Raw genomic sequence first — 141,241 nt, 5'->3', positions numbered from 1 at the left:
CTTTTATCCATTTAAACTCATTATATTTTGTGGTTTTCAAGTTAAGCAATTTTTACCTTTTTCTTTCTATACACAATATCATACATACACTAATACACTAATACAACAAATACTATTACTATCCAACTACAACTACAAACTTAAATTGTTGACAATTTAAACCAAATTAAATTAAACATTGACCTTCTATGGACACACCTAACACCATTCACACTATGGTACATACTTATTAATACAACAATTCAGTACATGAGTGAACTCAGTTGACAGAGATTGGAAATAGTTAAAAAAAAGTAACATTTATTTGCTTTACTATCTGATAATTCATTGTTATCATGACGATGATAATGATGAGGATGATGATGATTATTGTTGTTGTTGTTGATTAATACAAAGAGAATCAAACTGCAAACAATTAATTATAATCATCCTTTGTCATCTTTTGTCATCATAATCAAATAAAAAATCATCTTCTTCCTCATCACTAGACTGATTACATAAACTGAGTCTAGAAAATGATTCCAATCTCTTCCTGACCAAAATTCACAACAACAACAAAAAGTTATCAAGATCATGAACCGAATCAAGAATCTTCAACTATAAAGTTAATCAATCTCTATTCTCATAACTAATCATCAATCCTACTAGTTAAATTATCCCTAAATTACTTCAAATTTACCACCAAAGACAATCAAAAATCGTAGTTCAATTACCATAACAATTTACCTTTTCAGAAATCCACCAATAAGATTCTCAATCTTATCCACATCAAAGTAAACGCTTCCATGGGCTAAACCCTGAAACAGAATCAATTTTCAATTGAAGACCACATAAGTATCAATATAATAGGAATACAGAAAAATACATCAACCTATTTGTAGATTTTGATATCATTTTTGATTGTATATGTTTGCACATCTTCATTGTTTGATTTAATGGATAAATATAATGATAATGTTACTATTTGTTGCTTATTGTTGTTACTTATTATGTTGATTTTTTTCCATATTCAATTGAAATAGCAACAGAAAAAAAGATAAACCTAAAGATTATCATCATCATCAATTTAGTCTCGTGTCTTAAATGTCTCAATTAAAGGTGATGCCCTTTTACCTTACCTTTGTCTATGATAATGATAATATTTCAATGATGATAATGATGATAATGATAAAGTCAAGTGTTGTTTGCAATTGAAAAAGTGACTCCACCAATTTAGTAATTGTTACTATTGCAAATACACCGACGCATTTAAATTGTAACCATTCAGATATTCACTGGAAGCATCAGTTTAGCAACTTTTCAGTGCGACTTTTTTTTTCAATATTTGCCCTTTTTTCATCTTCATTTCATCATGATAATTATCATCATTTTGCATTTGAAATAATTATTATCATTATTATTATTATTATTTACTTTTGAGCTAAACTTTGTCCACCTTTACCTTTGATAGGCCACTCCTGAGGATGATGATGATGATGTAGAGCCAAATATATATCAATGTATATGAAAGCATCTTCATCTTCATCTTCATCTTTATTTATCATTATTATTATTCATTAACTAAATTGTTCAATTTTAAAAAGTCCAATCTCTCTTACTTGTCATTCATATTATATAATCAACTCTCTTATTGCTGGTGACACCCTTGCTTTCAGTCAATTGTATTCATTATTATTTAATCAAAAGATACCAATTTTGGTTTGTCTATGTAAAGATAATACTAATCATTACAATTTAGAAGGTTTTTTAAGACTTAAATCACAATTTAATAGTCAATTAGTTGGTTACAATAGAAATGAGAATAAGTTTTTTTTTCTTCCAACAAAATTGGATCAACAATTATCTTAGCTTGATCTGATTGAGGGAGATTCATATATGTATAGAAATGGTTATCCCATTGAAACAATTTACGACAATTAAAAGTATCATTTGATCAATTGTTTATTTTATAATTATCATTAATCAATTAGTAAGTTATAATTGAATTTACACAATATGAATACTTTTAAATTGAAGTTTTTAGCTTTGATTTTATGTTCAAATTGTGATTAAGATAATAATTGTATTCTGTAAATGATTATTGCTATTGAGACATCTAATTATGGTTATTGAGATTGACTTTAGGTTATCATCATCATCATTTGCACATCAATGGATAACCACAAGATGATAATCTTTGGCTTTTTTTGTGAAAAACTTGTGTCAAGATGATGATAATGATGACCACAATGGTAACAACAACTTTCTTGACCATTCAAACACCAACACATTGATAGATTTAGATAGTCAGTTAGACAGGTAAGACTTGGAGGTCTTCATCTTCATATCCCAATCCGGATCTTGGATAAGTTATCATTGTGATTATTTAACAGTGATTTCAACAATTACCCATAATTATAAATATCCAAATGGTCAAGCTTTTTATTATTTCACTGGTCATCTAATGGGAATACATTTTGAAAAAATATCTCAAGTGTATATGGTTAAATAAACAACAAAATTTACCAAAGTAAAAAGGAAAGTCTTAGACATAATCAGCTGATTGTTATTTGAAATTGAATTCTCAATGAAATTGTAATGATAATGTTGTTAATTGCTTATTGAAACTATTGCATGATGATAATTAACTAAATTGTAACATGAATCATTTGTGAAGCTCATGATAATTATAACTTTTTTTCTCTTGTTCTTCATGATAATGATTATGATTATGGATGAATTTTTGAAATCTTAACCCTTAATTGTGTGGACAATTTTCATCCTTGTTTGAAAGTTGATCTTAATCATCATCATATAATCATTATTATCGTTACATTGACTAATATATGGTCATTCACATGATAATTAAGTCTATGGGATTTTCATAATTATGGCAGAAAGAAAAAAAAACAAACTAACTTATCATTATTATCATCATAATATTGTGACAATCATTAATAACATTGAACAATTATGATGATGATAAAGATTATCATGTTGACTAGAAGATGAAGATGATTTATAAAACGTAAAATGATCATTAATTTGATGTAATAATAATATTACAATTAAGATGATGATGATGATGATGATTTACCTGATTTTGATTAAATCTTAATATCTGTTGTGTTATAAAATAATAGGCTTTTGATATTAACTTGAAATTGATACTGATAACAATGATAATGACCAAGATGATGATGATGATGATGATGATGATAATTATGATGATTATAATCATTGTAACAAGGATGAAGATGATGATAAGAAGTGAGTATTGAGAAACATGAATGAAAATATTTCCATGGGAATTTCGAGTAAAATAATAAAATTGTAAATAAAAGTTACCAAATTTACTCGAAGCGTAGCAATATTTCAATCGTAATCATAATTAGTCCTAATCATTGGATATTTACTCAATTTTAATTAGGATTACAATTCGATTATAATGAAAATGATCAATGAGATATAATATTTTTAGGAAAAAAGTTTCGCTCAATGATTGAGATAATTTCTTGTGGACTTTTATTCAATAATGGTCATGGTGATGAGGAAGAAGATGATTTTTTATTTGATTATGATGACAAAAGATGACAAAGGATGATTATAATTAATTGTTTGCAGTTTGATTCTCTTTGTATTAATCAACAACAACAACAACAACAACAGCAACAATAATCATCATCATCCTCATCATCCTCATCATCCTCATCATTATCATCGTCATGATAACAATGAATTATCAGATAGTAAAGCAAATAAATGTTACTTTTTTTTAACTATTTCCAATCTCTGTCAACTCAGTTCACTCATGTACTGGATTGTTGTATTAATAAGTATGTACCATAGTGTGAATGGTGTTAGGTGTGTCCATAGAAGGTCAATGTTTAATTTAATTTGGTTTAAATTGTCAACAATTTAAGTTTGTAGTTGTAGTTGGATAGTAATAGTAATAGTATTTGTTGTATTAGTGTATTAGTATATGTATGATATTGTGTATAGAAAGAAAAAGGTAAAAATTGTTTAACTTGAAAACCACAAAATATAATGAGTTTAAATGGATAAAAGTCAAAACTCTGATTAGAGGTTTTCACGCAATGATGATTATCATTATCATCATGACGATGATGAGGATGAGGATCAAGATGAAGATGATAATATGGATGATAATAATGTCTATATATATTTTTTATAACAATTCTTAAAACTCCTAAGGCCATAAAAATGATACAGTTGATGAAGATGAAAACGAAAGGTAAGATTTTGATGATGATGACACACTCGAATCATCTTATAAGGTTAACTTGAGATTATAATTGAATATAATGAATGAATGAAAAAACTAGCACCTTGTAATTGTGGTTAGACTCGTGTCAAAGGGCATTGCAATATATTATTTAAATATTTACTATTTTAACATATTAATAATGTCATAATCACCTATTATTATTTAGCTTTTGCACTTTGACCTGGTATGGTTCAATAATCGAGGTTAAATACACAGGTAACTACGAACGGAAATTGTTTCGTCCAAATCTAATCGGACATGGTTCGGCTAAAGGGTAAGGGTAATGGGTCAGTGAGATTGGAGGATTGTAATTGTGTGACAATTTCAGCCATTTGATTGTCTTTTCGTCGTCTTTATCAAGGATTAGCAAGATAAAGTTTGATTATCACTTGAAAAAAGCATTAAATTGACACGGAAATGTTGAATGTCCGTCGGAAATCAATGATAATCTCAAGGATGATCAAGATTAGATTGCATCTTAATTTGTACTTTAATTAACTAACTAACCAGTTAACTACCTTTACCTTAGGTAAAAGTTTTATCAAACCCACTCAACTTGCAAAAGAAGGCAACTTTTCATCATCATCTTCATTATCTTCATCACCATTGATATTATCATCTTAATTATGGAAGTGAAAAAAAAGATTGGTCATTTTTTTCCCTTTCCAATTTAAAGCTCATTGATTGATCTCAATGATAATTTAGTTATAATGACAAGTAAGTTATCAAAAATCAATTAAATTGTCATCATTTTTTACTCAATTTTTTTTACCTGTTCATTAATATCATATAACCAAGTGAATATGTACATCATCAGGTACATGATGATGAGACCTCATGATGTGAAAAACCAATAAAAGTCAATACAAGTTATGTTTTTTTTCAATCTCATTTGTCCACCATTAGCTGACCATCAATTACCTTGATATGTAATAGTCATTATTAGATGATTATTGACATTAGAAAAGTGTGAGAGATGACCATTAATCTATCACCTTGGACCTTGGAAAGTGAGGATAAATAAGTTTTCATTTGTATCCTCATCCAAAAGTTATGAAAATGGCCAAGAAAAATTTCAACTGGATGTCAACTGTGTTCGGAAAACTTTCTTAGCATTTTGTTGAAAAATGACACAAAATGATCGACAGGTAAACGATTGAATCATTCATTACCTGAGGATGAAGCTATTAGGAAGATGTAGATGAAGATGAGAATCTCTCTCTCTCTCTCTCTCAAGGCCTTAAGTTAATCATCAACACAGGTAAATGCGTGAAACATATAATACCTTTAATCATCTTCCTAATAATCAGATGGTTTTTTTTTCTAACTCATATTATCATCTTGCCTCATCATTCAGCCTCCTCTTTACTCATTATCTTCATCATCCTCATTATCATCATCATGTAAAATTTTTGTTTTCTGGTACATTATTGGATAACTGTTACATTAGATAAACTCCCTTAGGGTATAAAACATGCATACAAAGTTTAATTGTAAAGGTAAATGTTTTTTTCTCAACATTATCTATGGATTATAATTGCTAAGGTTAACCATTAACATTAAGAGACACCAGAATGTTATTGTATTGATCATAATCATCATTACTCATTATTAATTCATCGTCTTGAACCATTTTAATCAACCAATTAATTAATCTGCTAATAGATCAAGTTTGTTTCTCTCCTCTCTGTCTCTGTATGTTAATATTACCTCAGTATTCAAGGTTAATGGTGCTGTTAAAATTACCTTGATTAATTAGGCTTTTTAATTTCTTTTAATCTTGTTGATTAACAAGATTTGGTCACAGATAATTGTCAATGTTTTTCAACTGGACATGATTCTTAGTCTAATACATTAAATCACCTTTTTAATCAAGTTAATTGTTAACAGAAAGCAAATAAAAAACCAGAAAATTTATCTCATCATCAAATCAGAATTAAAAGTTTTCAAGAAAAACTAAACTTAATCAGCTAATGTTTTAACAATAATCATCAACTAATTAATCAAACTAATCAAATCTCATTAAAATTAACCTGATTTAAGTTTGTTTAGTTTAACTTTCTTGTCACATTTGATTGAATTAATTATCAAATTACAAAAAAAGTTTTCGAAACTTTTTCGACTCCTATTGACATCTAGCGGATTTTTTGGTAAACATTCTCGATCGTGCTTAAAGTTAATCAATTAATTAATTGTGTTGAATTTATAATTAGATGAATTTTCTTTGAATTAAAATGTTAAGAGTTTTTTTCTCCACTTTGATTATTCATGTTTACCTTTACTCACTTGAAAGTGTGACTCTTGGTAATTTTTTTTTCTATCACAATCAATTGATAATAATGATAATCTATTGATAATAGTTGATAAGAAATTAATATTAATCATAATAATAATTAAAGTAAAACAGGTTGATCACACCCATTGATTAACCTTCACTTGTTAAACGTCCGGTGTTGTGTATATATTGATTATAGTTAACAAGTTAAAGAGTAAAAATTGTCACCGGAAATATATAAATACAGGTAAGCATTTGTATTCACCTTTAACAGGTAAAATCATCGAGTTGATTATTAGTGTTTACCATTGAATGTTAATGGGGGAAAACAAGTCAACAAAGTTTAAGATGATAAAAGTAGGAGGAAGATGAGGTGATGGATCGTGATGATGATGATGAAGCGGAAGATACAGGTAATCACATTTTCATAATTAATCTTTACCGTGATTTGTTTATAATTAAATGATACTTTTTACTTGTGTCATTATTAATCATCATAATGGTGACTTATTAAATCGTCGGACATTTCAGTTTCCGTTTTCATTTTCATTTCCTCTTCTTCCCAAAAAGTATCAACATCATCACCATTTTCATCCTTAAGCTGTTTGGTACTTGGAACGGTTTCTCTTCAATGAAGATCCTTTTGATAACATTGAAAAGACTATGATAATAATAATGATGAAGATGATGATGATGAGGATGAAAAGTCAAGTGTCACAGGAATGATGATGAGGAGGCTTATCCTTGAAGCTAATTTAATGATATTAATGTTTCCTTTCAGACTTTTGGTTGATCAGATTTGTGATTTTCACTCTTTGTTTTCTATCTACATTCATAGTGGTCAGGATAATTTTTCGCTTGACCAGAGAGGCGAAACGAAGTATTTTTTTTCTTTCTTCTTTATTTTGTTTTTTTTTCGTTCATTTCACCAAGAGATACTCAATGAATATGGTGCTCATTTGGGGGAGAAAAAGAGGAAAAAAGGAAAAGCGTGTACATCTATGAGCATATACATGTACGGGTATTAAAACGTAAGAAAAGAGACAACGACAATAACGAGGTCACCATTTAATCGTACTTTTCCTCTTTAATTACCTTCGCCTCCACACCTTAACCACCTTAATCTTTACTCTATTGTTAAGCTACTGTAACACACTTTACACCAATCGACTCTGTGATTTCCCGCCGTTTGTTTATTTAGCTGGTTCCGGGAGAGAGAGAGAGAGAGAGAGAGTTGTGATTACTTGTATCATAATAGAAACCGGATGTTGATTGACAATAGACATTTTCTTACAAGAAATTTCTATCTTCACTACTTACCTGTGTTTCCTTTTCTATCAATAGTGTATCTTCAATTGAATGGATATTCAGTCTACCTTTATCCGAATTGAATAATAATAATGAACAAGAACCTACAAAGTTTTCTTGATCATTTTCAAATGAAATGTTATCAAAATTTAATTTCCATCAATTACAAACTTATATATACATGTAAGTGTATCATTACTACATTTTTGGGACAATTGGTTGATTTTGGAAACAATTAGTTACCATAATTAACCACCAATTTAACTTTATATTGCAAGATAAGGTGAGGAAATTGATAGACCAGCAATTAAGATTCTGGTTGAGTTTCCGTTTATTGTTTCCTAAGATGGAGATGATTAACAATTAGTGTTGATTGTTAGTTAACATATCTCGTAATTTCAACCATAAAAATAATGGACATCATCAGGAATAACGGTAATTCAAGTGCAATGGAACCAAATAATTTCAATTTAGGCTTAATTGTGAATATCGATGATCGGATTAACTCTAATCTTGGATAAATTGTATTCAATTGATTAGGATAAGCCAACATGGCCTGACAAAGGGCTGATGAACATTTGGTTGATGATTTAATCATTGATGAGATTGTACTGAACAGGGAGACAATTGATATAATTGAGGTGATCAGGGTGATTAAAGTATAACCTGAGGTTGATTTAAAGGTTAATATTGATTGAGTTGAATCAAGGATTAATGTGGTCAATGAGATTAAGTAAATTGTAAACAATAAGGAGAAAGCAAATTTTTTCAATGGAGAGGTAAAAGTGACCATTGAAAGGCAACGATTATAATTACTTGAAATGTAATCAATTAATTGATTGAGATCAGCTGATTTAACTGTGGTTAACATTTTATCTGAATAAAGTGAACATTGTAAAGTAAATAGGTTAATCCAATCAAATGAACTTTTAATTGTTAACAATTCACGAATATAATTTGAGATAATTGTTGAGGCCATTATACCAACGGTCAGTTGACTGATATTTGATGACCAGGCAAACATTTCCATTGCTGGTGAGAATGATTTAAATCCTAAATTCCAATTAACTAAAGTAATTGAGATTATTAATGATAATCTAATTATCCATTGATAGAGTAGGTTAATTGTTGATGATGAAAGTTTTTCTAATTGTTGATTGTAAAGTGTATTGGTCACTTGATAGATCTCAATGAATGCCTCTGGACATTGTAAATCTTTATCCTTGTTTTCATCATCATTTGTTATGGTCACTGAGCTTGATGATGATAATGATGAATCGTCAAGATTAATTGTTGTTGTTGATTTAATTTCATCAATTTTTACCGTTATAATTGATACATCTGATGTTGGTGATTTAGGTTGTGTTGTTATTGTTGTTAATTCAGTTGATTCTGGTGTTGATTGTTGGCTATTTGGATTATCAGTAGATTTTTTTGATTCTTCTTGTTGTTTGATTATAATTGTTTCACTTTTAATCCAATTAGTTAATGATACACCCAATAAACCACAAAATATATACACAATATATTGAATTAAATCAATTACATCCTTTAATCGAGATGAACTTTTTTTCAATTTAACCACGAAAATAACAATTTTTGATGGAAGGGCAAAGAAAAGGAAAATTAAAATTAAGAAGACAATTAAGCAACTATTAACTGAACTTTCTGTGTTGTTTTCAAATTGTTGGGACAATTAGTTGATTGTTTCCCATTGGAATACAAGGTTTTTGGTATTGAGAGGACGAAAAAAGCGAGGGAGAGAAAAGAAATTAGTTAATTATCATTTAGATTAATTCATTAGCTGATTAGCTAAATCACTTACTTGCCATTTGATGATTTGATTAACCTCAATGTTTACCTATGGTGGACACAAAACAAAAGGTCAATATGATTACATTGTCAATTGATTAGTTGATTGTAAACATTTTCACTTATTAATTGGTAACAATATTTACTTTTAATTGTAATAATTCAATTGCTTACAGATTAGTGTTAATCTATCAAAAGTTTTTTCTTTAATGGAAACAATTAGTTTGATTTTTTTTTCTGCCAATTTTACCATTCAAACTTGATTGTGATTAATCAGTGACAAGAAAGAGACCAATTTGTATCACAATTAACGGTACAATTAACCTTGGAGTAAATTGTTTGTTTGTCTCTCAAAAAATATTGTATTTTTATCCTTATCATTGTTAACTGAATCAAGTTAATTGTTAACCATTAACGATTCCAGTGCAAGGTTGGCAGGAAATTGTATTTAGATAAACAAATTCATTTTCTTGGCTAATTGTTGTCACTTAAACTGGTTAATTAAATTGTTTTCCACCTATTTTAACTTAATTATCTTGATTGTCTTTAGTAACTTAATTGACAGTGATCAGTTAATTTAATTTGTAACCTTTAAAATTCAAAGTGGAAAACCAAACTTTGTGATTGATCAATGATTATGTTTGCTAACAATTAACCAAACAATATGATCAACTAAATCAATTTCTTATCCCACAATTAATTAGGTGATTGATCAATTATTTTATTACGATTAAAGTTACAATTAAAAGTAAATTGTTACTATTGATTGGTCTCTCTTGTTTTAATCAAACAATTAAATAAATAGCGGAAACAGTAATGTAATTAAAAAGTTTCACCATTTTTAATAAATCATTTTGATTAAATTATCGAGATGTTAAAACTGATCAATGATTGATAATAATTATAAGTTAATCCAGGAACTGATTGTTGATCATCATCACCATCATGATTATAATTTAATTGTATCATTGACATTCAATGATTAGTAATTATAACCTTTAATTTAATCAGATGAAGGAACTGATTAATGATTAGTTTTTTGATCAGATATTTTTAAGGATTTAATTTAAATGGTTGAAACTATTTAATTGTTGATTAAACTTAATCAGTTTTTAGCAAATGAAAATTATACAAAAAAAAAAGTTGATTAACTTAGAGTGTAATTTGAGGGATAATAATTTACTAATTGTGGACATTTACAAAGATCAATTTTTGAGAGAAAAATTAATTGATTAATTTTCTATTGGAACATAATCATAAAGTGCTGATTCATCTTTGATAGGAAGAGAACGTGGCCTTAGTTGTCGACCTTTTATTAGATCGGCCGCTCTTTCGGCAACTGTAATGGTCGGTGCATTTGTATTACCGGTGGGAACCTCTGGCATAATTGCGCTATTAACTACCCTGCATCTATCTACACCAATGAGACGAAGATTGGAATCAACGACTGCCATTGGATCATCTCGTGACCCCATTTTAGCGGTACCAGTGGGATGATAAAGGGTAAAGGACATCGTTTGAATGGAGCACCTCAAGTATTCATCAGAATTGAGTTGATATTTGCTACAATCTTTCAATTGGGAACTAAAACTTTTCGTATCAATCGCTTGCATCGCTGGAGTTTGAGTTATGTTCAAAACGAGTTTACAGCCTGCGACCAGAGCGTCAAGATCTCGACTATCGGCGAACATGTTATAGTCAACAATTGGATCATCTCGATAATCCCCAGAGGCCAAAGTAACTGAGCCAATACTTCGAGGTCGAACCAAGGTAACGGCAAACATGGTTCCATCTGAACCAGAATATGGAAGCAAATACTTGTATAAAACTTCATTGTCGAAGTTGAAAATGGGACCTTTGAATCAAAGAAGATTTCAAATTATACTAAATTGTTTGATCAATTCTAAATTCAAAAAAAAAATCTATTTACCTAAAATAAGATCTGGAAAAGCCCCTCCGGCGATATAAGCTAATTGATGAATTTGAATATCGGGTCTAGTATCGGGTGAATATGGGCTTTTCCAGAAGCCGATAATGTCCAGTCCAGGTGATGCAAGTGACCCTGTTTGAGACAGTGAATACTGGGCGAAACTAAGGGCAGTGGTCGCTCGGGGCAACACTAGACTTGTTCCAAACCGGGTGGTAAAAAATTGGAAACTGAAAGGATGATCTTGCAAATTAGCTCCGACTCCTGGAGATTCATGAACAATTGGAATACCAAATTTATCTAATTGATCTCGAGGTCCAATTCCTGAAAGCATGAGAAGCTTTGGAGTGTTAATAGCACCCGTTGCTAGAATGACCTCCCGTCCTGCAAGAACTTGATATTCTTTACCATCACGAGTTATCAGCTCTACACCAGTGGCCACCTTATTCTCGAAAGTGATCTTAGTTACCGTTGCGTGGAGTAAAATTTGTAAATTTGATCGATGTGAAGCTGGACCTAAATACCCACGGCCAGCTGAACATCTTCGACCATCACGAATAGTGAACCTTGTATACTGCCATCTCTCTTGCTCGGCACCATTATAATCGCCTAGAGTTAAATTTAACTGAGAAACACCCTCGATAAAAGCCTTATCGACGGGAAACGGTTTTTGGAGAGGTGTCACAGTTATCGGTCCAGTAGTTCCGTGATAACCTGGGTCACCTTCGGAATCTCTTGACCCTTCCATTTTTAGAAAGTAAGGTGAGAGAGAAGAATAATTCCAACCCTTGGCACCCAATTCCTCCCAGCGATCGTAATCTAGTCTATTACCTCGAACGAAGAGTAAATAATTTATACTTGACCCTCCGCCGACAACTTTACCTTGTGGAGCAGGGATTCGATTACCTTTCAGCCCAAATGCCGCATATTTTTGAGGAGTTGATTGAAAGGCCCAATCTTTTTGTGTTTTCTGCTGGAGAAATGCAAACACCGGTGTTGTACTGAAAAGATCTTCATTTCCACCAGCTTCGATTAACAAAACTCGAACTGATAAATCTTCGGTTAATCGAGCAGCTAAAACCGATCCAGCCGAACCGCCACCAACTATAATATAATCGTAAGTCAGATTGACATTGAGTTTGTCGGTATAATCGATGGAATAAGGAAGTGACACTGGTCCCATCGAAGTCGCAACAATGGTACCAAATGAATTTCGATTTGTTTGATCTTCATCGGGGTTTTCATCTTCGTCTAGATAATTTGTATTCAGCTGAGATAGAAAATGTTTAGCAAGACCAATCCTCGCATCTCTGAACGATGTAATCGTCGAACTGATTATTTGACCATTCGATGTCCAAATCAACGATAACCAAATGATTAAAATTAATTGTTTCCACTTCAATTCTTTAATAATCATAACGAGAATCTAAGAAAACAATTTAATCATTGTTAATAATCGTTAATAAGTCAACAATTAGATTTAAGGATCGATCGATTTTTTCATAATCCCTTATGTTTAAAGGTAAATTTAATTGTCTCATCATTAATTGTGACGATTGATTTGCTTTCATTGCTTGTTAATCAATTTCCTCAATGTCATTGTTTAAATATTAAACAGCTGATGGTAAACAATTAACTTTGGTTTTGCACTCTAAGTTAAACCTTGAAATGATTGCAGGGTCACAATTTGTTAATTTTGATACAGAGACAATTAAATTGATCATGACAATTAAAGCTTCTCTCTGGTTGATCACTTTAATCACTCTGATTGTTTTAAATACAAATAAACACGATTAATTGTACAACAATTTATATCATTGATCAATTGTTTCATCACAAATTAACCTAAATTATTTATAGTTAATCAAACGGACTAATTTTAACAATTAATATCTAATCAACTGTTAAGCCATGATGATCAAGTAATTAATCAAAATTTATTGAAATCTGTATCCTGATAATTTATTAATTGGTTAGCTTTTTTTTTAATCACAAAAGTTAATTGCAAGCAAAGTTAATTAAAAAATTTCGATGTAAATTGTACATTACCTTTAATTATAACTGTTTAATTAACTCCTTAATTGTTCACTTTTTTGTATTAAAATTGACAAGAAAATTTTTCTCCCAATGGTTAACTAAATTAACTTAATTGTGTTAACAATAATAATTTTCAAATAATTTAGATTTAAAAACTTTACTTGTTCAGTTAATTAGAACAAACTAATTGTTGAAATAATTAGAATTACCTTTTTATAATGTCAAAATCAATCTCTATGTTAATTAACTGTGATTAATTAGTTGATTGAGAGAGAAGAAAAAAAAATCCTAACAATAATATCAACAATTAGAATTACCTTTCCAATTTATAATTAAACTGAATCTATTTAAATTCCCCTTTAGAAATGTCAATTAATTCAACATGTGAGCAAATGAATATTCAGCTTAACAATTAGACGAAAAGAATTCATCTCGAATTAATTAATTAACTTTCTCGAACCTCTAACAATAAAGAGTAAAAGAAAGGGGAAAAAAATTAAGTGCGAGCCATTAATTAATCGTTAATTTCTATCAATGATCATAACCAGATTGTTTACTCTCTTTATAATTAAACGAAAACAATCAATTAAACATCGTAAACAAAGTTAATTATAAACGCAAGAGAAAACGAAAAAGTTTCTAATTCCTAATGATTAATTTTCTTCTCTATGTAACAATAGATGGCGTTGGAAGCAGAGAAAAGAAAAACTCTTTGGATTAAAATCCAAATGGGATCCGAATAATTGGAATCGAATCCAATGTGAGAAAATTTTTTTCTTCTTTCCATTTGAATTCGGCGCTTGTACCAAATGAGAGAAGAATTTTTTTTCTCTTTCTTTTTTCTTTCTTTTCTCTTTCCCTTTTGTTTGAATGAGAATTATGAATTTGATGTTTTCTCAATTGGTTTTCATTTCCTAAAAAATGATCAGAGTTTTAAATCATTGGAATTTTAAATTACTGTTTCTTAGTGTTCTTCCAACATTGTCTCTTATTATTGTTCCTGTTTACTGGTTAACTGATTTCTCTTCATAAACGTTGATTGAATGGTAAAAATTTGCTAATAATTGGAAGAAGAAGAAGAGAAAATAAATTATCCATCAATCACAACAACAATGCCCCAGGATTTGGTTACCCAGGAGCTTCAAGCTGAACTATTTGAATGTAAACAAGAGTTGGAGATTTATAAACGAAATGAGAAACAAATGGAATATTTAACCCGTGAGAATAAACAATTACAAAATGAGAAGCTTTGTTTACGTGAGACATTACAACGAACGGTTGATCGTATCAGTTTTCTGGAGGAAGAGAGAGATACCCTAAGGAGTCATTACTATGGAACACAATTGGTTGAAAAAGCTGCCGAAGAAGATATTAGAAAATTACATGGTAACATTGATGATCTACGTAAAGAGATTTTAGGATTAAAGAATACCATTGAAGAATTGAACATCTCAAAGAAGACAATTGAACAGAATCTTGTTGAATTACGACAATCGGCTAGTTTAAATGAAGAATCAGCTCAAAGCAAGAGGAAAGCATTGGAAGAGCAAATTACAGCTTTAAAAAAGGTTAACAATAAACTGGAACAAGCTCTTCTCCGTAACAATGACCAAAATATAATCTCCAATTTAAATCCAACATCAACCGGTGAAAATGGTTCCGATTCAACAATCAACAGTCCACAACCTCCACCAGCAACAACAACTCATCCCTAAATTTATATACATTTACACACATTATTATATTTATCATCTAATAACTTATTATATCAACAACTACAAACGAGCAAAAAAAAGCCAAAAAAATGACAATGGAAAATATGAAGAAAAAAACAACACAACTTTCAATTGAAGAACCAAAGTTTAACTGATTCACACTGATTTGGGGATTAATGGATTAGAGAGTTTTCAATCAAGATGGAACATTTCATTTCCTATAAATTGTTTTCAGAATCAAAAACTTTACATAAAATTTGATTGTAACTCATTTACAATTGGTAATAACTAATGGAACTAGAAAAGGAAAAATGGAAAACCAATCAACAATTTATATACACATTATCAAGTTCATACAATTGACTCTCAAAAGTAGCATGTTTAGTATATTAACACAACTATAACATGCTTATTGAGATGGAAAAATTAATCAAATTAAATAAATAACAATAATAAGAAAAACAATCAACCATCAATTAACCTAATCAATAGTGTAAAATTGTAAACTGAGAGAGAGAGAGAGAGAGAGAGAGAGAGAGAGAGATTTCAATCGAGATTTTCTCAATTTCGTTTTCCTTAATTATTTCAATATTAACTTTTCGATAATCAATTTCGATCACCAAGAAAAAAAGAGAAATTGATTAATGAGTTAATCCAAAATTCGATGGCGCCAAATATCAGTTGAATCTTTTGTTTTCTTCTTATCGGTTAACCGGTGTAATCCTTTTCCATTTGTCTTTGTCTCTCCTTCTAACAACATTGTGTTCGTGATTTAAAATGTGATCTATTAATTATCTATTTCTCTCCCCTGTGATTTAAAGGATAATTCATTGTTCCTATTAATCAATTTGTCATGTAACAATTGGATTAATTTAATTTGATTCCATAGGAAGAGAGCAGAGAGAGAGAAAGAGAAAAGCAAACAAAAAAAAAAGATCCAAACATAAGCCGATCTGTTTGTCTTTCCAATGTTTAAATACGTAGGTAACCTCATCTTTTATTTTCTAATTGTTCTTTACCTTGATTTCTTTGTTAATTGTTGATTAATTATTGATTATAATTCATCTTCACCTTTCCTCTTACTCTGTTTCTTTTCTATTCTCTATCATGTCGCTGTTAAATTGTCTCTCTTTCTCTCTCTTTCCATCAAAAACTCTTTGGTACTTTTACTTTACTCCCTTTTCTTACCATTGGTGGCAAACCAACAATACGGCTACTTGAATCATCTCGGTAAATTGTTTCACTTATTTACTGACCTCTGCAAGGGGAATTTCTCATTTTCACCATTTAATCTGGTTGATAATTGATTCTCTCTCATCATATTGTCTAATTAGGATCAGACAATCATCATCATCATCATCGATTTAATCACCGTCAATATATATAGAAAGTGTCTCTAACTTTGTGGTTTACTTTTTTCTCTGTGCTGGTTTGTAACCTTTTACCTCTTTGACTCTTTGTCTTTTCCGCAATAAGCTGGACAATATCAAGGTCAAAATGGATTTTAGAACAACTTCTCGATTGACCCTTCTACTGGTCATTTTTTATTCTTCCATGGTAATTGATTCATCTAATGGTCAATTGCTCTCTGGAGCGTTTACTTCAATCAGAGATTTTAGGAAAAATATTCTCGGTGGTATCTTAGGTGTTACTCCAATTTCCGGTGATATGATGTCCTATTCAGCGCTTACCGGAGCCGCTCAGACCCTTGGTAATTCTCAATCCCTTGAAATTGCCCGACAATTTATGACCGTTATCGCTTCGTCCATGGGTCCAATTGCTGTTCCCTATTCCCTTGATTTTACCCTTTCATCCAACATCAATTCAACTTATGATTACATCATTGTCGGTGCTGGTTCGGCTGGAGCTACTTTGGCCGCTCGATTATCCGAAAATCCATCAATTAGAATTCTTCTAATCGAAGCTGGTGGTGAAGAGAATCTTTTATCAACCATTCCCGTTGCTGCCTTTTTATTACAAAAATCCAAGATCGATTGGTCTTATGAATCAGTTCCCCAAACTCGAGCGGCTTTCGGTCTAAATGGTAACAAAATTCCTGCTCCTCGAGGTAAATTGGTCGGCGGTGGATCAAGTATCAACTACATGTTATATGTTCGAGGTAATAAAAGAGATTACGATCGATGGGGTGAACTCGGTGCTACTGGTTGGAATTACTCTTCAATCTCACCCTATCTTGTCAAAATGGAGGGATCTCGAGATCCTCAAGCTGATCGTGGTTATCATGGTACAACTGGACCATTAACAGTTACCCCGCTCCAAGAACCTTTTCCCGTTGATAAAGCATTTTTGGACGGTGTTCGTCAAGTAGGTCTCAAAGTTGGTGATCTAAATGGTGAAGATCAAGAAAAATTCATGTACTCCCGATTCACTGTTCGTGATGGTCGTCGTTGTTCAACTGCTCGTGCCTATTTAGGACCTGCTTCTGGTCGTCGTAATCTTCATGTTGTCATTCTTGCTCGAGGTAACAAAGTTGTTTTTGATAATAATAAACGAGCCATTGGGGTAGAATTTAACAAAGACGGTCGAACCTTCCAAGTTTTCGCTCGACAGGAAGTTATCCTTTCCGCTGGTGCCATTAACACTCCACAACTTCTCATGCTCTCCGGTATCGGACCTCGAGACCAATTACAACAGTTTAACATTCCCATGGTTCAAGAATCTCCTGGTGTCGGTAACAATTTACAAGAACACGCGTTCACTTTACTCATGTACTCGACAAGATTTGGTTCGAGTTTTGTTTACACTCGAGTAAAAACTGCAATCGATGTCGCTAAATTCGCAATCGCAGGTTCTGGTTCATTCACCTCACCAGGTCTAAATGTTATCGGTTTTTGGAAAAGTAAATACGCTGTCGATGATCGTCCCGATATTCAAATCCACGAATTAGATTACATTCCCGGTGGAGCTTTTCCCAACATGGTTCTAGGTAATTAGAGTGATTAAACCGAAATGATCTTAGTTCGAATTTAACAAAAAAATTTCTCTCTTAGGTTATATTCTTAATTTTAACAGAGAAGTTCTTTTTAAATATGTGATGCCATATACTCTTTCCGATGGAACCATGTACGCTGTTACCCTTGTACGACCTCGAAGTACTGGTACCATTAGATTAGCTTCGAGTGATCCTCGAACTGCTCCACTTATTGATTACAATTTGTTTGAAGATTCTCGCGATCTTGATGCTCTTGTTGAAGGTTGTAAATTGATTCAAAACATCACCAAGACTCCAGCCATGCGAGCAATTAACACCAAACAATTTAACACTCAACTTGGTTCCTGTGGACAATACGGTTCAATCGAGTCTGAAGCTTATCTCCGTTGTCTCACTCAAACAATAACCTACACTATTTATCATCCAACCAGTACCGCTAAAATGGGCTCCGATGACGATCCAATGGCCGTTGTTGACCCTCAACTTCGAGTTCGTGGTGTAACAGGTCTCCGAGTTGTCGACGCTTCAGTAATGCCTGAAGTTCCCACCGGTAATACAAATGTACCCACCATTGTACTCGCCGAGAGAGCCGCTGATATTATGAAAGGCCGTCAATTGAGACCACAAAGTCTTCCGTATACCGATCAAGGCTCATTATTGAGATACGCTTAGGATACACAAACTAAATTAAATTGTAATTGAAACTACATCAACATCAAACTAATTATCAATCAAAAAATAACGAAAAAAAAAGACAAAACGAAACGGAAAAAAATGAACTGTTAATTGTTAATTAACTACAAAGGAAACTCAAAATAGTCTCAATATGATCTCATCTAATTTTCTTTGTTAATTGTTAATTGTAACCTGATTGACATTCATCTCTTTTCGGGCCAAAAAAAAGTTCACCCGTTGATTTACTTGTAATCAAAAAAGAGAAATTTTAATTTTGTTGACTCGAGAATCAAATTTAATTGATTCTGTTTAATTATTATTTAATTAAAAATGACGCTAATTGCAAACAATCAAAATTGTCCGTCTAATTTACACCCGAAACAATTTTCATCATTAAATCATAATTTGAGGAAACAATTTGATCAACCAAACAATATTTTCAATCAATTAACATGAGGTAAATAATTAAATCACCAATGTCAAGGTTAATTTAGTTAACAATGTGAGTTAATTAACTTTCCCTTTCTCCTAATTAACCTTCAAGTTCAAGTTTGGTTCTGATAATGTAATTGGTTTACATTTCGGCAAAGTAATTAAACAGCTTTTTCCAATTGATTAGTTGATTAACTATCGTAGTTAATTGAGTTAAACAACTGATTCTAATGGTGATAATTGATTAAGTGAATGATAAATTGATTCAAATTGTCAGAATCATTTGGATGATGAATGTTGGATAAATCAAATTGTATTTTCAACGTCAGTAAACCAGAAAAATTAATTGTAGATCAATAATTACAATCACAATCACAATCAACCTTGATCATTTAAAACAATTAATTATTAATCTAAATTTTCCCTCTATCCATTAAATATCATACGAAAAGAGCAACAATTTAATCTAATTGTTGTTGGAGGAACACTGGATGATGAAAATTAATCAACGGTGAAAGGATTGATCGTTTAAATTGATTTACTATCTAATTGTCACAATTATTTTGATTGTTACAGTTAAATTGATCATAGAGTCATAAAGAAAAACTGTTAGTTGATTAATTGTCAACATTGGAAACAATTGGATTCATTAATTATTATGATGGAAAATGTCTCAATAAAAATATTATTTATTAATAGAATTCAATTGATTGATAATTACACCTTGAAATGATTTGATAATCAATGGGAAAAAATCATCAACAATCAAGATGATTATCAAATAATCATCAAATTTATGATTAGCGTGATGAATGAATATCAATTTTTAAAGACTAACCATTAATTGTAAACAATCAATGATCACAATTTAGAATTGTAACTTAATCAATTTCTCAATTTCTCTCGATACTGAGGATCGAAACACTCAGATAATAATTGGATTGAAGCGATAATCAATCAATTAATTTCGAGTTCTAAAATGGAATCTGAATTGTCTGAACATGAAGAACATGGAAAAGGTGAAAAATGTTCAGTATTCAGTGAGAAAATTTGTGATTCATGTAAACATGAGATGGAAAATACGATTATTGAAAATATCGAAACATTGGAAAAGTTTTTACTTTTCTTATTCGCAGTTCGATCGGGTTATTCTCAGGTGAATCATGGACGTTCGAATAAATTGAAATACTTCGAACTTCACAATAAAATTATTCGTATTTTCTTGATTCTCCAAGCGATTCGATTTATTCTCCTTCTAATATTTGACAGCGATTTTTTATCCATTATTCTGGCCGATCCATTTATCCATTTATCCCGACGCAAAGTGATCTTCATCTTAGTCATCTATGCAATAGTCGCTTTAGGACTTTTTCGTGAATATGTTCTGTACCTTGAGGGGCGAAATTGTTTCTCTTTCCTTTCAACATTTTCTCAAGTTCGAAAGTTAGGCTTTGATAAGCGATCCTTTAAGATGACCAATGCTAAACTCCAACGATTTCGAGTGATTTTCCTAATGATTTCCAACTTCTTCATCGGCCTCATGTATTTGTGCTACTTTTTTGTACCAATTCTACTGATCTTGGTTCGTTTTAACAATAAAATTTATTCCGAGATTCTCTCCATCAACATTGCGAGTCTCCTTTGGGTACCCTTGGAAACTCATTCCATTTACTTTGCCGTTTGTGGTGTTTTCATAATCGCTACTCACATAATACTCATACTTCCGTATTATTATTTTCAGATGATGAGTTTAGTTGAATTATTGGAACAGTTTATCCTGAAGAAAGAATCGGTTTCTTTGGACATTTTTCGAGGGTTAAGTTCAAACACAATACGATTTCTAAATGGTTTCGATGATCTTAATCGAGAACTAAAATATTTAATATCTTATGTGTTCGTAATATTTTCCTTCATGGGTGACACTTTCCTCTTTTCGGGTGTCATATTGACCCAAGCATCCACCATGTTGGCGATCATTTTTGCGGCCTTCGGAATGGTTGTTCTAAGTGTCATTGGAATTGAAACTTTCATTGTCGGAGGTTTTGTCTCTCAGCTTCTTGTTATCAATCAACTTTATCTTAAGCTAATGAGACGATCAAAGTTTATTACTACCAAAAACCTAAAGGTAATCAATCAATTGATCATTTGATATAACGGTTAATCAATTAATCACTTTCAATCGTTTATAATATTTAGCTTTTTGAAGTATTGTCCAGAATCACCAGTCCTTTCAATGGACTTAAAATCGGAGATATAATAACCGTTAATCGTATGGTATTTGTTCAGGTAAGTTGATCAAGATGAAGATATGATGATTATCTAATCAATTAATTACTTTTAATTACAGTATTTGGTTGAAAATGCTTCAGTTATTATGCTTCTATCGGTAAATACTAGAAGTTTACTCGAATAGTATTTGGAATTGTAAAAGTTACGATTAGACATCAATCTGATCTGTACTGTAATTATTGTGTATTAATATTATCGAGATTCATATTTAAATAAATACAATAATGATAATTATGGTGACTCATTGATTGTTTGGCTCATTTTGTTGATTAAATTGTTACTAAACTTAGATTAGATTAGATTGGGTGATTATCACAATGGCAAAGTGATTAAGGAATCAGTGAATAACAAGCAACTACCTGTTGATTTGATCAATCAAATTGTTACTATTTCTTGTTGTTATTGTTGTTCAACCCTTTAAAATCTGATTTCCATATTTAATTACCTTCTAATTAGAGTTGGTTTACCAATTTGTTTGAAAGAAAAAAATTACTGACTGATTATCTAGTTCAACAATTATACTATTACATTGTAATGTGAATACAGTTATTTCGGGATAAATAGTGATTATGTTAATTTCTGGCAACTGTTGATTGTTTCCTTTGTTTTTCCAAATGGATTCAACCTTCACTAATCTCCTAATCCCTACGAATACAAAGTGATTAAGAAAAGAGATTCATTAAAATTACCCTGAGGATTGTTACACTTTCTGTCTCTCTCCCTTTGCTGATTATCTTCCCTTTGAAGAGGGAATGATGATCATGGTGATGGTGGAAATGAAGAGAAAATGTTTGCCCTCAACATGAAGATGAAAATGAAAAACGCTGAGATTGATGAAGTAAATGATGTCTACGAATCTTTTTTGTTCCATGATGATTATTTATTCTGGAAGACAATCATTATCATGAAGAAATGTTTCTGTTGGCCCACAGAGAACGAGAGAGATGGAATCCTTTTTATCATTTCTCTCTCTCTCTCTCTCTCTTCGTTCTCTCTCAAGAACGTTAACTCAGTCGATCTAAATGACACAGATTAAAATAAGAAAATCAACATGGATGAAGATGATCAAGGAAGAAAAGAAAAGAAAAGAGCTTGGCATCATTCCGAACATTAATTCTCGTCATCATCTTTATCATCTTCTTGAAATAATTGTTTTAACTGTTACACTCAGTTGATTCTATTATTCAGTTTTCGTCCATTCTAATTAACTAATCGAAGTTACTTCTTGGTGCTTATAGATTGACATTTGAAGTGCTTTTATATAAGATCAACATTCACCATGGTAAGTTTTTCACTATGGTTATTGTTCAATGTGATTGTTAACATGTATTTTGTGATTATTGTGTTTGTGCTGTCAATTGATTACTTAGGATGACAAGGAGGCAAGAAAAGCCGAAGTTCGAGCTCGTCTCGAACAGGCCGCGGCCGCGTCCAAGAAGAAACGTGGATTCATGACCCCGGCTCGAAAGAAGAAACTTCGAAATCTTTTGAGGAAAAAAGCGGCTGAAGAATTGAAGAGAGAACAAGAGAGAAAAGCCGAAGAACGAAAGAAAATTATTCGAGCGAGAACCGGTGAACCAAAGAACCTTGACGATTCGAACGAAGGTAAAATTGTACATCATTTTCGTAGATTCGATTTTCACTTGAGTAGAAATTGACTTTTGATTCGATTGATTGTCTTTACCATTTAACTAAATCAACAATTTGTCATCAACTTTTTCTCGTTCTTTTCCATTGCCTTGCCAATTTAACTTTAACATTGACAGACAATTGATAAATTGTTGATAATCAACTACACTCGACAAACGACAATCAGTCAATTCTATTAATATTTCTCGTTAGGATTATTATTAGAAAATAATCCAACTAAAAATAGAATCGTTCAAGATTTTGACTAATTTTCTATTCAATTCGAAGCTCAACTTCATGCGATAGTTAAGGAGTATTATGAGAGAATCTGTGGTCTCGAAAGTGAAAAATATGACCTGGAATATGACGTATCTAAGAAAGACTTCGAAGTCCGTGAACTAATGGCCAAAGTTAACGATGTTCGAGGAAGATTGTGAGTATGAATAGAGATTCATTTGGAAATTGATTATTAATCGAGCCTCTCTCCATCGCCAGTATTAAACCTCCGCTCAAAAAGGTCTCAAAAACTGCTCAACAGTAAGTCGATCGGTCGATCAATGATCGTTAATCTGATTTACTTAATTTCTAATTCGATCAATTGTTTTTAATCAAGAATGGAAAAGATTCGTATGTTCACTGCCAAAGTATCGCAAATGGATTATCGTTCTGGTCTTAAACAGATCAAAAAATATGATCTCGGTAAAGACCAAGAAGAGAAGGTGAATTGTTACAATTAAATATCGTAAGGTAATTGACTAATTCATCAATGACTTAACTCTCTAGGAAAAACCTGAATGGGCCGCTGGTCAAAAGGAGAAATCAGTGGCCTCCGATAAAACTGAAGGTTGACCAACATTCATCTTAATTCTGGAAACGATTCACTTTCATCATCTTTTCATTAAAATGTTCAAGTTTCTCAAAATTTACTCTGATTCTCAATCTCTCTCATTTATCCTGAAGATTTAGCTCTAAATTCATCCCTGATAATTGATTGTGAATCATAAATAATCATCATGATAAAAGTGATATTATGGAAATTAATTAAACGATTGGAGCCACAATCAATCTTTATTATTAATGTTTCAATTTTTTACTGTTCTTTAGAATCATTAATATCAATTCCAAGTGTGAATTGAGATTTACCATTTCAGGAAATTTGAAAACCTCGATTCCCTAATTCTACTGCCCAATGGTCATTATATACGAAGATTTTACGGATATTCCAATCTCCATGTTTGCTCCTTCGTCATAATTCAATTGGAATCAAAGTGAGAAACAATTTATTTGTTTATCTTTAACTAATGTTAATTTACCACAAATTCTATTTACTTGTAGCAATCGAAATCATGACTCTGGATAAATGACCTCGATCTCTAATCCGTAAAGAAGAAGTTGGAAATGTAAATGGTGAGTTAATCAAATGGATTAGACTAAAGATGTTGACGTTTTTCAATCAAATTCAATCTAAGCCAAAAATTGTGTATAAATCAAGAGAAAAACTTAATCCTTGAAAAGAAGACACATTTGATTCAATCTTTTACTATAAATCAACAAGTCCCAAGACTCAGAATTCTGAGTTTTCAATTAAAGTTAATTAATAAGAAGCGCGAAGTTGAAATATGATCGGTACTTTGGATTCGATTCCCTTGGCCTAAAGTGGATCATCGGTTTAATCTTCATAAGAATTGTGAGTGAACATTGGAATTGGCAAAAGTTGTGAAGTGTTTTTTTTAAACTATGCAAATTTAATTAGAATTTTGATATTTGAATGGATACATTTGGATGGAATCAATTTCTTTGGATTAGGATGGACAATTAAGTTAATCATCTGATTCTGGTGTTTTGGGTTCTTCCGGTTTATTCTCTTTCTTAACTGGTTCAGGTAATCCTTTCGATGCATCAACAATTCGTGAACGAAGAGCATTGATTCCTTGTCGTAACATTTCAACGGTCACTTTATTGGTCTCTCCACCTTCAGATAGTCTCTCCTCAATGTAGGTGATCATTGATTGAAGAACACCTTCCGAAGCACTGTAAACCCAATCGGGAAGTTTTCCATTGGTTCGAGTGGTCAATTTCTTGAAAAAGTCTCCCAAAGAAGATTTAACATTAGTCCACATTCCACCGGCCTTGGATCGAAGAGTATTCAATCTATCAGATCCACTTCCATACATTAAATTCTCATCGTTATCATAAATCTCGTCAATCTCATCGACTTGGGTCAATAGATCGTCAAGATCACCGACAAGATCAGAAAGATCCTCGTCGAATACTAAATTTTCATTGGCATTCGATGAAGTGGAAACATTAACTTCTTCTTGGTTGGAAGACATGGTGAACATAGACAGTTAAAAAGAGAAGAAATCAAATTAACCGAAGAATTAATTAACTTGATTAAACAATTAAACAAAACAATTAACAAATTAATCTAGAAACAATTGACGAATGATAAGTTATGCTAATCATTGAAACCCTTTTATACTCTTTGAATTGATGAATGAATTCAGGTGACTCGAGATTGACCTGGAAATGGATAATCAATTTTCAAGAATACCGGATAATTAGCAATAATAATACTAATCCCAATTCTAGATTAAAATGAGTTCAATTGTTTCCTTTTACAAAATTGATAATTCAATTGAAAGAGGAAAGGAAATTAAAGAACAACAATTTACATGGAAAATCAAAAACAAAATCGCAATGAATTTCGAACCATCTAAATCTCATCATTTCCATAACTATCATCATAATAAAGTTCTGAACAAGGTCAATCTCGTCAATTGATCCTTGACCTTTGTAAATGCAAATTAAAAACATCAACAACAAGGAAAACAACAACAACCAGTTGATTGTGAAGAGAAAAAAAGTTAAATTTAATTATTGTGATTCCAAAACAAAAACCATGATCATGATTAACTGCATGTGAATCTAACATATGATGAAGATGATTTTTTATTAACTAGAAGAGATAATGAGTAGATGATAATGGTTGATATTATTGGCCCACAAAGTGAGAAGATGAAGACGAAGACGAAGACGAAGATGAGGATGAGGATGAGGATGAAAAGAAGATGAAGAAAAAAGAGATAATCCTCAGAATAGATTCTTAACTCACTCAATCTTAATTACAAGATTAAAATATTCTCTGAAACATAAAGAAGGCGAAGAAAGAGTTTGGCATCATTCCGACAATCATTTTCCACCACAATTCTGGATCTTCAATTCGCATCATTTTCTCCATTTTCTTAATTTTCTTCTTCATCAACATCATCCAACATCTTTTTCTGCTGATACTTTCATTTTCTTTTCCTTCGTCATCATCTCTTAATCTCTTTTAATCTAATCCAAGTTTTTAATCTGCAAAGAAAATCCATTTTTATTGGTTCATTTTTCCAATTAAAACTCTAATCAAAATGGTAAGTTTTCTCGTTCATTGTGATTAACTAATTCTTTCCAACGGATTATACAATTGTATTAATAAGCTCATCACTCTCTCTCTCTCTCTCTCTCTCTCTCTCTTTATGATCAAACTATTCTTTAATCACTAATCTAATTAATTAATCAATAATTTGTTTCTCTGGATCTTTTAATTGTTGTTCCATTGACCTTGTTGGATTGTTTGATTGTTTGTTTCATCGAATGTGATATTGTGAAGGATGATAAAGAAAGAGAAAAGCCGAAGTTCGAGCTCGTCTCGAACAGGCCGCCCGCGTCCAAGAAGAAACGTGGATTCATGACCCGGCTCGAAAGAAGAAACTTGAAATCTTTTGAGGAAAAAGGCTGAAGAATTGAAGAGAGAACAAGAGAGAAAAGCCGAAGAACGAAAGAAAATAATTCGAAAGAGAACTGGTGAACCAAAGAGACTCGATGATTCGAATGAAGGTAAAATGAAATAATTTTCTCGTTTTCTCAGATCGAATTCCCTTATGATAGTCGATTGTTAATCAATTGATTGTCTTGATCATTCAACCAACTCAACAATTTGTCATCAAATTTTCTCTCTCTCTCTCTCTCTCTCTCTCTCTCTCTCTCTCTCTGTCAATTTGAATTTTCAATTGTGATTTTGTGACAGAAAATTGATAAATTGATAACAATCAATGACAATCGACAATCAGTGGATTCTATTAATATTTCTCGTAATGATTATTATTAGAAAATCATCCAACTAAAAATAGATTTGATTCTAATATTTTCATTTTCTATTTAATTTTCCATTAAATCAAAGCTCAACTTCAAAGAGTAGTTAAGGAGTATTATGAGAGAATCTGTGGTCTCGAAAGTGAAAAATATGATATCGAATATGATGTATCGAGAAAAGACTTCGAAGTCCGTGAACTAATGGCCAAAGTTAACGATGTTCGAGGAAGATTGTGAGTATGATTGTGTGAGATTCATTTGGAAATTGATTATTAATCGAGTTTCTTTCCATCACCAGTATTAAACCTCCGCTCAAAAAAGTCTCAAAAACTGCTCAACAGTAAGTCGATCGGTCGATCAGTCGATCAATGATCATTAATCTGATTTACTTAATTTCTAATTCGATCAATTGTTTTCAATTAAGAATGGAAAAGATTCGTATGTTCACTGCCAAAGTATCGCAAATGGATTATCGTTCTGGCCTTAAACAGATCAAGAAATACGATCTTAAAGACCAAGAAGAAAAGGTGAGAATCATCGATGATTATTATTAATCATTCTTAGAATCGTATCATTAATTGACTTTCATTATCAATTTTCTAGGAAAAACCTGAATGGGCCGCTGGTCAAAAGGAGAAATCAGTGGCCTCCGATAAAACTGAAGGTTGACCAAAATTCATCTCAATTCTGGAAACGATTCACTTTCATCATCTTTTCATTACTTTTCTCCTGATTCTCAATAATTATCTCCTACAAATTTAGTTCTAAATCCATCAATCTATTCATCCCTGAAAATTGATTGTCAATCACAAATAATCATAATGGAAACTAATTAAACCGATTGGAATCACAGTCCATCCTCATTATTATTGTTTACATTTTTTGTTTATTCTTCGCAATGATTAATATCAGTGTCAAGTAGCAATTCAAAGGCAAAAGATTAAGTGCCCATTGGGATTCGCGAGTTGATTAATTGGTCAATTCTCAATTTATCAGAGAAGGAGCTTAAACTAATTAAAGAATATCAGAAAAGTTATAATATGAGTTGATAATTATGGATGTTTATTAAACCAGTTAATTGAGATTTAGATGCAAATACAGATACAGAATATCATGTGAATCGAACTAATAAGAAATTTAGTATTTGATTTTCTTGAATGTCTTCGGCTTCTTGTACAAAACAATTGGAGCTGGAGTGTATTCGTTTACCGGTTCGTGTTCCTTTGACGTTCCTTTCGAGTTTAGAAAATTCCAGCTTCCGAATAATATAGTCCATCTTTTGTCCGGCCTGAACTTTACTTTCGGCGATTGTGGCATCCAACAGCTTTTTCAGTTCTTTTTTCTTTTGCTTCAATTCCTTTTTCAATTGATCGATCTTCGATTGTCGAATGGGCTTCTTTTTCTTATAATAGGCACCAGCAGTTACCGGTTTAGATTTTTTCACCTCTTTCACTTTGTATTGATCAGCTTTCTTGACCACTGCCACTTTCTTTTGGTTATCATAAGAAGGAGCTTTAGTTTGAGGGTAAGTATAAGATTCCACCGGTGGTTGACTCACAATTTTAACGGGTTTTTTGGTAATTGGTTCAGCGTAACTACGAGAATTAGAGAGTTGATCGGCCATAAAATCATCTTCATCCATATCTTGATTTTCACTTAATTCATCGTAATCAACGGCGAGTCTTCTTGATCTATGAGAACCAGACACAACTAAGGTACAAAGACAAAGATAAAAGGTGAAAACTGATGAACAGAATAAAAGATTCATTGTGATCGAGTTAATTGTTAGAAGGGAGAATTGATATAAACAAGTAAATTGTACTGAACTGGACAATTTAAATTCAACTAATGAATTTGGAACACAATTATGGTCAGTTTTTATATCTAAAAATCCACTGGGTAGTTTATGCTCCCTCTCCTTTACTTTCAACTAAATAGTTTAAATTTAAGGTGATTAACTGAATTATTCTTGATGAAAATGCCGAAGGGAATCATAATCATTATTTGGATTCACATTCGGATTGATATTCACACATTCACATATATTCATAATATCTAATCACTTGACCATTTTAAGACTTCATCAGTCAAATGTAGTACTGTAAATACATTACTACTAGTAATGTACTAATTTCGAACGAAATTTGGACCCGAATTTGAAATTGATCCAAATAAAGTGACCGTTGAAATCTTACGACAAGGAATCAATGCTCTTTTAGAATTAGGATTAGTATTATTGCTAATTATCCGGTATTCTTGAAAATTGATCATCAATTTCCAGGTCAATCTCGAGTCACCTGAATCCTGAGTCAACTTAATTGTCCATCCTAATCCAAATAAATTGATTCCATCCAAATGTATCCATTCAAATATCAAAATTCTAATTAAATTTGCATAGTTTCAAAATAATCAATCGCTTCTGGGTAATATAAGAATTAATATTTCTAATTTCTATTTTAATTAATATTAAAATGATTCCCTTCGGCATTTTCATCAAGAATAATTCAGTTAATCACCTTAAATTTAAACTATTTAGTTGAAAGTAAAGGAGAGGGAGCATAAACTACCCAGTGGATTTTTAGATATAAAAACTGACCTTAATTGTGTTCCAAATTCATTAGTTGAATTTCAATTGTCCAGTTCAGTACAATTTACTTGTTTATATCAATTCTCCCATCTAACAATTAACTCGATCACAATGAATCTTTTATTCTGTTCATCAGTTTTCACCTTTTATCTTTGTCTTTGTACCTTAGTTGTGTCTGGTTCTCATAGATCAAGAAGACTCGCCGTTGATTACGATGAATTAAGTGAAAATCAAGATATGGATGAAGATGATTTTATGGCCGATCAACTCTCTAATTCTCGTAGTTACGCTGAACCAATTACCAAAAAACCCGTTAAAATTGTGAGTCAACCACCGGTGGAATCTTATACTTACCCTCAAACTAAAGCTCCTTCTTATGATAACCAAAAGAAAGTGGCGGTGGTCAAGAAAGCTGACCAATACAAAGTGAAAGAGGTGAAAAAATCTAAACCGGTAACTGCTGGTGCCTATTATAAGAAAAAGAAGCCCATTCGACAATCGAAGATCGATCAATTGAAAAAGGAATTGAAGCAAAAGAAAAAAGAACTGAAAAAGCTGTTGGATGCCACAATCGCCGAAAGTAAAGTTCAGGCCGGACAAAAGATGGACTATATTATTCGGAAGCTGGAATTTTCTAAACTCGAAAAGGAACGTCAAAAGGAACACGAACCGGTAAACGAATACACTCCAGCTCCAATTGTTTTGTACAAGAAGCCGAAGACATTCAAGAAAATCAAATACTAAATAATTCTTATTATTAGTTCCCGATTCACATGATATTCTGTATCTGTATTTGCATCTAAATCTCAATTAACTGGTTTAATAAACATCCATAATTATCAACTCATATTATAACTTTTCTGATATTCTTTAATTAGTTTAAGCTCCTTCTCTGATAAATTGAGAATTGACCAATTAATCAACTCGCGAATCCCAATGGGCACTTAATCTTTTGCCTTTGAATTGCTACTTGACACTGATATTAATCATTGCGAAGAATAAACAAAAAATGTAAACAATAATAATGAGGATGGACTGTGATTCCAATCGGTTTAATTAGTTTCCATTATGATTATTTGTGATTGACAATCAATTTTCAGGGATGAATAGATTGATGGATTTAGAACTAAATTTGTAGGAGATAATTATTGAGAATCAGGAGAAAAGTAATGAAAAGATGATGAAAGTGAATCGTTTCCAGAATTGAGATGAATTTTGGTCAACCTTCAGTTTTATCGGAGGCCACTGATTTCTCCTTTTGACCAGCGGCCCATTCAGGTTTTTCCTAGAAAATTGATAATGAAAGTCAATTAATGATACGATTCTAAGAATGATTAATAATAATCATCGATGATTCTCACCTTTTCTTCTTGGTCTTTAAGATCGTATTTCTTGATCTGTTTAAGGCCAGAACGATAATCCATTTGCGATACTTTGGCAGTGAACATACGAATCTTTTCCATTCTTGATTAAAAACAATTGATCGAATTAGAAATTAAGTAAATCAGATTAATGATCATTGATCGACTGATCGGTCGGATCGACTTACTGTTGAGCAGTTTTTGAGACTTTTTTGAGCGGAGGTTTAATACTAGTGATGGAAAGAAACTCGATTAATAATCAATTTCCAAATGAATCTCACACAATCATACTCACAATCTTCCTCGAACATCGTTAACTTTGGCCATTAGTTCACGGACTTCGAAGTCTTTTCTCGATACATCATATTCGATATCATATTTTTCACTTTCGAGACCACAGATTCTCTCATAATACTCCTTAACTACTCTTTGAAGTTGAGCTTTGATTTAATGGAAAATTAAATAGAAAATGAAAAGGAAAATATTAGAATCAAATCTATTTTTAGTTGGATGATTTTCTAATAATAATCATTACGAGAAATATTAATAGAATCCACTGATTGTCGATTGTCATTGATTGTTATCAATTTATCAATTTTCTGTCACAAAATCACAATTGAAAATTCAAATTGACACAGAGAGAGAGAGAGAGAGAGAGAGAGAGAAAATTTGATGACAAATTGTTGAGTTGGTTGAATGATCAAGACAATCAATTGATTAACAATCGACTATCATAAGGGAATTCGATCTGAGAAAACGAGAAAATTATTTCATTTTACCTTCATTCGAATCATCGAGTCTCTTTGGTTCACCAGTTCTCTTTCGAATTATTTTCTTTCGTTCTTCGGCTTTTCTCTCTTGTTCTCTCTTCAATTCTTCAGCCGCTTTTTTCCTCAAAAGATTTCGAAGTTTCTTCTTTCGAGCCGGGGTCATGAATCCACGTTTCTTCTTGGACGCGGCCGCGGCCTGTTCGAGACGAGCTCGAACTTCGGCTTTTCTCTTTTCTTTATCATCCTTCACAATATCACATTCGATGGAAACAAACAATCAAACAATCCAACAAGGTCAATGGAACAACAATTAAAAAGATCCAGAGAAACAAATTATTGATTAATTAATTAGATTAGTGATTAAAGAATAGTTTGATCATAAGAAAGAGAGAGAGAGAGAGAGAGAGAGAGAGAGAGATGAGTGAGCTTCTTATTAATACAATTGTATAATCCGTTGGAAAGAATTAGTTAATCACAATGAACGAGAAAAACTTACCATTTTTGATTAGAGTTTTAATTGGAAAAATGAACCAATAAAAATGGATTTTCTTTGCAGATTAAAAACTTGGATTAGATTAAAAGAGATTAAGAGATGATGACGAAGGAAAAGAAAATGAAAGTATCAGCAGAAAAAGATGTTGGATGATGTTGATGAAGAAGAAAATTAAGAAAATGGAGAAAATGATGCGAATTGAAGATCCAGAATTGTGGTGGAAAATGATTGTCGGAATGATGCCAAACTCTTTCTTCGCCTTCTTTATGTTTCAGAGAATATTTTAATCTTGTAATTAAGATTGAGTGAGTTAAGAATCTATTCTGAGGATTATCTCTTTTTTCTTCATCTTCTTTTCATCCTCATCCTCATCTTCGTCTTCGTCTTCGTCTTCATCTTCTCACTTTGTGGGCCAATAATATCAACCATTATCATCTACTCATTATCTCTTCTAGTTAATAAAAAATCATCTTCATCATATGTTAGATTCACATGCAGTTAATCATGATCATGGTTTTTGTTTTGGAATCACAATAATTAAATTTAACTTTTTTTCTCTTCACAATCAACTGGTTGTTGTTGTTTTCCTTGTTGTTGATGTTTTTAATTTGCATTTACAAAGGTCAAGGATCAATTGACGAGATTGACCTTGTTCAGAACTTTATTATGATGATAGTTATGGAAATGATGAGATTTAGATGGTTCGAAATTCATTTCGATTTGGTTTTTGATTTTCCATGTAAATTGTTGTTCTTTAATTTCCTTCCCTTTTTCAATTGAATTATCAATTTTATAAAATTAATAATGAGGAAACAATTGAGCTAATTTTTATCTAGAATTGGGATTAGTATTATTGCTAATTATCCGGTATTCTTGAAAATTGATCACCCATTTCCAGGTCAATCTCGAGTCGCACTAATTCATTCATCAATTCAAAGAGTATAAAAGGGCTTCGATGATTAGCATAACTTATCATTCGTCAATTGTTTCTAGATTAATTTGTTAATTGTTTTGTTTAATTGTTTAATCGAGTTAATTAATTCTTCGGTTAATTTCAACTGTTCATGTCCACCATGTCCTCCAACCAAGAAGAAGTTAATGTTTCCACTTCATCGAATGCCAATGAAAATTTAGTATTCGACGAGGATCTTTCTGATCTTGTCGGTGATCTTGACGATCTATTGACCCAAGTCGATGAGATTGACGAGATTTATGATAACGACGAGAATTTAATGTATGGAAGTGGATCTGATAGATTGAATACTCTTCGATCCAAGGCCGGTGGAATGTGGACTAATGTTAAATCCTCTTTGGGAGACTTTTTCAAGAAATTGACCACTCGAACCAATGGAAAACTTCCCGATTGGGTTTACAGTGCTTCGGAAGGTGTTCTTCAATCAATGATCACCTACATTGAGGAGAGACTATCTGAAGGTGGAGAGACCAATAAAGTGACCGTTGAAATGTTACGACAAGGAATCAATGCTCTTCGTTCACGAATTATTGATGCATCGAAAGGATTACCTGAACCAGTTAAGAAGGCGAATAAACCGGAAGAATCTAAAAAACCAGAATCAGATGATTAACTTAATTGTCCATCCTAATCCAAAGAAATTGATTCCATCCAAATGTATCCATTCAAATATCAAAATTCTAATTAAATTTGCATAGTTTCAAAATAATCAATCGCTTCTGGGTAATATAAGAATTAATATTTCCATTTCTAAATTGTCCAAATGATTCCCTTCGGCATTTTCATCAAGAATAATTCAGTTAATCACCTTAAATTTAAACTATTTAGTTGAAAGTAAAGGAGAGGGAGCATAAACTACCCAGTGGATTTTTAGATATAAAAACTGACCATAATTGTGTTCCAAATTCATTAGTCGAATTTCAATTGTCCAGTTCAGTACAATTTACTTGTTTATATCAATTTCCCTTCTAACAATTAACTCGATCACAATGAATCTTTTATTCTGTTCATCAGTTTTCACCTTTTATCTTTGTATTTGTACCATAGTCATTGCATGTTCTCCAGCACCAAGGAGACTTGCTGTCAACTTCGATGCTCTAGATGAAAGCCAGGACAGCGATGAAGATGATTTCATGATGCCAGATCCATTTTCGCATCCTCGTAGTTACGTTAAACCCATTGCCAAACATCCCGTCAAAACTGTTATTCATCCACCCAAGAAATCATATACGTACATCCAAAGTAAACCCTCTTATGGTAATCAAAAGAAACCATCAGTCAAGAAAATCGAGCTCCACAAAGAAAAAGAGGATAAACAGTGTCCCAAACTGGTGATGGACGAGAAAAATGAACGAATGGTTAAACTGCCCATCTCATCGAACAATACAGATTCGTGGAAATTGTATTTACTCTTCAATTCCTGTGAACCATTCGAGGATATCGCTGTGTCCCTTCATTTGTTAACCTTCCATTGTAATCAAATGGCAAACAATACGTTGATAACTTATTTCCAAGTTCATCTTATCCCATTAGAACTTGATTCGGATACGGTTAGTGCCAATTGGATAGCCGATAACCTGTTGGAAGTCAAGGCCAAAAAGTCCGAGTTATCTCAAGACACCAAGTTCATCGCCATCGGAGGAAAATCGAGCTATAATAACAAAAAGAATAAATTTTATAGTAAAGATGTGATGTTATCAAAATCTTCCAAGAAAACTGTCAAAATTGATTGAAATTCGATTTAAAATAATTTTGAAACTAATTAAATTCTACTTAATTAATTATCATTTAAGATTTTGTTTATACTTTCATTGACTTAGATTTTAAATCGGATTACAAAATGTCAACATCTTTAATCCAATCAAATTGATTAACTCACCTTTTTCTTTACGGATTGAAGATTGAAATTAATTATCCCAAGTGATGATTTCGGTCAATGGCTTTCAGATTTTCAACCAATCCAAATGTAATCGAATTGATTAATTTTTGTCTCTTTTACATTTTCAGTTGATAGAGTGAGAGACAAATAAAGTGACCATCAAAAAGCTACGACAAGAAAGAAAGCAATGACCATTCGAATTACAAGGTCAAAACACAAGATTAATTTCCAATTGTCTTCAACGCTAACAACGAATTTGTCACCAACTCAGTTCCAAACAATTCATCTTATCCTTCAAGATCTAAACAATTCTGATTAGCCAAAAAAATTCTGTTCAAGATGAAAATGTCAACAAGAGAGTCCGAATGGTAACAAAGGTCATCTTGGTCAAGTTGATTCTCCATCTTTTCCCATTGTTGGATCGAAAATGAAGCTCTGAGAGTCCACAGATTTGCTGAGTATTCACAAAGTTAATGACTAATTGAGATGAGATGACGACGAAGATGAGAATGGTAACAATCCAGTTAGAAAAGAAAACGCCTTATTTCCCATTAAAAGAATAAAAAAGAAACAAAAGAAGAAGTAAAATTAGAAGAAGAGAAAAAATAAATCATCTTTTAGAAAGAGAAATAAACCCAATGTAGATTAGGTAAAGAAAGAGAATAGAATAAACAAAACACAGTTAATATTCTTTTTAGAATATTGAAAAATAGAAAAGAAAAACTGACTTACCTTTTGTGTCTCCATTTTCTTTTCCACCCTAATAAAAAGAGTTCCACCCTCTCTTGGAATATTATTGTAACATTTAAAGAGAAATAAACAAGTCGTAGGTCAACAGGAAATGGAATTTAGTGGTTACCTGCAATCAACGAAACAAAAGGAAAACCTAAAAATTACCTGATCTTTTTTTCGTAGAAAATATAATCTCTCTCTCTCTCTCTTCCGGTCTTTTCAATAACAAATCCATTCCAATCTCCTCCTTTTACCTCTCTCCCTCTTCTCTCTCTCTCTCGCTCCTTCTCTATCGTTTTGATACAGAGACAAGATTCTAATCTATCATATCAACTATGTCTTCACCTTTCGGACAAGGTAAATGGTCAACCAAAAAGGATGTGAATCAATTGTGAACATAAAGACGAGTGAGAAAAAAAAAAGAAAATTGAAACTTACCTTTTCTCTTGAAATGTGATTCATCTTTAATCCATGTCACTTTGTGTATTCTTATTCTCTCTCTCTCATTATCCCTTTTGTTTCTTGTTAATCCTGATGATTACATTTATGGTCAATTAATCAAGAGAGACAATTACACTTTCTAATAGAATTTTATATTTATAAACTGTCAACTCGGATCATCTTTATTGTTTAATTAGTTTGTTAAGGTTAAGTTAATTTGAATAAGTGTCTCCTTGTGTCAATCCTTGTTACACTTTTTGTCATTTTCTTTTCTCTTTTCAAGTCAATCATCAACATTGAATTAATTGAGAAAAACATTCATCAACAAAATGAATTTGTATCAACATTTTCTCTCTTTCAAAATGTTGACAATAAGTGACATTGTTTTTCTATTCTAATTAAGTTGTTCTCCAATTTGAACATTTATCTCGATAAGTTAATTCTAAAATTCATCATGATGATGATAGTGTTTAAATCATTCCATCAATTTTTATGAGAATTTATATAAAAAAAGTGTTGTGTTGACAAAGAAAATTGAATTTTCTCCATTACTTTTCTTCCCATGGATCTTTCCACCCAACGGGTTGTTGACAGTTTTCCTGTTCCATATAATTTATCATGTTCACCTTATTCTAGTTTAACCTTTGACCGTGAAATCCGTGACTATTGTGATCAAAATGTTAACCTGACAACCTCTGACCCTTTCTCAAAATGTTCAAAGGTAATTCTGGTTGGTGACATGGCAGTTGGAAAAACTTGTCTTCTTAATCGTTTCACCTATGACACCTTTGGACTTGACCACAAAGCGACCATTGGAGTAGATTTTGCCATAATTAAATTTAAAATTCTCCAATTTCCATTTCAACTTCAGGTAACCAAATTTCATTTTAATTCTATTACAAATTTGATTAGGAACAAAGAGAAAAATCAATCAATCGACCAAAAGTAATTCGCTTCCAAATATCACCTAAGGTTCAATTTCTCTCTCTATCTCCATGAGTCACTGTTGTCAAGACAATCGTCACCTTATTGATTGCATATCATTAGCAACAGTAGAACTCAAATTATCCAACAATCATAATAAGCTAAAAGAGAATAGAACAAAAAAATGTTCTCTTCAAGATTTAGTTACATTCGTCATGACAAAGAGACAGACAGACTATCCAATATCTGTTGAGATCTTGGCAACAAAATGGATCATAGTTTATCCATTAGGCAAGAAGGAAACACGAACAGTAATTAATTTGATTCTTAATCATTTCCTTTAATCATATTTCAATTTTTTGTTTATTCGATTTCTCTTTTTTTCTCTCTCATTTTTTGACTTGATCCTTTAATCCATTTAATTGATTAACAAATTGTAAGAAAAAAGTTAGCCCAAAATTCATGATGAAATTATTATGACATGAGAATGATTTTCAATGTTATTGATTGAATCATTTTTTTAGTTGTCAGGTAAATGATTGTTACATTTAATCACAATCAATGAGTTTCGGTTGATATATTTTGACAAACAAACAAATGGTAGATTAATAGATTAGCTTAAATTCAGGTCCACCCTGAATTAACCTTTTTTCCTGTAACAATGACAACAATTGTCTCTCTTTTAATCACAATTAAGCCTTGAAATTTCTCAGATATAAATAGTAACTTGTTTCGAATATTTTGTTTTTTCTTCTCTCAAAGGTTTGGGATACTGCTGGTCAAGAAAGATTCCAATCGATTGCTGAAAATTATTATCGAAATGCTCATGCAGCCATAATCTGTTTCGATCTTTCCAATATATCAACTTTATCGAATGTAACTACTTGGGCAACTCGTATTATCGCAGGTAACAAAGGTAATAAAATTCCGTTGATTTTTCTTGTTGGAACCAAAATGGATTGTTTAACTGATTCGGTGGTACAATTTGTCGAAACGGAAGCAATTAAAGTGGCCACCTCCCTATCAGCTGAATATTGGAGTGTCTCAAGTCAATCGGGTTATAATGTGGAAAATTTTTTTAAACGAGTCGCTGCTCTTTCATTCAGTGAAATTATTTTGAATACAATTGAAAGAATCAAAGAGGAAAAGGAAACCCAAGCCGTTCAATATTCAGCTAATTTTGTTAAGCTTAGCAAGAAGAAAAATTTTGCTCTAATCAAAGCTTGTATGGTAACTAAATGTGTTTACAAAAAGTAATTTATGATTAACAAAAAGAAAACACCAAGCAATCAAAGGTTAATCAACAGATTATAAATACATAAATGAGAGACAATTTAATCTCCCATTGGAATTGATCACTTTTCAATTCAATTATTTACTTGAAGGTTTGTAACTCATTTCAATTCTTGGATTCAAGTTAAAATCAAGCTGATTGTGTATTTCTTAATTATCGTAGACAATTAATCAACCAACCATTGAAAGACTTGCCTTGTATTAATTATTGTGTGATAATTTTCACATTTTTAAAGTAGAACATTTATAAAATCAACAGGAAACTAATTGTCGTTGAAAAAAAAGTTAATCAATTAAAGTTGATTTGTGAACTCAACAAGAAAAAAGCATAACAACAATGGATGGACTTTGGTTTGACACAATTTTGCTTTTCTTGATTGTTAAATTAACATTTAACATTGAATAAGACAGTAAATGTCCATCACATTGACTCCCGTTGGTCCACCAGTGTCTATCATACATTGTGGAAGATACGTTGACCAGAAAGTATACGAATCATGGTTAACAAGATATTCTTTTGCAGAATTGTAAATATCCGATGAAATGGATTCATTGTATTGATAAATTACACCAGAAATGGGGGTTGGTCCATCTTGTCCATCGGTTCCTCCAGCAAGAAAGGCGAAATTGGTTAATTGGTCATTAAATGTATCAACTAAAAACCTTAAGGCCATTTCTTGACAACGTCCACCTTTACCTTTATAAAAAATAAGGTGAAAAGATTAAAGTAAAAATAATTGCTAATCAAAACAAATCTAATTGCTTGCGAAAACATTAGTAATGTAATTAACGTAATTAAGTGTTGGTGGTGTGTGTGTCTATTAATTGCTAAAAGGCATTTTTCCATTGTGCTAATGTTATGTAAAGAAAAAAAAACTCATCGATAATAAAAAAGTTATATTATCAAGTGTAATAATTAAGAGGATTCCCCAGCAACAATTAAATTGTTAAATGGTAAATAAAAGGTAAGTATTAACTTACCAGGATTGGAAGGTAAAGTTACAACAGTTTCTCCACCTCCGATCCAGCAAATTTTCCCTTCATTATTATCCGAAGTGCGAGCAATTTGAGCAAATCGGGATCCTAATGTTGATGCATCACCGGAAATTTGATTACCTAAATCAATCACTTTATAGCCCAATGAGTTCATTAGGTTTTTAGCAGCTGAAAGGGCAACTTGATTACTAACAATGATGTAATTGTGTAATCGATCGGTAATGGAAACATTATTTGATTGTTTAACATTTTGTTGACATAGATCACGAATACTTGAATCAACTGGTAATTTGTAAATATCAATTAACTCCAATGGGTTAGCTGAATCATTTGGCCGTAAAACGGTTGGACCAGAGCCAATTATGTCTATTGGATCACCAATTACATCACTGGCGATAAAATTAATCATCTCAACATTGGTTGATGAGGAGAGTACACGAAGGGCAAGTTGACCAGCTTTAACTTTAGACCAACAACTACGAACACAATTAAGTTCATTGATTGTACAACCAGCGGCCATTAGTTGACGGGTCAACTCTCGTTTCATGGTTAAAGTTAAAGGTTCTTTGGGTGCTACCAAAAGTGCTGATGCTCCACCAGTTATCAGAGTGATGAAAACAATTGGTCTATTAACAGATTGACCCATTTTACCACTGGTTACATTGTCTATTAAATCGAGGATTGCATTAGTTGCTATTACAGAATCTTCATCTAAAATTTAAGGAATAGAAAAAGGAATATAAATGAATCAGACAAACAATCGAATGAGATTAAAAAAAATATAAATCATTTACCTGGTAGATTATTTTTCCCACCAAAATATGGAGTAATATTATGTTTCTTCAAGAGATTAAGATGATCATCAAATTTAATTCCAATGGGCATACTGATTATCCCTTTGATAATTTTAACAGAGTCAGAATTTTGCTTTTCTAAAGCTCCAAGAAAACCAAGACATAATCCAAGAACTCCTTTACCTGGTAAATGAATGAGAAAGAAAAATATTTCACTAAAAATAAATTCATAAGAAATCATTTCGATTGAATTTGAATGAGAACAATTAAAATCTAGACTTTAGGTGATAATTTAGTTGAATGATTTTATTTACCTGATCCAATTAGGTAAACATCTTTGCCCAATAAGTCAAACTGTTTAACTTCATTGTTTAATTGATTGATTTTGACCAATCCTCGATCAAAGGAGATGTTATTCCCAATTATAGTATCACCATTAACTGATTTAATTGCGGTTGAATGGATTTGGCGAAGATGATCACAAAGAGAAGATGACATGTTGAAGTGATTAACATTAATTACAAAACGAAATAGTCAATGTATTTTCTTTCGGGTGTGTTAATATCTATTAAAAAGAAAGAAAAAGAGATGAGAGACAAATATAGAGGAAAATTAGGAAGATTAAAAGAAAAGAATATTTTTTTGTTCTATTCTCCAAATTGAAAGACAAGAGAAGATACAATAAAAAACAAATAAGATCAACTGATTAACTTACGTCAAAGTCAATTAAGCTAAAAAATGAGATGATAACCAGTGAGTGACAAATTTAATAAACATGATGACAAATCCAATTTGTCTTCCTTTTTTCTCTCTCAATTTTGTTTCCTTCTTTATCACATTAAAATTAATAACATAGTTGACTAATTATCACCCAAGGAAAACTCATCCATTAGTCAATAGAAATGAAAGGTTGGTGAATACATTTTTCCAATCTTACGATCACAATCAACAAATCTAATGTACTGGAAGATCACAAGTTATTTGCAAAAGAGGAATAAACAATTTAAACAACACAAAATCACTTCATTTTGATTAATTAATAAACGACAATGATGATTGAAATTCAAAATCATTGAACAATCAAAATAACAGAAACAACAATAAATTGAATGATCAAAGATTCTTATCATAACCAACCGGTAGATGGAACTGATTTCAGTTTTGGTTTTGTTCTATTCCACCAGATGGAGCCACAAGTTGCCTTCTAATTTTGATTCGTTTTAATTTTAATTCAGTTTATCAAATTTTCAATCAAATTAACAATAAATTGTCAATTTAAAAGCTCATTCAAAAGCTGATAATGTTTTCAAGGAGAGGTAAAGTTTTTTTCTTACCAACCTACAGGATTAAAGATTCAAATTAACTCGATGATTGATTGACAATTGTGTTCAAATTAAAGCTTAATTTGAACAAAATAATCAGTTGATTACTTTGTTTTTTTTTCTTCAAAATATATTAATTGCTCTTTCTCAACATTTTAATTAATCAGAGATTAACCTTCAATGAAAAGAAAGAAAGAAAGAAAGAAAGAAACTATCTCTTGTTAATTAGAAAATTATTCTAGAACATTTTAAAATTAAGAAGAAGAAAAAAAAATTCTAAACACAAATCAACAAAATCGATAATAATTAATCAATATTCATGGAAAAAACTAATTACAAGTTGAAGAAAAAGTTAATTTCCTTAAATTTGTTGACAGTTAAACATCATTTGTCTTAATGAATTATCAGATTAAAAAGAAAATCATAATTATAATGATAACGATAAAAAATATAATCGATTTCTAAATCATCATCATGATTGATTCAATTCTTTCACAATTGAATCAATACAAGTAACAAATGTAATCTAATCATTAAATCATCACATTTGATTTGCAAATATTACTATTGATTGTGAATCTATTTGATTCCGTCTTCTAATCATCATCATGTTGATGAGCACACTTCCATCAGATCAGGTAACATAATCAAGGAAAACTAATGACAATAATTAATAAACGAATCAATTAACAATTATAATTACAATTATAAAAGTGCAACAATAAACAACAACAACAACAACAACAATTAGTTAACTGTTTAAATCCAGTCTAGTAATTGAATCCATCGGGATAAGTATCATGTTGATGATGAAATTGAAACTAATGTTGATTTTGATTGTGATGAGATCAAGTTAAATTGTTCAATCTTAATTGTTATTACCTGTTGTCTACAAATGCCCTCAAGGTTAAATCTTAATTATTAATCAAGTGTCTTAACTTACAAATTATCATTTCAGATTATAAAATATCAACTTGACAAAATGATTTCGGTTCATCATTTATGCCCTTAAGCTGTGAATTTAATAATAATCATGATGATAAGACAAGGGATTAGGATTAGATTGGGGATTTAATTTAAATCTACTACCTGGTAATTAAATATTGTTACTTAAATTGATTAGTTTCAATCAAAATTATCAAAAAAAGTTACATCAAAATTTGAATCTATCATTTAAAATGTTGATTCAACTTTTTTCCTGTTGATTTTTTTTTCACTCAAAACGATCAATTTAATTGATGACTTTTTGATTTAATTGATTTAAGTTTATATTTGTTTTATTAATTGACGTTTCTATCATGTTGATGTTTCTAATGTGATCTAATTAAATCAAAAATTGATTTTCTTATCCTAATTTTACATTTTGTGTTAACATAATTACTGTTAATTAGTTGACATTAATTTGACTTATATTTATACAATTAAGTCAATCAAATTTGAACAATTTCATTCAGTTTGATCAAGTTTATCAACTTAATTATAAAACAAAAATAAGTAAATCAGTTAATTTAACTCGTAATTGTGATCAATTTTTTTCCCTGAAATAATGATTGACTAATGATTAAGTTGATCATTGTCTTGATTAACAATTAGATTGAAAGAAATTTCTGTTCAATCATCATTTCTGATTAACTAATTTAGTTTCAATCTAAATGTAAAGTTAATGTTTACAATTAAAGCTCTCGAATCAAATATAATTATTAATACAAAGTGAAATTTAATTACTTATAAACTGATTGAAATTTTGTAGTTGATTGTTGAGTTTAGAGGTTAATTGCTGCCACCAGGATGTTATTTGATTAAAAATCTGTAACAATTAAGCTAATAACTTTTTTTTTCCATGTTCAATTGATTGAAAATCACTAATCAAATGTAAATTGTTCAATCATATTGATGATCTGATTAACTAACATTGATCTAATCTAATTGATTTGGTTATCATAATAAAATGATTAACTGTATTTAGAGACACAATTAAGGTAACCAGCTAATGTTTGATTGTTAAAATTGATACCAATAACTAAATGAGTAGCAATTAGTGATGATACTAACAAATTAAATTGAATTAAGCTTTTAAATTATGATCAGTTGTTGATGATCAACATTATAATCAATTTAATCAACAAATTACTTCCGATATTTGATCAGGAATATTAAATGTTCACCCTCATCTTTTAAACTAAATCATAATTAAATTAAATTAAATTTCTGCGCCTTTGCAACTAAAATGATTAAAATCATCACTTAAAAAAAACTTCCAGCAATTAGTTGATTATCTTAATCACCAATTGATTGTTGGATTAATATACATGAAATGACCTGATAAAAAGGCTTGAATCAATAAAGTCAATAATTAATTTAATTTTCTCAATAAAAATTAAAATTAAAAGTTAATCAGTTGATTAGACACCAAATAAACATGAACATCAACAAGTAATGAAAAAAAAGGTTAATCATTTCCAATGAATTAAGATGATCATTAGGAAAATCAAAGATTCAATCAGATTAATTGTAATTAAATGTTAATGATGATGGTTAATATTATCATGAATCACAATCAACTAACAAACACATGTAATCGTAATCAAATTAACCACCATGCAAGTGACAGATTAAGAGTGCTGAGTTATTAAACTAAACTGAATTAAGTTTATTTCCAATGTACAATAATCAATTTAATTTAATTTAATACAGTTACAAATTGCTTGATAACTTGATTGCAATTAGAATCAAATCAAAATATTAATATTAAAGTTTGTGTGTGGCTCAGGTAAGAGATGAAAGTTTAATCATCGCCATTAAATCAAATCTAAATCCAGTTAAATTTTCCGTTTCTTCAGCTAAATTAAGCATCACAACAATTAAATTAGATTGTTTTCTGTCTGTGATTAGTAAATTGTTGCTGTAGTCTTATAATTAAGATATTGATTGACTTTTGTTCTGTTTACTTGATTGTATTATTTACAATCATGATTATGTTTCCATTCAAATTGATGTTGGTAAAGTTGATTACTAAATATATTTAATGAACAATTTAAATTAAAGTAAATTTTTTGGTAAAAAAAAGTTCAGTTAGTTACAATTAATTAGAATCACAATGAATTTAATAATCACGATTAGCTTGCAGCTAATTAATCGGCTTCTTCTTGATTGTAATCAAGTTTTCTGTGTTTTGTTTTTACCTCAACAACAATCAAACAGTTAAACAGTTAATTTTATTTAAATTGTTTTATTTACTTAATTGTTGGTAAAAAAAACTAATCAAATAAATGGTTTGTTTGGTATACATACTCAATATAAGAACCACAATTAACCAAGTGTTTGTATTGATTGTGATAATTTAACAATAACAAGGTGGTTAAGATTAGGTTGATTAAGCTTCTGATTACTGATCGTGATGATCATGTTGATTAACCTTCAAAATCCTCATCACTTAATTGTTAATCATTTCCAATCACCATTAAGCTGTTTGCTGTTTTCCTTATTGTAAAAGTATTAATAACCTATAAGATTTAAATTAATTAACTTAATCATCAGGATTCAAATATTTTTACAATCAACTTTGAAAGATTTTTGAATGGAAAAAAAGTTAATTGTTGTTGTTAAATTATAATCACAGTTGTAACATAATTAGAAAAATATTGTAATGGTAACTTGTTTATCTTAATTAATTGTTATCTAACTCTTTTCCTAATTTGAATACAATTTAAATCAACTTTTAATGATTAATGACAATCTAAGAGGGAATCAGGGTTGGTTAATTATCTTTTTCTTAATCATGATTAGTTAATTGTCTTCTCCTTTCAGTGATTAAATTGTGATTATAATTCATTAGGTCACTAGGTTTTTGTTTGTTAACCATTTCAATCTTAACCAGTGTTAATATTTTAATAATTATAACCTTGATTTTGGCAATTGATTATTACTTATATTTTGTAATCAGCTAATTAACAAATCACTTTTGTCTTTAATAATAATCATGATTAAGATTAGGAGGAGTCGAGTCTCCTTTTTTTCCCTAGTTTCTTGCCTCAGGCTATATTATAATATGATGATTCTGATGATCAGATAATTTTGATAAAAAGGCAAATGAGATGAGAGTTTTGTAGTAATTAATTATAATTAGTACTAATTTTTCATGAGAAAATGTCTCACAATCAAGTAAATTACACGTTAACCAAAGATGATTGGTGATTTTGTTTATTGATTAAATATTAATTGTGATCAGAAACAATGTAACAATCAATTGAAAAACCCTTCGAGCACAAATTTCCTAATGATTTGATCATTGGTATGGTTTATAAATTGATAAGATTAATGATAATATAAATGGTTAATCAATTAAATGGTAAAAGAAAAGCAAATTCACTTAATTTAGTAAAGAAATTAATTAATTCCTCTATTTTGATTAACCAAAAGATCAACAAACAGAAAATGTTTCATTTTTACACTGATTCTTACCAAGAGATGGCGATACTTTCGTAATCTAATTCTAATTGGATTAAATTGATTTTGTTACAAATTAAATCAAACTAAATCGTATAAATGATTAATAATTTAATTTGATTAACAATTTGTAGTCAATATAATAGTTGATAACCTCAAGTCCATGAATTAATTGTAAATATTTAAGGAAAATCTTTTAATTTAATTTAAAGTAAAAAATTTTCTTATTTCTTTTATAATTAATGAAGCAAAAAGAAAACAAAACTTTGATTAGTTAATTGCTAAAATCAGAGGGAGTTGCAGTTAATTGATTTTCTTCATCTTAATATATATAAACTGCAATGAGTGAAGTGATAATAATGACAACAATTAGTACGATTAAGATGATGACCAATCCTTTTTAATTTCAGTGATAAAAAATTGATTTAAATTGTTGTTGTTTAATTGTTAATTTCCTCGAGCAGAAACAAATCAACAATGATGGTTTGAAATAATTGCAATCACAATTATATAGTTACTTTTAATTGCTTTAAAATGGTGTTGTAACTAATCTGATACACTAATCAAATTTAATCCAACGGCAACAACAACAAACCAGACAGAAATCAATTAAATTAATTGTTACTAATAAGTTAACGGTGATAATTAATTTATGTTAATTATTTTAATTACAGCAATTGAACAAATATTAGGAAGAAGAAGAAAAATCATCCAGACAATTTAATTGATTATCAATGAAATTACAATGAAATGCAAGTGATTAAGAAGCAACAAATTGCTATTAAATTGTTCACCTTGATCGTTAATATTCATTTACTATTTTCAACAATTAATTGATTGTCTTTCTCTCTAATTGTGAAGGTAATTCGTGATAAAAGGTTTTAAATTTCCGATTATCATTACAATCAAATTGATATATCAAAAAAGCAAATCAGTTGATTAAATTGTAACCACAAGACTCACAACAATTTACTAACAATGACAAAGTTAAGCCGCTTGATTGTTATTCATTTGATTATGATTAAGATTAATTAGTAAGTAATGATAGTTGATTAACTGAGTTTTTCAATAAAAACTTCAAATCATCTAAATAATAGTTGATTCTTAATTACTGTATATGTAAAAACTATTAAAGTTGATTGTAATTAAGATGATTATGATTAGCAACCAAAAAAAAAATAACGGGATAAATTATGAATTGTTGGTTGAACAATTTACTGTTTCATCATTTGGGAAATTGTGATTGATAAGCAATTTAACACTGATTGTAAACTAATCACGCTTTTAACGATTATCATCAAGATTAATCTTATTTAGATTAGCATGATAATCACAATCAACTGATGATAATAATCGTTGTTTAATCAAAACGCCAAAAACAAAACACCAACTCGCAATCACGATTTACCAGAACTTCCAGATTAGTTGAAAAGATCTGATGATTATGATGAAGAAGAAAAAACTTTTTCTCTTCCTTAATTCTTAAAAGCTGAATGATTCCAATTCAATTCTCACCATGATTTAGATGAGATCACAATGAATTGTATCACACAAGATTACCAGTATTCTAGCACTTTGATCAATTTAAATTATTAAGTTAATCACAAGTGATTTACTCTGTTAATCTCAACATTAATAGAGATAGATAGAGAGAGAGAGAGAGAGAGAGAGAGAGAGAGAGAGAGAGAGAGAGAGAGAGAGAGTGAATGAGTTTAGAAAATTAATCGTAATCATCAACAGGGAGTAAGAACTTTTAAATCTCTAATTTCTCCCATTCGGATTAAAAGTTTTCTCTCAATGAAATAGTTGATTGAATGGCCACGAGTTAATAACGAGCCTTAATCGTCATGATAATCAAGTCTGACAAAGGAAAAAACAATCAACTGATGATGATTTACTTTTTGATTGCTACACAATTGAGCTCTTCGCGATTGTAATCACATCTATCTTACTTTTTAAAATACAACAAAGAAACCAAATCAACCTGATAATCAACATGATTATCATGATAATCATGATTATTCATTCATTTAATGTTCATTATCACCTTTTGTTGCTTTTCAGTACGTGTTCACTAAGTCCCTTTACCTTTTCATGATGATAACTGTCCAGGTAAAAGATGATGTTGATGATGATGAATGAAGATGAGCACATTATCTAAGATGAGGATGATGATGATGATGATAGTTTCTTTTCATGATGAAATCTCATATCGGAAACTATTAGAATCCAGATATTATGAATACACATTGAGAGGACAATGAAGGATTATAATTAATAGATGAATGTAAATGTAACCATTGTTAACTTATCCAACAATTGAATTGATTCAGTATAGTTGATGATGATTAACTTTGGCACGCTTTGTGATCTAAACAATTTATTTAAATTGTTCATAGATTTCAACCTTGATTGCAAAAGGTGTGTTTACCTTTGTGATATAATAATAATTTAATTGTGATCATCTTCCTCATTGTAACATCATCATCAACATTTTGGTTCATTTTAATTTCTCAAGATGAGGAAGCGAGTGAGAGCTTATTATTTTATCCCTAATGATCACAATCTTAAACCAAATTGTTAATTGTTATGGTTTACCCAATAGATAATTTCTTTAATGTATAATCAATAATCATCTTCAAATGGTTAATCATCATCATCAATCAAAGGTTAATTAATTATGACAGTCCTCAAGTATCTCAAGACAAATAATAATTGAAATTGGTTTGAAATTTTTACGTTTTTTTTTTTAATTAACTTCAACCTTTTCTCAATCAAATGTTAATTAACTTACTAAGTAATTAAAAGTTAATTTAGTTCACTATTATTATTGCTCACTGACACTGATTGACATTTTATTATCATCATCAATATAAGTTTAATTGATTATAAAGGTTAGTTAATAATGATCACAATTAAGCTGAATATCAATTTGAAAACAAATATAAAATCTGAACAAAGTTCATAGACTTAAATTCAAAGTCTAATAATAATAATTACCCTCAGGCTATTGATAAAATAGGTTTTCCCATTATATTTACAAACTATTTCATAGCCTTCACAGCAATTAAATTTAATCACAATCAATAATAACCATTACCATGATTAACTTTATATCACTTTTATTATCAAAATAATTTAGATTAAGTCTAAAAACTTTTGCCCAACAATTAGCATGAAGATAATTGATTCAATGTTATTTTTCATTTATAAATTGCAACAATTAACGCTGTTAATTGTTGGACCAAATAAATTGTTGATTCTTTTCCTATTCTATTGAATAATCATGATTAATTTTGATTGTTAATGTTGTCATATGATGTTGATAGTTAATTTAATTTGATTACGTTCCTATAATGTTGATTTGCTTTCCAGACTCTTAATTAAATTGATTGTAAATTGTGATTAAAAGTTTTACCTTTTTTTTTTAATTTAACTTAATCAACATTCATACTGAAATAATAATTTAAATTCAATCAATAGCACCCAAATATCATTTCTCATTGCCACAATTAACACACAATTTAAATAAATTATCAGTTTAAATCATAAATCAATAGACTCATGAGTTAACTTGTCAGTTAATTTTTCTGATCACAAATTAACTGGAATACAAAATCAAATCTGTAACCATGATGATTAAATCATGATAATCATGATCCGATTACCAGGATAATCAGCAGTTGATTGTAATAAAAACTAACAACAGTATAAAATACAATCAAATTAAAAATACGAACAATTTACCAAAATAACAATTTACTGATTATTGGCTCTAGATAATCACGATTAGATTAGATTTAGATATTATTGAAACTAAAGGTAAATCTCACGATTATTAAATGATCCAAAAGTTAATCTCTTTTTTTGTTATCCTTTAATTGTTGATTATAAAATTACAGTTAATTCAGTTTACTGATTTACCGGATTTACAATTGAATATCGGTTAATAGTTACAAATCATGAAAACGATTAGCATTTTGAAGCTTAAACGCAAATTGTTATTAAACTGATTATGATTAACAACCAAACTAATACATGACAATAATAATCTAGGAAATGGTTAAAATTAAGTGTAAAAAAATATCCTCAATGATTAACAATCAGTTAATCTAATAGGATTAACATACGAAGGTGAAAAGTTATCCCAAACTATGTAATCATATTGGTACGTATATTAAATTAACTGATTGTTGTTGGTCAATACTGATAAAAGTTTTAATTGTTGTTACAATTAAACAAGTTTTACATCAATCAAAACTAATTTAGATCATGATTAGAGTAGTTGATTAGGTCAAGCTAAAAGTTTTCTCGTATATAAAAGTTTTGTTGTTTTCGTTTTCTTTTGGTCAACTTTTCCTTAAAAACTGTTAACTGGATTAACTTTTATGATCTCGATTAAAACAACAACTCTCTCTCTCTCTCTCACTACATAGATAAACCTTTTTGATAAGCTTGTAAGGTTTTACTAATCGTGACTTGGATTAGTGAAAAAAAAGCAAAACAGGAAACAGGAAGAAGTATTAACTTAAATGATGGCGAGAAAAAGTTTCCATATAATATTTGAATGGGGAGAAAACAAATTAAGGTGTAGAATGAATTCTCATTCGTATTGAAAATTATTGATACAAATGAATTGATTTTTGTGTGAATCAAACAACAATTAGATTTAATTGTAATTCAATAATAGTAGATGATAGTTGTTATTAACTCTCAATATCAATTAATAGTCAACTTGATTGTTGAATTGAAAACTTTTCTCACTTGATATTTGTAACATGTTGAGTTTATGAAATTGATATATAAATGAATATAAGAAAAAGGTTATCATTTAAATGATTATTATTATCAACAATTTATCGGTAATAATTAAATTAAATTCTTGTACCAATTATCATGGTAATCAAGTTGTAGGCTGAGCTGCGGGCTGTGTGGTTCAGGTGTACGAAGCCTAGTTTGCGCAGCGAAAGTACCACCGTGGACGGATCATAAATTTGAGTATGATCTGTGCGGAAATTTTCCTGTAAGTTTACTATGGCCATGTTATGGATTTTTTCTCATATAAATTATTTCTATTTACTTCCATCAGCTTCGACAGAGTTTCTTGAAAAAACTTTATATGACTGGTTGGCTCACCTCTAAGCCTGAATCATACATTGATAATATACAGGGCTATTCAGCTATTTTTACCGTTTTTTGTGATTTTCTCAGTAACTAAGAGTCACAGAGACTCGCGCATTGAATAGTCTGAGACTGAATGATACTTGATTGTCATAGCAAAGATCAAGGTCATTCAGGTCATTGCTGATATTACCTTCAGATGACCTTGAAACGCATTCTTACAACAATTACACCGGTAAAAGTTGGAATACCATTGGAATATGAGCCCCAGGCAATCTATTTCTGGTTGATAAAGTGTTCGTTTCGTCAAATGGATGGAAATTTCTGGTAAGCCAATAAACCAAATGAGACGAAAGCGGCAAAAGAAAAATTCTAAGTGATTTAAATGAACCTACGGCCATGGGTCAGTTTGGTAAAAATATTCTGGTTGCAAGCAAAACTAGAAAAGAAGCAATCGAAGCGCGTAAATCTAAAGAGTTGTCTGGTTGCTCAAGTGAAGTGAATAAAAGTTCGGACCACACTATCGTCATAGACAAGATAGTGGTTGATAATGATGAAAGTGAACCAACTTTAACAAATGCAAGTCAACTCAAGAGTTGACGTCAGCCCTTCGAAACATACACTTTCTTTCAGCAATGACCTGAATAACCTTGATCTTTTGTATGACAATTGGTATCGTTCAAACTCATACTATACAAGTTTCGAGTCTCTAAGACTCGTAGTTTGTGAGACTATTGCAAAAAAAAACATCGGTAAAAATAGACCTGCATATCCCAAGTTGTATTTCAACAGTGCTATATACCTGGTATCAGTATTTAAATATTTCTTTGATTATGATTGATAATATTTATTTGTATTCATGTATTTAATTCGTTTCAATTTTTTTTCGTTGATTTTAGCTCCAAATTACAATACAAAATTCATTCAATTTCACCCTCAGGTCATTTTTATTATTTATGAAATCAGATGGATATTCTGATTTCCTTGTGTCCATTTATTCAAAGTTGGCCAATTCTTTGGCCATAACATGACAGCTAGTGACTGTGATTTATCGTTGCAACCCATTGATTGGTTTATAAACATTCACCTTATCGTTTTTAATTATATGTATCTTGAGACTGGGGATGATTAAAGTTGATTAGTATTAGAATATTGGAAAAAAAAGTTTGATTTATAATCACATCATAATTAACTCCCTGTAATTAACCACATGGAGAACCTCATGTTTTGTAACATTAGTAAGTCCTTGAAAACGAGACTTAATAATCAATTCTGACAATTAACTTGGAAACAATTAATAATTACATGGTTTGAAAGTTAATCAAGTAACTCAGGTTATCAGAATTTGATAAGAATTTGTAAAAAAAACTTTTTCTATCAACGAAAAGTTTGTCAAAGTCTCTCATCATTAGAACTTTTTTGTTTCTCATTCGATAATAATGATTATTTCTCCCCTCTCTCTCTCTCTCTCTCTCTCTCTCTCTCTTAAATTGATTTTGAATCACTAACAATCAATCTGATCTTAATTGTTAATCTATTAAACTTGATTCAATTGTTTTCTTTCATTTAGTTTTTTATTACTTCATTGAGAAGGACAAATGTAACCTTTCATGTTGCTGATTAATATTAATCAGTTTTTGGTTTTGATTATGTTTAAGTTGTAGTTGATTGTTGAAGTAATAGAAATGAATTACAATAAATTGAGATTATTTTTAACATCTTAATCAATTGAAATTCAGGTAACTGAAAAAATTGAATCAAGGATTTCATTTGAAATTTAATTCAATTCATTTCTCTCATTGATTGTTATCAAGAGTAAAGAGTTACAATCAAGTTAAAGAAGGAAAAATTAAATTAACAACAATTGATTACCCGGAATTCAAACAACTTTTTCATGGGCAATCATTTGATTAAGAAATATCAATTTGATTGATTAGACACTTTGATAATTACAATTAACTGATTAATTGTCAAATCCAATAGGTTTTTGAAACTTTGAAACTTTGATACTTTCCAACAAAACAATTTACATCTCAACATAATTAAATCACAAGGTAATTTAAATGGAATCAGTTTCACTAATTGTGTATATCTAAATCGTATTTAAATTGTTGATCTAAATTAACCTTGAGATATTAATCATCAAGGTTTCTGATTGTTAATTAAAACTACAATTTATATATAAGTCACTAAATTGTTGTTAATATTTGGCTAAAGGTATTAATATACAATCAAGTGAAAGAAAATGATTTAATTTAAATGATTAAATTGCGTGTCCAAATCATCATTATCTTAATCAATTAAACATTTAAATTAACCAACAACAATCAAGCTGAAAACAAATATTAACATAAATTGAGTTAAAGTTAATTGCTTATCATTACAATTAACAGAAAGCAAAAAAAAATGGACTTTCAATAGTTAATTGTATCAGAAAAATTGAAATCATCAGCTCAACAATCAAGTTAATTACAGAATTAAGAAAGAGAGAGAGAGAGAGTTATTAAAAAATAACAAAATTAAACATAACAATTAAATTTGATAGTGAAAGTTTAAAATATAAACTAAATGATTAAGATTTCCAACCCTGAAGGTTAATTGTTAATTGGATTAATAAAGTAATGATCAATCATGATTGAACAACAACAATTTCAATCACTTTTTCATGACTTTGTTAACCCTTCTCATTAATTGTTAATTGTGAACAATTAACTTTCATCGCAATTGGTAACGATTGACTCTCATTTTTTTTTAATCAGCGGGATTTTTTACTTACGTAAATCTAATCATATGTGTGTAGCTAATCATTTAAATCAACAACAACAATCAAACTTAATGATAGAAAACAAGAAATCAGCTGATGTAATGTGATTTATTTTCACCAAAATCTAAATCATGTTAATCATCATTATTATTATTGTGTTTATCGAGTGTGAATTGTTTAACCTTGCCCGTTAATTGTTACATGTGGATTTGTATATTATCATTGATTAACCTTGTTAGGAGAAAGTTTCAATTGATGATTAAATGAATGTGTATAAATATGATTAAAATCCTTGAATCTAAATCATGATGCTGATTCTGAAATTTTTCTGGAATCTGTTGATTGCTCAAAATCAGGGAAACTACTTGAGCTTATTACCTGAGATATTTACCTGGTTAACAATCAATTATTCTTGATTCAATTGTGTTAATCAGGTTTACAATCAATTCGTTGTCTTTGTCAATTTGTTTCCAATTCATATGGTTTTTGATTAATCATTAATCCATTTTCAATCAATTTCGCCTCAAGGAGTTTATGTTTATTTACATCATCCCAATTTCGGTTAATTGTAATAACTAAACCTTTCTTTCATTTTTATCCACTTTTACATGATGAAATTCATTAGATTCATTGGGAGAATGGTGGAAATGTCAAGGTTACCAATTAACTTTAATTCCTTTGAATCAAAAGCCCACAGATTAGATTAACTTTCAATGATTCTCAATTATAATCTTGTCATCAGTAATTTATGTCAATCATTGGAAGATTATTGGATTAACAAGTTAATTAGTCAATCTCATCTCTCTTGAACTGGATCAAATTGATTCATCATTCTTACTCAGAGTAACAGTGAATTATGAAAATGTATCTCTCAAAGTAGGACAATCTCAATCCATTGGAATCAGAGTTAATTGTCAATGTTAATTTAGTCGATTAATTGTTTATCAAATTTACTGATCATCATCATTGTCTCAAGGTTGTTAATTCTCGTTATCCTTATATTGCTTATTTATTATCTTCCTCTTCATATCAAATTGATTTTTTTTTTACTTCTCGTTATCTGATATCGATTGAAAGTGATTAATGGTTTACCCATTAAAGACTTAGCGATTTAATATCATTGAGGATACAATTAACTGTCGCTGTTATAAGTTAATTGTCATCTGCAATGATAATTTGTTACAGAAAAACAGCAAGAACGATCTTAATTGCTTATAAGCACAAATTTGCTAATTGTAAACGTGTTTATCTCATTCCCACGAAAACTTTTTCTCTTTACCTGGAAATTAAACTTATCGTTGTCGCGACAATTGCTATTGGGTAAACTTAACCCCTTCCTCTTATTACCCTAAGGGTAATTAGTACTTCCATCAAATGGTGAACAACTAATGACCAATCCCACTCCTACGTATCAGCCAAATTGAACGGTCAATAGTAAAATCAACTGACCAGCTAATGACCATCACTCTATCTCTGTGTATCTTTTTTTTAACCTTTTACTCCATTGTAACAATCAAATTGTACCTTGATTCTCACCATGATGATTAGCTGACGATTAAAAAACAAAAAGTTTATGATAATCGCAATTATCTGTAATTAAATTGATTGTGAAATCTTATCAACATATATGATAATTAAATTCTTGGATTAAACTGGTTCTGTATAAGGGCCAATTTATTTTGCTTTTCACATTTATCGTTAATTATCATGACAGATTCCTACAATCAATTGATTACTACCAATTAATTAGTAGCATAGGTGCAAATATCATTAGTGAAGAGTAATTTAACTTTTGATTAACGATAGACTTAAAAATGAATTAATTGTCATTCGATTGGGTCATCAATTATATTAGATGAAAAATTAATCATATTTCTGAAAAAATTATCAACACAATTGGACAAAATAATTAACCTCAGGCTATAATTATTAGTTGACCAATATAATGTAAATGATAATTACAGGATAATGTTTGAATTGGTCAAGAAAATCAATTTGATTACATTGAGATTGAAAATCAACAAATCAAACTCTGGTCAATAAATTAACTGGGTCAAGTTTTATTATCATTATTATCACTGTTATTATTGATTGCTAATAGATGACCGTTGACCATCAACAATCAAATTTGATGATGATTTTTATGATTACGAAAATTAAATGAACCAATATTGATAAGAATTGAATCACAATTAAAGGTTAGATGATATTAATTTTGAGCGGAAAAGTTTGATTACCCAATAAAGAAACGTTGAAATTAAAACTAATCTTATATCGATTAGGATTTTTATTTTAATCTATTATTTAAATGTTATATTGTTTGACCTCAATAATTGTTTGAATAAATAAAAACTAATCAAAAGTTTTAGATTGATATTGAATTTGAACGAAATTAAGAAAAGTTTATCAATGAAAATCTCATTGGGGAAAAAAGATCAAGGTTAAATTGTAATCAAAGTTAATCAAATATCAAGATGATTAAGATGAAAATGATGAGGATGAAGATGAAGATGAAGATGAAGATGATAATTATGATGATGATCGAGAATAAGAAAAAACTGGTTTTCCGTTTGGATTTTTAATTTGTAACCAATCGTAACGAATTGTTATTCTAACCATCGATTTCGTCGTAACGAACTCAATCAACTAGGATAAGCTAAGGTTCTTTAGGTTAAAGCTATGAACTCTTGGAACCCGATAATTAATATACCAAGATAAAAGTTTCCAAACAAAACTTTCCAGTTCCAATGGAAAAGTTTTATCTGTAAATTAAGATTAATTATCACGATGAGAGAGAGAGAGAAAAGTTCTGACAAGTTCTGAATAACTTTTGAAATAATCGCTACTTTGGTATAAATATCTAATCTCATGCAGATTAGTTGTACTAATTATTGAGATAATTATTACTTTTAGAATATTAGTTAAAGTAAAAATTTGGTTAATTGATCAAATTTACAATTGCGAATCGGATTGATGTATTGCAGAAAGAAAAAGAAAACTTAAATTATTCAACCTAATTGTTAGCCAATTGTTAACTAACAATTATTAACATGATCCATCATCGGCGTTAATCAGTCAATCATTTACCTTTTAAAAATCGTTAATCTTGTAAATCGTTACCAGTATCGTTACAACGTGAGCCTTAAAACCTTGTGGCTTGTAGGCTACTTACAGGTAAGAAGATATAACGGAAAAAGCTGAAGGTAAGAAAATGTTTACAACTTTTCTTCATCTTTACATTGATTAAAATTCGTATTGATTTCTAATTGTTGTTGTTGTTTTTGTATTTCGAATTCATAAAAAGAAAACCGATTAACCAATTTAAATAATTCACTTTCCTTTTAATCAGCATTTTGCTTGATTGTTGAAACAATATCATGTTAATTGTTGTATTATTATTATCTAAATGTATAATTGTATTAATAATCTATATACAAGTAATAACAGAAATTAGCAAAAACGATGATTGATTTGCTAATCACGATGAACAATTTTAAATTGTAATCCCATTGAAATTGGATATGATATTTGTACAGAAAAAAAAAGTTTGTTAATTGTTATCATTTGATGTAATCAGGGTGATGAAACTGATGATGATTAAGGATAAAAATGATTATAAATAACGTTGCAATGACTTATGGTGTGATTAACATTTAATTTTAATCAATCCATCTTATTAACACTCAATCCTGACATTTCAACAATTTAATCATCATCATCATTTGTGTTTCTGTCCTTTACCGTTAATCCAGTTATTACATGATAACTAATATATTACATTATCAACTAATGGATTGTGATTTTAATATATTAATTATGTTGATTGTTTGAATTTATATTCATAACTAAATAAGGTTTTACTGATTGTTGTAGTAATTTATATATATAACGAAAAAATCATTAACGGACTTTTCATCAAAGTTTTGATAGGAAATTGATTTCTATTGATTGTTCAACATTAATTCAATGAATGAATTTGTATTTATGTTAAATGTTCAAAGGTGTTAATCAATTGATCAACTGATTAATAATAATGAGAGGATACAATTCAATTTGAAATTGATTGATTTAATTTTCCTTTTTAACTGAAACTTTAATTTTCATTGATAATTGTTGATCATTGATCATAACACACTTATGATTAGTGTTAATCAATTGAATCAAATCCATCAAAATCAAAATGTAAAAAAAAAGTTTTCAAAAGTTTTTCATCAAACTGCCGATAATCAAATTTTATCACTTTGATTGTTGTTGTTGATTATCAATAATCAATGATCAAATTGTAGCAATAATAATGATTAAATTGTGTGAGTTTTAATTGCAGAGAGAGAGACGAGATTACCATTAATGGATTTTTAAATATTGAAATGATTAATCATTTATTAATAGTAATTTAAATATGATCCTAAATTATTTTATCAATCAAGGTTGGAATCATAAATTTTGTAACAAGGACGTTAATTACAATTAACTAAGAATTAAATTAATCAAGACACACACACACACACTCACAGAATCGGGTAATTAAACGTTATCAGAACGATGATTATTAGTAACGATGAAATTATTACCATTGGATGATTAGTGTAAACAATTAAAATCAACGGAGACAAGGTTAATTGTTTACTAGTTATTCATATTTCAAGATACAATCAACGACAATTTTGATTCTTTGTCCAGGGTAAAATGATTAGTTAATTGTTGCTGTTTGTAAAGTTGATCAGTTATCAATGAAAATCAATTGACTTGAATCGTTGAGATTTTGTTTGTATTAATAATATAATTTATATGAAAATGTTTCATTTATTTTTAATAAATTAAATTGTTAATTACCTTTAGGGTTTAATCTTGTTTCTAAGTCAATAAATCAAATCACAATCAAGTTTACCACTACTACTACTAATCAGTAGGTAGTTGAGTTAATTGTTAATCATAATTAAGATTAAACTTTGCGGTTTTCTAAATCAAGTTTACTGCTCTCATCTTATTGATCATTAATTCTGGCGCTTTGGAAGTTCAAATTTTAGGTTAAGATTGAAAAGTCTAAATAATGAGCGTTAATAAAAATCAGCAGAAATCGATGATTAATTAATTGTTACACACAAACAACAAGTAGTCGAGTTATTGTTGAGATTGAAATCGAGAGAAAAAAAAATTGATGGAACGAAATTCCTATCAAAAGTTTTCCCTTTTTCCCGATGAATGCTCAAAGGAATCAGAATCTGAATTAAGATAACATGATGATTATGATTATTTAAGCTTCTCTTCATCACTTATCATCATCATCATCATCATCATCAGTATTTGATGCTCATATTTTTCATCAGAAGCTGAAAACATGATAACTTTTCTTGGTGATTTCAAATTTCATGATAAACATTTTCTGAAACAACCGATGAAAATCAATTTTATTAACTATTAACTGATATTATTATTATTATAAATCTTGTAAGACAATTAATGTTAAGGTAAATTGTTGAAAATTTGGGTTATCAATCAAATGTTTAACTTTTGTTAAATGATGAAAACCATGATATTGATAATCAATAGATTACAAGAATTGGAATCACAATCAGTAAATTGTTTTTTTTTATTACTTTTCGCCATCAATTTTGAAAAAGATTTGTGATTTAAAACCTATCATCATCATCCGATTAATAATCAATTAGATTTTTCCAATCTTAATTATGATATCTAATCCTCGCCCTGTTATTGTTGATAATATTCAATTGCTACAGTTTACAATTGACTGATTAATTACTATTATATTATTAATATTATTCATTTGAGTATCAATTGAAACCAGAAATGAAATTATTTCATTTCTCTTGATTATATTGTATATTAACTGATTAATTTGATAACGATGATAACAATTTAGCATTGATACTTGATGCTGGTTTCACCAACATTTCAACAATTAACTTTAATCTGATCATTAAATGTGATTTAACTTTGATATCTAAACATATACACATATTACAATCAATAACAATCAATCAATTGATTTGCATTAACAATCAATTTTCAGCAATTCAATTAACGGGTTCATGATGATGATGATTGAGATAATAGTTACAATTGATTTTAATCGTTTACTGTTAACAGAACTATTGAAATTGATTAACTAATTACTAACTGATAATTTAAGATATTTTCTTGTTGTTCAAATGTCATAATTATGATTAAGAAATGTGATTGATAAGCTTTCATTTAATATGATTAATTAATTGTTTCAATTGATTGATAATCCTTAACAATTATCATTCGTAATCATTATCGGTATCATTTTAATTATTATCTTATGATTTAGTTCACAATTAAATCAAATTAAGAGAGAGAGAGAGAGAAGGTGAAAGTTACAAAGTTTGAAGTTAATTCTTGTTGTTTTCATGATTGAAATCAAGAGATTTAAATGTTGACTAATTAACTTGAATGAACAATCAAGCTAATTGTCTATGGATAATGATTGTTCATTGTTCATTCATTGGATTTGAACAATTTTTAAATCAATGGTTTACAATTAATGGAATTCATTTGATATTATCAAGAAGCTTAATCCATGATTATAATCAATTCTAATCCAATGAATGAAACTTTTTTTTCTCTAAAATTTAGATTAATAATGTTACCAATATTATGCAAATCAAATAACAATCAAATCAATTTAAATTGTTGCAAATCAAGTTTCGTCTATTTGAGTTCACGCTTATCAATATTAGCACCTTATAAACCTGATGGTCAAGCATTATATAGACATTACAATGGACCACACCTTGGATTATGATGACAACTGATATTTAAAGATGATGAGGTGTGGATATGATTTGGAATTGTTTAAATCTTTGAAATTTAATCAAATCCATTTCCGGAGATTAGTATAATCCTTAATTTCTCTAACAATTTAAAGCTTATATATGGATATTATTACTTATAATTAAGATAATTTCGATCCACTAATTAGTAAATTAATTGATAAACTCTTTGTATCTATGAATTTGCCAATAATTAGAGTAAAATTTTCTGTGATATTCAAGTTCTTGATTAGCTTAACTATCAATTGATTATGTTAATGGTGAATATGATGAGGATGATGAGGATGATGAGGATGATGAGGATGATGAAATACTTTTGTAGTAAAACTTGAAAAGTGAGAAAAAAGTAAGAGAAGATAAAAGAGGAGGAGAGAACAGGTAAACTTTTTTTTATCTTCTTTTTCATTAGAACTTTTTTTCTTCAAATTCGAGAGAAAGAAAGACTCACCCATAAGATGGCGTACAAATCGTTTTCTCTCTCTTTCTATCATCCTTCTCATCGTCTTAATCATCATCATCATTATTATCATAATCTATATTGAATTTTAAACTGTTCAGGTTTGGCCTTAAACAACAACGAAACGTTCAAATATCAACACAACGAAATTTAAGTTAACGAAAAAAAAAAATTTTCGTTCTTCCAATTGAACCAAATTATTTATTTTTTATTTTCGTTCAACTTTCAAGTTAATTAAACCTTTTTCTTTCACTGATTAACAACAATTAACTAATAACAATCATCTCAAATTCTGTGTGAATAAAACTGTCCAAGTTTTGATCAATCTCAAGGATTATTATCATTCTTAATCATGGTTAATCAAACTCAAATCGAGACAATTACAAGTATACAAGACGACGAGGTGAGTTGATAAAACTTTTAATTGTTAACCATCAATAGTTAGTTAATTGTCTACAATTAGAAGACACTGAATGAGAATAGCAAAAAAACTCGTTGTTTTAATGGTCAATTGATTTGTAATAACTTTTGATTCAATCAATTGGTTATTTAATGATAATCAATTTAAAATTGAAAAGTTAATCCGATTGTAACAATTTAACTCGATGTAATTTTTTTAATTGTTGAACATTGAATAGTCTAATCTTACCAATGAGTTGGATTATTTTTCAGATTGATTGAAATTCAATCAAAATGTTAATCTTATTATCATCTATCAAGGATAACTTTTTTTTAGAAAAAAAAATCCTTGATCAACTGATTTATCCAACTAATTGTTAATTTACTGATTGCAATTACTATTTAATCACTTGTTGTAGTAGTTTAATAACAAGTTTCTGATCAAAATATCAATTTAACAACATGATTTAGTTCAATATCAATTATTAGGCCTCAAGAATCAAATTTAATTTCACCAAATTTATACAGCATATACTTAGATTTAAATTGCTTATTAATAAATTGACATAAATTGTTGATATATTAATTGTCAGGATGATCAATAATTAGATATGATTACATTAGACATTAAGAAAAGTTGAAACAAAGTTTAATTTTCAAAATGATTTTGATCCAGTTTTGGTAATTTAAAAGTTGATCTAATTTAAATTTGTTACAATACATTTAAAAGCAAAACTAATTGAATTATTTATCATTAACAGATTTGGTCTGAAATTGATTTCTTTAATTGTAATAATGATTTAATGTTAAATGATGGACACAATTCACCGGCACCTAATTTGTCAACATTATCAAGATTATTACAACGACAATCAACAACAACAGCAACAACAATTAACTGTAATAGTGAATCAATGAAAGGTGATCAAATTAATGGGATAACAACAATTAGTAACAATTTACTATTTGACGATAAATCAAATATAAAGATTGAAAATGTTCAATCAGTGTTAACAATTAACTGTGATGGTCAACAACAAGAAAATGAGGTCAATAATCATAAGAATATAAATGAAACAATTAAAAACAATAATGATGATAATCTGCATAATAACAATGACGATTTAACTAATTGTGATAATAATAATTCACTGGATATAACAATATCAACATGGAATCAACATATTGTATCAAGTGCCAATCAACAGTCAACTAATCATCATCTAAATCATCATCAACACCATCACCATGATAATAATATTATCTGGTCAGATAATATTGATAATAATTCACGTTCACTATCATCAAAGGTCAATCAATCAACAGTTACAACAAACACGATGACCAATAGTAATACTTTATCATTATCATCACCTGATGAAACTTTAAGCTTTTTCTGTGATTCATCATTGAGTGATCATCATCATCAACAACAACAGTCAACCAATCATCATCATCATCATCATCATCAATATGATGATTTTACTTCCCCCTTGGTCAATGCTTTAGGATCAATCAATGTTGAATCATCATCATCTTCACCCTCGTCTTCAACATCAGCATCCTTAACAATGAGAGCAAGTTTATCATTGATAACTCCATCACCTTCATCAATATCATCCTCATCTTCATCTTCATCACCACCTCATGAATTACCTTCAATCAATGGATATTCATCTTCTTCCTCATCTTCCTCGTCATCATCTTCTTCCTCCTCATCACCATCATCTCCTTTTGATTGTAACAACAACAACAACAATCAAAGTAATAATACCAATGGAAATTTAATTTCTTCGTTAATATTTCCTTCAATTGGATCTCAAATGTCACCTCCATCCACACCTCCCAATGAAACTAAACCTTTTTTCAATCTCTATCATCATAATCAATATTCAACTAATCAACCAACAACTAATCATCATCTTAATTCATTTAACCATCAACTAACCTCATCATCATCGCAACTTCAATCTAACCATCAGCAACAAATGTTGACACAAAATGGATTACAATTATTACCTGTAAACGTTAATAACTCAAACTATTCCGTTAATCCGGTTGTTTATTTAAGCAACACCGATACTCAGCAATCCCAACAACAACATGGACATCATGCCAACACTGCCACTTACACATCAACTGAATTTACTTATCTAACACCGATACCAACAACTCCCGTTTATGTTTCATCTGGTTTAACTAAACCTCCATCACCATCATTTAATGATCAGGAAATGTTAATGATAACTTCAGGTCATCTTAATCAACAACAGCAACAGAGCTCAACCCATCATCATCCTCATCCTCATCATCCACATCATCATCATCAACAACAACAACAACAACATCACCAACAAGATCATTCATCTAATAATAATCTACATAATCTAAATCAACACATTGGCCAATCAAACAATAGTTCCTTTGAATCAACAATCACAATTAACCAAACACCAACCAGCAATGGACAACAACAACAACAATCTAATTCATCACCTTTAATTGTATCGATATTAACTAAATCAAGTCCACCAGCAAAAATTGAACAACAAACTTCAACATTGACCCGAAAACAAGTGACCACAACAATGATACCTTCAGTAGCATCAACAACAACAACAACAATCAGTCAATTGCCATCAACAATTAAAGGATCATCACCAATCACCATAATCAACAATAGTAACATGACAACATCAACAGCTAATAACAATAATAGAAGTAAATTAAAATCAGCCCAATCAACAGAGTTAATTGTAAACAAATCAACGAGCAATTTGAACCGTTCAAATGTGATACCTGGAAATCGTAATAAAAAGGTTAAAGTTCACTATTGTTCCTACAATGGATGTGAGAAAAGCTACTCGAAATCTTCCCATTTAAAAGCTCACCTTCGAACCCACACCGGTGAGAAACCGTATCACTGTAACTGGAAAGGGTGCGGGTGGAAATTTGCCCGATCCGATGAGCTTACCCGACATTTTCGTAAACACACCGGTGACAAACCTTTTCAATGTCGACTTTGTGAACGAGCATTTTCCCGTTCAGACCATTTATCCCTTCACATGCAGCGACACACTAACATTTAATCATCACACCAATTGTTATCTAATCATCACGATAATATTAAGAATGCTAATTATTATATAATGATAATATAAACTCTCCAAATATAAACACAATTAAATCCTAATGATATCAATATATATTAATATTAATACTATTACATATAAATATTTTTCTCTCGAAAACTTTTTTTTATAAGAAAAAACTTTTTTCGTTTATATGAAACTTTTTGTTTACTTTATTGTAAAACTCAATTGTTTGTATATGATAATAAATATCTATCAACATTTTAATAATTGTCAACAATTAATGATGAAAATCATTTTCTACCTCATCAATTGTAAGCTATTATTGTTAATTGTTGCATAATTATAACATTTACTTTACTAATTAATACTAATCATAACAATCAACTGTTTAAGGAAAAAAAAATATCAAATTTTATTACTTTTTTCTTACCTAAATGTTAATTATTATGATTATTGAATAGATTATCATTAGATGATAATACTGTTGATTCACAATTCTGATTGTAATTCAGATTAACTTTATCATCATTTAAATCATCATCATTATTATTATCATCATCTTGATTAGTTTATTTCAAGAATCAGTCCTGGAAAACTTTAATCAACTTTCATTGTTACTATTGATTTAGTTTTGTTTTTCCCAACAACAATTTAGTTTATTGTTTGTATATTAACATTGTTATCAACCAATTAAATCTGATTAATTTGTTATTAGCTCAATGTTAATTAGTTAATTATTATGCCCTTAGCCCTTTAATTTAGTTGCGGATCAATGAAAATCAATTGATTACAAAGATTAACAATCAAGTTTAACTTTTTGTTGTGATTTTTTTTTGTTTGCCATTGATTTGATTCAACGTTTTCTTCACACGCACTTTTTTAATTGTAATTAGTTGATTGTTTTACAGAATACTTGATCAAGGGTTTTATTAACATGGGTAACATTGGTAATTAACTTTATCGGATAATAAATAGCAACAATTTAAATCACGAGAGAGAGAGAGAGAAACATTTAGCTTGTTGATTTAGCTTTTAGCTTTAATTTTCTCGTTGATTGTTATCAATCACTTTTCGTGATTAATTTTTTTGTTTGTTCGTTGATAATTATCGTTAGTTGCTTAACTTTTTAAAACAATTTAATTTTACCTCAATTAACATCCAATGACAATCAATCAAATGAAGTATAACAATTAAAATATACTCAAAAATTGTCATTAATTTACTTTTTCTTCTTGTTGTTGTTGATTGTTGACAATTTAACTGATCATCATCATCATCAGAATGAAAGTTGTTAATCATTGAAACAGAAAATGAAATAAATTTGGTCAAAATTTCCTGTCAATAATTACAATTAACTATCTTACCATTTAATTGTATACAACAACAACAATCTATTACCATTATCATTGAACACAACATTTGACAATCTAAATCAATCTGATCAATTATTTAATTGTCTCACATACAAAAAGCTAAATCATGATTAATTGTTAAATCATTTGAAAGAGAAGAAGAAAAAAAAAACTTTTCCATCTCATATTTAATAACATAATCTAATATTCAAATGCTGACAGTTGATAATCATTGTTATTGACCTAATTGTTACTATTAGACCTTAAATTAGACATTAATCATTTGACCAAATGATCAGATTATTGATCATGAAAAATTATATAATCAGTGGTAACAATATAATAATAATAATGATATTGTTCAATCATCAACATATTGATTATCACAATTTACCAATGAATGGAAAAAATTTGAATTTTTTTTTCCTTTCAATTTGTTTCATTGAAGTTTGTTATTAAAACTTATATTGAAATCATGATAAGGATGATGTTGATGATGAACAATTTGATTTTTGATTATATTGTTTGCTGATTGTTGCAATTAACTATTGATTGACTAAATTAATGATCATATATTGGATAACAAAGCAAAGGTATTCATAGTAAACGATTTTTTATTAATGGGATCAAGTCCATTGAAGGTCAATTCTTGTAAATAGTTAAACTTTTTGTTTCTCATTAGGTCAACAATTAACAAAAGATTAGTTTCAATGATTAATAACAATTTAAATAATAATAATAAATAATCAGTATAAATGAGCAGGTAGATGATTATTATCATTAATTGTAAATAAAGAAAATGATATTTTAATTTAATTGGAAAAACTTTTTTTTTAATTATATCGTTAATCAAATGAGAGAGATGAAAAAATCCTTGAGAATCAGTTTGATCTTGATTATTATTAATTTCAATGTTTGAATTGATTAGAATAGTAGATTTCAGTTAATTGTTCAACTGAGTTAATTGTCATTTTGTTTACAGTTTGACTATTTTTAATTGTTAGCAAAGTTTTTTTTTTAAATTGGTCAATAACAAAAATCAATAGTTAATCATGATAATCGTTTCGTTTAATTTGAAAGTAACAAAATTTTTCAACTCATTTAAATTCAACCATCATAATCAATTAATTGTCGTTTTTGTCGTTCGTCTCACTTAACTGATTGTAATTTAATCTGACTGGTTAAATGAGCATCTAATTGGTTATTGGATTAGTTTCAATTACTTATTAATTTTGTATTAAATTTCCCGATTATGATCAGTTATTTGAGAAACAGAAATTTAATTTCTTTCCCGTTTTGTTGGGCAACAAGATTGTTAATTATTCTGCTGATGATAAGCGTTGGTCTTTTTTTACTTCATTTCGATTTTTGGATTTGAAAAACGCGCGTTTTTTGTTCTCGAATCGACTGAAAATCCAACTAGTTTAATTCTTGCCCACTAGATGTCATCCACTTCTCGTCGATGTTCAAACTTTGATCACAATTTAAATTACGAAAAGTTTAATCATCTATTTGTAGAATCCCTTTGAAAGTGATCAATCAATCATTTAAGAGTAACAATGAGACAATAATTTAATGGAGTTTAAAGCGATTAACTTTCCAAGGGAAATGATAAATAATCATATTGATCCGCTGGAAGTTGATAATCAGACACTTTTGGAAGATTTTAATTTCTAGAAAATTTACAATTAACTGATCAATGAACTTAAATTTTGTTCTTGGATGATAACAATAATAATAATTGGTACTTCTCTTTGATTGATAGTAAATTATTTAGACTTTTCTCATGTTGAACTTTGAGAAATTGGAACGATATGGAAAGTGTAACAACCTGAACAATTAGATTACCGCAATTTAGATAATCTTTATTAAAGAGAAATGAAAAAGTTTATTGGTCTTAATCAATTCCATTTACTCAGGTGAGATTCTAATTATCCTCATGTACTTAGTGATTTACTGTTTCTTCACCTTTGTTTCCTGACTAAATTCAGTGACCCTTAATTGTTTGTTTCCTCAGTCAATTAAGTAAATTAACTTCAAAGTAAAGTACAAAAAATTGTATTTGTAAAACTGACCAGTTAATCAACCTTGATAATGAACCTAAACAATATACAATCTGATGATTAGATTAAGATTAAAATTGGATTGTAAAAAATTGTCCATTGGTCAAGACTTTTGACCCAATCAAAAAGGTCATAAATCACATGTCGAGAATAAAAAATCGTCCTTATATTATGAACTTTCACCCAGCGATCAAAGTGAAATTGAATAAGACAATTTATAACACAGAATTGAGATTCTGATTCAAATTAAATCAACTTGAATTCTAAACCTTTAATTATCCAATTAGCCAACTATCAACGTCCAAACAATCAAATCAATATTGTAAGAGTTGTTAACCTTTGTTTGTTTCAATATCTGATCAAAATTAATTACAATTGTAAGATTATCTTGTTATTAAATCACAATAAAGGAAAAAGTAAAATAAAACAAATCCATTTAAACCTTGACATTAATTTCTCATGAGATTTTCTTATAATTAACTGATCGTTACAACGATGATTGAACGGATCTAACAATCAACAGAAAGTGAGAATTAAAATTTGTTCAAGTTCATTTTCCTTTAATTGTAAAGTTGATTGTCCTTTAAGAGACTTTTATATCTAGATGATTTAGAATCGGCGTAAAGTCGATGACAAATATCGAGAATTAAGCAAACAGCCAATGTGAGTATCGACATGAGCCAAAAACAAGGCTCGAAGATCATTTGAACATAAGAGCCGAACAGTAAATCGTCAAGAATGGCAAACCTAAATGGGAAACAATTAACAATAGAAAAGACAAATTAACTTAATAATAATCGAAATAGAAAATGAAACCGATAATTAGTTGAGACAATTTAACCATCTCCAGTTCCGTTACCTTGAAATTAACTTTTTAGTTTCGTCTTAATTATCACATTGATTAGTGAGAAACTTTCTTTCAACAAAATTGATTATTAATCAATTTCCGATAAACGAATATTAATTATCTCTAATTGTAACATTGATTAAGTAACAATTAAAACTTACCATGATGAAGTGCTGTAATAAAAACCATGAACCAGAATAATAGATAATATCACAGAAAGAGGTAAAGTTAATCCATAATTACGAGTCATTAATAGTAACTGTTATTAGAGAATTAAATTAGTTAACTAACAATTAATAAATCATTTGAAAATATTTTCATCAAAAACAAAAAAGCATGGGCACAATTAAGAAACAATTGAGACGCTAATTGTTGGTTTGGGACAACAATTAGATGATAGATTTTGACAATTTTTTGAGTTGACAAAGAGTCCTAATGGTTTACTTAATTAAGTGAAGGTTATTTGTTAATTGTTAATCAAGGGAAAGGGGATAAATTGAATCATTGAATTAATTTTAGCTCAAAAAATGAAATTAAATGAAATTGTGACAATTAAGAAACTAAGTAAATCAGGTCAAGAGCAAATTAAGATTGTAAGTCTTTCAGATTTTGTTTTTCTATTACAATTAGTTAATTGATTGACTATTTAAGAAGCAAATTAGATTAATGATTGAATTAAGGTTAGATTTGTTAAAAGTAATTTGAAACAAAACAATCAATTTAAATTGTCAAATCGATTATCAATAAATATAAATTGGCAAATTAAACTAATGGAACAGTGAAAATTAATATCAAATGATTGACGTAATTAGCAATCATCATCATCATCACATTGATTTAAATTGTACTTAATTGTTAAGATAATAATTAAGATTAACTAAAAGGCTAAAGGTTAGTAGTTAACATTGGGTGTTAACAATTAAGTTAATCGGTTTAAATTTAATTCACCTTAAGGTTTACAAAGGTAACCATTGTAATAGAAGCCATGTTACCGAAATAAATTAATCCACCAGTCTAATTAAAAGGTTAATTAGTGATCATTGAGAAGATTATTAAGAAAATGATTGTTAATTGTGACAATTTACCCGAGAATTGATTTCATCTTCATTTTGAAAGTAAATATATTTGAATGAAAGTAAACATATTGATCCATTAATTATACCAGAAAGGAACCAAATTAAATATCGTTTAAAGTTCATGTTGAAATTAAGATGATTAACCCTTTGGATTTAATTGTAAATTTGAGTTAATTGGAATTAGATTAACAAGTTGATTAGTTGATTTTCTTACCAGTAAAATCGAGGCTCTTTTTCCAACAAGGATTCTGGAATATTTTTCTCGGAAAGAGCATAAATCGCCACAGGGAATGCCGTTAATAGTAAATTATAAAACATCAATAAAACTCCGTGAAAAATTGACTATGAAATGATGACAATTAGTTAATTGTTGTGGGAAGAAAATTGAAATTTTTCAAGATAACTAACCTGAGCTGAATAGATACAATCAAATGAGTATAAAAATAATGGAGCCACCAAGGTTGAATTCTGTCAATGAAAAGATCATCGATTCGTTAATTGTGTTGGATTTAATTGTTGGAAAAGGTTAATTACTTTGTAGAAAAAGTATTGGATTAAATTGCTAATGCGAACGTAGTAATAATGTCCATGGATTAAGATGATCCTTTTAAGAAAACTAAATTGTGCAAATGCTAAATCGCTACTATTAGCCGCTTGTCTACCCTCTTTACCGATCAGTCCAAAGCCGATATCGGCTTCTTGTATCATACTGACATCATTTGCTCCGTCACCAATTGCTGCGGTCACTGGTCGGGTATCACTGTTTTTGATCATTCGAACAACCTGTTAATCAATAAAACATTTATCGAATTAGAATTAAATTCTAAAATAGTTGATTGGTTAATTACTTCAGCTTTTTGAATTGGTGACATTCGAGCACAAATGACGGCTGAACATTTGAGACAAAGAGATTGGAACGGTAATTTATGATTTTTCATCGCAATAAATAAGGTTTTACCATCGATGATAACGGCAAATTGCTTGGAATCAGGGGTAATCTCTTTACCATTGGTAATTTGTTCAATTTGATTAAGATAATTATCAATTGCTTTTGAACATGAAGTCGCCTCAACGTGATCAGTTAAACTAAATCGTATCAAAGATGAATCTAAAAGTGAAACTGAATTAGCAACATCAACAGCAGTCTCTGTTTTATCACCCGTTAGAATCCAAATCTGATACAAAAGAAACGTCAAATGTAAAAGTTAATTGTTATCAAATAAGAAAACCAAAGAAACAGTCAGAAAATGATTAGATAATCTCACCTTAATTCCAGCTAATCTTAAAGCCGAAATCGTGTCTTCAACTCCTTCTTGTAGCTTATCCTCAACACCGGTAGCTCCAAGTATACTGAAATTAGTCTCATGTTTATTCATAACATTTTCCATCTGTAAATCAAGATAAACTAATTGTAACAATTAAGATGCTTCCAATGGTTGATTTCTACCCCTTAATCAATTTGATTACCTTTTCTTTCCGTTGGACTAAACTTAATGAGGCCAATCGCAATTCGTCACTGAACTTTTTGTACTCCTCTTCAGATAGAGATTTCCAAGCAACAATTAACGTTCTCATACCTTTTCTAGCAAATTGTTCAATGTGTTGATAAGTGAGTGTTACTTTCCCTTTAGTGGTCAATGGCCTCATCACCGTTTCGGCTCCTTTGCAAATCCAAATGATTTTACCTGAAGAAAAACACAAAAGAAAACCAATTCTCCATTAATCCCAAGAAAAGTATCAATCGTTTAATCCAAAAAACTGGATTAAAAAACCAAAGAAAAGAGATAAACAAGCTAACAACAATTCTAAATGTAAACGTTGTGATCAAATTGATTGTTGACAAATCGATGAAAACACTAATTAGATTGAGTAACAATCGATTGTCTCAGCTGATTGAATAACGATTAGTTGACCAATACAACCAACTAACTATCGTCTTGTTATTTTAGCTAATTGATTTTCACTCTTCCATCACAGTTTAGTTAATTGTCTTCTTTGACTTTTAATTGTAAAACTTGTTAACGAACCTTCAGCCGATTTAACCATGACTGACATTCGCTTTCGATCCGAATCAAAATGGAAAATATTTAATTTTTTAAATTTTTTCTTCTTATTGTGAATAATAATATCGCAATAATTTTCATCAGAATTATCCAGAATTACATCATATCGTGATGCAGCCTCAACCAAAGCCGTTTCATCAGGTGAATCACCTTCCCATGATAAAGATGAATTACAAAACGTTGAGATTGATTCACTGGACAGTTTACCCGTTGGTCTACCTGTTGATGATGATTTATCTTTATTCCTATTACTTTGATTTGTTAATTGTTGAGGTCGTTTAACTTTAACTGAATTACATATACACAGGGCGATGAAAAAGTCTTTAACCTTTTCCTTTACAACGGAAGTTAACGTTAAAGGTAAATTGACCGATGTATCTGAATCTTCCGATGCCAATTGAAACAATTCCCCGTCAATTGAGGCACATCTAAATTTCATCACATTCTGAGTTAATGTTCCCGTTTTATCACTGAAAAGATATTCAATCTGACCAAGTTCCTCATTTAAATCTGATGTATTCATGATTGGACGGTCAAAGGTTATCGGATTAATGAGATTACGATCATGAATCAATGAATAGGTTCCAATCAGTTTAACCATTGAAAGTGAAACATATAAACTTATCGGAATAAGGAACGAGTAAAGGATAAAGAAGGAGAAATATTCACCAACCTCGTCCTTGGAGATCGTGAAATTTTCAGAGGTCAGATAATCACCTAAATACCAATAATCTTCATGTGAATTTAAGATGAACCGGTGAGACTTTGATAATATATACGAGAGAGTGGTCAATGCAAAGAGTACGATAAAATAGCCAACCAGGTAAACATTAACTTTCCTTTCAACTGAGGTAAACTTATTGGCCTTAATTTTACTGTTTAAGGCCATTTTTGTCTCGATACCAACGTAAACCGCTATACCGTAAACGTAATCAGGTGTAACAAGACGTGACCCTCTTAGAAGTAAATTATTTGGACCAAGTGAGATACACAATTGACCCATGGTCAGTACACCAACAAAATCATATAAATCTGAATGTGGCTCTTCAACTTGTATTGAACCTTTAATTGTTTCAGGTGGAAAATCAATTGTTGTCTCTTTTAATGGATCTTTATCACCGAGCAATTTAACAGGTAAAGCAATTGAATCTTTCATTTTAACATTGGTCTCACCATCTAAATTTGCCGTTATTATACCCGCTTTAATGGCCTCATTATTGAACGAGATGAAAACACAATCACAGGGAATCTCATGGTGAGACTTTAATTTAACAATATCACCGGTAATTATATTCTCAGATCGAATACGTTTAAATTGTTGACCCACTAGGACCGAAATCTTTTTCAGGTTAATTAATAGGTCACTTTTTTGCCGAAGTAAATCTTCATAGGCTTGTTTTATCGCCGTTGTACCGATAACAATCATTAATGGGATGATGGAGGTCATCGGATTAAAGGGACCACGAAATATTATTTGGAAAATTGATAATATGAGAAAATAAAAGTTGGCCAATCGGTGGAACTGTTCAAATAAATTTCGAGGTATAAAACTGAACCAAGTGTATTTTCGAGTGGATATTTTATTCCGATGATTGGCACCGGCGCTAATTTGATCTGAATGGCAAACAACGTTCCTCCAATTGATTGGTATCGTTCGGTTGGTTCGATGGTGACTTTTTTTACCTCGAAACATGATCAATAGATTTAATTATTTACAAGCAAATGAGAAGGTAAACAAAAAAAAATCTCCCTCGAATTGATTGTTAAATTAACTATCGATATCTTTGCTAATTAAGTTGACAAAAGTTTCGAATCCTCAAATGAAAAAAAAACCCAAACAATCAACAATTACCAAACAATAGGTTGTATTAATCCATGATGTGATTATCCGGATTAAAGTAACATTTCAAGTGAGTAAACAAATGAAGATTAAAATTGTTTTTATTAATTAATCTCATGGTAATTTGGAACCATCAACTTTTTGTTTATTACAATTTGGTTAATCATTACGATTTTAATTAGAAAAGAATTAGATTTTTTTTTGTTAAAATAATACGAAATTGATACTAAATAGAAAATGTTAATTAAGTAATTATATAATTACACGTAAGATTTTCAATTGTTTACAATTAGGAAAATACTAATCAATCAATAGTAATTAACTGTATCTTTTTTTTTAAACTAATTTTTTAGAAAACAATTGTACCAGAAAACAAAAATCAATCGGTGATTAATTGGAATTGACTTTCTTTTGCTGCTGTTAATTACTCGTTAATTGTTTCATTGTTTTAACGATACAGTGCACATTGTACACGATAATGGATCATAGTCTCAGTTAAATAGCCGCTGTAATCATCCCGTGATTTTTTGAGCCACTTTTTGGCCTCAACATTTTGTCCCATTGATCGGTGGATTAATCCAAGCTCGAATGCACATTGAGGTAATAGGTGGGTCTCCTCGTCGATCCGTTTCTTACTGAAAAGATTAACAAGACAACAACAAAGATTAGATGATTAATCCAACATTGAGATTATTGTTTTCTCTTTGGCAATTACTCACCAATTAAGAACTTCAGTGAAACAATCAATCGATTTAACCAACTGATTAAGGTGCCGATAGCAAACACCTTTCATAAACTTGAGGTAACAATAAGCATCAAGTGAACTATTATGGTCATCTAATAGTAAATGGACATTTGTAAGGTTAGTAGATGAAGGAAAAAGTTTTTTTTTATTTCTGGATTAAAGTGTTAATCCTAATCTTGATTACCTTTATCCTTTTTGTGAACAGTTAACTTGGCATCGATTTTATCTAAATAAACTTGGATTAGAGTGTGATTACTTGCCATCATGTTAAATATATTCCAAATATATAATAATTCCTAGAGTTGTTGTTGTGATTTTTGGGATAAAGATTAAGATGAGATTTGGATTAGATTAACTCGTGAATGAGAATTTTTTTTTTTCGGTCGTTCAATACTTACGAAAGGAGGTAAAAGCATTTGTTTAACTTTATCGTGATATTTTCGTGATCTTTCAATGACGATCTTCTCATGGAAAGCTCGTTTTCCACCGAATCGTCTTTTCAATTGAGGTATTCTTAAGAAAGCTTTGGAAATGTCTTGTTCCAAATCAGGTCGATCGTTTTCCTCCATCACCATGAAGGTAAACACCGCGTACAGGTAAGTAAACATGGCGGGAGACCATTTACAATCATCTTTCAATAATCGAGCATAATTAGCAGCCTTTTCCCAATCACATTTCATTCTGTTGAATAATAATAATCAATAATCAATAGAGAAAATTATTAGTTAGTTAAATCATCTCAGTTTCTACTAATCATCAAAATAGATTAACTTGGATTAATATCCGTTTATTGTTCAATTTCAATTTCAGTGATTCTCTGATCGATTGGATTAACTTTTACAAGGAAAAGTTTGATGATCATTTCGATCACTGTTTGTTTTTAACAATTAATTTTAATTCTTTGACCTTGACCTTTTAAATTATCTCACTTTTCACCCTGTAAGGTAAGTAGATGTATTTATATATCTATTACATGGTAATATCAACGATCTAATTAATTGTATGAATCAAATTATTAGATTATCAAGTTGAATCTTCCTTATTATCTTGTTGTTTTTGGGAAATTAAATTTTCCACTATTAACTTAATTAACTAATAAACGTTAGTTAGTTAACTGTAATTTCACAATTTGTTAGTGATTTTCATATGAGCATGATGATGACATTAATCTAATTAGTGTTTACAATTTAAGTCAATCTAACTAAGGAAACGGGAAATTAGCTTAATTGTTAAGATAGTCAAAGATAATCCTTAATCATAATTAGTAGCCTTCGGCTATATATTGATTATCAACTATTACATCCCTTAGGTGTAAAATTAGGTCACAATCAATTCTAATTGTAACAATTAAGAATATAAAATTATTATTATAATGGATTAACAGAAAAATCTTGACAATTAACTAACAAGTTGGCAAACAATTAACAACTCAATTGCTAATTGTGTGTTCCTGTCTTAATTACTTGAAACAAAGGAAATCAAAAGTTAATCATAATATTTTTAAAGTGAAACAATGAATTAACAACCAATCAATTGGATAATTAATCTGACAAAGTGATTAACACTTTCATACATAATCATATTCACCCAGTAAGTTGATTACAATTAAAGTTGATTGTTGTTTTTACCAATTGATTTGGTTATTTATTCAACTAATTAAGTATTACAATACTAATTGCGACAATCTTAACAATCACTTCACCAAAGTTAATCAGTTTTTGTGGTTAATTGATTATTGTTACCCAGAAAATTGTAATTACATTGTAATCATCTAATTGTGACATTGATTTAAAGGTGAATAGATCAATTAAATCAGATTTGAATCTAATTAACAACAACAACAATTTAAAGGTAAGTATTTAAAACAATGACACCTAATTTAATCACTAATTACTTGACCTTTTTTTTCACATTTAGAGTCTAAATCAACAATCAAAAAAGGATCAGAATTGATTGAAACGTATGATGTAAATGGGACACAATTTAATTTGATTGTTTAATTTGTTAATTATTGGTTAATTTTCACTTTCATAATAAACAATAATAACAAATCATTATCAATATTGTTATTACAAGGAGGAAGAATCAAGAGAAACTGGTAACAATTAGTTAATCATAATCAATATTTTTCTCGCTTCTTTTTGGTTATTATGATGAAGAAAAAAAAATGTTCTGATTGATTTGACATTGAAAAGATTCATGAAAATGATTCATCATGATTCTGGTAAATTGTTTGGTGTAACAATTTAACCAATCAAATAGCAAGATAATAATAATAATCACAACAATCAGTCTGGTGAGTGAATCAATCTGATGATTGATCAACCAGAAAACTGTTGGATATCATCATGAAAGTTATAATATATAAGTTGAGTTTTCCTCCATCACCAGAAAGCAAAATCAAAAACAATCAACTGAAAAAGTGAAAGTTGATTATTTAAGTTAATCAATGATTAGTGTTGATCATCAACTGATCACTTGGTATTGACCCAGATTATCAGATTATTAAGATTCAGTAGCTAATCTGAAAAACACCCAATCCCTTGATTGTTATGATATTAAAAATGATAATCGATGACAATTAAAGTGATAGATAAATACAGTTATATGATTAGTATGAATTAGTGACGAAAATTGTAAATTAAAACAAGGTCAGTAGATCAGAATCAAGGTCACAATTAAACTTGGAACTTGTAATTAAAAAGTTGTGATTCTATTATAATAGTGATTGTAAAGATTATTGATCATTTGATATTTTCTAAATTGAAATGATGATGTTCATGGAAATACCTGTAATCGTGATGATCAGAATTGATGATTTAGCTGGGAAAATGAAACAATCAGTGGCTATCATTTGGTAATCATGGTCGTTCAACTTGTTGTTGTTTTTTTTCTGGTAAAATATCAACAATTAATCAACAACAACAATCAACATCTTACCCATGTAATGATTAACAGATTCAAGGTTTTCAGGTAACAATTCACAATTTTCACCATTCAATCAACTTGATTATGGAAAAAACTTTTCCCCCAAATTAATCAAACTGATTAACTGGCTAATGATCAACACGATGAAATATAATCATCACAAGATTATCTCATTCATCTGAAACATTCACATGAAAAACATTGAACTACATGTAACATTTCAATTGAAATTAAAATGAACTTGAATTCTGATTCCCGAAAAAAAAAGGAGATTAATTAATTCCGATTTTTGGGATTAAACAATTAACCTTGGTGACTCTGTTGTTCCAACAATTAACTTATTGATCATCTTACATAATGTTAAATAACAACAGGTAATGAAAAGATTACCTGAGTTTTCAGGAAGCCAGAAATTCATGATAAACTAACCTAGGAAGTTGAAATTTTAGAGGTTAACTGATTATCCCTTGAGGCTATTTGGAAGTTTTTTACTTTCGTTTTCATCTCACTTTCACTTGCAATTAGTTAACTGGTTATAATTTGGTTGAAACATGATTTTAATCAAGGTTATTTTCAGATAATCAGTTAATTGTATTAATTATGCTCAAGTGAACTTGACCACAATATTAATTTGGTTCCTGTTTCCACTTTTAATTAGAAGGTTTTTCTTAAGGAAGATGATTCAATCTAATCATATATTTACGTTTCGATTTCAATGATTACAATTGCAACAATCAGCTAATCATAAATCTCAATAATGAATCTAATCAGTTTGTACACTTAGCAATTAGTGTTTGACAATTAGATTCATTGATTGTTAGTTTGTTTTTTTCATCGTCTCATATTTGCTAATCAATATCAAAGTGATTAAACTTTTTTTCTGATTTCTGTTTAATTTAAACAGTTTGGGTAATTTGATTGGGTCAAGGTTAACATTGAAATGGATCAAATTTAATTACACAACAATCAATAAATAAATTGTAAGCTTAATTGTGTGTCATTAAAACAGATCAATACAATTTACCAGCAATTAAGGTAAACCGATTTTTTTTTTCAATTCTTCTCTATTCCGATTAAATTAAACATAAATACCACATGAATTATGGTGATTAAGATAGCAAAAAAAAAATGAATAACAAAATGATTAACTTAATTGTTGAACCTGAAAATCAGAATCAATCATAATTAAAACAATGTTTAAATTGTGTAATAACCTTGACTTGATACAACAACAATTTAAAAGCTTATATATCTTTGATTACCTGATCATGTATACAAAGTTTGGTAACTACAAAATTAGTTGATTAATATGATTAGTAAATTACAAAATGATAATAACAAGAGGTAAACAATTTACAAGGTAATCAAGCAAAAGGATGAGAAAACTAATTTAAAATTATAATCAACAATTAATTTACCTGTTGATGATTAGTTAATTTTGTGTTTTTACCTTCAATTGTTATCAACAAATTATTGTATATTATGAATACACTGACGTAAATATAATTTACAATATAATATGAGATTCTCATCATTATCAACAATCAAGAAACACAATTAAAGTTGGTGAAAAAAAAGGTTTACAATTTAATTCAAGTTGCAATTTAAATTGTAACTTGGAGACTTGTATTATTATTTTCCCCTGAGGCAGTTAATTGTAAGTGATAATTAATAACAGCACAATATATTTAAGTTGAACAATCAAGTCAACCATTAAATCAATGTGTTCAGTATGTTCACAATTGTTAAATCATGCAATCAACTAACCCAACAATTAACCCAAAGACCAAGAATTGTAATTGTTGACAAGAAATTGAACCGATTTAATAACTAAAAATAATATTACTAATCAACTTAATTGTCAATATTAGGAAATGATTATAATTAGAAACGGGAAAATGTTTCATATTTGGTTAATCATCAGGAAGATGGGATAATAATGATAATGATAATCTGGTGATAGGATAATGGTGACAATTTAGTGATCAGTTAACTATTACTATTAAAAAAAGTGAAAGTTAATTGTGGTATAAGTTTAAATTGATTATATTATCACTACAATTTCCAGAAGCAATTAAATGTATCGTCAAACTTTTTGGAAACAATTATTATCCTTAACTTTTTTGTTTGATTGTTATTCTTGAAGTGAAAGTTTTGTATAATTGAAAGTGAAATCAATTGATTGTCACATCAGTAAACGTGAATTAATTTAGGTTGATTAAGAAAAACGGTAGTTGTTAATCAACGGTAACAATCATGCTATCGTCTTAATCATAATGATCATCATTAATCACTCGGCTAATCAATTGTGACATACAACAAAATTGTCACATTACAATCACATGGAAATTTGATAATTATCATTATTATTTGGGGAAAACTTTTCTTCCCAACAATCAAGAAAAATCAATTTAACCAACAAGTTAATCTGATTTTAGATTTTCTAATTAACTAAACAATACAATCAAGTGAACTCAGGTCTTGATTTGAATCTTAATTAGCGTTTCATGTTGAGAGAGAGAGAGAACTCAGTAACAACCTTCAATATCTAATATGATTACTAAATTGCTTCAATCATGATTTAAATCATGATCAATTTGCATTGAAAAAGTTAAACAATAACAACAACAATTAGTTAACTACAAATAAAAGGATTTAATTACTTACGCATAGCACCAAATGATTTCCCAGTAGCAAGCGAAATTAAGTTGCCGCCAAAACGATTGACCTTTGATACACTCGACATAATAATCAATGGCCTTATCGGGATTACCGATGATCTTTTCACGAACACCAAGTCCAAGTTTAACGATAGCCGATTCGGGTGTACGGACAAGCCAAATTTTTGATGATCGATTGAAAAATTCAACATCACCTTCACCAAGACCATAAAAGTATTCAAGGAAACCATAATAACCTGAGAGCAATATTGAGGTGACATCATAGAGAAGCCCGTCAACAAGATTAACGGACATGTTTAACTCATCAAGGGCCACATCACGATCAGAATTGAAGCCAACAAATTCAAGAAGTTTGGCCATTTTGGTTGGGAAGAAAGAGATGACCAGATCAAAAGCACCAATACCCAAACGGGTACCACTTTCAAAGTGCATTCGGGAAATCTCAGAATCCCAAGTGGTTCTATGTTTTAACATTGCCAAGCACTCTTTGTATGATTGATGAGAAGCACGAATCTTAAGAGCACCATTGATAAAACCATAAACCGATTGATCTTCAAGAACGGTGACTAGACCCCAAAGGAGATACGATTTGGCATAACAAAGTTCAGCGTGACACTCTTCATCCGTGTAGCCGTTGTAATTGGGCGAGAAGAGGAAAGATGTATAAGATTTACGCCGAAGTGAATCAGCGAAAGCCGATGAATACTTGAAAGCCTCAATGGTCAGTTGAAGGTAACTCTTATCGAGGGTCAAAATCGCCTCAAAGAAACGGACAGCGGCCACACCAAGAGCATGGATCATTGAGGAATTGGCCTTCTCTTGTAGGATCGGTAAAACTTCATCCATTTTATTGTTGATAAACATTTTCATCAACTCACGACCTTCTTCAAGAGCCTCATCCAAACTTAGATCACTGGACAAGCAAAAAAAAGAGGAATCGATGGACACAAATACAAAATATTAACCAAACTGGATCAAGTTAATTGTTACAATTTAAATGATAGTTTTACCATCAATCACTTACCCTGAATTTGTTGTACAAAAACTAACATCGGATTTGGTTGAACTTGAAAGACTTTGTTGAGACCCACTGGATGTTGATTCCACCATTGGCACTTCGAAAACCTGAAATTTGGACAATTTATTAATTGTTGTCATCATTATGATACCTTATTCCAGTGTAATCAAGTTGATAATCAACTGATTGCCTCGTTCAATGGCTATTAACAGATTACACTTTGATTGTTTGGTGAATTTATAAATTGCGTGGTTGAAACAATTGATAAAAAATATTAGGTAGCAACTTTGATTATCGTTGATTGGGAAAAAAAATTAACTACTTAACAAGAAAAAAAAATAGATTGTTCAACAATTAGGTAACAATTAATTTTGATTGTGTCACAAAGAAGGTCAAATACAATGAAAATTTTGTATGTAATTTAAATTGAAATTAAAAGTGCAATAATAACGATAATGATAATAATAAATTAATGTTTGAGTGTGTGATTAATTGAGTAGTTAAAGTGTAACTATTGTATTAATTAACCAATTTCTGCAACAATTAAGCAGAAATTGATCTATTTGATTGGTAATAAGAGTTTGAAACAGCAACAATTTGATTATTATGAAAAAAAAGTAACAATTTAAAATTCAAATTAATCACATATATTGATCATATTAATTATCTTTAATTGTTTCATCATTCATTTGATTAGAAACATTTGAAAGTTAATCTATTGTAATTGTAATTAATTAATATTGATTCAAGATCATGATCATGGATTAGTATTTAATGTTGATTAACTTAATTAGGTTATTTCAATGGTACCAATTAAAACTGTTCAATCAATTACTCAGTTAATCATAATGAAAATTAAACTTGTGTCTACCTTTTACTTTTTTAATTGTCTCTTTACTATGGATATTGTTAACTAATGATTAAGATTTAATTGTTATTGTTAAAGGACAATATTGATCTGGATGGTTGATTGATCAGCACGAATCAATTGATTAAAACAACGGGTTTTTCTTGATTCTTGTCTTAATTGTTGACAATTGAAAACTTTATCATTAGTGATTAGACAATTTCAATCAATTTAATTTCACTCTCATTTTATTATCTAATCAAATCAATATTTTGATTATAATCAATTTTTGAACCTGACCCTGATTCTGATATTGATGATTATCATTATTATTATTATTATTATTATTGAAACAATCAGCTGATCTTAATTGTAAACAATTAAACCATTGACTGTCTATTGGGTAACAATTAGAAAAGTTTGAAACAATTTTTTAATAAACTAATTTGTGGTAATATAATTAGCAATGGAAATGGAATGGTTAACAATTAAAAGATTAATTAACTTACCTCTACCTCTGGTATACTTGTAATTGTCTCAATTTGAGTTTGATTAACCATGATTGTTATGATTAATAATCCGTGAGATAAATCAAAGTTTGTTGGTTGATTGTTAATCACACAGAATTTGAAATAGTCGATTAGTTAATTGTTGATTAGTAAAATTGTTGAATTAACATGAATTCTAATGATTGGGAGACACAAAGAGAGAGAATAAAATTAAAGAAAATAAATAATTTACTTTCCAATTCACAGGAACGAAAATTTTTTTCTTCTCTTTTGAAAACTTGTTGATACTTTCCGATCGTTTCGACGATGTAATTTGGCCTCACCTGAGCAATTCAAGAATCAGAATAGACGATGATAAGAAAGTTGATGATGGAGAGAAAAAAAATCTCCATGATGACAAAAGTGGGAGAGAGAAAACGATTCGTACGCCACCTGAGAAAAAGAGAAGAACAAAAAATTAAGAAACTTTCACTTTTCTCTCTCTCTCTCTTTCTCTTTCTCTTTCTCTTTCTCTTTATCGAATCTGAAGAAATAAAAGTTCTGACGAAAATAAGAATTTTACCTGTTGGCTCCTCCCCTTTTTATCTTCTCTTACTTTTCTTTCCTTTCAAGTTTTCTCTTCCAATATCTTCCTCCTTACCATTAAAATTTCTCATCTATCACATAGATAAATCAATGGAAGATATTAAATAATAAAATTGATTCATCAATCGATTGAAACAATTAACAATCAGTTTGAATTGATTTTTTTTTCCAACGAAAAACAAATCAGTTAATAAGATGAGAATTAGTAATCATCGTAATGACCCTGACCTATCAAATTGATTGGTAAACATTGACAATTTATTCAATTTGATTAACTAATCATAAACAATTTGTTACCCAAATTTTTCACAATCAGCAACAATTTTCATTGTTAAAAACTTAAATTACCAAATTGAAATTGATTGTGTACCTTTAATTTTTTTTTACTTGGTCTTATAATTGCTGTTGTTGCCATTTTAATTGTTACTAATTGTTGTTGATATTTATTTTACCAAAACATTATTAAATTGTCACCTTCCCAATTTGTCTAATTTGATTGGTTACCCTTAATTTGGTTACACTTTTACCTGTCTACCTGAACAATTAAATATACTACCACTAATAACGATTACTTTGTTGTTTTTTTTCTCAATGTATTTAACAATCAATTAATTTAGTTTGTTGGTTCGTATTGAAATTGTTGATTTGTTACCAATAATCAACAACGATGAATGTTGGTAAACAATTAAGGATCTCAATTTGAACAAAAAAGACACACAATTAACTGTATTGTTTTTTTATTAACTATTTCATTTACAATTAAGTCTCTTTATTATGTTAATTATGTTAATCATTTATGATTAGTTTGTCCAATAATTAATCAATTGTTAACTGCTACTAATCAATGAAAACTTGATTTAATAATGAAACGGGAAAACTTTTCAGTGTTAAAGTTTACAATTAACATTGATTATTGTGAGTTAATTGTGAAAATGAATACACAATTTAAATTGTTGTCATGGAATCATAATCAATTGTGTGCTCTTAATTGTTATAAGTCAATTAGTTGGTAAAAAGTTTTAGGCAAATTGTAACAATTTGTTAATTTACTTTCTCAATTGAACTGATTCTTATTTTAATGAATCAATTATAATGATAATTTAGTTAATCACTGACATTGATTGGAGATATTATTTAATTGTAAAGGTAAAATAATCTCTGAATAATTTCACAACAATTAAGAGATAAACATTGTAATTTGTTTAATTAATTTTTCGTGAAATTTAAATTTCATGGTCAGAAAATTTATTAATTGTTGTTAATGATCAATTGATTATCTTTCAGATTGACTTGATAACAATTGTTAACAATTAGATTTCATCTTTGCCTAAAATAATCAACCGAGAGGGACAATTAATTATCAACAATCAACTGATTACGTTAACACTTGACAATCATGAAATTAAATTAATAATAATGTTAATCATTATGTTGTATCACTGTGACCATGATTAAGTTAAATTATTATATCTCAATGATTAACAACAAATCAATTGATTTGAATGTAAAAATTGTCAACTAATTAATTACACAACAATCAAGGTAACAAATGAATAACAAAACTTTTAAGATGATTTATCAACGGTAGTGATCATATGATTAAGGGAAAATGGATAATTAATTAATTGTAGTTATGGTTAATGGTACATATAAAATACAATTTCCAATTTTTGTTTGATACCAACAAGTACGACAATTAGTAAATTGTCATTTCCTCAATTTCCCTTAACCAAATTAAGAGTTTATTTCAACATAAACACTCATTTAAATTATATTACTACGATCAACAATTTACTCTCATTAAGATAATTATAACAATCTGATACCAATACTGATGAGATAATCGCAATCAAGAAAGAGATGATGATTAGTTGATTATATTGTGAGATGAGAAATCAATTGATCAACAAATACATTTACTGTTTAAAGGATAAAATCAATAAGCAATTAATAGTTTATAATTATCACAATCAAGGATAATTAATGTTATCATATAATCAATTTACAACATGATAAAGTTGACAAGATTAACTTTGATTACTTTTAATAGTTTGTTTTTTATTTGTTGAACAATTAACCGATTGACTGAATTTAACTCTTTTTTTTTAATTACTGATCAACTTTGAAGGGTGATGCAATAAATAGCAATTTAATTAACTTGTTAAACGTACAAAACAATTAACAGTTTAGTTTTGATTGTGAGTGTAAATGCTAATTTATCAATCAATCGGAAATAAGAAGAGTGAAAATTGTTTGGTTAATTCATTGATTGTGATTTAACTACGAATGGATTTATAATCATCAACAACAATACTTAATTTAATTGTGAAGCTACAGTTACAAATATGACAGCAATTAAATTATTTTGCTTCACAAATTGTAGACCTTACATTTTCCTGATCACTTTTAATGGTTTAAATTTAGGTATAAACAATTGTATCACAATTTAGTTTGATTGTTTTGAACTTTTCCTTTCAGGCAATTGACGATCTAAATGTGGCCTGAGAAGTGGCCGCGATTTTAACCTCATCCGAATCATCTTGTAATCTGTCAAGTCGCTTGGGTGCCAGAGAGACAACCAAGGCCACAATGGTACCAATGGCGATTCCCGCAAGAACATCAGACCAATGGTGAATATTATCATAGATTCGAGATAGAGCAACGAACAGTCCGACAAAAAGAACGACAATTTGAACCAAAGCGACAAAATATCGAGTTGAATTGTGACGGTAACGTTTCCATAAATAGATGATCAAGAAAACCATGGACACCATTGATTCAGATGAATGACCAGAAGGGAAAGAGGTTCGAACAAAATTTTCAACGGAATGACCAACACGACAAGTAAAATTGGTGACATACTGATCTTTCCAGGCCGCATCGTCACAATCAATCGTCGGGTTACAATAATCAAGGAAAACGGGTCGTAATCGACCGACTCGAACCTTAATGAACTTTGTGATTACTGAATTAATCCAAAAGGTACAAGCCCAAGTAGACAGGACAGTAATTAAATTGTACCAGAATTCTTGACTGGTCAAGAAGAGTTTATTTCGCTTGGACACTTGAAAGTAAATTATTTCCGATATAATTAGGAAAACGACCGGTGCTACCATGGCGATTTCGACCAGTTCTTTATACGGAACTGTCTCTGATTGTCGAGGATATTTAATTGTCTCATCTGAACACCAGAATCCTCGTTTAACTGGTTCCAAATAATCAAGTGCTTGGTCAAGAACAACTAAAATCCCCACTGATATAACATCAATTGACACTTGGGCCACTCCTCGTCTATCCATTACAATTAACTTTAAACTGATTCACAACTTTTTGGCAAAAAAAAAGGTAATTTTATCAATCAATTAATCATAATTACAATTTTTCATTGGTAAAAAAGTTTCATCGTGATAATGATGATGAGACTACACGAGATTGATTGTAACTTAATTGTTGATGGTTGTAATGAAAGTATCACAGGATTAAAGAGAGAGAGAGAGAGTAATTAATTGTATAAATTTCAACAGATAATCAGTATAACGATTAAATCTTGTTAATTGTGTTGCTGATGATCAATGTAAATGTTAATTCAGTTACTTTTCAATTTATTAGCTCATTAAGTAACTTTGTGTTTAGATTTTGATTAATGATTAACTTAATTGTTGTTCTTAATTTGACTTGAATATTATTACAATGAACTAAATTTAATGATTGTTAGGAAAACAACAAAGAAATTATTTTAATGATGATGATGATCAAGTGTAACTAAATTGTTCACAATTAACTAATAAACAACTCGAATGAAAGTAAATTGTTTAATATAATTTTGCTTTTTATTTCTTTTAATAGCAATTAAATTAATCATCTTCAACCATAATCAACTTATTATATCAACAACTCTTGAAAGTTATCAAACTGTGGTAATAAAATGATAGTTAATCACAATCATCAACCTGATTAATTGTTTACTGGTAATAATTTGATTACTTTGGTTATCAAAATGAAATAATTAAATTGTTTAAAATGACAGGGGATCAACTATGATGAAAATTAACACAACAATTAGATTGTAATTCAATGAAAACCAAAAATAAATCAAAATAAATCAACTACAATTAAGACAAAATTCAATTGATTAAATCATATACTATGTTTATCTTAATACCAATGATTAATAATCAATCATTATGATTATCTGAATGATTGAGATGATCAAAGTTTCATTGAGATTTGAATTTTTCTTAATTGTGAGATTAAATTAAGTGATGAAATTAAATTAAATTGTTGCTGTTGGTAAATTGCCAACTCAACGATTGTCTCATAAGGAAATACATTAAATTAATAATATAATTACAATGGAGGTTATTTTTTTTTTGGTTAGTTTATCACCAGAATCTTGTTTTTTGATCATTGTAATTAAAATTAATTTCGGTGTCGGTAATTGTAATGTAATTACAATGTCCTATTCTTGGGCATTCCATTAATTGTTTGACGTCATTTAATTGTAATTACTTTTGTTGTTTCCTTCTAATTGTTAGAATTATCTTATATTAGATAAGTGAAGATACTGATCATGATCATTTTTGTGATGAATAATTAACCATAAGTGTTTTGGATGATCAAAGTTTCTGAATCTCGAACAGTTTAACATTAGTATCGTACCAAATTGGCGGGTCAATGTTTCTCAGGTAAATTACCCCCCACATGTAAGTGCGAAACCAAAGGGTTGTCCCGGAATTGGTTTGATATTTTCGGATTAAAATCGGATGGGGAACGGGTAATAATCCGACCAAAGTTCCGTGTTGAAGAAACTTTAGAATCTCATTTTCATCGGTAATCCCTTTATCGATGCACATCTTTTCAACTTGTGGTACTAGAACTTGAAGCATTCGCATGACCGTTTGTAGGGGTAACTTTTGTTTCCATGATAAAACCCATTCTGAGGTTGGTAGCCAAGGTCCATGATTAGAAGATGAACTTGATTGTCGACTTAATGATTTCTCTCGTCTCATTGAACTTTCGGTGGCTTCATCTGGATCACCCGTTGGATTGGGATGAGTTGTTTCTGTCATATTGTGAATCTTTGGTGTAGCTGCAAGGGAAACTTTAATTGTCGACTCTTGATTAATCGCTGTTGATGTTACCATTGAAGATTCATCGGTAAGATCAACTAACGATTCTTGTGGTACCCTTACTGGTGAGCTACCGATGCCAGTGGTGGTTGATGATGGTGAAGCAACTTCTGAACTATTAGAAGGTGTAAATGGTGTTGATGATTGTTGTTGTTGTGGTTGTGGTTCTTGTGGTGGTGTAGTTGATTGTTTTAAACATTTATCAGATTTTACTTGAGATTGGTGTTGATTTTGTTGCTGTTGTGGTTGAGTTGAGGTTACAGTGGGTGAGGTGCAAGAGTTAAGAGATAGCGGGCTTGTGGGCGCTGATTTACAATTAGCTGATGGTGATTGACATGTAGTAGGAGGTATTGATGAGGTAGAAGCTGTTGATTGTGTAGATGACAAGGTTAACTTTCGTGGTCGCCGTGTAGTAGATGATGTTGATGAGCTTGAACGATTCAGTGATTTTTGTATTGTACCATAATCAGTGGCCAGATTAGATAGATTGGAGAAAATATTTCTTTTTCGGATTATCGTATAAACCAGATTAGAATTACCATCAAATTGATATTGGATTATATTGTTAAATACTTCCAATAGGAAGAAAACCAAATGATGATTAATTGGATTGGAATATAAAAACCATGGGGTTGAAAATGCTTCCAATAGATGAAGTAACTTATTGGCAGAAACCATTGAGAGTGTTTTAAGATACGGACTAACGTTTACAATTATCGTTAATAAACATTCAAATAGAGGTTGAAGCCTTTGGTGACCTGCGGTAATCAATTTGTGGAAAACAATAATCAACAGATCAGCATGAGTTCCGGTGAAAATTGGAAGATCCATTGGAATGGAAGCCGAATATGGTTTATTCAAACGAACACCAAAGTTCCTTTCACCACTGAGTAGAAGAAGAATGAAAACACCAATGTGAATAAGTCCAATTCTCGATTGATCTGACCTACTATCGTTTAGATGGTAAAGTATTGGCACTAGAATGTCAAGAACATGAGAAGATTTAAGAACATAGAACATGAATTTCTTATTATAATCACAAATTTTCCAAAAAAGAACCAACAATTCTTGGTGGAATTGAATTCTTTTAGTTGAATTTGGAATATAAGTTTGTTGAAGTGGATTATTCAACAATCGAGTAAATCCTTTCAATATGAATGCGAAATCTTCCTCTCTATGGATTCGAGAAAGATAATTAATGAATAAATTCTCATGGATTGTTGGATCGATTAAAGTTCGTTCGGCTCCATCTCCTCGTCCACCAGGCAAAGATTCAGTGATGAAATCGTGATCAAGGGTAACAATTAATATCTGCAGACAAACTTCAACCAAAGCCTCTCGAGAATCGCTAAATAGTAAATGATTAAATGGAAGGTAACCTAATGAAGAGAAAAGTAGATTAGATTGATTTACAAGAATCTATTTAGTTGATAAGTTGATTCTTACTTGCTGGATCATATGAGAAAACGGTGTTAATCAAGGAAGTGAATAAAGGTAAAGCGTGACGATTATCTGGAGAAGTGAAAAAGGTTATCCAACGATTGGGTGTTGATCGAGCTTCGTTTGGTGTTTTGTACATGGTGGTGGAGAAACAGGTAAGGATAAGGCGGAGAAGTTCAGTTCGATGTTTATCATAAGTAGTAGACGATGAAGTGGGCGAAGTGAAGCCAACCCCTGATTCCCAAATATATTCACAAGAATCAATTGATTGTAAATCCTCGGGTGGGCAATCAGGTGAACCGAAAGGTCCGGAAGATTTGTTTCGTGATGAGGGTAAAGGGGTAACCGTAAAATCGGGACAGAAAAGTAGATCACAAATTGCGAGAATCAATGATTGTGCTAAAGGTAAATTTTCATCTCTACCTCGATAATCATCACCATCGATATCATCATCGTCTTCTTCATCTAATTCAGTGTCTTCATCATTCTCACCATTTCCTCTTCCTAACCTTCGACCTTTTCTACCTTTTCCATGTCGACCACCATGATTTGATTCATTGGAATGTAATTCAAGGGAAGTTGGTGATTGGGGTGAACTTCGAGGTAAAGATGACCAGAAGAAGCCCTTCCATTCGGGATCTTCAAAAATGTAAGGTAAAATTCTGGTCAATAAACGATTACTATTAAGAACCAAAATTTGTTGATTGGTTGTATTACAAAGAGTATCGGTTGAGGCCACTAATTTCTCAACACCCTTGTAAACAAGAGTCGCCAAATTGGAAGGCGATTCCTCCCTTAGTGCACGAATTTCGGGTGAGGGTATTAGAGTGAAAACATCTTGAATATTATTGATCGATTCGCACCAAAATTGATCCCAAAATGAGTCCTCTTTAGCATCGATTGGGTGAGTTTTACTGCTCAATTGAACAACAGCCTTACGAAAATTTAACTTAGAATCACTATTACCCATTTGATTGGCACTCAATTAAAACTTATACTCGTCAATAAATGTAACCATATGCCAGGTAACAGTCAGGTAAGAAAATACTACACATTGAACAATAAAATGAGAGAAAAAGATGAGAGAGAGAGAGAGAAAGAGAGAAAGAGAGAGGGAGAAGTAAATAATGTTCACACCGATTCAATCAGAGAATCATCGATATGTCTGGTTAGACATTAAAGTGAGAAGATTCGAGTGAGAGAGTAGGGGGAGAGGAGAGATGGTACAGAATCACTGGAAGAGAAACAGGGAGGGAGAGAAAATTCGGGTTCCAAATATCAGCGACTTTCAAGTTTCTATGGGGATAACAGTGAATTAGAACTGAAATTAACATGAAGGAGAAAAGGAAGAGAGAGAGAGAGAGAGAGAGAGACATGGAAAGAGTGAGATATCAGAGGCTTCACTCTGTTTCCGTTGGAAACATTTTATCGATCGATAGAATTACATTTACACAGCTTGACAATTAATATCTCTCTCTTTCTCTTATATCATCATCATCATCATTCTAATTAAATCTTCCATCTGTTCAGTTTCCTTTTCAATTGTATGAGGGTTTACACATCAGCTCAGAGAAAATAGATAAAAGTTAATCATTGAATTTGTAGTCACCAAGTTGATTAGTTTTCTTTCAAATCATAATCATGTTTTTGATTTGAGCTTCAAGTATTTAGCTGACCAGTGGAAAGTGAAATTTACATGTAACTTATTCAATGGAATAACTTTTTAATCACTTATATGTATCACTTGAATTTGGAAATTATTTCTTCCGATAAACTTGAAATTTATCTTCTATCTGTTTGTATAAATCAATCATTCCTTGATCATCAGAATTTTCCACTTTAAGTAGTATGTTTATGATGTAAATTGTTTCCGAGAGAGTTGGTGATCGAACCCATATTCGTCCATTAAGACCAACTGTTATTTCATATTTGAATTTAGCTCCTAATGTTTCGATTAACTTACAATCGGCAGATAAAATTCTAAACAATTAGAGAAAAAGGAGAAAATTAGCAAAAAATTAAACAACATTTATGCTCAAAAGTTGCAACAGATAAGAAGTAAATTCTACCTTCGGCAAACTCTTAGTGGAACATTGATCATGAATCCGTCTTGAGGAAGAACACCAAGACCGTCTTTCTTCATTCGACTTGTGACACAAATAAGTTCCGTTCTAATGTCCTTACTGGCCGAAAGTATCCGTGCATAGACAAGATCACCAATCTAACAATTTTATTTGGACAGAAATTGGAAATTTTATCACTAAAGTGGAAACATTTTCCTATCATCAACAAACTTACCTGAATATTTGGACGATTTTTTTTGGTTGCGCTTTCAAAAGCTAATAAAGACAATGAAGCAGATTCACTGGTACCAATATCGACGTTCACGGACATACCACCTTTACTAGTAACAATTCCGATAACCCTTTCACCACGAACTGCAACATACTATTAATATGAAGAGAATTAAACAAGAAAAAATTGATTAGAATAGAACAAAAATTTGATGATCATTTATCACTTAAGACACGAATTTGATTCTATCATCGAATCAAGTTTGTTGTCATCAATTGTTTATTTATATAATTGATACTTACTCTTTTCTGATGAGAATCAATCCAGTAGATGATTAAATTGTTACTAATTCGACTTCGTAAAAGGCCACATTTAATTGCCCTTAAATCATCAATTTCTCGTTTGATTCCAGGACCAAGGACAATCTTTTATCTGTTGCCTCTTCATTTTCATCGATTAATGATTTAATTGAGAAGCCAGGGAAAACTATCTGATCAGTCATTATGATGGAGAAAATAAAACAACAATTAACTAAATAAGAGAAATTAATTCAAGAGAATTAGAAATTAACATTCACCAATTTGAAAAGCGAACTAAATGAAAACATCAACATGTGTTTTCCATCACGTGACCAACACAAATTTTTTCGGTCAACAGTTTATTTTGATTTTCTCGTTTTACTCTTAAGACTAATTAAGGATTAATTAATTGTTTCTTTCCTCTAAATAATTGTCATCGAATTGATTGTTAAGCTATTGTATTGGTGTCTCATCAGTTATATCGAAATTGATTGGATCAATTGATCTTTTTTCGGATTTTAACATTTTCTAAATCTTACATTGACAATTGTGTAAAAATCTTATTGTTGGTTAGTGATAATTTACTCTAATTGTTTGAATTTATTTTGGTGTTTTTATTTATTTGCTTCTGTTGATTTGATTATTCTAGAGGTTAATCTGTGTTTGTTCTTTTCTTTTAATTAGTTTGCCATGGAATTGGAAGCGATTAGTAATCCTATTGCTCCATCTCATTTGGATACGAGTTCTAGTCAAGCAGAAAGTAAAGATGCTCATCCTTTGACCAATGAAGATTTTAGGAAACTTTTAATGACCCCCAGAGTTGGATTGGGCTCAGTTCGAGGTGATGTTCATGGTTCGGTGAGAAGCGGACGTAAAATGACCCTGGTTCCTGATAATGAGAATCGAAAGAAGAAGAAAAAATTTTATGCCGCTTTAAAGAAACAAGAAGATGATGTTCTAGCTGAGCTGGCGAAAAAGTATCGAGATAGAGCAAGGGAAAGACGAGATGGTGCTAATCCCGATTATCAAAACGAAGATCCATTGGCCTCAATGCCCGCTTATCGAGCAGTAGCTCCTGATACAAAAGCAATCGATGCAGCCGAACGAAGGAAACAGCTGATTGAGGAATCTAAATTCTTGGGTGGTGACATGAAACATACTCATTTAGTGAAAGGTCTTGATTATGCTTTACTTCATAAAGTGAAAGCTGAATTAGAGGATGAAGATGAAGACGAGGAAGAAGAATTGGAAGACAAAGACTTTGACAATGACAATATTAAAGACAAAAGAATCTCAGAATCTGAATCTAGAGAAGACGATTGGACACCCAGATCAGCAATGGCCGCAAATATAATCACCTTACTTACCAAGGAAAAGTTACCCCTTCGAAATGATCTCTTTCTTCCCGGTCGAATGGCTTATACATTAGATCTTGAAGATCCATTTGTCGATGATATACCAACTACAATTATTCGTAGTAAAGCTGATTTTCCCAATACCGATAATCTTTCACAATTGAGCACCAATAATATTGTCATTAATAAGCTTATTCAAATCATCTCCTACTTGAGACAAGGCGGTGTACCAAAGAGGAAGAAGAAAGATAAAAGTTCAACGGACAATTTAGACTATGGAACAAAATCAAGAGCAGAGAAAAAGAAGCCAAATTTTGATGATTCTATTTACGGTGATATCGGCGATTATGTTCCCTCATTTGAAAAGAAAGATTCTCATCATCATGAATCATCGTCTTCATCTTCATCTAAACGAAAAGAAGATAAAGTTCATCGGGAAAATCGAGTAGATAATAGAAGTTCTTACTTTAACAAGCCTGATTCTCCTGAGATGACGAAAGAAATGGAATCAGCTGAAATTAAATCGAGTTTATCGGCTGCTATGGTTGCAGCAACATCGGTACTCGAATCAAGGGCAATCAGTAGATTCAATTCCAAGATTGAACAAGAGGCGGTTGAAAGTTATGCTGAATGTTATCCTGGTGCCCCTGAAAATGACGACGCCATTTTGGATAGTGATGATGAAGTCGATTTTACCAAGATGGATGTGGGCAGTAAAAAGGCGACCGTTGGCCGTTGGGATTTTGATACACAGGAAGAGTATGGGGAATACATGAGTAAAAAAGAGGCTCTACCCAAAGCCGCCTTTCAGTATGGAGTTAAAATGGCCGATGGTCGGAAAACCCGACGTATACCAACAAAGAAAGATGATAAAGCGAAAATTGATCGTGATTTACAAAAGATAAATGCCCTTCTCTTTAAACGAAAACCCGATCATGGTGAAGGAACAAGTAATAGTTATAATGCTCCCACACCTCGAATTGACAGAGACCATAAAAGGATTAAACATAATTAATTTCTAACTGATTAACTGATTGTTCCCTTTCAATTTAATCATGAATATTACTCACTTTTCTTGTGAATTCACTTGAAAATTGTGAACATGTCGAATTCAACTAATCATCAACTATCACAGTTCACTGTAAATATCAATTGAATGCTATTGATAAATTGCTACGATTTTCATCAATTCCAATTTCTCATCTTGAGATTAACATTCATCATCTAAATTAACCGATTTAATTATTAAAAATCATCGTTAATGTAAATTATTGTTTCCTGTTCAAGTAAGTATCAAGATGAGTTTCTTTCAACAATATTCATCCCAATAAAAGTAAATGATATTATTAATCTAGACAAATTATCTTGAAATTTATCTACAATTAATATTAATCAATTTTCTTTGTATTAATTGTGAATTTCATCCTCACGAAATATTAAACACTTGAAGGAAAAAATAGAACTTAATTAACTATCGATTGATCAACTTATCTAAATTGTCCACAAGTGATACAATTACAGGTACACAAAGTGACATCGAATACAAATCGAGCGATACAACAAATCAGTCCAAGGAATAATATTACACCGACTATAATTAAGACAATTTATTGATCCATATTGTTATTATGATACTGAATCGACGTTAATTGTATTTGATTAGTAAATTAATCATCTATTTAATCAATAGTTGTGGTGATAAAATTGCGAACCAGATAAAAATTAAGTGTCAAGTATTGAAGGACTTTAATAGTGTGTTCAGTATTAATTGTTAAAGGTATTGTAGATAAATTGGAAATAAAAAATAAACAATTTAATTGATTAATCACATAAGGATTTATTAGTAATACTAATTGTTACATTTTGAAGGGAAAATCAATAGATGAATTAGATTAGAACTGTTTAAGATTGCTACAAATTGATACATTTTATTGGGCGTTTTGAAGCTTATTCTCACTGGATTTAATTATTTTAGTGATTAACTTTTTATTTCGAAGTTTAATCCAGTTGAGAAGCACAATAGAAATTAAGATTAATTGTAAAATTATCAAATAATTAAGGTGTAAATATGATGATCGGATATTATTTTCACTGAAAGTGTTAACACAATCTTCGTCTTTTTTTAATCCATTGACGATCAACCGGATTAACGGATCAGCTTAATCTCCGCACTGGCCACAAGTTATACAGTTACACGTACAACAGGCCACATCATATAAACAGCGAACGATACACCAAACACAAGCACCGAAGATCACTAAAACACCGAGAATAATCAAGGTAATTATTAAACCACCCATTTTTATTTCTTGTTGATTACTTTGGTTATTAATTAGTGATTGGAGTTAATTAGTTAACTGTAGTGATTTAAAATGAAGACAACAAGGAACTTAAATAATAATTTAACTTAGTTAATCAACGAAACTCTGGCAACTGATTACTTCCCAGACCATAGCTCACTTTTTCCCACATCTCTCTCACTCTAACTCTCCCTCTACTTTAATTGTGATTCCCAATGATTAAGTCAATCAAATTCACGTAAAAATTGTGATTTGATTGAACAGTCTAATCTAATGATGATTAATTATTGTTACAGATGACAGAATTGAAAAAAACTTGACCAATGATCAGAAAATAATAATAGTTTATTGAATTTTTGTCACACATATTGGGTTTTTAATTGATTACTCATTACAATTAACTCGATGATTAGTATTTACTTTATTATTATTGTGTTGTTATAGTAAATCTTATCTAATCATCAATAGATCAAAGTTTAATTACACAGAGTTGATATTTCAATGATCAATGTAATAAGTTAATCACAATTTGTTTATGAGCATTAATTGTGATCGATTAAGTTTCTGTTAGTTTTGTTTTCTCAACAATCATAAATCATCAATTGGATTCAAACTCTATAATTGTTTTAACAATCACAACACATTTTTAATCACTTTCATAATTAACTGAACAATCAGTTAATCTCATGGGTATCAAAGGAAATCCTTAACAATAATTAAGACGATAACCAATCAATATTTTAATTATTACCATCAACTTTGTAATACAATATGAATCCTATTAATCAACAGTTAGTCAGAATATAATTATTAGTTAACATTAATTGTAGATAACTAAGATAGTAAATTAACTGATTATTAAAAAACAATTAATCAGATAGGTAATTAAATGACGAGAAATGGTCACATGATTAATTGTTCAGTTCATTTTCTTAATTGTTGTTGGTTAAATTATCGGATTGACTGTTCCAAATGTATTTAAATTGTTACACTAGATTAAGTTATCATTTAGGTGTAAAAGTAATCATATTGTGTAAATAATTTAAACAACAATTAGTTTAATCAATAATTTTTACAATGAGATGTTAATTTTGGCTAATTGTTACCTTTTGATTGATTTCATCTCAAGCACAGAAACATTTAAATCAACAGTAAATTTTACCAAAAAATTTAAGAAAATTAAAAGATTGAAATAATTGTGACAATTAAACAAAAGACCACAGTGATTAAATTGTTACATGATTTACTTAATTGTTGACAGAAAAACTGATCAAATTAACTACGTAAATAGAAATCAAGATTCTTGTTGATTAGAAACCGCAACTTCTTGAGTTAATTGCATCTTCTCACAAAGGAGGGCATCACTATGATCGTTAATTGTAATTAAAACTAATTAGTGTCAAGATGAAAATGTTTAAGTTTGTTAGCAATTGGTTTGAACATCAAGAGTTGATTATGATTGACAATTAGACTTTACATAAGCACTAGTATTTAATTGTCTTCTGAATGATTTGTTTTGTTAACAGTTGATTGTTGGATAAATTTACAAACAAAATTAGATCAATTAGAAAAGTTAATTTGGTACTTTTTTTACAATTAAGAGGCAGAATCATCATATACAATTTTTGTAAAGAAAAGGATAAATTTTTTTGATGATTTGGTTTCAACGATCAAGTTAATTGTCACCATGAATTTAGATTCATTTGACTCGAATCGTTTCAATTGTGGCCATAGTTTGCTGCGCTTTGGCCTCTTCATTTTCCCGTTGTTCGGTTGCATATTGTAGGTACTTTTGTCCGATAAAAGGTATGATTGTGGTCAGTATACTGGTCGAAACTACGAGACCGGCAATACAGTAAAGGAAAATGATTGGATAAGTTGAGATATATTTACTGACCACCCAGGGATAGATGAGATGACCAACACAAGTAGATATGAAAAAGGCGGCGGTCATTCGTGAAGTGACTGAGAAATAGCGGGTGAGCGAACCATAAGTGGCCGCGAAAATGGGACACATTCCAAGACCCAACAAGATGATTCCAGCATAGAGACTGGACTTATCGGTGTTAGCATGAGGTACAAGAACGACAATAGAGACCAATAAAAGGAGAACGTTGATAATTTTGGCCTTGTCCGCCGATGTGTACATTAAAAGGACTATGAAAATTGCTCGATATGCGGTGAAAAAGCCCCAGAAGATTGATACCAAAGTCGGGCCACTTTCGTTCGGCAATTTAAGCGGTGATTTGACCGCAAACGATGGACCCATTTCACCTGAGAAAATACAGAGAAAAAAATCAAAGTTTCATTAGAATACAATTAGACTAAATTACTGTGACAATTAACAACATTCGGTAATATTTATTATTATTAAGCATTAGAATCAAATTTGAACTTGACAATTAAATCAGGGGAAATATAAAGTTAGTTTAATTCCTGAGACACAACTAATTAGGATGATATTCAAGGCTATGGAAAGAGATTGATGTAACTTGAAGGTTTAATTATTAATTATAATTACAATTAACATTTAATTTTATAGAATAGCAAAGTTATTGTCAATTAAAAGTTAATCAACTAGATGATTAAATCATAAAAGTCCTAATCAATTATAACATAACGATAATATCGTTTTGTCATTTCTTTAAGAAACTGATCTGATTTCGACGAGATTTTTGATTAATTGTCGAAAATTTTTATCCATTACAATTTACAGCAATTAGATTAACTGTAAAGAAATTAATCTCCATAAAATTAATAGTTAAAAGAGTTAATTAAAGTTGAATGAAATAGTTAATGAGATTATTTTTACGGTAAGTTAATTGTCAATGAAATTTTCACTTGATTGTTAAAAATTAAACAACATCAATGAGTTTGTAATTCAAACAATTTAACTGTAAGTAATTTGTAATCTAAATGTAATCACTTAAACTTAATTATAATCAACTAATCATCTTGGAAGTAGCATCTTGAAATATAAATAGCAATCAAGAGTATTGAGAAAGTATTAATCAATTTGATTGTTAAATAGTTTTTTTTTATTATAATCAAATTGCAAGTTGATTGTTACCTTAATTATAACTGGAATTACCCTTCAACAATTAAACACTATCACTTGAAATAATCACAAGTATATAAGTCTAATAATTTATCAACAATTTAATAATCTAATTTGGTTAAATTACTATTAGGATAATTGTTGTTTCGATTATGACAATTAATAATAAATTAACTCGCTCTAGAAAAATTAGTAGTAACTATTAAGGGACAAGTCAAGTTCTAGTGTAATTTGATCAGGTTAATTTAGCAATTACAATTAGTCAATAATAATAATAGACTTTTATTATTATTAATGATTAAGATAATTTATCACAATGAAATTGTCACTAAAAGGATTAGGATGATGGGAAAATGTTACAGGTAATTAACTCTTTTTTTTCAATTAACGTAAATTTAATTGTTGGAAGATAAAATTTATAATAGTAAGGTAATCAAATGTAGTAGTAACTGATTAACCTTGAAAATTTCATAGTAAAAACAATGTTTAAAATGATTTACGATTAGAAATTGACAATCAATCAATCACGAAATCTATCAATTGACTGATCACACAAATATATTAGTTAACGAATTGAGAGGAAAATGAAAAACTCATTGATACTAATTTGCAATTGGAATTAGAAGGAGAACTATTTAGTTAATCAACTTACCAATTAAATCAGTAACACTTTGAGCTGAATGGGTAAAGAAACACATCATGATTATGATTAACCATTTGAGCCAACGTTTACCATCAAATTGTTCAACATGAGATGGAGCTTTTTTAACGGTTTTCTTGGGCAAGGGTTTAACATAAGGTTCAGTGTAATGAAGTATCAGGAATCCCAGTGCCGAGAGACTGAAAACAGCGCCGACCATCATGATAGGATATTGAATACGAACATCGGAAGGTTTGTAAAGGGACTGAGTTGAATTGGTTCCGCCGAGGAGTTCACTTTTACTTCGTAGTATAAACGGTTTCGTCCAAAATGGAGCTAAAAATGACCCAAGATCGTAGCACATGTAAAGAAATTGAATGTACAGGGGACTCTTATCGCCCCAAATTGAAAAGATAAACTGATTACAACCTGTATATTGAGAGAAGGAGGGAAAAAAAAGATTAATTAATACTGTGAATTAGAAAGTGACAAAGTGTAGACAATTTAAATTGATGAAATTGTTGATGTTTGATCAAGAAACGATAATCAATCATAATGAATATCATACAAACAGGTAAACATTCAATTGTTTGTTTTATGTTTGAACTGTAATTGTAGTTAAATTGCCGATTTTTGATCAATTTAATTGTAACTTACAAACTTTATTAGCTGCTAGAAAGACACCACTGAGAAAGAAATCAATCATTAATCCGGTTAGATGATGATTCCATGGAGCTGATATAAAGGTTATTCCAGCAAATATATTGGTTAGAAACATCAATACCTGAGGATTCATCCGTTCACCGATCAGACCAGCTAAATAAACAGAGAAAATGAACCAAATTAAATTGAATCTAATTGTGAATTGAATTGAGCAGATTAACAAAAGTTTCTCATTAACTTACCGAAAAAATATCCAACCACTAGACCTGCAGCTCGAATCGGGATAACTCGAGCCACGGCTTCGTATGGTTCTTGGACTTGTATCTCCAAGTCCAGAATTGATGAGCCCAAAACTGTCATCCCTGAGCCGATGCCAAGGAATGACAGGTAGACCAACGCTGTGCGAAAAAATTTAATCCGATTGTTTGACAGATCATCCATAGTTGGTTATTTCTAATGATGATTAAACCGACAATTAATAAACTGTAATTGGAAAAACAAAGTTAAACAATTGGGAACAAGACAAATTAATTGTATTGTAATGAAAGTACAATTTTTTGAACTTTGTATTAGGGTCAATGAGATGAGAAAAGTAACAAAAAAAACACAATCGGTGATGATGATGATCAGGATTAGGATTATGAATGATGATGGATAAAAATTATAAATGGAACAGAAAAAGTTTCAATCGTTGATTAATATTAATATTGTTGTCTCTCGATTTTGTCGTTATTTGGTTTACACAACCAACGACAATGTTACAATGTGATGATGACGATGATGATGATGATAAGGGATGATGATGATTTTTGTTGGCACAATTAGTTAATTATTATGATGATTATCGTTGTTACAATGGTATTGTTACTTTTGATTCAACTACTAGAATTGAACCTTATACATTAAATGATGGTAATTAAGACGACGGTGAATTGTTTATTGTACTACCTGTTAAATGGTAAGAGTATATAATGATGATGATAATGATGAAGAAGAAGATGATGATGATGACAGTTAACGACCTTGAAGGATTGTGATTGTTAATATGGAAGAAAAAAAACTTGAAAGAGAGACAGAGATTCGATACAAATTATGTCGATTAACATCTAGTTATTCAGAACTGCGAACGATAAAAATTATTGTGACTTCCATAAGAGTCGATTCGAAATCAAAAGAGATCAGAGAGAGAGAGAGAGAGAGAGAGAGAGAGAGACGATGATAGTGAAGATGAGGATGAAAAGGGGGATAGGAAGATGATGTTATCATTTGGAGGGCTATTTACTAGGTGGGAATCGAAATACTTACAATATCTTTCGAGAGTTTCTTATGCTCTAAGCCAATTGGAAGGAGCAATTAGTTAAGTGGCCTCGATCTTCATCATGGTATTAATAAGAAGATACCAAGAAACAGTGATTAGTAAGTCGATAAACATAAAATGCGAACTTGATTATTTCGTCCAGAATGTTTTCCTCTTTCTTTTATCTTTCTTTCATAATTTATCTTCTTTTTATCATCATTTCATCTCTTTCTTTTAGCCTCTCTCCTTGTATAAGAATAGACTTGTGATGAAGATTTGATGATTGTCTTGATTCTGAAGTTGATTGATTTCCGTAATCGTTTGTGTTTTCATCGGTTTATTGTAAACGAATCGAAAATTGATCATTTCAATTGTTTCCACAATTATAATAATTGTTAATACGAGAGGAATTAACTGGTGAGAAAATAAAAGAAATGAATCAAAAAAGTAATCAGTTAATTGTTCATTGTAAGAACAATGTTTCATATCATTTTTATCATTAAAGCTTTTCATTAGTTAATCATAACAATTTATTTCTTATTATTGATATTATTTAGATGATTATAATGCTTTTAATGAATAATCAGCAATTTAGAGCTAATTTGTTTCTGATACATGATTAGTTTCAGTCAACACCATGAGATTCAGTTGATTAATAAAACCTTAACAGCTCAGTAATCAATTATTGCGACAATTTAATTGGTTAAAATGGCTGTTAATTAATGCAATTAGAGAGTCATTAGTAAATTAACATAGACATTGACACAGCTATAAATGAAGGTAAGAGTTTAATTATCAATCAGATAACAATCAATAATATTAATCCTTTCAGGTTGTTTTTAATCAAGTTCAATTAAATCAATACTAATCAATATTGATCATCTCCATTTGTTAATTGTGAAGACAATACATATAAATAATCATCAGTTGATTAATTGTTATTATTATTTACATTTTCATTACTAAATTAATTATGAATCGAGATTAATTTAGACTCAATTTTCAATACGAGATGATAGTTAATAGAAGTTGATTATTGATTAATTTGATTTGGATTAATAATATTCCTGTGAAATAATTTGATCCATTTTTTTCACTAAATTTAGTTGATTTATTTGATCATCAACTTAATTTTGTTAAATTGTTGGTTAACTGTAAAAGGATTTGATTTTGAAATGATTACCAGCATATGATCAGTTATTAAACCAGCATTGATTCAGGAACTAAATATTGAGAGTAATTATAAATTGTCAATTAATGGATACTTGTTGTATTAGTTAAAAAATCGGATTAATTGCCGATTGATCTAATTAGTGAAATGATCAAAAAAAAGTGAAGGTAAATTGTTATAACCATGTGATTGGGAATGAAAGTAAATCAATTGGGTCATCATCTTTTAAAAGTGTCAATGTAGTAATTGATTAGGTACCTTTTAATTTTGTTACAATCATCGTATCGATGATTGATTATCTTTAAAACCAAATCGTGAAGGTTAATTGTTGTTGATTAACGTTGATTATAAGATGAGAAAGTAGACAATTTGTTTATCACAATGGTAACACAATCCTTAACCTAGAAAATGATATGAAACAACAAATTGAATAAGGTCAGATTATTGTCACTCTCTCAATTGAGTTTAATTATATTTATTCACTTCAATTGAAATGATTCAATTAAATTTGTTAATTAGTTATTCATATAAATATAAATAAATTTCCCAGACGAAAATTAAACTGTACAAATTGTTAATTTAAATGAATTAACCTTTAGAATACCTGAAGATGGTTATTATTTTTTCTCGGGTGGTTCATAATTATCATCATTTTCCTCTTCATCTGGTTTCCGGTAGATCGCTTTAGGTTGAGTCGATTGGTAAGCGGGTGCGACCCAGTATGGGTCTTCTTCCGCTTTCTTAGCGAATTTAAGTAAAGCTTCTCGAGGATCTTCTTTATCGTCTATCTTACGAGTTCGAGCTGCAAATTTTTGGGCCATAAAGGAAGCGTATGTACCTCCAACCGAAGCGAGTCGACCTCCTTGACCTGGTCCGGTCATTGGTAAATCAGGTCGTTTAGATTTAACGGGATCTTTACGTGCTTTCATCATTTCGACTTTCCAACTTTTCTTCTTGTCTTGTTTGTACATGGGAAGAGAATGGGCTAGAAAAAAAAACAATAGAAAATTATTAATAGTAAATAAGTTAAATGTCAACTCAGATGATTATCCAATTAATCAACAACTTTTTTTTTCAATCACAAGTATTTGTTGTCAAAGATCAACTTATCTTAACAATTAACTGAAATTAAAATATCAACAGATGATAACTTATGGTTGTTGTTGTTGTTTTCATCTTTAACTGGGCTTAGACATTGATTAGGTTCGGAGGGTAATTAATATAAACAATTGATTGGACTTACGAGCTATTATCTGTTGAGCTGTGATCTCGAATGAATCTTTGTACCGTTTCTTGGTTTTAACGGCACACAGTTTGGCCCCTCGTTCACTTAGAGCGGCATCATAATAGGTTTTGACAATTCCACTACTGGTGCTTACAATTAATTGATTTAGTTTTGGATGCCAAAGTGATCGGACAACACTTGCTGGTGCTACTTTCATTTCTCCTTCCAGGGTAAATGTATCTCGGTTGTAAAATTTAAGGTAACCAATGTCTTCACCTTTTTTCAATGAGACTCCAGTAAATACTAATCTATCATCTGGACTGAAGGAGCAATCGGTGTTTGGAAATAGGTTGAACAGGTCATTTACCGAGTGGACGCAAGTTTTGTAATTACGAATATCCCATAATTTGAGTGTCTCATCCATACCTCGAGTGGCAAAATATTTACCATCATAAGAGAATGATAAAGATGACGTTTCGGTGCCAGGTTGATGAGCGTTTCTAATTAAAAAGCTGTTGTTTACATATACTTTACGACGATGATCCCAGGCCTGGATCGATCCATCGGTACAAGCAGCGGTGATTAGTAATCCATCATTTGAATAACTGACCGCATTGGGTATGGCTTTGAGTCCACCTTGATTACGACATTTGATTACATTTCGCTGCTCTTTAAGCTCATTTTCAACATTCCAAAGTCTAATGGTTCCATCGTTTGAACAGGTAATGAATTCACTTCGTTCTCTTGGATTCCAACAGCCATAATTTAACATTGAAATGTGTCCTCGAGTTTTGGCCATATCACGAATATACTGATCACCTTTAGGACATTCCATTTTTACGTAACCATCTCTATCGACAATTTTAGCCTGACAACTTCCAGATATAACCAAGACAAGATCACCATTGGTTGAATATTCTAAATTTTTAATCGGATGACATTCGCATGGTTTAATTGTTCGAAAAGATTCAAGACTAGAGTCCATCCCTTGAAAATCCCAAAATCTTAATTCATAATCAACACCACCAGAGATTAATCTGGAACCATTTGGATCCAAAGCAAGAGCAGAAACAGTTTTATTACCATGGATTAATTCAATCTCAGAAGAAGATGGAACTGTATCATAACGATTAACACTAACCACATCCTCATCATCATCAGCAGAATCATAACCATCCTCTTCATCTTCACCATCTTTACTTTTAATCACTTGATTTGATTTCGATGTACCGGCGACTTGATAATCCTCCTCATCATCTTCATCACTTGATTTCTCTTCATCATTTATTGACTTGTTGTCGGTATTTCACAATTCAGAGAACTTTTAACCTCTTCTTGAGGTTCGTCACTTTTACTCTCCATAATTTAATCAGAGAAAATCAATAAAAGTTAAAAATAAACAAAGTTATTTACAAAAGAAAACACCAAACAATTAAATCAAACCAAAGGTGAAAAGAAAATTCAAAAATTCAAAAAAGATAAACAATCCAAACAAAGAATCCAACCGATATTCGTATCAGATATTATCGAATACTATCTGAATACTCAACCGAATCATCTGATTTTGGATTTTTTTTTAATTGTAAACAATTTGTTTGTCTTGTTCAATTTTAATCATTTTGTCAGTTGATGATTTAAAGGTTTCTTCTTTTATTTTTTACATACGAGTGTTAATTGTTCTTCTTTAGTCTTTGTAGAATAAAAATTTGTTGGTGTTAATTGGAAAAATAATGGAAGGTAAAAGTGACAAGCCTCGGAAAAAGGATACAAGTGGTAGACCAAGAATAGCAACATTGGGATCATTGAATCAACAGCAACAGCAACAATCAAGTAGCGATGATGAGGGTCAAGCTTTTTATGTTGGTGGATCGGAGAAATCAGGTCAACAGGTTTTAGGTCCAAACAGAGATAAAGCTGATCCCAATGAGGTGATTAAAAATGTATTCCGAGCAGCCCGAGAACAGGGAGCTCAACCAGTAGAACCAGAAAGTCCTGAACCATCAAGGAAATTTACTGCTTTCAAAGGTATTAAAACGAACAAAAAAACAATTCTTTTATTTCTTTATTCTCTTATTTATTTAAATGATTTCATAATTTTTGCTGTTCTTTTCACAGGAAAGGGTAAAAAGCTTGATGATGAAGAGCAAGGTGAAGATCAGGCTGCTGGTGGAGAATCGTCTTCCAGCCCTGAATTTGGGCAGAAAAGGTTGAGCATGGCATTGAAAATGTGGATAAATGGTTTCAGTGTTGATGATGGGCCTCTTCGTACTTTCAATGATCCACAGAATCGTGAATTCTTGGAGTCAATTTCTCGAGGTGAGGTACCTAAGGAATTAGTTCGGACCGCTCGTGGTGGTGAAGTTAATCTAATCATGGAAGATCATCGAACGGAAGAATATGTTGAACCCAAGCGAAAGGTAAAAGCTTTCGCTGGGGAAGGTCATCGATTAGGTAATGTCACACCTGAAACAATCGGTGCTCATGGTTCTAGTTTACAAGATTCTGGTGACAATAAGGTCAATGAAGATGAAGCCAAGAAACGATTGAAAACTGATGAATCAAAGCCAACAACCAATATTCAAATTAGATTATCAGATGGATCAAGGTAACGATTAATCTGGAAGAAAATTTTCATTTCAATTTTTCTCATCAATTTAATATTTTTTCCTTTTTTTCTTCTTTGTAGAATTGTGGTAAAAGTTAATTTGGATCACACTATTCAAGATATTCGTAGTTATATTTGCGATGCTCGTCCAGCTTATGGTCCTCTTCCTTTCATTTTGATGACCAATTTTCCAACTAAACAATTAACAGACGAGACACAAACTGTTGGTGATGCAAATCTTAAAAATGCTACCTTAACACAGAAATTGGTTTAATCAACTTAGAAATTAAATCGTAACACTAATTACAATTACAATAACAAAGAAAAAGAAACACCAAGAAAATCAACATTCTCACAATTTTTCCAATCGACTTTTCCTTTTTCTTTTATAAACAACAACTACAACTACAACAACTCAGCTTCTAATCAACACACTGAATATTGATCATTGAGTCAACCACAACAACAACAATTAACAACGAATCTTCGATTAAAATGTTTTAATAATCAAAGAAATTTCTCTTCTTCATCTTGCTTTGCTAAAATGTACTCTAACGAATATTAAACAAAAATACTAATCTCAACAATCAAAGTTTAAAATCTCAATTAACTAATCCAACAAATAGACACCTGTACATAGACAATTGTGATTTAATTGTTGCATGACAAATTTTATTTAGCCTTTACGGTTGACACAAAGGATTTTGTCGACGGTAATTAAACCGCCGCGGTTAATGGAAACCATAGTAACCGCGTTTCCATTTAAACACAAAATTTGCTTTTTGATTTTTTATTTTGATTTTTTCTTTTGTTCCCACACAAGGTAAATCTCGTTAGTTTTTCGTATTGTCAAATCAAATGATGACCAATTCAACATCAACTAGTAATGAATTGGACATTCTAAATGCTTCCAGAGGTGTTTGGTTGGTAAAAGTGCCCAAATATATGGCCAATGAATGGGAAAGTGCTCCATCAATGGCTGAACTTGGTCGACTTAAAATCACCAAGTAAGTGAAAATGAATCATCAACTCGAAGAAAAGAGAAAAATTTTGGTCTACTGATGAGATTAGTTTTTCTCTATGTTTGTAAATTATTCTTTGTTCTAATTTGTTTTCTAAAATATTTATTCTTTTACTCTTCGTTCTTTTAATTGTTTTATAACTGCGCTGTTGTTCTTGATTAATTAAGTCGAGGAGCAGGAATTAAACCTGAGATATTTTTTGACCTCTCTAAAGATGTTATGGAAAGAGCTAAAGCAAAATCTGGTACAACTTCTAATGATGTAAATATACCAAAGGAACATCAATTTGTCATTAGTGATATTTCCCATCAACATTTAGCTGTTTTCTCTCATCCTACTGATGACAAATCAACGAATGGATCGGGTCTCGTTTTAGAGGGAAATGTTGTTCAAAAAGCTGAATGTCGACCCACTGGCGATATGAATTATATGAGATTAAAAGCTAAACAAATGGAAAAAGCCAATAAACCTCAAAGAACCGTATTAAAGTTAGATCAAACACCGATCAGCTATTTACCAGTTTCGCATCATAAAGTTGAGGTAAGAAAATCTTTTTCTTTTCCTCTCTCAAACCAATATAATAATAATTATTTATTCCTCTTCTTTTCTTCATATGAAACTTAGGTTATGAATGATGCTAGGAAAAAGGCTGAAGGTAAAAGATCTCGTGAAGAAAAAGACAAAGTGATGGAAATGTTATTCACAGCCTTTGAGAAACATCAGTATTATTACAGTAAGGATTTGGAAAGAATCACAAAACAACCAAGTGTAAGTAGAATTGAAAGAAAACCATTGACACACATGATTACTCAATTGCCTTTTATTGATAATTTTCTCATTTCCCCTCCATCTCCATAGACTTATTTAAAAGAAATTCTGAAAGAAATCTGTGTATACAACACTAAAAATCCTCACAAGAATATGTGGGAACTGAAACCAGAATATCGTCATTACGAGGTTACTCAAGAGAAACCAACAGAACAAGGTTGACTGATTCCATTGATGCTTCACTTAGAAGAGATGTCAACAATTATATCCGATTCCCGCCATGTTGCTGTTCACCATCAGAGAACTTCTCTTTCTTTTTCTCTTCATGAAACATCTTTTTTTCCCCTTGTCAACTGTTAGTTCCTTCTCATCATCCTTTTTGCTCCCTTTCTCTTCTCACTTGAAGATGGAACTAAATTCACTTTCCTTTTAGAAAACCTCTGAGATTGAAAGAAAAAAATTTCTCCTTTTCATCAACAAACAACACAATCTACCATCCAAGTTACTTATATTTTTCTTCTTAATAATTACGACAATTATCTTCCTCTTTTTTGATTCTCTTCAGTCTCTAATTCATCTGTCAGCATGATATAAAGTTTTGAAATGGAAGATTTTTCTTCTCATTTTCAGAGGTTTTCCAAATTTTCTATTCTCTCTCTTCCTCTTCTCTCAATTGACTTACTCATTTTAATTTACAAAATTGTTAGTACAAAACACACATAATACAAACTATTGCTTAATCCTTGAAGCAATTAAACACAAATTTAATAGTATAAATAAAAGAGCACAATTTACAACAAATTAAATATCAATCGAAATATCTTTTTTTTTCTCAATCTTATTGATCAGTAAACAATCATCTCCAATTAGAAAAGAAATTCGACCAGTGATTAAACCAATGATTCCAACAAATTGATTGATAATTTTTCGCTGATCATCAAAAATGAGAGAACACAATCAGTGAGAGAGTAACAGTTAACCATTTTCTCCATTAAATCCGATTATGTATTTGGCGCTTTTTCCAACACATGGAAATGCAAATGTTTACATTTCCATTTCAAAGTGAATTTGTTTTCATTTCTCATTTTAATCAACTGATTTTTCTTGTATTCTAATTCTGAATTTTCTGTCTAAATTAATCCTGAAATCGGTGTTATAATTAACTTCTAATTGTGACCATCATGGACAAAAAATCTTTACAACAATTACTCCTTGACAGTTTACCTGATTGTGAAAACTATGAGCGCAGTTTCATGCATTTAGATACAATTACTCACTTAATTGTTACTCGATTAACCGATTTTATTATTACAGCCTCGATTGATGGAACAATTAAATTTTGGAAAAAGTTACCTGGACAGATTGAATTTGTTAAACACTACAAGGCCCACCGAGGACCAATCATTCATTTGGCCGCTTCTGGTGATGGGACTTTACTTGTTTCCATTTCAAAAGATTTAACCATGGATATTTTTGATATAATCAATTTCGATATGATAAATATATTTAATCTTGATTATCTGCCACTTACATGTGAATGGATCTACTCTCCTGGTGATGCTACACAAGGATTGGCCTTATCACAAGAAGATAAACCTTTAATCAATATTTACGATGGTAAAGAAAGTAAAATTCCCATTAAAGTGTTGGATAAAAATCATATGGGTCCAGTGGTCGCAATTAAATATAATCAAGTCTTCTCAACGGTCATTTCCATTGATAAAACCTCCATGATTGAATATTGGTCATCAGCTCAGTATGATTATGTTTTTCCCGAAGATCGGGTTGACTTTAAATACAAAACAGACACCGATTTATATGAATTGGCTAAAGAAGAGACGAAAATAATTGATTTAACTTTCACCGAAAATGGACTTTACTTTGCAACACTTTCGGCTGATCGTAAAATCCGATTATTCAAATTTAAAACGGGCAAGATGATTAGAGTTTTCGATGAAAGTTTACCGATATTCTGTAACCTACAATCAGAGAAGAAAGTATTACCACCATATGAATTTAATCGTCGAAAAGCAATCGAAGAAGACTTGGAGCGATCAGAGGCATTTTCTCATCAAACAATTTGCTTCGATAAAAGTGGAACCTTTTTAATTTATCCAACACCACTTGGAATTAAAATGATCGATTGGTCAACCAATAGATGTCATCGAGTTCTTGGTAAAGGTGAAAACTTTCGACCACTAGGATTGGCCTTATACCAGGGTATTCCAAATAAACCGGAAGGATCGGCGACATTGAGCAGTCTAACTGCTGAGAATCATAATTTAGAGGAAAGATTTCAAGCTGATCCATCACTTTTTGTCTCTGCATTTAAAAAGAATCGTTTCTATATCTTTTCCAAGCGTGACCCTGAGGCCAATGACGATGGTCTCGGTGATCGAGATATATTCAATGAGAAACCACCGAAAGAAGTAATGATCTCCGCTATAGAATCTTCATCTAAATCTCGAATCTTTGAGTCAGCAGTAATTCATACATCTATGGGCGATATTCATGTTAAACTATTTCCCAAAGAAGCTCCTAAAGCTGTTGAAAATTTCTGTGTCCATGCGAAAACGGTTATTTCAATGGTCACATATTTCACCGAGTTATCAAACAATTCATGATTCAGACTGGAGATCCAACCGGAACTGGAACCGGTGGTGAATCAATTTGGGGACATGATTTTATCGATGAATTTCACCCTAACCTTAAGCATGATAAACCTTACACCCTCAGTATGGCCAATTCAGGACCAAATGCCAATGGGTCACAATTTTTCATCACCGTTGTTCCTTGTCCATGGTTGGATAATAAACACACGATATTTGGACGAGTCTTCAAAGGAATGGAAACTTGTCAAAACATCAGTCAAATGAAAACAAATCAACAAGATAAACCTCACGACGAAATTAAAATAATCAATATTGCCCTAAAGTGATAACCATCATTGTTAATTTGATTGTCTCTTCTTCAATATACCGAAGGAACATCAATTTGTCATTAGTGATATTTCCCAACAACATTTAGCTGTTTTCTCTGATATGGAGATACATGTATATTGAACTGGAAGATTTTTCTTTCCATTTTCAAAGGTTTTCCAAATTCTCTATTCTCTCTTTCTCTCTCTTTAAATTGACTTACACATTTTAATTTACGCAATTGCTGAGATAAATTTTCAAATCAAATTTTATTCATTTTGACAACTTGTTCATTCACATGGAAGGTTTGGTAAATTTACCTATTCGTTCGTTGTTCACAATGAGGTATAAGGTTAGGTTGACGAGCATATTTAGGTTTGGGTACAAGATGAGGTTGCATCGCATAGATTTCTAGGAGATCTAAATCGGCTTTCTGTCGGCTCCTAAACAATTCTGGAACTGCAATCCCATGCTTGTCCGCGCTCTCCAAATAGCCGAATGAGATTAAAGAGTAGAAGTCACGGACCATCTCAAATGTCCACTCTCGCCCATCCGCAATTTCCAGGCCATATTTCAAATGTTGATAGTCAAAGGGCATGCTAGGTGCCCGTTGGAGATGGAGCCTAATATATGATGATTGGAGCTTGTTGAACTTCATTGGCATTGTCGATTGAAATTGTTCAAAAACAATCGAATCCAAAGAAGCCATCTTATCATAATCCTCAGAAGCGGGTACCAATTGGATTTTCTCATGACCCGATCTTTTATTTTCCTGGACTTGCCCTAAACTGAGAATCTGTTGGAAACTTTCATCACTAATTTCGGCTACCTGTTGATCAGTTGGTTCACTAGACATTTTCAATATTTTGTTAATCGAGAAAAAAGTTAAAGAAAAAAATAGTAAATCAAACAAAGATATAAACAGATTGAAAAAAGTCAGCTTGATAGTCAGTAGCTGAGCCAGAAAAAATAGATCGGCTTGTGCCGAGTGAGAGTATAAGTTGTTCACTTTGACTTTAAAACGGGAAAGAAATACTAGTATTACCACCATATGAATTTAATCGTCGAAAAGCAATCGAGGAAGACTTGGAGCGATCAGAGGCATTTTCTCACCAAACAATTTGCTTCGATAAAAGTGGAACCTTTTTAATTTATCCAACGCCACTTGGAATAAAAAGATCGATTGGTCAACCAATAGATGTCATCGAGTTCTTGGTAAGGGTGAAAATTTTAAATTTTCGACCATCAGGATTGGACCTAACCGGACACTCCTTATTTCGATGGTGTGTTCAAGGTAGATCTTCGAATGGAAAGAGCTAAAGCAAAGTCTGGTACAACTTTAAATGATAACACATTAGATAGACATTTTAAATATTTTGTTAATTGAGAAAAAAGTTAAAGAAAAAAATAGTAAATCAAACAAAGATGTAAACAGATTACAAAGAACTTTTCTGGAAAAAGTAAATTTTACTTATTCATTGGCTGTTCGCACTGAGGTAGAAGGTTAGGTTGAAGAGAAAATTTAGATTTCGGTATAAGATGAGGTTGCATCGCATAGCTTTCTAAGAGATCAACATCGGCTTTCTGGCGACGTCTAAGCTTATCTGGAACAATAAACCTATGCTTTTCCGCGCACTCCAAGTAGACCATCGAAACCAAAGAGTAGAAGTCACGGACCATCTCGAATGTCCATTCTCCCCCGCCACCCGCAAATTCTAAGCTGGCTTTCAGGAGTGGATAGTCCAAGGCCATAACAGCACCCCGTTGGAGATGAATACCAACATATGATATTTGGTGCTTGTTGAACTTAAATGGCATTGCCGATTGATAATTTTCAAAAACAATTGAATCCAAATAAGGTGCTGGCATATAACCACCATCCTCAAAAGTCAATATCCATCCCGATTCATTATCTTCCTGAGTTTGCAATAAACTGGGACTCTTTCGGCCACTTTCATCACTGATTTTGGTTACCTGTTGATCAGTTGGTTCACTAGACATTTCAAATATTTTGTTAATTGAGAAAAATAGCCAATCAAATCAAAGAAATAAACAGATCACAACAAAGCGATGTATTCATCTAGTGCTGTTTAAACAGTTCGAAATATCGATATTTTTTCTTTCGATAGAAATCGATATTTCGATCACAAAAACTACTTAAACGTGTACGTTAGATTTATTATTATTAGTTTGTCAAATTTTTTCTCTTTCTTTTATATCGATATTCCGTCGATCGATATGACTAGTCGTCATATCGAAAATCACTACGTACTGGTGATGCTACACAAGGATTGGCCTTATCACAAGAAGATAAACCTTTAATCAATATTTACGATGGTAAAGAGAGTAAAATTCCCATTAAAGTGTTGGATAAAAATCATATGGGTCCAGTGGTCACAATTAAATATAATCAAGTCTTCTCAACGGTCATTTCCATCGATAAAACCTCCATGATTGAATATTGGTCATCAGCTCAGTATAATTACTTTGCAACACTTTCGGCTGATCGTAAAATCCGATTATTCAAATTTAAAACGGACAAGATGATTAGAGTTTTCGATGAAAGTTTACCGATATTCTGTAACCTACAATCAGAGAAGAAAGTATTACCACCATATGAATTTAATCGTCGAAAAGCAATCGAGGAAGACCTGGAGCGATCAGAGGCATTTTCTCACCAAACAATTTGCTTCGATAAAAGTGGAACCTTTTTAATTTATCCAACACCACTTGGAATTAAAATGATCGATTGGTCAACCAATAGATGTCATCGAGTTCGTGGTAAAGGTGATTTGTCATTAGTGATGTTTCCCATCAACATTTAGCTGAATTTCTATTTTCTCTTTCTCTCTTCTTCTCTAAATTGACTTATTTAGTATTAATTCTCAAGATAAATTTTCAAAGCAAATTTTATTCTCATAAGCATTTTACAAGTTGGCAATCACATGGTGTGACCATGGAAGGTTTAGTAAATTTTACTTATTCATTGGCTGTTCACAATGAGGTATAAGGTTAGGTTGAAGAGCATATTTAGGTTTGGGTAGAAGATGAGGTTGCATCGCATAGATTTCTAGGAGATCTAAATCGGCTTTCTGTCGGCTCTAAACAATTCTGGAACTGCAATCCCATGCTTGTCCGCGCTCTCCAAATAGCCTAATGAGACCAAAGAGTAGAAGTCACGGATCATCTTTAATGTCCACTCTCGTCCATCCGCGATTTCTAAGCCACATTTCAATTGTTGGTAGTCGAAGGGCAAACCAGGGGCCCGTTGGAGATGGAGCCTAATATATGATGATTGGAGCTTGTTGAACTTCATTGGCATTGTCGATTGAAAATGTTCAAAAACAATCGAATCCAAAGAAGCCATCTTATCATAATCCTCAGAAGCGGGTACCAATTGGATTTTCTCATGACTCGATCTTTTATCTTCCTGAACTTGCCCTAAACTGAGAATCTGTTGGAAACTTTCATCACTAATTTCGGCTACCTGTTGATCAGTTGGTTCACTAGACATTTTAAATATTTTGTTAATCGAGAAAAAAGTTAAAGAAAAAAATAGTAAATCAAACAAAGATGTAAACTGATTACAAAAAATTTGTTTGAAAAAAGTCAGTTTGATAGTCAGTAGCTGAGCCAGAAAAGATCGGCGTGAGCCGAGTAAGAGTAAAAGCTGCTCTGACAGGAGATCCAACCGGAACTGGAACCGGTGGTGAATCAATTTGGGGACATGATTTTATCGATGAATTTCACCCTAACCTTAAGCACGATAAACCTTACACCCTCAGTATGGCCAATTCAGGACCAAATGCCAATGGGTCACAATTTTTCATCACCGTTGTTCCTTGTCCATGGTTGGATAATAAACACACGATATTTGGACGAGTCTTCAAAGGAATGGAAACTTGTCAAAACATCAGTCAAATGAAAACAAATCAACAAGATAAACCACACGACGAAATTAAAATAATCAATATTGCCCTAAAGTGATAACCATCATTGTCTCTTCTTCAACAATATATATTTTTTTATATAAAACACTTTACACAAATAACCAACAATCATTCAAACAAGTAAAACAAACAAACAAACTGTTAATTGTTGCGAGATTACATTAAATCAACAAGGATAATTTAACAATCAGTTGAACAGTTTTAAATTGCTGTTCACGTGTTAAACTGTTTGATTGTGTCAATGTTGATTATTATTGGAGTTTACCTGAATCCCATTTAATAGGCTTGGATAAAAATCTTAATTATCCTTTGTCTTGGTTGACAATTACTTCAATTAAAGTACAAAAAGAACAATCGAAATGTCTGATATTGCCTCGGCTCGATTAAAAAAGGAGCTTCAAGAAATGAGGAGTCACCCTGATTTCTCTGAGAATCGTTTCTCAATCGACACAGTTGAAGATAATCTATTCCATATGAAAGCGACCATCGCTGGACCACCGGACACTCCTTATTTCGATGGTATGTTCAAGGTAGATCTTCGAATGTCCAAAAAGTATCCATTCTCACCACCGAAAGTACGATTTCTCACCCGTCTCTGGCATCCGAACGTTTCATCGATAACTGGTTGTATTTGTCTCGATATTTTGGACAATAAGTGGGCCGCCGCTCTAACCATAAGAGGTGTTCTATTGTCTCTTCAATCGCTTCTCCAAGACCCAGAGCCTTCAAATCCATTAGACGCATCGGTCGCCTATCAATACAGAAATCGTCATGATCTTTTCTTTAGAACAGCAAGTTACTGGACAGCGATTTATGCTTCCAACGATCCAATGAAACGTTTCGAGTTTCCAGATTTCGAGCTTGCATTAGAATCACTAAGAGACATGTTACCCCATGAATCGGATGAATCATTAATCTCCGCTTTATCGTGTCACAATTGGTCAGTCGGAGAAGCTTGTTGCTCTCTAACATAATGTCCATCATCTCTCAACTATCGAGTGACCATCAACAATCAACCACCAAAAACTGTGATACTTTAAGTAAAACAATTCCTTTTGTATCAATGATAATATTCAATACAAAATTAACTCATTTGGATTGATTGGAAAATCTTGTGTCATCCTCTTTCAACTCAATTCCTAATAATTTGCAACTTAATTTACTTTAATTACTTCATCAACAATCAAATTATCCTCTAATTACTTGCTTCCAACAACAACAACAACAAAAATCTTTAATTATAGCATATTTGATTGTCTAATTACCACTAATTGTGACAAATCATTGTCTCCAAAAAAAACTTAATACTAATAAACAGAGGGAAAAAATATTAAAATGATTAGTTGATCACCTGCGAACCCAACAATTAAGTTGACAATTTATTAACTCTATTCCTGTTGGCCTTAATTGATTTACTCTCTCCAAATCCTCCCAAGTATTCAAATATATATAACAATTAATCGTGAACGTGTTAATTATTGAATATGAAAAGGGTTAAAGGTTATTTATAATGATTAGATGATTATCTAAATTAAATTTTTTTAATGGAAAAAGTAAAGTTAATTTGTTTATAATGGAAAACTAATTGAACGGATAGCAAACCAACTGAAAAACAATTGAGGTTAATAGAGGAAACAATTTAACAATCACAATTAATACTCAGTAGCTAGAAAGTTAATCAGTCAAGTTGATTGTTACCCTTTTCATTATTATTATTGTTGTTGATCATTCTAACTTCTTGATTTCATAATCAAGTCTATCATGATTATCATAATAATAGTGTGACAATCAAGAGACATAATCATTGTGCAATATTAATATAAATTGTATCACGTTGACGACGATTACAATTTAGTAACGATTAATAATAATTTGTGAACGAAAATGTTTCCTTCCGCCTTTTACCTTCAATTTTGTGATTAAATTAGTTAATCATCAACCCGAAGAGTTCACAACAGTAGTAACACAATTTAGATGTCAGGATAATTATTTAATTGTGAGAGAAAGTGTATGTTTGTGTATGGCCTTTAATCATTCTGTCGAAATAATTAAATGTGGTTGATTATCACAATTATCGAAAGGATTTTTTAATGACATCGAGAGAGAGAGAGAGAGAATCAGAGAAGTGTATGTTTGTGTATGGCCTTTAATCATTCTGTCGAAATAATTAAATGTGGTTGATTATCACAATTATCGAAAGGATTTTTTAATGACATCGAGAGAGAGAGAGAGAGAATCAAATTAATTCGGTGAACCATAACTTCTCAGCATATGAACAGAATCATTTTCGAGTGAGAAATATTTTCATATATAAACAGAGTCTCTTACCGAAAGAAACAATCAGTTAACAGTTGACAAATCAACAAATCACAACAATCCAACAATCAACAATTTACTAAAGTGAAAAACTTATCAAACTCAATCAATCAAAATGGTTTCAAAAGTTGTTCTTATCTGTGTCCTCCTCATCTCCGTTGGTGTTATCATGGAAGCTCAAGCTGGAAGTAAGTTAATTGTTCATCTAATTGATCAATCTATTGATTAACTAATCGAGATTAACTAATCATGATCTTGATTGTTTCTTTCTTCGCAATCTAGACAAGGGTTCAAACATTGTTCTCCAAGGAGGATTTGGTGACAAGCTCGTTCTCCAAACTGTAAGTATTAGTAAAAAAGTTTCTCGATCAACTGATTCCTAACAATTAACTGATTAATCTTTTTACTTTTAAAGGGCAAGAAAGGTAAAGGAGCCAATATTGTAAGCAAAGATGGATTCGGTGGTGAAATTATCCTTAACACTGATAGAAGACGATAAGTCAATCAAATCAATGGTTAACGAGTTAACAACAATCAACTGAGTGTCACAATCATCAACATATCATGAGAAACTCAAATCATCTGGTTATGTCTTTGAGTATAAATTATATTTATTTATTATTCGTAATCAACCCAATCAATCAACTGACCAACAATTAGCCTCAAAAATGACGATAAACATCAGTATAAGGATTTACCTTCCCTCCCCAACCTAACCCACTCTCTAACCAACACCCAATCCCCACTAAAATCTGATCCTCCTAATAATCAATCTTAATTTTCTCAACTTTTCTTAATCACTACAACTCTTCATTTCCTATTTATATTTCAATGTGAACTCAACTCTCGTTTAAAAACCATTTTGATCAATTAAACTAATTATTTATTTTCTAAAACAATTATACATCTTAATGTGTCTCTATCATTACTCTAATCGTTACAACAATTAACTAATCAATGAGTAAAATCAATGTTGTTCAATCTTTTACCAGGAAAGTGCAAATGGAAACAAAGTTTTCTAGTATCGATCTGTTGATTGTCCAATATTTTGATCGCCATTGATTTGATTATTTTCGTTTTTCAATGGTGCTGATTGTTTAGTTTTCTTTGATTTTCGTGAACAACAACTTTTAATTGTGTTAATTATCTTTGGTGTTGTATCAAAGAGAAATATTAAACACGAATAGAATGAGAAACCAAACCAAATTCCCAATGTTCCTCCAATGGAGGCAAAATAATACTGGAAGGTCAATGAGGGCGAAGTGTTGACCGCTGTATCGGGCTTCGTTGGTGGATAAATGTGAATGATTAACTTTTTACCCGAATGAATTGATTGTCGAGGTGAATAAAGAACTGCCAAGCTGAAATCTTCGGAATAACAATCAGAAGTACCACAGATTTTGTTACAATTTTCTGATAATCTTTGAATGAATCCTTGATAATGTTCCCGTTCCTTATAATCATGAAGAATTTTATTCTCATCGAATGATCTGATTATCGCATATCGAGGGATTCGTGAGGTTTTATTGATGAATCGGAAAACCGAACAGTTCTGTAGACAATCCTGCCTTGAGATGTAAGGAGTCTCCGTGAAATCGGTACAATTTGACTGCCATGGCGATGGTAATGATCTTCGTGAGGTTTTATGATAGGAAAGTCCATAAATTTTGGCCTCACCATATTCAGGGTACATTTCAAGTGTCGTCGCCTCAGGATCCCAGGAAACCTCGTTCGATGAATGGGCCATGACCGACATAACGGTAACATTCAACAAGTGGCTAAGGTCAAGGTATAAAGCCAAGAATCGGGTATTCTGAAAACCGGGAATCTTAATACCATCATAAGGAAATTTAATCGCTTTAATTGTGCTATTAATTGGATGCCAAATGAATTCATTGCAAATCATTTGATTGAAAATATATTCGGTAAAATATGAATGGTCACAATTTTCGAGCTTCAATTGATCGTTTAAATATTGACAGGCCACAATTGAAATTTTGAAAGGAGGTAAAAGTTTGAAAATCTCTTGTAGGGTTAAATTGAAAACCAAAGTAGGACCTAAATTCAGATCAGAATTGATTAGATTGTTAACAATCAAGTTAATCATCGTGTTACCATTGATTCACCTTGAGTATAATCATGAATGATGGCACTTTCGGTCCAATTGTTATATTGTGGCTCTTGTTTACGAATTTTATCAATTTCATCACTTAAGTGTGGATGAGCTTTCAACAATTGGGTTGAATTAATTGTTGAGAGAAGATCAAAACAGAATGAAAAATTTGGAGGTTCCACAAAATCTTCAATATGATCGGAAACTGATTCGATTACTTCATGTCTCAGATAATCGGCTGTCAATTCATGAATCTGATCGAAACACTCGATGAACGCATAAGTGAATAGTCCAATTCCAATCAATCGACGAAGGAAAGTAAATGGTGAACATCGACATTTACTCTTGTATTAGAAAAGAATCAGAATAATTGATAGTTGTCATTAGAAAATGGAAACAATCAAGAAATTAAATCTTACCTTTGGTTTATCTGGTTTACTTTCGCTCATTGCTGACAATTTAGTTGATTGCAATTTATTTAATCCATCAAGTTTTGAATAACCTTTTACTTTGACCATAACTTAATCGTTCTTGGGAAAACTGATAATTAAACCTGAGATTAGCTGAATGATGATTAAAGGAATTATTTCAATTATGATTGGCTAATTTTTTAGATAATTTCGGGAATTAAAACTTGTCTTAGTTAATCATCTTGTGACTATTTCCTAATCATTAATAAAGTGGACAATTAATCGATAATGTTTCCAATAACAACCAAGATGATTTCTTTTTCATAAATTGTCACGATGTCCAAACTAATTTACTACAATCAATTACAACAACCAGTTGATTGTCATAATGTTAATCATGATCGTTGATTAATCATTGAGAAAGAAAATGTTTTTGTCAAAATAATTTGAATTTGTTTGTAAAAAAACATACAGGGCGTTTCTTTTACCAACAACGGCTATTTCACTGCATATCTCAAGAACTAAAAGTCACATGAATGTCAAACTTGACCAGAGGACTCAACAGAATTGCCCGCTCGACCCTACGATTTTCAAGGTCATTGAGGTCATTTCTCGAAGGACACGTTTAAAAGTCGTTTTACGGTCTTCTGGTCAAGTTTGACATTCATGTGACTTTTAGTTCTTGAGACATTTAGTTAAATAGCTGAAGTAGATAAAAAGCCCTTTATTGAAATCGAATTTTCTTCACATTTTCAGAGGTTTTCCAAATTTTCTATTCTCTTTCTCTCGCTCTAAATTGGCTTATTTATCATTAATTCTCAAGATAAATTTTCAAAGCAAATTTTATTCTCATAAGCATTTTACAACTTGGCAATCACATGGTGATGACCATGGAAGGTTTAGTAAATTTGACTTATTCATTCGCTGTTCACACTGAGGCAGAAGATGAGGTTGCATCGCATAACTTTCTAGGAGATCGACATTTTATTTCACTCTCATTTAATTTACGAAATTGTTAAGATAAATTTTCAAATCAAATTTTATTCTCATAAGCATTTGACAACTTGTTCAATCACATAGTATACCCATGGAAGGTTTAGGTTAGGTTAGATTTACTTATTCATTCGTTGTTCACAATGAGACCCTACGATTTTCAAGGTCATTGAGGTCATTTCTCGAAGGCCTTGTAATCCGTTCATCACAGTCACTCCAAAATAAAATTTGAGTGGTGATTTTATTTGCATAATCATGATAATAATGATAATACTTATTGATGTATAAATCATGTTTAATTGTCTTGACTTCTTTAATCACAATTATCATACAAAACTACATTCATATATTACTTACCCAATTTAATGATTAACTATTTGATTGTCTTAACAATTAAAATGGTCTCTCTTTCAGGTTTAGTGAACCATTGATTTGATAGTATTAATATACTGTGATTAAATCGACTATTTGATTGATTGCAATTGTTTAATCATCTAATGAATCTGAAAAGAATCAGAATTAGGCTTTATAATAACTGTTACAATTGGTTAATTGTTACTCATTTTGGTTAATTGTAAAAGTAATAGTTACATATGGATGAATGAAATTGAATTCAGGTCGATCAGCTTGGATTAATCAAAAAGATTCATTGTCTGACAATTTAAGCTTGGTTAATTTTAAATCATTCTGATGAAGATGATACTCATTTTGATCATGAGCTAATTAACAATTAACATCAACCATCAACGATGAAAACGAAATCACCTTTTTTTTTGTTCAATATCAAAGTTAATGTGATGATAATATAACATTTGATGAGAATAAAAGAAAAACAAAAAGTTAATTTATCCAACAATCTAATTTGAAACTGAACAATTTAATTGTTAACTCAACAATCTAAATAATGGTGATGACTATTTAATATCAAATAGTATTCAAAATAACAGTAAATTAATATTACTATTTCGTAAACAATTAGTATTAATATCAATGATTTCATCATCTTATACAAGGTGAAGATTGAATCAAATTAAAAATAATCACAATTAGAATTTGAGTTTTGTTATAATTAACAAATTATTATTGAAAATGAATAAAAAAATAACAATTAAATTAAATTGTAATGCACATTAATGGTTAAGTTTTATGGCTGAAAAATATAAGGTGCATTTGCATAGAGAGATAATAATAATTATCATAACAATATAATAACAATCATTCATCATATGATAATAATATTAATCGGTTAATGATATATAATAATAATATGATAATAATAGTTGTATATTTATGATGGAATTAGTTTTTAAAGATTTTGACGTTAAATATATTTAAGCGATTGAGTGTTCAGGTCGGGAAAGGGAAAGTGGCCTAGTAGGGTGACTATTTGATACTTGCTACTTGGTTTACTTGGTATTTCAGTTAACAATATAATCTAAATTGTTACACTTTCGTTTGACTATTAAAAGTGTTTGCGATATAATCAGTTGAGCGTTTCAGTTTTTGACAGACTTGCAGTTGTTTGTTTGTTGTTTTAGGAGAGAAAGGTTGATGATCAGGATAATGATAATGATAATGATGATGATTATGATTATGATGGTGGAAAACAAAAAGAGTGAGTGAAGATGAGAGGAAGGAGAAAGTATATTAAGGTGATTACAGGAAGGATTGGTCCAAATTAACCAATTTGATTGAGTAAATGAAGTTAATGATCAAATTGTAAGTAAAATAGTTCGGGATTTACGACGATATTTTGAGTCCATTTAAAATTAGGGTATGCAGGCCACTAAAGTAGAACCATTAAGGGAGTGAGTGAGTGAGAGTGAGGGGATAGGGATGGAGTCTGGACCTAAATCAGGTTCAAATCACTGCAGCAATAACGAAGTGCCCAAGAGATCAGCAAGAGAGAGAGAGAGAAATGAAAAAATAGATGATGATGATGACGAAAAGAAAGTAAATAAAAGTCGGGCCAAGATGCTTTTATAGGAACAGTGAATTAGGTTAGTTCGGTGCCGAATCGTTTTTGTTATTATTACTTTCTTTATATATCCTGATATAATAAAGATCGTGAAAGCACCTCAATTGACAAACGAGGATTATGTTTATTATGTGATGAATGAATGATGATTGTCACCCTGAAGAAAATCTTTTTATATCGATTTTTTCTTCTTCTTAAAGTAACTTAGATTTCTTTTTATATTGATTAAATTTGATGGTGATGATGATGATTAATGATTAGTACCAATCGTTGTATAAATTGTAAACATGATAAGCTTGTTCAGATGGAGAGGATTCTGATGGTGTTAATGATGAAGGTGCTGATGGTGATGAAGAAGATGATGAATCTGAAGATGAAGGTAAAGATGAGGTTCCATTGATGGATTCATCTTCGGTTGCAAACATACCTGGTTGAGTGGCCTGAAGTGATTCCATTAGACGATCATTTGAAGGTTCATAATAATGCTCTGAATCCTCACAGGCGATTGAGGTTTCGTTTTCAACACAAACTAAATGGGCTTGGTCAAAGAAAGCATTGTCCGAACAGACGAAAGAAAATCTTTGGTAAACAATTGAATTGCCTGAAGGCTCACGAACCGGATAACAAAGATGAAACATTTGACAAGAACGTGAAACATCAGCATAATAACCATACCGACGCTCGAAGCATGAGAAGGTTCCGTTCAATGTACTATTGGCATCGTCGACAACACCATAACCAGGTAAGTTAACGAAATCAAATTCCATTGTACCATTACCCTCAGAATCGCCGGTCAAAGGTTGACCACCAACACCCACTTCCAATGGTTCAGCGGCAGTTGCTGAGCCACCGGCGGTTCCGTTAACTGGGATTAAAGGTCGCCCAGGTTCACAACGAACAACCAAAATTAAACAGAAAACTAGAAAATCAAATGAAACAATCAACAATCAATCATCACTTAGTCTAATGTATCGTCCAAAAAATATGATTAGTTTATTTTAAAGAAATGATTAGAAATTAGAAAATTTGAAAAATCAATTTACCTGCGACAACTTTTAATATGTACATCCTTAAATTGTTTGATTAAATCAACAGGTAGGTGAAAGTTAAACAGAGTTAAAAGTTATATAAATTGTTAGAAAAGTTGTAAAAGAGGTTTCTTGTTGTAATTTAATCGAGTAGACAGAGAAAGATGAACAATTAACAAGTTGATTGATCACAATCACTGAAAATAAGAAAATCACCAAATCAATGAATTAAAATGAATGAATTGTTATGATAAAAAAGGTAAAATGAAAAATGAGTTACTTATGGAAGCTTAAAGATGCCTTTATATCAGTTCTACTTTCTTAAATAATCATCATCACTTACACTTGATTGTCACTTTCTCTCCACCTCCATCAACACAAACACACACACACCATCATCTCCATCAACACCGTACCAACAATTTACCGTTAACTCCTCTCTATCTGTTTCTCTTTCTTTCTCTCTCTCTCTCTCTCTCTCTCAACAAAAGTGCATAGTTGAATGGAGTGGGTGGGAAATCAACGGCAACATCAAATTGCAGGTAAAAGTTGACCTGAAGCAAGTTGTCCAATTTAATTAGGTCAAAACTAAGCTAATTTCAGTTTCCCTCTCTTTTGTTGTTACTATCATTATGATCATCACTTAATTATCCTCTTTCTATTGACAATATATTCCCTTTCCAATCTAATCCAATCTGTGGATAATCTAAGGATTTGCCACTTTAAATCTTTAATTATCAACCACCTACATAATCATCACGAGAGAACGATAATTGTTTGATAACTTTCACTGAATTTATTCACTTTCTTCTTGGTTTACTGCTTTACTGACCTAAGGTCAATGAGCTTCTCACACTCTATTATCATTATAATTTGCTGTTGTTTTTGATAACTTTCACTGAATTTATTCACTTTCTTCTTGGTTTACTGCTTTACTGACCTAAGGTCAATGAGCTTCTCACACTCTATTATCATTATAATTTGCTGTTGTTGTTGTTCAAATTGTTTAAAGTAATTCTAATTAAAGAAATCACTCTCATCTCAACTAAATATATTTATTTTAATAGCGAGTGAAAATTATGATTGACATAATGGATGTTAACAGGTTCAAGTTGCCCTGAATTTTGGTAAAATCACTTCACCAAATCATGAAAAAAAAAGATGAGAATTGATGACGATTAAGAAACAATTTAAACTGTGTGATTTAATTGCTCTCAATTGCCTAGAGCTTCAAAATTAAACTTTCAAAGGGACGATTGTTGATAAATCATGTTAATCTTTAAGAAATGGTCAAGATTTTAGTGATTTAAATCAGCCACCCAAGAGAAATGAGTTACAATGACCTCAGAAAGTAATTAAGATCAAACAATTGACTTGGTGAGAAATCAGAGTGATTGTGTAAATTGTTTGATTCTTAGATTAAATCAGTTTAAATTATCTTAGTCGCTTGTCTATACAGTTTGGTTATTGTGAATAATAATGAATGGACAAAATTTGAAAATTTGATTATTGATTTATTATCATTTGGTTAAGGGGCATATTGGGCTTTGCTTTGGGTTTTGGCGATGGCTTGATTATCATCATTATAATTATTATTATTATGATATTTAGAAGATACATTTTCAATTTGATTTTCATCAATTTCTTTTCCTCTCTTTTTGATTAATGTAGTAAATTGTTTCTCTTTTTAAGCTTCTCAGGTTTGTAGTTGGACATTAACAATAGTTGTTTGCCACTTTTGTTTTCTTCATTCCAATCAATTGATATAATTGATTGTTGTGCAAAGGTGATAATCAATTCAATTAAAGAAAAAATCATTCAATTTCTTATAGTTGTTGTTATTACTGGGTTGTTGTTTCTTCTACTGCTGTTGATTCAGTTTCGGTTTCGGTTTCGACTTCGATCTGTGTTGTTGTTTTTGTGCCTGTTGTTTCTGTTTCCGTTTCTGTTTCTGTTACTTCAACAGCCTCTGTTTCTGATGATAATGTTTCGGGAATTGTTTCTTTCTCTTGTGGTGATGCTAATGGAGTTTCATAATTTGGAGATGATGATGATGATTGAGTTGGTGACATTACTCCCTCTTCATTTATTGTTATTGTTGGAGATTTAATTGGTGATGAAGGTGATTTTGTTGCTACTGTAGTACATTCAGAGTCATTGTTATTGTCTGTGGCTTCTGTTGTTGTTATTGTTGTTGTTGGAGTTTGAGTTGGAGTTGTTGGTGTTGATGGTGTCGAGTCATCTTGATTCATTAGACGTTGTCTATTGATTAGATGTTGATACTCGCTTTGCCATTGCATCTTAATCACTGTACATTGATCTTTATTGTGCAAAATAATGTTATTCATTCGAGATGTTCTGTAACCACAATTATTCAAACAAGCGTAATTACCATCACTTTCATTAGGTGAAAAAGCACTTAATCGACCAGATTGATGTCTTATATGGAAACAACATCCATTAATTGTAAAATCGAAAAATTCACTTGGTCCTCTAGATTCCAGTAATCCTTTCATTGTTCTTTCCTCAGAATCATCAATACCCAAAATAACCCTTCTCTTCCCAATACTATCTCTTTCTCCATCAACATCCATATCAACATCCACATCATTATCATCATTAGAATCACTTCCAAAATGCATCAATAGTGGACCCGAATCAACAACTCGTTTACTCATCTTGAGTATCGGTTGAGGTGATGAAAGTGATTTACTCGGACTCTCCAATGAGGCTGGCCTATTTATGGGTGTTCTCTTACGTCCAGATAAACGTTTCTCTTTCCTTTTCTCGCCCATAAATGAAGTAGATTCCGAATCATCATCATCACCATCACCATCCTCATTTTCTTCATCTCGAATTACTTCAATTGATGTACCGGGAGCAAAATTAACTCTCTTCTTTGAAGGTGTCACGAAATCAGATGAGAAAACATCTTCTCGAATTGATGATTCGTCCGCACTTGAAGATGTTTCAATCTCAGTGTCCGACTTTCGTTTCCTACTACTTCGTGTACTACGAGTCTCTGAAACTGGAGTATCTAAATTGTCATCTCTTTTCGGTGATTTTACTGGACTTGAAGGTGTAACAAACAGATCATCATCATCGTTTGATTGAGCTGAACCAAGAGTAACTGTTTTCTTGGAAGGTGTCACAAAATCAGCAGAGAAAATATCTTCTCGATTTGAAGATTCATCAGCACTGGAAAAAGTTTCAATTTCAGTTTCTGCTTTTCGCTTCCTACTACTTCGAGTACTACGAGTCTCTGCAATCGTATTTTGTGTATCACTTGCTGTCGCTGTCGCTGTCGCTGATGCTCCAACAGTAAGCGTTTCTTTAGTTAATTGTCATCTTTCTAGGAGATTTAACTGGACTCGAAGGTGCAACAAACAGATCATTATCATCGGACAACTGATCGAGAGCGAAATTAACTTTCTTTTTAGAAGGTGTTACACAATCACCTGATACAATATCTTCTCGTACTGGTGAAGATTCAACTTCACATTCTGATTTTCGTCGACTGCTACTTCGTGTACTCCGAGTCTCTGGAACTGGAGTTTCTACAACTGATTCTTCACTTGGTGTTGTTGCAGAAACATTATCATCGATTAAATTAGAATTAGAATTAGTTATTGTTGATAGAGTTGAATTTTCATCTTTTTTAGGTGACTTAACGGGACTTGATGGAGTAGCAAACAAATCATTATCATCGTTTAATTGAGCTAAAGCAATGTTAACTCTTTTCTTGGGAGGAGGAATACAAGATGTTGTGTTTGTGTTTGTAGTTGTAGTTGTTGTTATGTTTGTAGTGGTCAAGGTGGTTGTTGTTGTTGTTACTTTTACTGGGGAATTAGGTTTCACTGGAGAAGTTATTTTTACTGGTGAAGTGACAACTCGACCAAGTTGAGGTACAGCACCAACTTTAATCATTGATGGAACTCCTGATGTCGATAAACTTTTATCATTACTGGAAATTACTCTTGAATAATCTTTACTGACCACTGACGATTTTGATGGACTCAAAGGAGTTGTAGTACTATTGTTATTGTCACAAGTTTCGTTAGTATCATTATGATCGCTAGTAACAATTGGCTCAGAAACTTTTTTGGCTGATCGAAGTGTTGGAACATTAGAAACAGTCGGTGGTTTAACAATAAGTTTAGATGAAGCAAATGTTGAAGTTGCACCGTTGTGGTCGCTGGGTACAAGTGGTGGTGGTGAGTAGATGATGATGATGATGAGGTCGGAGAAACAGTCATCTCAGAATTCGTTGTCAGTGTTGTATCATCGACAGAATCAACAGGTAGATCAATCATATTCGAATCGCTCGTCGTAACATTGTCATCAAGTTCTTGAGACCATTTTCTTCGATATTTTCCTCATTTAAATTGTCACCAGAATCAAGCATTGCATCTCAATTCTAACAGTCACAAAATGGAGGTAGAAGCATTTTCTTTGAAAAATGGGAGGAGCCACTTGTCTCTTTGAGATCAACTAAGTTTTCAAGTTATTTTATTACTTTTGTTAATTGATTGAACAAAATTTTGGTATTTAATTAGGTTTCAGGGTTGTAAGGTCAATATCAGTGTTAGAAGTAGTGTTTCGGTTGTTGCGATTGTTTTTTTGATTGGAACCAATGTTTCTGATTCTATTAGATTTGTTGATTCGATAATATCTAACTCGGTGGTTGTGATTGATTCTGTTGGTTCAGTCGAAGATTTTTCCATTAATTGGTCAACAATCGATGAAACAACTTTGTTAATCAAAATCTTATGATGTACCATTACATTTATTCTCATGTTTATCATGGATAATTGCTATGTCCGCATCTCGTCTTTTGGTGAGCTTGGCAACGTAAAAAAGTTGCTGTCGAGCGGCATCCAAGTAGTGCGATTATTATTTGTAGAAATCTTTCACTCGCTCATTGACCATTCACCATCTCCACTGTCGAAATAGAGTAATTCTGAATGTAACAATTCCCATCTCAATGGTTTATTGGGACCCCGGTCAAGGTGCAATCCCACGATGGATACTTGTTGTTGATTAATGGGCATATCATTCATTTCTCCTTTCACATTTTCGTAAACAGATTTGTCAAATGAAGCAACTGGATATTCTTCTTTCACTAATGTCCAATCTAACTCAGAAAACAAATAAAAATCACATTCAAAAACCATGATTTATGAACAATCAGAAAAGTTTTGAAAATTCTCAATGAAAGAATCAACCGGTGGCTCCTCCCACTTTTCGAATGAAAAACGATTGTAACTCCACCTTGTAGATTTTGTGACTGTTAGAATTGAGATGCAATGCTTTTTTGTAATCTGTTTATTTCTTTGTTTTGATTGAGTATTTTTTTTCTTTTTCCTTTTTTTTCAAAATTAACGAAATATTTAAAATGTCTAGTGAACCAACTGATCAACAGGTAACCGAAATTAGTGATGAAAGTGGCCAACAGATTCTCAGTTTATTGCAAGTTCAGGGAGATGAAGGATCGGGTCATGAGACTATCCAATTGGTAACCACTTCTGGGGATGGTGAAGATATTGATGGACAAGAGTCTTTACTTTTACAACCTGCGATCGAGGTGAATGGAGAGAGACATGTTATCTGCAGCAAGAAGATCCTAATACTGGAGGTTTTGGTTTTCTTCAAGGTGAAATGGAGAAACAGTTTGTTTACCACCCGAAGCATTAAATGCAAATATAGTTCAAATGGATGATGGAAGTGGACAAGTTTATACACTTCTCCGATTTATCGCTAATAATAAGATCTTCTTTAGCATCTTCATGTAATTTACTAACTGCCTCACTTAGTTTACTGTTTATATCACAATTTGACATTGAATTTATCCTTCAACAATTGATGCATTGCTGAAGCTTCGGCTTCCGAAAAGTTTGATGTTGTTGATGTTGTGGTTGTTATTGTTGTTGCGATACTTGTTGATGATGTTGATGTAATTGGACCGATGTTGATGTTAATGTTGATGTTGGTATGGATATTGATGCTGATGCTTCATCTGATTCATCTATTAAATTTGCTGATTCAATTAAATCTGACTCGGTGGTTGTCATTGATTCTGTCGGTTCCGTTGAAGTTGTCGCCATTAATGGTCCAACAACCGATTGAACAACTTGAGTATCAGAGGCTGATGATGTTGTTGTAGCGATGAAATTTTCCTCCGTCATCAGGGTCGCTCCTCCTTCAACAATTGTCCCATCAGATTCAGAGACCACCATAACTGATGAATCTTCTGATGGCAAAGCAAGTGTATAAACTTGTCCACTTCCATCATCCATTTGAACTATATTTGCATTTAATGCTTCGGGTGGTAAACAAACTGTTTCTCCATTTTCACCTTGAAGAAAAACCAAAACCTCTCCAGTATTAGGATCTTGGGCTTGCTGCAAGATAACATGTCTCTCTCCATTCACCTCGATCGCAGGTTGTAAAAGTAAAGACTCTTGTCCATCAATATCTTCACCATCCCCAGAAGTGGTTACCAATTGGATAGTCTCATGACCCGATCCTTCATCTCCCTGAACTTGCAATAAACTGAGAATCTGTTGGCCACTTTCATCACTAATTTCGGTTACCTGTTGATCAGTTGGTTCACTAGACATTTTAAATATTTCGTTAATTTTGAAAAAAAAGGAAAAAGAAAAAAAATACTCAATCAAAACAAAGAAATAAACAGATTACAAAAAAGCATTGCATCTCAATTCTAACAGTCACAAAATGGAGGTAGAAGCATTTTCTTTGAAAAAATGGGAGGAGCCACTTGTCTCTTGTAGAGATCAACTAAGTTTTCAAGTTATTTTATTACTTTTTGTTAATTGATTGAACAAAATTTTGGTATTTAATTAGGTTTCAGGGTTGTAAAGGTCAATATCAGTGTTAGAAGTAGTGTTTCGGTTGTTGCGATTGTTTTTTTGTGATTGGAACCAATGTTTCTGATTCTATTAGATTTGTTGATTCGATAATATCTAACTCGGTGGTTGTGATTGATTCTGTTGGTTCAGTCGAAGATTTTTCCATTAATTGGTCAACAATCGATGAAACAACTTTTGTTAATCAAAATCTTATGATGTACCATTACATTTATTCTCATGTTTATCATGGATAATTGCTATGTCCGCATCTCGTCTTTTGGTGAGCTTGGCAACGTAAGAAAAGCATTGCTGTCGAGCGGCATCCAAGTAGTGCGAAGTTATTATTTTGTAGAAATCTTTCACTCGCTCCATTGACCATTCACCATCTCCACTGTCGAAATAGAGTAATTCTGAATGTAACAATTCCCATCTCAATGGTTTATTGGGACCCCGGTCAAGGTGCAATCCCACGATGGATACTTGTTGTTGATTAATGGGCATATCATTCATTTCTCCTTTCACATTTTCGTAAACAGATTTGTCAAATGAAGCAACTGGATATTCTTCTTTCACTAATGTCCAATCTAACTCAGAAAACAAATAAAAATCACATTCAAAAACCATGATTTATGAACAATCAGAAAAGTTTTGAAAATTCTCAATGAAAGAATCAACCGGTGGCTCCTCCCACTTTTCGAATGAAAAACGATTGTAACTCCACCTTGTAGATTTTGTGACTGTTAGAATTGAGATGCAATGCTTTTTTGTAATCTGTTTATTTCTTTGTTTTGATTGAGTATTTTTTTTCTTTTTCCTTTTTTTTCACAATTAACGAAATATTTAAAATGTCTAGTGAACCAACTGATCAACAGGTAACCGAAATTAGTGATGAAAGTGGCCAACAGATTCTCAGTTTATTGCAAGTTCAGGGAGATGAAGGATCGGGTCATGAGACTATCCAATGGTAACTATCCAATTGGTATCTGGGGATGGTGAAGATATTGATGAGAGTCTTTACATGTTATCTTGCAGCAAGCCCAAGATCCTAATACTGGAGAGGTTTTGGTTTTTCTTCAAGGTGAAAATGGAGAAACAGTTTGTTTACCACCCGAAGCATTAAATGCAAATATAGTTCAAATGGATGATGGAAGTGGACAAGTTTATACACTTGCTTTGCCATCAGAAGATTCATCAGTTATGGTGGTCTCTGAATCTGATGGGACAATTGTTGAAGGAGGAGCGACCCTGATGACGGAGGAAAATTTCATCGCTACAACAACATCATCAGCCTCTGATACTCAAGTTGTTCAATCGGTTGTTGGACCATTAATGGCGACAACTTCAACGGAACCGACAGAATCAATGACAACCACCGAGTCAGATTTAATTGAATCAGCAAATTTAATAGATGAATCAGATGAAGCATCAGCATCAATATCCATACCAACATCAACATTAACATCAACATCGGTTCCAATTACATCAACATCATCAACAAGTATCGCAACAACAATGGCAACAACCACAACATCAACAACATCAAACTTTTCGGAAGCCGAAGCTTCAGCAATTGCATCAATTGTTGAAGGGATAAATTCAATGTCAAATTGTGATGATATAAACAGTAAACTAAGTGAGGCAGTTAGTAAATTACATGAAGATGCTAAAGAAGATCTTATTATTAGCGATAAATCGGAGATAACTGTTGATGGGAATAATATGAATTATGGGTCAGCTGTGATTCAAGTTCAAGATGCAAATTCGACCACTTCTTTGGATTCCCTTGTAGCCAATGCGATGCTGGCTGCTGGTGAAAGTAATTATGTGATTATGACAACGGGAGAAGATGGTGAACTACCGAAAGAAATAAATTTAGCCGATGTAATAAATGCTGGTTCGGCTTCTGGACAGACGATATTTCTTCAGACAAGTGAAGGTTTAGTTGCATGTCAAGCGGCGACAACAGGGGAAGATGGTTCTTTGCAAATAGTAGCCGATGGATCGGGAAATGCGATCGCTGTTAGTAGCAGTTCCAATTTAACACCTTCATCATTCTCGGAGACAACTTTAGCTTATACATTGTCATCAACATCTTCTGGGATTGAATTGACACCGGTAACTAACGTTGTATCGGCAGTGAATCCATCGAATACATCAAATAGAAATAATCAAGTGACAAGTGTCTCATCTCGTTCCCGATTATCTCGTCAACCTAAACCACGAAGTAACTCGTCACAAGTATCTTCCTACCATCAACACCAACTCTGTCATCATCTTCCCAATCATCTGCATCCACATCTGCATCTGCGACCACATCCACATCATCTTCGTCTTTATCAGCATCAACATTAGCATCAACATCGGTCGCAACCACAGCAACATCAACAACCATAGGTGAAACTTTACTTCTTCCCTCGAAACATTTGGATTCATCAACAAGTCTCTCAATCCAAACCAGTGATCTCAATAGCAGTAGTAACAGTAGTCTAAATAACAACATTAACATTAACATTAACACTAATACAAATAGTAATACAAATTCTCGAAGGAGAACCTTGACCAGTAGGGGAAGGTCGAATATTAGTGTTTCCATTACCCCATCATCGTCATTATCAACCACTTCATCTTCACCCATCATCCCAGTCCAACCTGATGCGATACATTCTTCCTCTTCAGATTTCTCCAACCTAACAAAATCTTCTGCATCTGAAACTACAGATTCTTCAATTTTGACGGAAGGTGTTTCCAAACCGAGTCAACTGGCTGCTTCTCGACGGACATACAGCAAGAAGAACAATATTGTTTGGCTCAATCCCGAAACTACTTCTCTAACTAAACGGGCTAATTCTTCCACTTCAACTTCCTCTCCCTCTTCTTCTTCTTCTTCTACTACTTTAACAACAACAACAACAACAACAAAGGAAATAGAAACAAAAACAATTTCTGATTCTGGTGACAATTTAAATGAGGAAAATATCGAAGAAAATGGTCTCAAGAACTTGGATGACAATGTTACGACGAGCGATTCGAATATGATTGATCTACCTGTTGATTCTGTCGATGATACAACACTGACAACGAATTCTGAGATGACTGTTTCTCCGACCTCATCATCATCATCATCTACTCTCACCACCACCACTTGTACTCCAGCGACCACAACCGGTGCAACTTCAACATTTGCTTCATCTAAACTTATTGTTAAACCACCGACTGTTTCTAATGTTCCAACACTTCGATCAGCCAAAAAAGTTTCTGAGCCAATTGTTACTAGCGATCATAATGATACTAATGATACTAACGAAACTTGTGACAATAACAATAGTACTACAACTCCTTTGAGTCCATCTAAATCGTCAGTGGTCAGTAAAGATTATTCAAGAGTAATTTCCAGTAATGATAAAAGTTTATCGACATCAGGAGTTCCATCAATGATTAAAGTTGGTGCTGTACCTCAACTTGGTCGAGTTGTCACTTCACCAGTAAAAATAACTTCTCCAGTGAAACCTAATTCCCCAGTAAAAGTAACAACAACAACAACCACCTTGACCACTACAAACATAACCACAACTACAACCACAAACACAACAACATCAACAACAACATCTTGTATTCCTCCTCCCAAGAAAAGAGTTAACATTGCTTTAGCTCAATTAAACGATGATAATGATTTGTTTGCTACTCCATCAAGTCCCGTTAAGTCACCTAAAAAAGATGAAAATTCAACTCTATCAACAATAACTAATTCTAATTCTAATTCTAATTCCGATGATAATGTTTCTGTCTCTGCAACAACACCAAGTGAAGAATCAGTTGTAGAAACTCCAGTTCCAGAGACTCGGAGTACACGAAGTAGCAGTCGACGAAAATCAGAATGTGAAGTTGAATCTTCACCAGTACGAGAAGATATTGTATCAGGTGATTGTGTAACACCTTCTAAAAAGAAAGTTAATTTCGCTCTCGATCAGTTGTCCGATGATAATGATCTGTTTGTTGCACCTTCGAGTCCAGTTAAATCTCCTAGAAAAGATGACAATTCAACTAAAGAAACGCTTTCTACTTCTGTTGGAGCATCAGCGACAGCGACAGCGACAGCGACAGCGACAGCAAGTGATACACAAAATACGATTGCAGAGACTCGTAGTACTCGAAGTAGTAGAAAGCGAAAAGCAGAAACTGAAATTGAAACTTTTTCCAGTGCTGATGAATCTTCAAATCGAGAAGATATTTTCTCTGCTGATTTTGTGACACCTTCCAAGAAAACAGTTACTCTTGGTTCAGCTCAATCAAACGATGATGATGATCTGTTTGTTACACCTTCAAGTCCAGTAAAATCACCGAAAAGAGATGACAATTTAGATACTCCAGTTTCAGAGACTCGTAGTACACGAAGTAGTAGGAAACGAAAGTCGGACACTGAGATTGAAACATCTTCAAGTGCGGACGAATCATCAATTCGAGAAGATGTTTTCTCATCTGATTTCGTGACACCTTCAAAGAAGAGAGTTAATTTTGCTCCTGGTACATCAATTGAAGTAATTCGAGATGAAGAAAATGAAGATGGTGATGGTGATGATGATGATTCGGAATCTACTTCATTTATGGGCGAGAAAAGGAAAGAAAAACGTTTATCTGGACGTAAGAGAACACCCATAAATAGGCCAGCCTCATTGGAGAGTCCGAGTAAATCACTTTCATCACCTCAACCGATACTCAAGATGAGTAAACGAGTTGTTGATTCGGGTCCACTATTGATGCATTTTGGAAGTGATTCTAATGATGATAATGATGTGGATGTTGATATGGATGTTGATATGGATGATGATGGAGAAAGAGATAGTATTGGGAAGAGAAGGGTTATTTTGGGTATTGATGATTCTGAGGAAAGAACAATGAAAGGATTACTGGAATCTAGAGGACCAAGTGAATTTTTCGATTTTACAATTAATGGATGTTGTTTCCATATAAGACATCAATCTGGTCGATTAAGTGCTTTTTCACCTAATGAAAGTGATGGTAATTACGCTTGTTTGAATAATTGTGGTTACAGAACATCTCGAATGAATAACATTATTTTGCACAATAAAGATCAATGTACAGTGATTAAGATGCAATGGCAAAGCGAGTATCAACATCTAATCAATAGACAACGTCTAATGAATCAAGATGACTCGACACCATCAACACCAACAACTCCAACTCAAACAACAACTCCAACTCCAACAACAACAATAACAACAACAGAAGCCACAGACAATAACAATGACTCTGAATGTACTACAGTAGCAACAAAATCACCTTCATCACCAATTAAATCTCCAACAATAACAATAAATGAAGAGGGAGTATTGTCACCAACTCAATCATCATCATCATCTCCAAATTATGAAACTCCATTAGCATCACCACAAGAGAAAGAAACAATTCCCGAAACATTATCATCAGAAACAGAGGCTGTTGAAGTAACAGAAACAGAAACGGAAACAGAAACAACAAGCACAAAAACAACAACACAGATCGAAGTCGAAACCGAAACCGAAACTGAATCAACAGCAGTAGAAGAAACAACAACCCAGTAATAACAAGAACTATAAGAAATTGAATGATTGAATTTCTTTAATTGAATTGATTATCACCTTTGCACAACAATCAATTATATCAATTGATTGGAATGAAGAAAACAAAAGTGGCAAACAACTATTGTTAATGTCCAACTACAAACCTGAGAAGCTTAAAAAGAGAAACAATTTACTACATTAATCAAAAAGAGAGGAAAAGAAATTGATGAAAATCAAATTGAAAATGAATATTGTATTAGATTGTACTCTAAATATCATAATAATTATAATAATGATAATCAAGCCATCGCCAAAACCCAAAGCAAAACCCAAAACCTAAACTCAAAAACTTTAACCAAATTTGTACATGATAATAAAACAATTAATTTTGATCTTAATCGCTGGATATCATATCTCGAAATCAATTATTCTTAATCTAATTGTAAAACAAAATTTTCGACACTCTGAATCTCTTATTAATTACTTATCGAAAAGCCAAATATTGAGTCAATTTTCAAGTAGAAATGTCTACTAATCAATGGACTTGTGATTCAAATTAACAAAATAATCGCAGTTTGATAGTTAATCTCAATTTACAATCAACAATTTGACTCTGTGACACATTAACTAAGTGCATTTAGTAAACCAAATGGCTAATTAACAATCGACAATCAATTCGAGTTGTTAGTCGTCATTAAAAATAATTAAATCAAATAAAATTATCTTCAAGATGAATGTAAACAATAAGATTTATCTTATTCTCATTTTTTTCTCAAAACACAACAAACTAAAAGTACAATTTACAAATCTAATTGTTTCACTTTCTTCATTCAATTAACCACCATTGTTGAATTAAATGTCTTCTTTAACCATTTACCAACTAATTTGATCCTAATCAATGCAATCAATTTTCGATCAATTTTCTACAATTAGTTAACTTTAATATCTGTGAAAAGCTTTTTATCTTATCCCTTACAAACAAAACCATCGAAAAGAATTAAATTCAATTGTTAATTGTAAATTGTTCGTTTCTTCACTCGTTTAATCTTACAATTTTTAATTCTTTGAGGTTAAGTGATTAATTGGAAAAATTGTGTTAATTATGAAGGATAACAAATCGGTTTGGAATAAAATCTTCGCCATTCGAGAATCGTTTTATAAACATTTCCAAGGCGAAGTTACAACTCATAATGTTCAGATTCAGTCTGAGTGGTATGCGTTTTCTCATTGGATTTATGTGATTTACCGTAAATCATTTGCTACTCGTGAGGAGCGTAAATCGTTTGAATATAATTTCATCCAATGTTCAAGTAACGTCGAAAGGGTCAATTGTTTCATGGACTGTCAACCGATTCAGGCTAAATTTGCCAAATCTGCTAAAAAATTGTGGTACCAATCGGATTTACCATCGAAAAGAGGACTTCAAGCATTGAAGAAATGGCTTATCAAGAATAACTTTTTCGCCAATGGTTCAACTAATTGTAGCACCGGTTTCGATACTTTGATTGAGAAAGTTGAAGATCCTTTCGCTGAACTGGAAAAATTAGCCAATCCGGAAGAGGAAATTGAAGAGATTCTTATTAAAGGTCCACCCGTTTGGGAAGATTATGTTGAAAATGATTCTCTTCGAGGTGTTTCCAATCTCGTTCAGTTGGGTAATCATCCAGTTAAACGAAGACAATTGTTGGCATCAGCTGATATTCCCAAGGGTTCGGTAATTGCTCGAGAAGAGGCTCTTTGTGTTTGGTTGGCACCGATTATGTATGACACTTATTGTTATCGGTGTCTCTGTCCACTTCCAGAGGTTCGATTGACCTGTCAAGGGTGTAAAATGGTCAACTTTTGTTCAACTGATTGTTTCGATTCGGCGAAAAATACTTTCCATGGAAAAGAGTGTAATTACATGGGCATGTTGAAACATCTTTCAATTTTCCATTTTACCCTTCGAATGTTACTTGCAATTGGCCCGAAAAAAGTTGTCGCAGCTTCAGTGTCCAAGTTTATGTCCTCAGCGAATCCTCCAGAAGATGAATTCTATCCCTCATTCGAGGGAGGTGATGATGTTTCTTCATTTCTAAACTTAGAATCTGGTGTTCAGGGTGTTTCGAATTCGGATATGTTGACATTCTCATGTACTGCTTTATTCTGTTGTCATTTACTTCGAGAAATGTCCTTCTTTGATGTTGCATTTCCGGAGAAACCGTTATTCTGTTCACTCATCTCAATGATGATTCTCATCTCTCGAAATATATTCACCCTTTATGATCACACTTTCCGAATGCTGAAAGTACCTGAAACAAGTGATCTGATCATTGAAGGCCCAGGTAAAGAGATTGGCCATGGACTGTTTTACAAGACGTCGCTCTTTAATCATTCTTGCAGTCCAAATGCTCACGCTGTCTTTTTCGGTGCTTCAATTGTGGTGATAACAACCAAAGACATTGGTGCCAAAGAAGAGATAACCATCTCTTATGGTGCGAAATATCCTGAGATGAAATTTGAAGATCGTCAGGTTAAACTACGAAACAATTTCTATTTCAATTGTCTTTGCGAACAATGTGAAACTGAGCTTATTGAACGGGCACGAGTAAAGACTTGCGATCAATGTTTCGATTCCCTGTACCAGAAAATCACCTCTGGTCAAGTTTATGTCAACGAAACCGGTGAAATCCTCCCAAAAGATCAAGAAGATGATAATGGCGATTCGATTAAAGATCAAAAGTGTTCCGATTGTACAATTTTAGTAAAGAAGAAACACCAATGGGACAAAATTCGAACTCTTGGTTTGGAATATTATGCAAAGGCTCGGAAATTGATCCACAAAGAGGAGTATAAAAGAGCGATTCGTTATTTGAACAAATCGTTGCAACAATTTACTGAAGTCGATGATCTTTGGTACATGTTTCTTGTTCGAGATGATTTGGTCACTTGCTTGAGGGCTTTAGATGAGTACGAGGAAGCATTTGAACATTGCTGGGAAAACTTGAAGACCAGAGGTGATCTTTATGAAAAAGATTCTGCTACTTATGCAAATCAGTTGCTCATTACTCTTGAATGTGCTAAAGATGCTGGAGTTGCCGCTTGTAAGGATAAGATTGAATCGATGACCGGTGAGAATGTTATTAAAACAATCGTCGATTCATTTAACGAGCTTCATGATCAATTATCTAATCATCAAGGTAAATTTATTGAGCACAACAATCAGCATTATATTGATTTTTTAACCCGTAAAGATGAATACACTAAATGGCTAAAAGATATTGTTCAACAAAGTACCAACATTGACACAATATACAATATCTCATGAATCAAAATGACTTGAAATCATCATCATCTCCAAATTATGATTACTTAATCATCAAAATTGATTCCAGAAACATTACCATTAATATTAATCGAAACAACAATCCAATAATAATAATAATATAAGAAATTTAATAACTTTGAAAGTTTTTCTTAAAATTGAATATCTTTACACAAAAGTCAATCATATTTGATTGAAATCCTAAACCTAAACCCAAAAACTTAAACCAAAATTTGTAAATGATAATAAAACAATTAATTTTGATTTTAATCAATGGAATCATATCTCACTCGTCTCGAAATCAATTAATCTAATTGTAAAACAAAAATGTCGACACTCACTGAATCTCATCATCGAGCCATCTAAATGTCTATTAATCAATCGAAAATTTAAATTCAATTCAGATCAATCGACAATTCAAACGAAATAATCGCAAGTTGATAGTTAATCTAATCTTGACTTAATCGATGATTAAATCTTTTAATCCAATTAGACTTGATACATTTCGTTTACAATAGATGGCGATCTATTAATGATACAAGTAACTCCAAGTCTCAAATTACCTTAAACTTGATATTAGCCAATAAGCGAATTGAAATCATGTGAATTTTTCGTTCTCTCTCAGTGTCAACATTATTGGCATTTCGACAACATTTAGATAAACTGAAAAACTCATAATTGTTTTGGTTAATGACGCTGAGAAGAGGACGAGGTTGAAGTAAAAGGCTATGGAGTAGGAAGGAAGTGAAAAAAAACCTCGAACGTTGTAAAAGTTAATTTTAACTTTTTTCTTTTTATCAACGATAAAATCGTATCATGAGATTCAGTTTATCCAATTTTCAGTTCAAGTTCATTGTTTACTTAT

The 141,241-nt window shown here is 31.1% G+C and overlaps 26 protein-coding genes and 1 long non-coding RNA gene across 34 annotated transcripts; 14 read left to right on the top strand and 13 right to left on the bottom strand.

Annotated features, from left to right (window-relative positions):
* Positions 1-10,814: 10,814 nt before the first annotated feature.
* Positions 10,815-13,797, bottom strand: LOC128395892 (L-sorbose 1-dehydrogenase-like). Of its 2 annotated transcripts, XM_053356370.1 has the most exons (3): positions 13,639-13,797; positions 11,593-13,015; positions 10,815-11,517 (listed from the first exon to the last, which is right to left on the bottom strand). In XM_053356370.1, the coding sequence occupies exons 2-3, from the start codon at positions 13,004-13,006 to the stop codon at positions 10,895-10,897; spliced, it is 2,037 nt and encodes a 678-aa protein (XP_053212345.1). In that variant the 5' UTR covers positions 13,007-13,015; positions 13,639-13,797; the 3' UTR covers positions 10,815-10,894. The 2 variants fall into 2 exon arrangements, with proteins under 2 accessions (XP_053212345.1, XP_053212346.1); XM_053356371.1 differs by lacking the exon at positions 13,639-13,797 and having other exon boundaries at positions 11,593-13,392.
* A 2,622-nt stretch (positions 13,798-16,419) lies between these two features.
* On the top strand, positions 16,420-19,325 carry LOC128395891 (L-sorbose 1-dehydrogenase-like). The gene is made up of 2 exons (XM_053356369.1): positions 16,420-18,288; positions 18,353-19,325. Exons 1-2 carry the CDS (start codon positions 16,839-16,841, stop codon positions 18,964-18,966), a joined length of 2,064 nt encoding a protein of 687 aa, XP_053212344.1. The 5' UTR covers positions 16,420-16,838; the 3' UTR covers positions 18,967-19,325.
* A 943-nt stretch (positions 19,326-20,268) lies between these two features.
* LOC128396053 (uncharacterized) lies at positions 20,269-21,814 on the top strand. The gene is made up of 3 exons (XM_053356574.1): positions 20,269-21,526; positions 21,598-21,687; positions 21,749-21,814. Exons 1-3 carry the CDS (start codon positions 20,381-20,383, stop codon positions 21,812-21,814), a joined length of 1,302 nt encoding a protein of 433 aa, XP_053212549.1. The 5' UTR covers positions 20,269-20,380.
* A 998-nt stretch (positions 21,815-22,812) lies between these two features.
* LOC128395927 (troponin I-like) lies at positions 22,813-28,319 on the top strand. Of its 2 annotated transcripts, none has more exons than XM_053356423.1 (6): positions 22,813-22,972; positions 23,061-23,295; positions 23,608-23,752; positions 23,815-23,856; positions 27,881-27,983; positions 28,060-28,319. In XM_053356423.1, the coding sequence occupies exons 1-6, from the start codon at positions 22,970-22,972 to the stop codon at positions 28,123-28,125; spliced, it is 594 nt and encodes a 197-aa protein (XP_053212398.1). In that variant the 5' UTR covers positions 22,813-22,969; the 3' UTR covers positions 28,126-28,319. The 2 variants fall into 2 exon arrangements, with proteins under 2 accessions (XP_053212398.1, XP_053212397.1); XM_053356422.1 differs by lacking the exons at positions 27,881-27,983; positions 28,060-28,319 and adding exons at positions 23,933-24,038; positions 24,103-24,390.
* Positions 28,320-31,068: 2,749 nt separating this feature from the next.
* On the bottom strand, positions 31,069-33,002 carry LOC128395928 (troponin I-like). The gene is made up of 6 exons (XM_053356424.1): positions 32,671-33,002; positions 32,184-32,418; positions 31,700-31,844; positions 31,593-31,634; positions 31,405-31,507; positions 31,069-31,328 (listed from the first exon to the last, which is right to left on the bottom strand). Exons 1-6 carry the CDS (start codon positions 32,671-32,673, stop codon positions 31,263-31,265), a joined length of 594 nt encoding a protein of 197 aa, XP_053212399.1. The 5' UTR covers positions 32,674-33,002; the 3' UTR covers positions 31,069-31,262.
* A 3,536-nt stretch (positions 33,003-36,538) lies between these two features.
* On the top strand, positions 36,539-38,906 carry LOC128395920 (ras-related protein Rab-34-like). Its single transcript, XM_053356415.1, has 2 exons — positions 36,539-37,563; positions 38,379-38,906. The coding sequence occupies exons 1-2, from the start codon at positions 37,255-37,257 to the stop codon at positions 38,871-38,873; spliced, it is 804 nt and encodes a 267-aa protein (XP_053212390.1). The 5' UTR covers positions 36,539-37,254; the 3' UTR covers positions 38,874-38,906.
* A 276-nt stretch (positions 38,907-39,182) lies between these two features.
* On the bottom strand, positions 39,183-41,793 carry LOC128395903 (uncharacterized protein C13B9.2-like). Of its 2 annotated transcripts, XM_053356386.1 has the most exons (5): positions 41,415-41,793; positions 41,014-41,264; positions 40,700-40,882; positions 39,891-40,616; positions 39,183-39,606 (listed from the first exon to the last, which is right to left on the bottom strand). In XM_053356386.1, exons 2-5 carry the CDS (start codon positions 41,195-41,197, stop codon positions 39,302-39,304), a joined length of 1,398 nt encoding a protein of 465 aa, XP_053212361.1. In that variant the 5' UTR covers positions 41,198-41,264; positions 41,415-41,793; the 3' UTR covers positions 39,183-39,301. The 2 variants fall into 2 exon arrangements, with proteins under 2 accessions (XP_053212361.1, XP_053212362.1); XM_053356387.1 differs by lacking the exon at positions 41,415-41,793 and having other exon boundaries at positions 40,700-40,914; positions 41,014-41,154.
* A 19,840-nt stretch (positions 41,794-61,633) lies between these two features.
* On the top strand, positions 61,634-65,382 carry LOC128395950 (Krueppel-like factor luna). The gene is made up of 2 exons (XM_053356446.1): positions 61,634-62,027; positions 62,785-65,382. The coding sequence occupies exons 1-2, from the start codon at positions 61,977-61,979 to the stop codon at positions 65,110-65,112; spliced, it is 2,379 nt and encodes a 792-aa protein (XP_053212421.1). The 5' UTR covers positions 61,634-61,976; the 3' UTR covers positions 65,113-65,382.
* Positions 65,383-68,761: 3,379 nt separating this feature from the next.
* On the bottom strand, positions 68,762-74,212 carry LOC128396051 (phospholipid-transporting ATPase IF-like). Its single transcript, XM_053356572.1, has 11 exons — positions 72,484-74,212; positions 71,924-72,141; positions 71,722-71,844; positions 71,305-71,631; positions 70,991-71,239; positions 70,865-70,924; positions 70,671-70,798; positions 70,466-70,601; positions 70,329-70,394; positions 69,542-69,639; positions 68,762-69,280 (listed from the first exon to the last, which is right to left on the bottom strand). Exons 1-11 carry the CDS (start codon positions 74,210-74,212, stop codon positions 69,094-69,096), a joined length of 3,321 nt encoding a protein of 1,106 aa, XP_053212547.1. The 3' UTR covers positions 68,762-69,093.
* Positions 74,213-74,512: 300 nt separating this feature from the next.
* Positions 74,513-83,444, bottom strand: LOC128395992 (tetratricopeptide repeat protein 39A-like). The gene is made up of 7 exons (XM_053356489.1): positions 83,088-83,444; positions 81,738-81,838; positions 80,700-81,626; positions 75,503-75,785; positions 75,289-75,400; positions 75,079-75,196; positions 74,513-74,994 (listed from the first exon to the last, which is right to left on the bottom strand). Exons 1-7 carry the CDS (start codon positions 83,136-83,138, stop codon positions 74,808-74,810), a joined length of 1,779 nt encoding a protein of 592 aa, XP_053212464.1. The 5' UTR covers positions 83,139-83,444; the 3' UTR covers positions 74,513-74,807.
* A 2,358-nt stretch (positions 83,445-85,802) lies between these two features.
* On the bottom strand, positions 85,803-87,455 carry LOC128395997 (putative phosphatidate phosphatase). The gene has a single exon (XM_053356496.1). The coding sequence runs from the start codon at positions 86,969-86,971 to the stop codon at positions 86,147-86,149; it is 825 nt and encodes a 274-aa protein (XP_053212471.1). The 5' UTR covers positions 86,972-87,455; the 3' UTR covers positions 85,803-86,146.
* A 48-nt stretch (positions 87,456-87,503) lies between these two features.
* LOC128395990 (protein HID1-like) lies at positions 87,504-91,800 on the bottom strand. The gene is made up of 2 exons (XM_053356488.1): positions 90,248-91,800; positions 87,504-90,180 (listed from the first exon to the last, which is right to left on the bottom strand). The coding sequence occupies exons 1-2, from the start codon at positions 91,209-91,211 to the stop codon at positions 88,289-88,291; spliced, it is 2,856 nt and encodes a 951-aa protein (XP_053212463.1). The 5' UTR covers positions 91,212-91,800; the 3' UTR covers positions 87,504-88,288.
* A 144-nt stretch (positions 91,801-91,944) lies between these two features.
* Positions 91,945-93,156, bottom strand: LOC128395999 (exosome complex component RRP40-like). The gene is given in 5 exon segments (XM_053356498.1): positions 91,945-92,221; positions 92,311-92,462; positions 92,540-92,689; positions 92,839-92,966; positions 92,969-93,156. Coding segments are annotated over 5 exon segments (723 nt in total). The 5' UTR covers positions 93,039-93,156; the 3' UTR covers positions 91,945-91,998.
* Positions 93,157-93,255: 99 nt separating this feature from the next.
* Positions 93,256-95,553, top strand: LOC128395994 (protein Red-like). Its single transcript, XM_053356491.1, has 2 exons — positions 93,256-93,404; positions 93,520-95,553. Exon 2 carries the CDS (start codon positions 93,526-93,528, stop codon positions 95,203-95,205), a length of 1,680 nt encoding a protein of 559 aa, XP_053212466.1. The 5' UTR covers positions 93,256-93,404; positions 93,520-93,525; the 3' UTR covers positions 95,206-95,553.
* A 449-nt stretch (positions 95,554-96,002) lies between these two features.
* On the bottom strand, positions 96,003-103,716 carry LOC128395995 (sodium-dependent glucose transporter 1A-like). 3 transcript variants are annotated; one of them, XM_053356494.1, is made up of 6 exons: positions 103,578-103,716; positions 102,157-102,562; positions 101,094-101,334; positions 100,846-101,004; positions 100,201-100,617; positions 96,003-98,764 (listed from the first exon to the last, which is right to left on the bottom strand). In XM_053356494.1, the coding sequence occupies exons 3-6, from the start codon at positions 101,290-101,292 to the stop codon at positions 98,190-98,192; spliced, it is 1,350 nt and encodes a 449-aa protein (XP_053212469.1). In that variant the 5' UTR covers positions 101,293-101,334; positions 102,157-102,562; positions 103,578-103,716; the 3' UTR covers positions 96,003-98,189. The 3 variants fall into 3 exon arrangements, 2 of the variants coding, with proteins under 2 accessions (XP_053212469.1, XP_053212468.1); XR_008326754.1 differs by lacking the exons at positions 102,157-102,562; positions 103,578-103,716 and having other exon boundaries at positions 96,003-97,481; positions 97,597-98,764; positions 101,094-101,971; XM_053356493.1 differs by lacking the exons at positions 102,157-102,562; positions 103,578-103,716 and having other exon boundaries at positions 101,094-102,003.
* Positions 103,717-103,778: 62 nt separating this feature from the next.
* On the bottom strand, positions 103,779-105,850 carry LOC128396050 (WD repeat-containing protein 70-like; the record flags this gene model as incomplete). The annotated part of the gene is made up of 2 exons (XM_053356571.1): positions 103,779-104,304; positions 104,563-105,850. Coding segments are annotated over 2 exons (1,656 nt in total), but the record flags the coding sequence as incomplete, so codon positions are not given.
* Positions 105,851-106,116: 266 nt separating this feature from the next.
* On the top strand, positions 106,117-107,665 carry LOC128395996 (NSFL1 cofactor p47-like). The gene is made up of 3 exons (XM_053356495.1): positions 106,117-106,569; positions 106,660-107,149; positions 107,231-107,665. The coding sequence occupies exons 1-3, from the start codon at positions 106,275-106,277 to the stop codon at positions 107,421-107,423; spliced, it is 978 nt and encodes a 325-aa protein (XP_053212470.1). The 5' UTR covers positions 106,117-106,274; the 3' UTR covers positions 107,424-107,665.
* Positions 107,666-107,913: 248 nt separating this feature from the next.
* LOC128395998 (general transcription factor IIF subunit 2-like) lies at positions 107,914-109,428 on the top strand. Its single transcript, XM_053356497.1, has 4 exons — positions 107,914-108,156; positions 108,339-108,711; positions 108,796-108,939; positions 109,030-109,428. The coding sequence occupies exons 1-4, from the start codon at positions 108,008-108,010 to the stop codon at positions 109,159-109,161; spliced, it is 798 nt and encodes a 265-aa protein (XP_053212472.1). The 5' UTR covers positions 107,914-108,007; the 3' UTR covers positions 109,162-109,428.
* A 453-nt stretch (positions 109,429-109,881) lies between these two features.
* Positions 109,882-111,908, top strand: LOC128395993 (peptidylprolyl isomerase domain and WD repeat-containing protein 1-like). The gene is given in 2 exon segments (XM_053356490.1): positions 109,882-111,507; positions 111,510-111,908. Coding segments are annotated over 2 exon segments (1,755 nt in total). The 5' UTR covers positions 109,882-110,120; the 3' UTR covers positions 111,878-111,908.
* A 2,226-nt stretch (positions 111,909-114,134) lies between these two features.
* Positions 114,135-115,844, top strand: LOC128396049 (peptidylprolyl isomerase domain and WD repeat-containing protein 1-like). The gene is made up of 3 exons (XM_053356570.1): positions 114,135-114,681; positions 114,792-114,861; positions 115,479-115,844. Exons 1-3 carry the CDS (start codon positions 114,239-114,241, stop codon positions 115,842-115,844), a joined length of 879 nt encoding a protein of 292 aa, XP_053212545.1. The 5' UTR covers positions 114,135-114,238.
* A 322-nt stretch (positions 115,845-116,166) lies between these two features.
* On the top strand, positions 116,167-116,781 carry LOC128395944 (ubiquitin-conjugating enzyme E2-22 kDa-like). Its single transcript, XM_053356439.1, has one exon. The coding sequence runs from the start codon at positions 116,167-116,169 to the stop codon at positions 116,779-116,781; it is 615 nt and encodes a 204-aa protein (XP_053212414.1).
* A 1,366-nt stretch (positions 116,782-118,147) lies between these two features.
* Positions 118,148-119,029, top strand: LOC128395943 (uncharacterized). Its single transcript, XR_008326747.1, has 3 exons — positions 118,148-118,311; positions 118,406-118,464; positions 118,539-119,029. It is a non-coding gene; the product is annotated as an uncharacterized LOC128395943 (long non-coding RNA).
* A 112-nt stretch (positions 119,030-119,141) lies between these two features.
* On the bottom strand, positions 119,142-122,569 carry LOC128395940 (uncharacterized). 3 transcript variants are annotated; one of them, XM_053356436.1, is made up of 5 exons: positions 122,231-122,569; positions 121,997-122,142; positions 120,656-120,799; positions 120,250-120,580; positions 119,142-120,181 (listed from the first exon to the last, which is right to left on the bottom strand). In XM_053356436.1, the coding sequence occupies exons 3-5, from the start codon at positions 120,752-120,754 to the stop codon at positions 119,142-119,144; spliced, it is 1,470 nt and encodes a 489-aa protein (XP_053212411.1). In that variant the 5' UTR covers positions 120,755-120,799; positions 121,997-122,142; positions 122,231-122,569. The 3 variants fall into 3 exon arrangements, with proteins under 3 accessions (XP_053212411.1, XP_053212409.1, XP_053212410.1); XM_053356434.1 differs by having other exon boundaries at positions 121,997-122,569; XM_053356435.1 differs by lacking the exons at positions 121,997-122,142; positions 122,231-122,569 and having other exon boundaries at positions 120,656-121,257.
* A 189-nt stretch (positions 122,570-122,758) lies between these two features.
* Positions 122,759-125,009, bottom strand: LOC128395942 (uncharacterized). The gene is made up of 2 exons (XM_053356437.1): positions 124,661-125,009; positions 122,759-124,536 (listed from the first exon to the last, which is right to left on the bottom strand). The coding sequence occupies exons 1-2, from the start codon at positions 124,683-124,685 to the stop codon at positions 123,875-123,877; spliced, it is 687 nt and encodes a 228-aa protein (XP_053212412.1). The 5' UTR covers positions 124,686-125,009; the 3' UTR covers positions 122,759-123,874.
* A 1,129-nt stretch (positions 125,010-126,138) lies between these two features.
* On the bottom strand, positions 126,139-131,385 carry LOC128396048 (uncharacterized). The gene is made up of 4 exons (XM_053356569.1): positions 130,582-131,385; positions 129,560-129,783; positions 128,104-128,840; positions 126,139-127,976 (listed from the first exon to the last, which is right to left on the bottom strand). Exons 1-4 carry the CDS (start codon positions 131,263-131,265, stop codon positions 126,487-126,489), a joined length of 3,135 nt encoding a protein of 1,044 aa, XP_053212544.1. The 5' UTR covers positions 131,266-131,385; the 3' UTR covers positions 126,139-126,486.
* A 974-nt stretch (positions 131,386-132,359) lies between these two features.
* On the top strand, positions 132,360-137,470 carry LOC128396047 (serine-rich adhesin for platelets-like). Its single transcript, XM_053356568.1, is given in 3 exon segments — positions 132,360-132,437; positions 132,526-133,767; positions 133,770-137,470. Coding segments are annotated over 3 exon segments (4,644 nt in total). The 3' UTR covers positions 137,094-137,470.
* A 704-nt stretch (positions 137,471-138,174) lies between these two features.
* Positions 138,175-140,379, top strand: LOC128396046 (uncharacterized). Its single transcript, XM_053356567.1, has one exon. The coding sequence runs from the start codon at positions 138,175-138,177 to the stop codon at positions 140,377-140,379; it is 2,205 nt and encodes a 734-aa protein (XP_053212542.1).
* The last annotated feature ends 862 nt before the right edge of the window (positions 140,380-141,241 follow it).

Source organism: Panonychus citri, unplaced genomic scaffold (assembly GCF_014898815.1).
Source record: "Panonychus citri isolate SS breed McGregor unplaced genomic scaffold, ASM1489881v1 Contig00142, whole genome shotgun sequence".
Classification (NCBI taxonomy): domain Eukaryota; kingdom Metazoa; phylum Arthropoda; class Arachnida; order Trombidiformes; family Tetranychidae; genus Panonychus; species Panonychus citri.
The sequence above is the reverse complement of the archived record's forward strand: the minus strand, read 5'-3'. Positions and strand labels throughout refer to the sequence as shown.

Coding starts and splice junctions, on each gene's coding strand:
- LOC128396048 (XM_053356569.1), bottom strand. CDS start 131,265: ATGTCTAGTGAACCAACTGATCAACAGGTAACCGAAATTAGTGATGAA. Junction 128,841..129,559: donor GGTGAATGGTCAATGAGCGA/GTGAAAGATTTC, acceptor ACTTGTACCCAG/CGACCACAACGGTGCAACTT. Junction 127,977..128,103: donor ACGAGAAGATATTGTATCAG/GTGATTGTGTAA, acceptor AATTAACTAAAG/AAACGCTTACTGTTGGAGCA.
- LOC128395996 (XM_053356495.1), top strand. CDS start 106,275: ATGGAAGGTAAAAGTGACAAGCCTCGGAAAAAGGATACAAGTGGTAGA. Junction 106,570..106,659: donor GAAATTTACTGCTTTCAAAG/GTATTAAAACGA, acceptor TTCTTTTCACAG/GAAAGGGTAAAAAGCTTGAT. Junction 107,150..107,230: donor AGATTATCAGATGGATCAAG/GTAACGATTAAT, acceptor TCTTCTTTGTAG/AATTGTGGTAAAAGTTAATT.
- LOC128395920 (XM_053356415.1), top strand. CDS start 37,255: ATGGATCTTTCCACCCAACGGGTTGTTGACAGTTTTCCTGTTCCATAT. Junction 37,564..38,378: donor AATTTCCATTTCAACTTCAG/GTAACCAAATTT, acceptor CTTCTCTCAAAG/GTTTGGGATACTGCTGGTCA.
- LOC128395990 (XM_053356488.1), bottom strand. CDS start 91,211: ATGGGTAATAGTGATTCTAAGTTAAATTTTCGTAAGGCTGTTGTTCAA. Junction 90,181..90,247: donor TTTCTCATATGATCCAGCAA/GTAAGAATCAAC, acceptor TCTCTTCATTAG/GTTACCTTCCATTTAATCAT.
- LOC128396046 (XM_053356567.1), top strand. CDS start 138,175: ATGAAGGATAACAAATCGGTTTGGAATAAAATCTTCGCCATTCGAGAA.
- LOC128395942 (XM_053356437.1), bottom strand. CDS start 124,685: ATGTACATATTAAAAGTTGTCGCAG. Junction 124,537..124,660: donor CATATTAAAAGTTGTCGCAG/GTAAATTGATTT, acceptor TTGATTTTCTAG/TTTTCTGTTTAATTTTGGTT.
- LOC128395944 (XM_053356439.1), top strand. CDS start 116,167: ATGTCTGATATTGCCTCGGCTCGATTAAAAAAGGAGCTTCAAGAAATG.
- LOC128396053 (XM_053356574.1), top strand. CDS start 20,381: ATGGAATCTGAATTGTCTGAACATGAAGAACATGGAAAAGGTGAAAAA. Junction 21,527..21,597: donor TTACTACCAAAAACCTAAAG/GTAATCAATCAA, acceptor TATAATATTTAG/CTTTTTGAAGTATTGTCCAG. Junction 21,688..21,748: donor ATCGTATGGTATTTGTTCAG/GTAAGTTGATCA, acceptor TTTTAATTACAG/TATTTGGTTGAAAATGCTTC.
- LOC128396051 (XM_053356572.1), bottom strand. CDS start 74,212: ATGTTTCGAGGTAAAAAAAGTCACCATCGAACCAACCGAACGATACCA. Junction 72,142..72,483: donor CATGGTTAAATCGGCTGAAG/GTTCGTTAACAA, acceptor GTTTTTCTTCAG/GTAAAATCATTTGGATTTGC. Junction 69,281..69,541: donor TATTACAGCACTTCATCATG/GTAAGTTTTAAT, acceptor TTTCCCATTTAG/GTTTGCCATTCTTGACGATT.
- LOC128395891 (XM_053356369.1), top strand. CDS start 16,839: ATGGATTTTAGAACAACTTCTCGATTGACCCTTCTACTGGTCATTTTT. Junction 18,289..18,352: donor TTTTCCCAACATGGTTCTAG/GTAATTAGAGTG, acceptor TTTCTCTCTTAG/GTTATATTCTTAATTTTAAC.
- LOC128395994 (XM_053356491.1), top strand. CDS start 93,526: ATGGAATTGGAAGCGATTAGTAATCCTATTGCTCCATCTCATTTGGAT.
- LOC128395998 (XM_053356497.1), top strand. CDS start 108,008: ATGATGACCAATTCAACATCAACTAGTAATGAATTGGACATTCTAAAT. Junction 108,157..108,338: donor GGTCGACTTAAAATCACCAA/GTAAGTGAAAAT, acceptor TGATTAATTAAG/TCGAGGAGCAGGAATTAAAC. Junction 108,712..108,795: donor TTTCGCATCATAAAGTTGAG/GTAAGAAAATCT, acceptor TATGAAACTTAG/GTTATGAATGATGCTAGGAA.
- LOC128395903 (XM_053356386.1), bottom strand. CDS start 41,197: ATGTCATCTTCTCTTTGTGATCATCTTCGCCAAATCCATTCAACCGCA. Junction 40,617..40,699: donor TGGGAAAAATAATCTACCAG/GTAAATGATTTA, acceptor CTTAAATTTTAG/ATGAAGATTCTGTAATAGCA. Junction 39,607..39,890: donor AACTTTACCTTCCAATCCTG/GTAAGTTAATAC, acceptor TTTTTTATAAAG/GTAAAGGTGGACGTTGTCAA.
- LOC128395940 (XM_053356434.1), bottom strand. CDS start 120,754: ATGGTCAAAGTAAAAGGTTATTCAAAACTTGATGGATTAAATAAATTG. Junction 120,581..120,655: donor GTAAACCAGATAAACCAAAG/GTAAGATTTAAT, acceptor TTCTAATACAAG/AGTAAATGTCGATGTTCACC. Junction 120,182..120,249: donor CATTCATGATTATACTCAAG/GTGAATCAATGG, acceptor ATCTGAATTTAG/GTCCTACTTTGGTTTTCAAT.
- LOC128395995 (XM_053356494.1), bottom strand. CDS start 101,292: ATGGATGATCTGTCAAACAATCGGATTAAATTTTTTCGCACAGCGTTG. Junction 101,005..101,093: donor AGTGGTTGGATATTTTTTCG/GTAAGTTAATGA, acceptor CTGTTTATTTAG/CTGGTCTGATCGGTGAACGG. Junction 98,765..100,200: donor AAGTGTTACTGATTTAATTG/GTAAGTTGATTA, acceptor GTATTTTCTCAG/GTGAAATGGGTCCATCGTTT.
- LOC128395927 (XM_053356422.1), top strand. Junction 23,296..23,607: donor CCTTGACGATTCGAACGAAG/GTAAAATTGTAC, acceptor TTCAATTCGAAG/CTCAACTTCATGCGATAGTT. Junction 24,039..24,102: donor GTAAAGACCAAGAAGAGAAG/GTGAATTGTTAC, acceptor TTAACTCTCTAG/GAAAAACCTGAATGGGCCGC.
- LOC128396049 (XM_053356570.1), top strand. CDS start 114,239: ATGGGTCCAGTGGTCACAATTAAATATAATCAAGTCTTCTCAACGGTC. Junction 114,682..114,791: donor ATGTTTCCCATCAACATTTA/GCTGAATTTCTA, acceptor GCATTTTACAAG/TTGGCAATCACATGGTGTGA. Junction 114,862..115,478: donor CATTGGCTGTTCACAATGAG/GTATAAGGTTAG, acceptor TCAGTTTGATAG/TCAGTAGCTGAGCCAGAAAA.
- LOC128395950 (XM_053356446.1), top strand. CDS start 61,977: ATGGTTAATCAAACTCAAATCGAGACAATTACAAGTATACAAGACGAC. Junction 62,028..62,784: donor CAAGTATACAAGACGACGAG/GTGAGTTGATAA, acceptor TATCATTAACAG/ATTTGGTCTGAAATTGATTT.
- LOC128395892 (XM_053356370.1), bottom strand. CDS start 13,006: ATGATTATTAAAGAATTGAAGTGGAAACAATTAATTTTAATCATTTGG. Junction 11,518..11,592: donor TTTTCCAGATCTTATTTTAG/GTAAATAGATTT, acceptor TTTGATTCAAAG/GTCCCATTTTCAACTTCGAC.
- LOC128395992 (XM_053356489.1), bottom strand. CDS start 83,138: ATGGTTAATCAAACTCAAATTGAGACAATTACAAGTATACCAGAGGTA. Junction 81,839..83,087: donor CAAGTATACCAGAGGTAGAG/GTAAGTTAATTA, acceptor TCCAAATTTCAG/GTTTTCGAAGTGCCAATGGT. Junction 81,627..81,737: donor TTTTGTACAACAAATTCAGG/GTAAGTGATTGA, acceptor TTGCTTGTCCAG/TGATCTAAGTTTGGATGAGG.
- LOC128395928 (XM_053356424.1), bottom strand. Junction 31,845..32,183: donor ACTCGATGATTCGAATGAAG/GTAAAATGAAAT, acceptor ATTAAATCAAAG/CTCAACTTCAAAGAGTAGTT. Junction 31,635..31,699: donor AACGATGTTCGAGGAAGATT/GTGAGTATGATT, acceptor TTCCATCACTAG/TATTAAACCTCCGCTCAAAA.
- LOC128395997 (XM_053356496.1), bottom strand. CDS start 86,971: ATGGATAGACGAGGAGTGGCCCAAGTGTCAATTGATGTTATATCAGTG.